Source organism: Somniosus microcephalus, chromosome 1, assembly GCF_052327205.1.
Source record: "Somniosus microcephalus isolate GS21.2 chromosome 1, FLI_Smic_1.0, whole genome shotgun sequence".
NCBI classification, from domain to species: domain Eukaryota; kingdom Metazoa; phylum Chordata; class Chondrichthyes; order Squaliformes; family Somniosidae; genus Somniosus; species Somniosus microcephalus.
The window spans coordinates 106,431,067-106,575,245 of NC_140987.1; the positions used below are offsets into that span (position 1 = coordinate 106,431,067).

Here is a 144,179-nt window from a genome sequence, read left to right on the forward strand (position 1 = left end):
AACATCGAGCACGAATGGACAGCGGCAGGTACTGGTGGCAGGGACAGCTTAGGAGAGACCACAACGGAGGGTAAAGTCCTTTCCCAGCTCTGCTGAGGAGGACAGAGATGAGGACGTCAGGAGCCAGCTATGAAAAGAAAACTACTAAACTCTCACTCAAGCAATTGTACCTGGGATATTCTGCATTATTACATAGGATTACGTATGGCACAGAAACAGGCCATTCGGCCCAACCCATCCATGCCGGCGTATATACTCCAGTCGAGCATCCTCCTGTCTTTCCTCATCTAACTCTGTCAGCATAACCCTCTATTCCCTTCCCTCTCATATGCTTATCTAATCTCCCCTTAAATACTATTTGCTTCAACTACTCCCTGTGGTAGCGAGTTCCACATTCTCACCATTCTCTGGATAAAGAAGTTTTTTCTGAATTCCCTATTTGATTTCTTGGTAACTATCTTATATTGATGGCCTCTAGTTATGCTCTTCCCCACAAGTGGAAACATTGGGGGTGACTTTCCCAACCCTGAGGAGGTGGGTTTGGAGGCGGGACAGGTGGGAAAATCGCAAAAACCGAGTGCCGGTTCAGAACCCGCCTCCAACCCACCTCCGCACAATTTTGCCAAAGGCGGTTTTGATGGGTGCGATTTGGTCCCGCCTCCAGCAGTTCAGAGAGGTAGTTAAGGCCCTTAAATAGTAGTTAAGGGCCTCTATAATCCTATTTTGACGGGCCTTTGTTACTTTGCCACATTTTGTGTGTGTTGCACGACCCTCCTAAACCACGCCAGCTAATCCTGGCGGGTTCGCAAGTGGGTGGCCTCCTCACAGCTGCAGCTCCACCATTAAAATGGAGCGTTCATCAGGGATTAGTTGCAGGTGGCAGAACTTTGCTTCAAAAGGTCTTTCAGCACTTTTAGCAGGCCTCCCGAAGTCGGAGGTGCTGCAGCCTCTATCTCTCAACTGTGGGACCTCCTTGGAAGACCCTCTCCCCGCTTGGACTGAGCGCTTCCCCAAGGGAGGCATCTGCCAGCAGCATGAGAACCATTCATTTCCTTTCACCATGGACCTCAGATTCGGATGAGGAGCATCCACGGCAGCAGCAGAACCAGGCAGCTCAGCAGCAACAGCAGCAGGAGCCCCAACTTCCTGCTCAGCCACCTGATGCTGCACAGGGCAGAAGGCGCCAGTGCATGGAAGTACGTTGCCGCAGGAGGTACCCCCCAACACAGGGTTTACAGACAGAGGATGAGCTTCCTCAACATGAGTGAGGAGTGCCATGAGCAGTGCCAAAGGAGGCTGAGACTTTCATGAGAGGTTGTCCGAGAGATCTGCGCAATGCTGCACCAACACCTGGTGCCCAGAGGAATGGGTGGACACCCCTTACCAGTGGTTGTCAAAGTCACCACCGCACTCAACTTTTTTGCCTCAGGCTCCTTCCAGGGATCATCAGCAGACATCAGCGGCATCTCCCAGTCGGCCGCCCACAGTTGCATCACACAGGTTACCGATGGCCTTTTCGCAAAGGCCCACAATTATATCCACTTCTCAAGGGATCAAGCAAGTGTCACCATGCGTTTGCTTGGCTTTGCAAATATGGCAGGCATGCCAATGGTGCTGGGCATCATAGATTGAACACATGTGGCCCTTAGTGCACCCCATCACAACCCAGCTATCTTTGTCAACCGCAAGGGCTTCCACTCCCTCAATGTACAGCTGGTGTGTAACCACAAGAAGATTTTGCATGTTTGCGCCAAGTTCTGTGGTAGTTGCCATGAATCTTTCATCCTGCAGAAGTCTAGTGTTCCTCCGCTTTTCAATCCGCCAAACCAACTTAACGGATGGCTCCTTGGTGACAAAGGCTACCCCCTGAAGAAGTGGCTAATGACATCGACCAGGAGGCCAGCTAATGAGGCTGAAGAGCGCTATAACGCCAGCCACACTTCGACCAGGTCCATCATCGAGCAAACCATTGGCTTGTTGAAGATGCGCTTCCGATGCCTTGACAGATCAGGTGGAGCCCTGCAGTATTCAGCAGACAGGTTCTCCAGAATGGTCGTGGTCTGCTGTGCACTACACAACATGGCACAGCGTTGTGGCTTGCAGCTTCCTGATGAGCAAGTGGCTCAGTTCATAGCCTCCTCAGATGAGGATGAGGGTGAGGTGGAGGAGGAGGAGGAGGATGACCAGGCTGAGGAGGAGGAGGAGGACCGAGCGCCGGTCTATCGACCAGCAGCAGCGGCAGCACGCGAGCATATGGCTGCCCATGATGCAAGGGATGCACTTATCCTGGCCAGGTTTGCATAGGTTGCCCATGTTGGCACATGTCCTTGGCTCCATCTTAAGACATGATAGACAATGGACATTGTAGTGTATGTACCTTTAAGGGGGAGAACTACTTTTTACAGCTCCTGTATCCTGTAGTACCGGCAGTGACCACACCTGTATATAAGCCCTGAGTGGTGCTCTGTACAGTCAGTTGCAGTTTGAACCCTCATTCAGTAAACACCTGTTGATCGCTCCCTGCAGTCTTTGTCTGATTATTGAAGGTCACCACATTAAGATACCCGGACCTAACAGACATGACTCTCTGGCCTCCTTTCACTCTGGCCACCAACCTGACCATTCAAGTGTTGCGGAGCCTGCAATGTGGAACTGCCTAAGGCGAAATAACAAATGCCATCACGCCAACATTTTGCCATCAAATCATTTTTATGCTTTCCAACAGGGATGGCATTTCATCAATACACATAAACATTCACCCAATCTGCACACAGATCTGGAGGTTATATCCCTTACCAGCTGGACCCACATAGCCTTGGTTTCTTTGGGAGGCCTCTTCCTCCCAGATGAGGGAAAGAGCACTTCCCTGCTAGCTCTCACCCCCTCAACCAACATTTGCAGCACCTCATCCGAGAACCTCAGGGAGGCCCTTGCCTTGGAATCGGACACAGTGGTTTCTCAAAAAATGTTGCAGGTGGTGCAGCATTGACAGAAATCCAGTGGAATGATCTAAGGCAGCAAGCAGCCCTTAAATGAGGCTGGAAAAGTGATGTCAGCAGAGGCGAGTTTCAGTCCCAAAACACTAATTGGCCAAGGGCAACCCACACCTCAAATCAACTGGCCAATTGGGGAAAAATCACAATATTTTCCCACCTCTCAGTGGAGGCGAGTTTGGAACCCACCCAAACCGAAACCCTCCTCCAACCCGCCTCCAGTGAGAAAATCGCCCCCATTCTCTCTGTATCCACTCTATCAAAACCCTTCATAATTTTAAAGACCTCAATTAGGTCACCCCTCAGCCTTCTTTTTTCAAACGAAAAGTGACCCAGCCTGTTCAGCCTTTCCTGATAGGTATAACGTCGCATTTCTGGTATCATCTTTGTATATCGTCTCTGCACCCTCTCCAGTGCCTCTGTAACCTTTTTATAATATGGCGACCAGAACTGTATGCTGTACTTTAAGTGTGGTCGAACCGAGGTTCGATACAGGTTTAGCATAACTTCCCTACTTTTCAATTCTATCCCTCTAGAATTAATCCCTCGTGCCTAGTTTGCTTTTTTATGGCCTTGTTAACCTGTGTCACTATTTTTAGTGATTTTTGTATTTGTACTCCGAGATCCCTTTACTCCTCTACCCCTTATGAATGTGTGGAGGAGATTGCTTCCAGCCTGTGTGGTGACATCACGCATGGCATCAGCACTACCCTGTAAAGTGTGGTCATCTCCAAAGATGCTGCAGCCGAACCTTTCCAAAGGGAGTCATCAATCTTTGTAGCTTTGGTGGAAGCTCAGCTGGCTGCCACGCATACTCTGGGCTCCACCTTGGAAAGATTGATGCGCCGAACAGGTAGGCGCTTTGAAGGAGTCATGCATCTTCTGCAGTCTGCTCTCCTGCAGATCAGTGGAAGTGATGAGCCCCAACCCCAAGGGAGTGGCAGTGGAGCGATGGGAGCAGTGTGTCTTTCCATCTCTCAGGATGTCAGCACATTTGTTCCTGCACCATCCCCTCAACCAATGCCCACCATAGTGCCAGCAGCAGTCATGGTGCAGCAGTCTACAGCCAGAGCCTCAGAGGCTCAAACACCCAAAACTCACCCGTCACGATCATCTCAAGGTTCCCAACATGAGGGTAACACTTCATAGGAGTTATGGTAAACCTTTATAAATCATTGGTTGCACCTCAACTGGAGTATTTCTGGGAACAACACTTTATGAATGATGTCAGGGCCTTGGAGAGGGTGCAGGAGAGATTTACCAGAGTGATACCAGGCATGAAGGACTTCAGTAAAGTGTAGAGACTAGAGTGGTTGGAATTCTTCTTAGAAATGAAGTTAAGGTGAGATCTAATAGAGATGTTCAAAATTATGAAGGGTTTTGATAGAGTAAATTAGGAGAAACTGGGGGTGAAATTGGGCTCCGCAGCGCCAGTTTTTTGGGCACTATAGGGCCTCTTATACTACCAAAATGGTGTCTGCGATGCGCACGCACACTTCCAACGGGAACTGCGCCAGACACCATATTTGTAAAAGGGTTTGTGCGCATGCACCTAATGACTGCCGGCAGCATGCAGACCAGGCAGACCATGACATCAGCATTTGACGTTTGTGCTGCCATTTTGGAGATCCAAGCTGCAGCCTATGCCCTCTGTTAACATCGCACAGCTGAACACGCGTTCAATGGCATGAAAGAAAGAAAGATTTACATTTATATAGCGCCTTTCATGACCACAGGCTTTCCCAAAGAGTCAATTCTAAAAGATGTAATAGCAGCGCACATGGAAAACAGTGCCAGGATTGGACAAAGTCAACAGGGTTTTACAAAAAGTAAATCGTGCTTGACTAATCTACTGGAATTTTTTGAGGATGTAACTGGTAGAATAGATAAGGGAGAACCAGTGGATGTGGTGTATTTGGACTTTCAGAAGGCTTTCGATAAGGTCCTGCATAAGAGATTAGCATGTAAAGTTAAAGCACATGGGATTGAGGGTAGGTACTGACTTGGATAGAGAACTGGTTGGCAGACAGGAAGCAAAGAGTTGGAATAAATGGGTCTTTTTCCAATTGGCAGGCAGTGACTAGTGGGGTACCGCAGGGATCGGTGCTAGGACCCCAGCTATTCACAATATATATTAATGATCTAGACGAGGGAACTAGATGTAATATCTTCAAGTTTGCAGATGACACAAAGCTGAGTGGGCGTGTGTGCTGTAAGGAAGATGCCGAGAAACTCCAGTATGATTTGGACAGGTTGGGTGATTGGGTAGATGCATGGCAGATGCAGTATAATGTGGATAAATGCGAGGCTATCCACTTTGATGGCAAAAACAGGAAGGCAGCTTATTATCTCAATGGCAATTGATTGGGAGAAGGGGAAGTGCAATGAGACCTGGGTGTCCTTGTGCACCAGTCGCTGAAGGTAAGCATGCAGGTGCAGCAGGCGGTTAAGAAGGCAAATGGTATGTTGGCCTTCATAGCGAGAGGATTCGAGTACAGGAGCAAGGATGTCTTGCTGCAGTTGTACAGGGCCTTGGTGAGACCACACCTTGAGTATTGTGTGCAGTTTTGGTCGCCTTATCTGAGGAAGGATGTACTTGCCATGGAGGGAGTGCAGCGAAGATTCACCAGACTGATACCTGGGATGGCAGGAATGTCGTATGAGGAGAGATTGGGTCGATTGGGCTTACATTTGCTGGAGTTTAGAAGAATGAGAGGGGATCTCATTGAAACTTATAAAATTCTAACAGGACTAGACAGACTAGATGCAGGAAGGATGTTCCCGATGGCGGGGGAGTCCAGAATCAGGGGTCACAGTCTAAAGATAAGGGGTAAACCATTTTGGACAGAGATGAGGAGGAATTTCTTTACCCAGAGAGTGGTGAACCTGTGGAATTCTCTACCACAAAAGGCAGTTGAGGCCAATTCATTAAGTATATTCAAGAAGGCGTTAGATATATTTCTTAAGGCTAAAGGGATCAAGGGATATGGGGAGAAAGCAGAGACAGGGTACTGAATTTGGATGATCAGCCATGATCTCATTAAATGGCGGAGCAGGCTCGAGGGGCCGAATGGCCTACTCCTGCTCCTATCTTCTATGTTTCTATGTTTCTATATTACAACCAATTAAGTACTTCTAAAATGTAGTTACTGTTGTAATGTAGGAAACCAATTTGTGCAGAGCAAGCTCCAACAAACAGTGATGTGATAACGACCAGATATTCTGTTTTAATGATGTTGATTAAGGGATAAATATTGGCCAGGACACCGGGGATAACTCCTTTTTCTCTTCTTCGAAATAGTGCCATGGAATCTTTTACATCTACCTGAGAGAACAGATTAGCATCTCATCCGAAAGATGGCAGCTCTGCGGTGTAGCATTCCCTCAGTACTCCGAGGGCAGGATTTTCATTGGGCCATGGAGGCGGGATTGGAGGTGTGGGGGGGGTTAAAATCCCAAAATCGGGGGGGGCACGAACCAATCCCGCCCCCAACCCACCTCCATGCCAGCTTCAAAGGAGGCGGGTACCTGACCCGCACTGGGACCCGCCTCCCCGAGGCGGGAAGGGGATTAGTACCAATTAACTGCCTGTCAACAGGTAGTTAACAGGCAGTTTTTAGCCTAATCCCTATTTTCTTTGTTGAAATGTGGGATTCCCGACGGCTCCAAACCACGCCAAGTTAGCGAGGCGGACTGTCGGGATGAAGGGCTTGGAGGGGTCGAGATGTTTGGTGTTCAGGTGAGTGACGGGTGCATGAGTGCAGAGGTAAGTGTGTTTGGTGCGTTTAAAGTGTTTAAAAAAGTTTTACTTACATTTACTTACCTTTACAGCCTTCCTTCCCTCAGTTCTCAGGAGTCCCTCATCTCATCGGCACAAAAAGCAGAATGGCCGCGATCTGTCAAAAGTTCCAGCATTCAGCTTTCTGTTCCGGGGAGATCTCTAAATCATCCTGACAGGAAGGAATTAACTTGGAGTACAGATTTTCAGTGTTTGACAGCTTCAAACATCTATGAAACACTTATAATTCATCTGTCAAAAGGTCTTGATAGATGAAATATCAATCTGTGACATCACCTGATGCCGGGTGGCACTTAATTGGCCTGCTGAGCCCGCTGGGCAGGCTCAACAAGGTCAATCAAGTCAAAATCGTGTGGGTTGGCTAGAACTCGATGGAGGCGGGACTACAACCCCGAAAGTTGTTGTCCCGCCTCCTACCCGACTCCTCAATGAAAATCCAGCCCCGAGTCTCTGCTGTGACTCGAACCTACAACCTTCTGACTCAGAGGTGAGAGTGCTACCAACTGAGCCACGGTTAACCACCCCCTCCCACCTCAAGCGCTATTTAAAAGCATCATCAACTACTTGCAGGTTAGTTGCTGGATTATATCTTCTGGCTGTTTCTGCAATTCTACGTGTTTTGGGTGCTTTTCCATATTGTTTGAAGCCTGGCTGGTACTGAAGTACTTTTTTGGTGACTTAAAAGCTTGTGCACAAACCAGTTGCTTCCAGACAGTGGTGGCCTAGTTGGCATTGGCATTGAGCATGACTGGGAGAATGAACAGAGGCCACGCAGAGCAGGGCAATCTGCTAGAAGAAGGAGGAGGAGGAGGGGGAGAAGGGCTCTCAGCAATGCTCCTTTCTATAATGGCCAGCACCGTCTCCTCCATGGGGGTTAAAACATGCAGGCCTGCCTCTCGCTCTCCCATTAATTCCTGCTGCCTCCTGTTGTGTGCCACCTTTTTGTGCAAGAAAGAGAACTGTGTCAGTGAGTGTGGTATTGGGTGATGTGGCTGTCATAGTTGAATAGCTAGCAGTATATGCAAGCTGTGAGATGTGGGTGCGAGGCTTGCAGCTTTGCTAAGTTTGTGAGGGTGAGGTAAAGCATATGAATATTAGGTACGTGTTTTGATTGATAGGGATTGCTGGTAGGTGAACAATGGGGATGTTGTGAATTGAGCAGTGGATGAGGCTCCATGAAGATGCACTCCTGACCTTGATAACTCATGTGAGATCATTAAACATCTTTCTGCACTGCATCCAGGTCCTTGGGGCTACACTCCTGGCATTGAACTCTGCCGCTTTCTCTTGCCGCTGCCTTCTGAGCATGTGTCTAGATACAGGTCATCTCTCCTTCTTTACACCTCTTCCACCAAGACCTCCAGTGCAACATCTGAAACCTTGGTGCATGCTCTCTCCCATGGTCAGCCATTGTTGAATCTTCCACAGCACAATATTCAGAATGATCTCAGCAGCCACAATGCACGTCCCTTTTAAGTGGTGCAGTCTAGCTTTAAGTAGTGTAGTCTAGCTTTAAGTAGTGCAGGCTAGCTTTAAGTAGTGCAGGCTAGCTTTAAGTAGTGATAGGCACTCACAATATCAGGCCCCTGCTGATGCGTGCAGCCAATGAACAGTGCGGGGAGCGCTGACGGCACGCAGAAATCATAGAAATGAGCAAGCAGCACAAAGTTGGCGTCCTGCCTACAGTTCAATGAACAGGCGTGGGTTAATCACGCATCGCGATCGCTGCACCCGTTTTTGGGGGGTTTTCCAATTTAACCCCCCATCATTTCCACCGACAGGAGGCTTCTGACAAATATATGCCAAGAAAGCAGACAAATCCTTAACGCTCTCGCTTTCCTCCTTACTAATGAACCCTCTGGGGTTTTACCACCAAGTTTAGGTCTAGAAGTGAGTGATACTGAGTCAGCTCAATGAACTGTCCTTACATTAACCAGTTCAGAATGAAATTAGCTTATTTTACCAACCCTTGATTAAGATATTCCTACCCCAGAGGGCTGTGGATGCTGAGTTGATGAGTATGTTCAAGACTGAGATCAATAGGTTTTTGGGCACTAAGGGAATCAAGGAATATGGGGAAAGTGGAGTTGATGTAGAAGTTCAGCCATGATCTTATTGAATGGCGGAGCGGGCTCGAGAGGTCGTATGGCCTACTCCTGCTCCTATTTCTTATGTTTTTAAGATACCCACAAGCTACTGAGTTTCTTACCTAATCATCAAAAAGAGTCAGACAACCAATCCTGCAAAAACAACTATTTATTGGTTACATCACAGCTTAAAGTTGGGTACACAGTCACTTGAATAGATACAGTCAGAGTTACCTCGTAGTTTGAATAGCAAATCAAAGCAAGAGTAACAGACAACTTAGTGTATCGAGTGACACACTTAACTCTGTCTCTAATAGCTGGAATAGCCATACAATTTCTCTATTACTCTCTGTTCTTAATATACTCATATGAAAAAAGTACCTTCAGCATCTGCTAGGTAAAAGTTTTAAAGAAGAAGGCAAGACAATCTTCTAATTACAAATAAAAGTTAAGAGAGCCTAGCAAAGAGAAGCTACCTTGGCTATTTTACTCATTACAGACTACAGGCTGCTGCTGTTACTGTTATAACCTCTGCTGACTAATAACTGATGGAGGGGTGTAAAGTACTCTATTTTTATATCATAATTTCAAAGAGAGACTTCTTACATTTAGTTAACCAAACAGAATGACACATGTGCAAGAAACGTTCACTCCCTCCAATCATCCCTGATAAATGTGCAGTTCCTGTGATTGTCACTGACCCATTGGAGCATGGCCTTACTCAAGCAGGACAGACTTCATGTTTGCACTTTATGAGCTCGCTATCAATTCATCTCGCCTTACTCTAGGGTTGTTCCACACAAATGGGGAGAAGCGACATCGTTATATCTCATTAGGTATTATTCTAAATGGTTTGAATTTTCCAAATGGTTTTATGACACCATTAAGGAATGCCTTTTATATACATATAAAAACTTCCTGGTGTCATTAACACAGATTTTATGGTTTGATTATCTGGGAACATCCATGGTTTAAACTAGCGGAGAAAGCTTGTTAGCTTAGCCAATTTCCAGCATTAAGTACAATAGCTGAATCTCCGCATTAGGCACATTTTCAGCAGTTTATATGGCACTTCCTTTACTAGGCCTCAAAGACACCCTTTGGGCAATTTACGGATCACTATTTCTACAACATCGTCTTCATGCAGTTCTTCTTATTCTCATAATTTCAAAATCCATGACTTTGCAACCAGAATTCCCTGACCCCTTAAAATACATTCCACAACATTGTATTAATTGTATCCTACAGCTATAACTAAAGTGAAATAAGACCCTTTTCTAATGGACTACACTTATCAAGACACAAGTTTTCTTTTTTTAATATAGGAATATTGCTGCCATGCTGAATTTAGGTGATTGCATTCACTCTGTAGTGTGGAAACACCAGAAGAAACAGAATGGCTTTATTAAAAAATCTATATTGCATTCTTACTCCTGGCCTACATTGCTGCTGTTTGCTACAAGGTTTCACGGACAGCTCTGGCGATCTGCCATTAACGTGCATCGGAGTCCCAATTGGGTCATACGATCCCGACTTTTACATATTAATGAGGCAGAGGCCTGCATACCGCAAGCTCCTCCAACGCTTCCAAAAACCCAGGAGTTAAAATGGCAATGGGCAGGGGTGCGGTGAGAGTGGGGCAGTAAGTATTTTATCGCTACTTTAATGCCCCTGCCCTGTTCTCGTGGCGGAAGGTTAAAATCAGGGACATAGGCCGCGATTTTCTTGACCAATGCAGCTTGGGAGTGGGTCAGGTGGTTTCCAGGTTCCAGTCCCGGCCCCAGCTAGATCCGGCCCACAGACATGATTTTACGTCAATTGGCCTTGTTAAGCCTGCAGGCTTGCTGGCCAATTAAGAGGAAGCCAGTGTCAGATGACGTCATTTGATGACACGTCATCTGCCGGTTTTCTTAAAGGGACCACGCACATTTTTTTTGATAGCTCATTTCTCAGTGTTTGACAGCATTGAGGTGCTGCAAACACTGACAATCATAGGAGCATAGAAACATAGAAGATAGGAGCAGGAGTCGGCCATTCGGCCCCTCGAGCCTGCCCCACCATTCAATGATGTAATGTATGTACCTTTAAGGGGAAGAACTACTTTTTACAGCTCCTGTATCCTGTAGTACCGGCAGTGACCACACCTGTATATAAACCCTGAGTAGTGATCTGTACAGTCAGTTGCAGTTTGAACCCTCATTCAGTAAACACCTGTTGATCGTTCCCCGCAGTCTGTTGTCTGATTATTGAAGGACACAACATTAAGATACACGGATATAACATTGGCGACGATGCAGATTCGAACCTACCTGCAACTCTGCATCACCTCCCAGAGATTCGCTCCTGGAGAACAGTGGAAGGAGGTCGAGTCCAGAAGCACGGGCATCGACCACGGGCAACGGCCCAGTCATCCAGCGGAGATTTGAGCATCGCAGGGGAGGCTGTCGAGGGCCAGGCTTGGCTTTCCAGTCATGGTGGTCCAGCGAAACGGGCTGGCAACAGGTACTGCGCAGGCCCTTCCCAGACAGCGGCGGCTAGAGCCGACCGAGCGGCATGGAAAAAGGCCGAGCAGCGTCGACGGGGGAGAGAGAGAGGGCAGAGCACACAGGGCGCAGCCGGTGTTCAGGACCGAGCGGCGTCAACGGGGAGAGAGATGAGAGAGAGCAGAGCGCAGCCGGTGTTCAAGGGCCGAGCAGCGTCAACGGGGGAGAGAGGCGCGCAGGAAAACACGAGGCGCTGCCATTGCCACGAGGACCGCAGAGAGCGGCATTGGCAGCAGCGCAGGAGCAGCGCACGAAACCCACAGGGCATCGCCATTTGCCACGAGGACCGCCGAGAGCGGCGTTGGCAGCAGCGCAGGAGACGCCATTTTAAGCCGCAGCGGGGAAGAAAGGAAAGCGCGGGAGACGCCATTTTAAGCCGCAGCGGGGAAGAAAGGAAAGCGCGGGAGACGCCATTTTAAGCCAGTCTAACCACACCCAAAAATGTCGAAGAGTGGCAGTATCACAGCGTTCGACAAAGAAGTCGAAGATTAGACGACATATGTCGAACGCATACAAGTATACTGCAAGGAGAATGAAGTGCCAGATGACAAGAAAGCGCTAGTATTGTTGAATTCAACGGGTGCAAAAACGTATGGCTTACTACGAAACCTAGTAACCCCAGAGAAGCCAGTAGAAAAGGATTTTGAAAACATAGTGTCAATCCTACAGGACCACTTAAACCCCACACCGCTGCTGATAGCAGAAAGATTTAAGTTTCACAAAAGGAACCAGCATAAAGATGAAAGTAATGCTGAGTATTTAACGGAACTGCGCAAGCTATTGAAACATTGCTAGTTTGGAACGGGACTAGCAGATACTTTAAGGGACAAGTTTGTGTGTGGGCTTCAAAGTGAAGGAACCCAGGAACGGCTTCTATCAGAAAAGGATCTTACGCTGGACAAGACTTTCAGCATTGCAGTATCACATAAAGCAGCAGCACGGGGCACTGCAGAGATACAACGGAGACCGCAAGAATATGGCACAAATGAAATGTCATACGGAACAGTGAAGTGCTATCGCTGCGGTAGAACAACACACGACCATAATGATTGCTGGTTCAAGGACAAAGTGTGCAGACAGTGTGGAAAAGTAGGACACATAGCAAGAGTCTGCAGGTTGGGAAAGAAAACCAGCAGCAAGAAATCTCCACAGGAGAAGTACAAGAAGGTACATAAGGTGATGGAGAGTAGTTCAGACGAACAGAAGAGTGATTCTGACTCCGGAAGCAAGGAGCTGGGTTGTCTGAAACTACATAATGTGATCAAAATGGAGGATCACCAAACTATCTGGGTCCCGCTCAAGATAGCAGGAGTCCAACTGAAAATGGAATTGGACACAGGATCAGCCCTAACAGTCATAAACCGAAGGGACTACAAGCGGCTATTCTCACATATACCCTTGACAGATACAAAGATTGTCTTGAAGACATACACGGGGCAAAAAGTCTACCCCAAAGGAAAAATAAGGGTGAACGTTATATATAACGGCAAGGAAACACCAAAAATTGACCTATATGTATTGCCAGATGGAGGACCACCACTACTAGGACGTGAATGGATCCGGAAGATACAGCTAGATTGGCATTCCATACAAGCACTGACTGTAGATGCCAAAATGGATGACGACGTCACACCTGGACGACTGTCAAAAATGCTAACTGATGCACAAGAAGTGTTCCAGCAGGGACTTGGAACACTAAAAGGCATAACAGCGACGATGAAAATAGAGGAAAATGCAAGCCCAAAGTTTTTTAAGGCCAGACCGGTACCTTATGCGATCCGCGCAGCCGTCGAAGCAGAGCTGGAAGGTTTGGAACATTCAGGAGCACTGTCCAAAGTGGACTGGAGCGAGTGGGCTACACCCATCGTTCCTGTAATGAAGAGGTCGTTGAGTAATACGCCTGGGGAACCAAAGAAGGTTCGCATCTGTGGGGACTTTAAGGTAACAGTGAATCCAGTCCTTCACACTGTACAATGTCCGCTTCCGCGGATTGAAGATATTTTCGCCTCGCTATCTGGAGGAAAACGCTTCACCAAAATTGATGTGGCCCAGGCGTACTTGCAAATGGAGGTAGAAGAAGCCTCGAAACAATACCTCACGATCAACACTCATAAAGGTCTCTACCAATACAACCGGCTGGTGTTCGGGGTAGCATTGGCTCCGGCTATTTGGCAAAGGGCAATGGATCAAGTCCTGCAAGGGATTCCAGGGACCCAGTGTTATTTGGACGACATCCTGGTCACGGGCGAAAATGACAGTGATCACCTCGCCAACCTGGAGAAGGCGCTCACTAGATTAAAGGAATATGGGCTACGAGCTAATCGCCACAAGTGCGAGTTTTTCCAGAAGCAGATCTCGTATTGTGGCCACGTTATTGATGAAGAGGGATTACATAAGTCCCCTGAAAAGATTGAGGCAGTAGTCAAGGCTCCAGCACCGGAAAATGTGTCACAACTGAGGTCATTCTTCGGGCTGGTAAACTACTGCCACAAGTTCTTACCAAATTTGTCTACAGTATTACACCCACTGAACACCCTACTGCAAACGGGGGTACCATGGAAGTGGAGTGACGAATGTAAATGAGCTTTCCAGAAGAGCAAAGCATTGATCACATCAAAAGAGGTGTTGGCTCATTTCAACCCAGCACTATCAATTCGGTTGGCGTGTGATGCATCACCCTATGGCATTGGAGCGGTGCTGTCGCACAAATTCCCGGATGGCTCAGAGAGGCCAGTAGCCTTTGCGTCTCGGTCACTAACCTCAGCCGAGCGTAACTACGCCCAGATTGACAGGGAGGCCCTCAGCCTAGTGTGGGGAGTGAAAAAGTTCAACCACTATCTGCACGGGCAGATGTTCAGTTTGCTGACTGACCACCAACCACTTGTCTCCATCTTTAATCCAAAGAAGGGCGTTCCGGTGATGACTGCGCAACGGCTACAAAGATGGTCCCTTTTTCTAGGGGCGCACCAATATGAAATCGAGTATAAGGGCACGAAACAGCATGGAAACGTTGATGGGCTATCACGCCTGCCACTGCCTACTGCGGAGGAAGCACCAGCAGTGGATCCTGTCGAAATATTTCATTCGACTATAATTGAATGCTTGCCAGTAACTAACGCTGGTATAGAGAAGGAGACCCGAAATGACCCGACACTGTCTTGGGTATATGATTTGACGGTGAAGGGATGGCCAGCACATGGCGACTCACTGTTGCCAGCATTCTCATCCAGAAGAGAACAGCTGTCAGTATGCCAGGGGACCTTGATGTGTGGATCCCGAGTGGTAATTCCACCCAAGTTAAGGGAGAGAGTGCTCAATGAGCTTCACGAAGGTCATCTGGGAGGGGTGAAAATGAAAAGCCTTGCTAGGGCTTATGCGTGGTGGCCGGGGATCGATCAGCAAATCGAGGACCTGACAAAGAGCTGCTCAGGATGCCAGAAGGTCCAAAATGCACCACCACATGCCCCTCTACACCCATGGGAGTGGCCCTCATCGCCATGGTAACGGGTGCATATTGATTTTGCTGGTCCATTCATGGACTCAATGTTTTTAATAGCTGTGGATGCGCACTTGAAATGGCCTGAGGTGATCAAAATGTCCTCCACCACCATGGAGAAAACGATTGCAGTCCTACGGACCATATTTGCCAGGAACGGCTTGCCAGAGCAGATTTGCTCTGATAACGGACTACAGTTTGTGTCCGAAGAGTTTCGAAGATTTATGAAAAGGAATGGGGTAAGGCATTACACATCCGCCCCGTATCATCCAGCCACAAATGGATTGGCTGAGAGGTTCGTACAAACCTTTAAAAAAGCAGTAAAGGCCATGTGCGATGACGACATTCCACTGCAGCATAAGGTGGACAATTTCCTGTTAGCCTACAGAAATGCGACACATGCAGTCACCAACCAGGCCCCGGCCATGATGTTCTTTAACCGAAGGTTGAGATCTCGTCTGGATTTGCTCAGACCATATGTACGAAGAAATGTTGAGAGTAAGCAATTCCAGCACATCAATGAGAAGCCGACAAGGAGCTTCAATGTAGGGCAACCAGTCTTGGCCCGCGACTACCGAACAGAGAAATGGCAACCAGGAACGATATGCACACGGCAGGGGCCATTAATGTACACAGTGGATGTTGGGGAGAACATTGTGAGACGCCATGCTGACCAGATCCTAGAATCACAGGAACGAGTCAACCCCATGTCTCGGCCATACGTACCTGGTGAGGAACCCGACGTACAAGTCACATCTACCTCAGAAACAATAGCATTGGAAGCTGATGAATCAACTGACGACAGGGTGTTAGAATCGCCTCTGCAGCAAGAGCGAGACACTCGGGAAAGGCGTTATCCAGAAAGAATCAGGAAGCCTCCCCAAAGACTGAATTTATAAATAGACTATTTTCAGTTAATGTTGCATGTTAAAAGTGTTGATTGTAATTAGTTTGATATTTAATTGTTAAATGAGTGTTATGGTACTGTTAATCTAAAAGGGGAGGAATTGTAATGTATGTACCTTTAAGGGGAAGAACTACTTTTTACAGCTCCTGTATCCTGTAGTACCGGCAGTGACCACACCTGTATATAAACCCTGAGTAGTGATCTGTACAGTCAGTTGCAGTTTGAACCCTCATTCAGTAAGCACCTGTTGATCGTTCCCTGCAGTCTGTTGTCTGATTATTGATGGACATAACATTAAGATACACGGATATAACAAATGAGATCATGGCTGATCATCCAAATTCAGTACCCTGCCCCTGCTTTCTCCCCATATCCCTTGATCCCTTTAGCCTTAAGAAATATATCCAACTCCTTCTTGAATATATTTAATGAATTGGCCTCTACTGAATCACTGTACAAAGGTGAGCTCCTGCACCCAGGCTCTCCAGTGACTCCCTCCTTAGGCTAGAACAGATGGCAGCTGCAGGTGAGGTTACAGAAGTGAACTGTCACCGACGAGAGAGGTTCTCCCAATGAGGTGGGACTAGACATGCAATTCAAAACTTGGTACCTACAGGAAAGTCTAAATGCTTTAAAAATGAATTTCCCTACATTTTCTTCCCTCTGAAACTCACCAGTGCACCATGGATCCTTCACAGCACTTCTGCAGCTGTCATCAATGCAGAAACATTACAGCAGACTCACAACATGCCACACTTACCTGGCGTGGTGTCCGGATGTCGGGACGCCCGAAGTAGATGTGTCAAAATTGAAAAAGAGCCTGTTAACTGCCTGTTAACAACCTGTTAACAGGCAGGTAAGTGGCTATAATCCTCTTCCCGCTGCTAGATGTCGGGTCCATGTGCAAATCGGGGATCAGACACTTGGGAAGCTTGATTGGAAGCGGGTTGAGAGCAGGTTTCCTGCCCGCTGTCAATCTTTGTGATTTTGCCAGCGGTTCCGCCTCCAAACCTGCCCCCTGAACGCTGGCAAAATTTCGGCCTGGGTTTCTGCTTATTATAGCTTACATTGTTTTGGTATCCATCTTTTAATTATGGAGATTTTTATTCTCTGCTGTCGTCAGATATGCATGTGTGAGCATCAGATTTTCTGATGGTCTTTCATGGTTGTGTCAGCGAGGACCATGAAAACATGAGCTGGGAGACCAGGCAAGTAGGCCTTAGGGTCTGTCTCTCACCTGATGCAAAGTGTATATACGAATATACGAAGTTGACAGACAGGAAAAGAGCAGCTGGTCCATCAAGCCTGCCCCACACCCTGATGGCCGGACCAAAAAGCACTATTCGGACATGAGAGGGTTATCTCACAAAATATGCAAGAGGGCCAAAAATTATGCATATCTGCTTAAATGGAGAGAATGCATGATTTTCCGAAGTGCTCACTGGGAATAAGCTGTCTACTTTTTAACTTTGTATAAAATCAACAATGCTGAAAGATGCATTCTGAAATTCGAGAGATTGTTCTTTTAAAGCTATGTGCTGGTTTTGGAAGCTGAAATTTTGATTCTTAGACCTGTGCTTTCTGTATTACTTTTGTAGGGATTTTGGTGTCTGCAGTCAGCTTGCCCCTGACTGTTTTGAGCGGTTCGAATCGCTCCCACACCCCTGGGTTCCAAACACCGGACTTAGGTACAGGCGGCGATACAGAATTGGAGTAGACAACTGGTTTGGTGCAAGAAAACTGTATTTCATTAAAGGCACAATAAAATTACAACACTGAAAATTACTGGAATAGTTACAGGCATATAAAAGTACACTTAATCAAGAATGGGGAACACATGGCACAACGAGGGAAAAATCACATTAATAATCCCCCTACCCTTCTCCCACCCCCAATATCTAACTAAATTGTGCTATAAGAGGGGCCGGGGATTCTGCTCACCAATAAGGGTTTCTTGACAGTTCGAATCCTGTCAATTAAGCCGGTTGCGTTTTGGGGTTTGCTCTTTGTGTCCTTTGGGGCCTGCCGTCGCCACGTGGTCGCAGCCTTAGAATCTGCGAAGATTCTTCAGTTGGGTGGAGTCCGCAGATGCGGTAAGGGCGCGGTTGTGGATTTGTCTGGGTGAGTACCTTCTTTTCTCTGTTAGAGATAGGGGGTAAAGTCTTTGTTGGGTACTTTATCTTGTAGAGTGGAAAACTTCGGGTTTCGTTCTTCTGGTGGTGGTCTGGTCATCGAGTTTCGTTGCGGTTGGGGTTCGGCTGGCGGTCTTCGGTGTCAGCTCGGTCGCGGTGGCCTAGATCATTACCTGTGTAGTGGTAATGATCTGAAGGTATGGTTTACCCGGTCCTTTGTTACCGCGGTGCTCATGGTCAGTCTCTGTGTAAGGCTACGGTTGCAGCCTAGTCGTCTTCAGTCGAGCCTGCCCCACCGTGCCTGTCTGCTTCTTTGAGTTTCGAATAACCTGGACCTGAGCGTGCACCTGCTTGACCCCCAACACTTTCTTGCTGCCCTTCTCTGCTTGCTCGTCCGCTTTATTCTGCTCCCTTCTTCTTGCCCTTGGTGGGCCTACAGTTATACTATTTCGAAGTTCTTTATCTGCACACCAAATCAGGGTTAGTTCTTTGTCTGATTTTTGGCGGGCTCCTTAAAGTGATTATAGTCGTTCACCTTAACTGCTTTTTGGGTGGTTGCCCTATTGCTAAATGGTCTTAATATCTTGGGTGTTTGTTATTCATAATGTTAATCGGTGTCTTCCTGGCTTGGTAGCTACTTCGAACTGTAACCGATTATTTATGCAAAGGTTTGATGGGTTCAAGATTAAGGCCTAGAAATTGGGTATAGCCCCGCTTGAGGCGCTAGAACTGGCGGTGCGCAAAGTTTATAGCCAGACGAAACTTATCGTTGCCTGGCGAGATATTGGGTTGCATCGCCCCCAGAGGGGATTGAGGCGCTAATTCAGCCATTGCACGGTGCTCCTAAGGCACAAAAGTTCAGGCGCTACTCAATATCGACGCGGACGGGCGCAGCGCAGGTGATCTCAATTACGGGAAACCACGAGACTTCCAGGCGCAGGCCGGCTCTTAAAGGGGTGGGTCAGTCAGCCTGAGCTGCCACACCCAATGCCCTGTAGGCCTCAGAATCGGCACTCGCCCTTCTCTGGCGTTAGAAACGTGTTGAGCATGGAGAAGGTTAGACAGAGAGCAGAGCGCTTCAGCACTGAGGCTCTGGACCAGTTGGTGGCTGCTGTTGAGCGCCGTCGAGATGTCCTGTATCCAGACAATGGCAAGAGGCCGAATCAGAAGGCTTACCGACGATCTTGGAGGGAGGTTGCTGTGAGGGTCAACTCCAGCAGCATGGCGACCAGGACCCCTGTTCAGTGCAGGAAGAAATTCAACGACATCACACGGATCGTTAGGGTGAGTGATGGTTTAGCAAACTTCTGATTCCCTCCATCTGCAGCTGACTTCGGGCAGCCTGTTGCCATGATGCCCCAATGGCCATCTGTCAGCAAGCACCCATGGCCCTTTCTGGCCACACACATGGACAGATGTCTCAAGGCCTCATGTAAGGGCTCTTTCACCATGGGGGGCATGCGATGATGTCTCAAGGCCTCATGTAAGGGCTCTTTCACCATGGGGGGCATGCGATGATGTCTCAAGGCCTCATGTAAGGGCTCTTTCACCATGGGGGGCATGCGATGATGTCTCAAGGCCTCATGTAACACAGCTTCCCCTTCTTTCCTCTCCAGGCCAAGCTGGCGGCCAGGCGAAGGGACCACTTTCAAACCGGTGGCGGGCCTCCACAAGTGGTCCCTCTCACGGATCTGGAGGAGAGAGTGCACCAGATTCTTGGAGGACGTCTGTCTGGTCCTGTGACCACTGCATCTGCCGACCCCATTTCCGACAGCGAGGGTAAAACTCTCACCTTTTTCACCTGCTGCCTTCCACTTGGTCCCCCCGCCAGCATGCTTCCTCAGTGTGCAGCCATGTCAGAGCCTTGCCGCAATCTGGCATGCCTTTCCGCAAACCTGTACTTTTGCTAAAGCCACTCTTCCACCTCCCTGCTTTCAGATGAATCAGCACCAACTCGGGCTCAACGCACTGAAGCTGCCAGTGCTAGTGCCACCGGAGGCGAGGGGCAGGAGGAATCCGGACCAGCCGTTGCAGAATCCAGGGAGCGGACACATCTACAGACTGGGGATAGTAGTCCCCTGGAGGGGATGGGGGGGAGCTCTGAGGATGAACCAGTTGCCGGAACAAGCGGCATGCAGCAACGCAAGGGGGATAGGCAAGTTCGGCCACCGTTTCTCCGGAGGGCAAGGCAGGTAGTTATGACTGCTGCTCAGAGTGCAGAGGAGGTGCGTCGCCTGGGTGAAATGAGCAAACAGGCCCGGCTCAGACACACGGAGCTGATGGCTGCAGTGGAGAAGATGCCTCAGTCAATAGATACATTGGCTAAGAGTATGTTGGACTTCGGGGCAACAATAGAGAGGACTCACCAGGGCTTTGGGGCAACAATGGACAGGACACTCCAGGGCTTCGGCGCAACAATGGACAAGTCTATCCAGGGCTTCGGGGCAACAATGGACAGGTCTATCCAGGGCTTCGGGCCAACAATGGAGAGGACTATCCAGGGCTTTGGCCCAACAATGGAGAGGACTGTCCAGGGCTTTGAGGCCGCTGTGGAAAGGACTGTTCAGGGCTTCGGACAATCCCTGGAAAGGTCTGTCCAGGGCTTGTCCGAGGCAGTGGAGCGGTCGGCACCTGCCTTGTCCGAAGCAATGGAAAGAACTGTCCAGGGCTTCTCCGAAGCACTGGCACCTGGCACACAGGTCCTCACTGTTGCCACGCAGTCACTTGCTGGGCTCGTCCACACCCAGATTGAGGCAACGCGATCTCTCACTGCAGCCACCCTCTCTGCATCAGTGAGGATTATTATGTCCGTGAATGATTGAGACACGGACAGCAGGAGTTGAACAAAACAAGTCTTTACTGATGGAAGTCAATAGTGAAACTGAAAACAACAGAGGCTCACTAGCACCTTTTATACAGGGGTGGTCACTGCCGGTACTGCAGTCTGAGACCAGTTATTCTCTTAAAGGTACATACACAACAAGGATCACCCCGGGCCCTTCCAGTCCCATACAAGGCCAGGAATCAGTGGAGCATGCGATTGTGGCGGATGAGCCGAGCCGGTCCCCTCAGATAGCCAGTGTGTCGTCCGACCATGGTGCAGGTGTCCTCTCTCGGCAGGAGACCATTGCACATGCCAGCGCTGGGACGTCTGCAGTGCAGCTGCCACCACCTGCAGGGCACACTGCTTCCAGCCATGGTCACATCAAGCATCCTGTGTCCGCACCCTCCAAGCCCAGAGGTCGGCCAGGCCATCCCTCAGGGGCTTCTGCGCTTCCACACAGTCAGCAGGCGTCCCCCAGCCTTGAGCCTGCCACTGGGGTCCAATTACGTAGGAGCAGCAGGGACGGAAGGGGCCGGCCACGAAAGAGAAGTCGTTCTCCCTCAAGGGGCCAGTTGTAGAGAGAGGTGCTGAAACGTTTCTTTGTCCAAATTCAAGGACACCCTCACCTGTTGTTATATTTGCAGAGGGTTTGTTGAGTTTTGCGGCTTTGCCGAAGAGTTCACAGTTATTTTGTTAGTTATGGTTTCTGTTGACATGACGTTGTTTTGCTGTAATGAAAGACTTTTGTGATAATAAACAGAAGTTTCAATGTGGCATGGTGCACGTGACTACTTTCAGTGATGCTGGCATTCAGAGGCCGTCAAACATCCAAAGTGCGCAGGAGTTAAGACTCTCATCATTCCACCAGACGGGTCTCGAAACGAGTCCTGATGAGCCTCTGACGTATGGCCCTTCCACTTTCAGGAGCCCTTCCATCTTCCTCCACCTCATCCTCCTCCTCCGCCTGCTCTTCCTCCTCCTCCTCCTCCTCCGCCTGCTCTTCCTCCTCCTCCTCCTCCTCATCCTCCTCCTCCGCCTGCTCTTCGTCCTCCTCCCCCTCCTCCTCCTCCTCCTCCTCCGCCTGCTCTTCCTCCTCCTCCTCCTCCTCATCCTCCTCCTCCTCCGCCTGCTCTGCTGGTCATTGAGGGACAGGTGGAATTGGCTGGGTGCGTCGAATCGCCAAGTTGTGGAGCATGCAGCAGACGATGACGATGTGACCCACTTGCTCCGGCGAGTACTGCAGGGATCCCCCCGAATGTTCCAGACATCGGAAACGCTTTTTGAGAGCACCAATAGTGTGCTGTTCACTGTGCCTGGTCGCCTGATGGCCGTTGTTGATCAGCTCTTCTGCTGGGGTGTCGGCCACACGGAGTGTTGTCATCAGCCATGGGCAGAGAGGATAGCCCTTGTCCCCAGTAAGCCAGCCTCGTGTTCGAGCCAGCCCCTCAAAAAGGTCACAAACTGAGCTCAACCGCAGGATAAACGCATCGTGGCTGCACCCTGGGAAATGCGCGTTGACTGCCATGATGATTTGGCGGTGGGCACAGACCAGCTGCACGTTGAGGGAGTGAAACCCCTTGCGGTTGCGGAAGCCCTAAGGATGCTGGCATGGTGCCCTCAAAGCTACGTGTGTGCTGTCAGTCGCCCCCTGCACCATGGGGAAGTCCGCAATAGAAGCGATACCCTGCGCGCGCTCCGCCTGCTTGTACAGGGTCAGAGGGAAGGTCATGAATTGACGCCTTCGCCTATAAAGGGCATCTGTAACTTGCCGGATGCAACAGTGGACTGCAACCTGAGCGATAGTCGCAATGTCCCCAATGGCTGACTGAAAGGATCCGTTGGCATAAAAATTGAGGCCATCAGTCAGTTTAGCGAACACGGACAGAGAGGTCCTGCACCGTTCACGCGGCTGCAGATCCTCAGCAAGCAGGTGGCGCAGATCAGTAACAATGTCCCTCCAGAATCGGAGCCTTCGCAAACACTGCTCCTCCGACATGTCAAGGCTTGACACCTGCTGCCTAAAGACCCTCGCAGCATACCGTCGGATTGGCCGACCTCCATTGCCCCTCCTCCTTCTGCCCAATCCAGGCCCTCTCTCCCGCCGTCTCTCTGCCCCTTCACAGTGTTCGGACATGAGGCCGTCGCCCTCCAAAGCAGCTCCCATTCCGATGCCAGTTGGTCAAAAGGCTGTTAGGTGTAGTGCTCCAACTGCTCCGGACAGGTTTGAAGGTCCCAAGAACTGTAATGCTAAATTCCCAAAACTCTGCTCCACAGTAGCTCGCCAACTCTCTCCAGCAACGATCACAATGAGCAGGCCAAGTGGCTGAAGCTTCTGCACTAGAGCTGTCCCCTTTAAATAGCGCCCCCCTACTCTGAGAAGGGCCTGCTAGCGCTCCCTCGAACTGTCACTAATAGCGCTAGGCGTTAAGGCTCCGGGCGCCACCCAATATGCGCTCAGGCGCTCCTAAAAGGCGTTGCACACTGAAATGACGTCATGATCTGCTTGCGCTCGCGGGCGCACGCAAACACTTAGCGCAGGCGTTAAATGTATAGTCAATATGCGAGTTGTCGCTATCTTCATAGCGACCGCCCCAACATAGGGTATCGCCCCAATTCTAGGTCTCTTTAGGCGCTCAACGCCAGCGCTACCAACCGAATTTCTAGGCACAAGTCTTTCCTGAGTTGATTTGTTTCAAAATGACAAATGCGTATTCTGTATTATCTAGTTGTCTGGCTTCAGAAATAACAAGTCTCCCACAGGCCCAGGCATGTCAGGTTATTCAAAGCCTTTTTTTAAAATTTGACCTGCCATTTTGCAGGGTCCTGCTTTCAATCTTGCAGGTTTCTGCCACAAGGTCCAGAAGCCATTTTCTTTAGGGTACCCTTATTAATAACTTGTCCTTCAGGGTCCCTTTATTAATAACTTTGGGGAATGTGGGAATTTTGAGAACCCTACACTTTTTCGGAATCATTTGCTGTTAAATTGCTTTTCATTTTGTTTATCTTTTAGCTTTAGTTTGCCTCTGCATTTTCCACCTCTGGCTTTTTAGAGTCTTAAGAACCATAAATCATAATGGCCCGTAATTTCCAATAGGAGGCTTCCTGCGTGCGAATGCCTCCTATCGGGAAAAAATCTACGCCCTTACCTGAGGGCTCCTGAGGTGCGGCCATTTCCGATCCTGGGCCTCTTCACAGTTTGCAAGTGTCCCTGGGATCACGTGGGCCAAGCGAGCCAACAGGAGTAGGGAATCCCCCTGTCAAAAGAATGAATGGGGATCACTGAAAAAAGACATCAAAACATTAAATAAATTTTTAAAAACCATCACGTTTTTAAAATGAGTTAAAATTACATTAAATTAAATATTTTAAAGAAAAATTTAATTTTTTGCAAAATTTAAGTTTTTTACAGGGCTTACCTTTTAAAAGTATTTTTAAATAATAAATGAGTGGGGAAAAAAAATTATTTTTACTTTTTTTAAACTCTTACGCTGGTAAAAGCAGGCCTTTTACCAGGCGTAACATTTCTAAGTGATTTCAGCAGGCGGAGGTTCTGCAGATAGCGGAACTCTCCACCCGCAGAGGCCCTTCTCCAGGGCAGGCGTCCGATCTGTCAAGAGGATTCTTGACAGATCAGAAATGCTGGTTTTCAGCGCATGCGCTTCGCATGCCTGAAACTGGCATTTCTGATGTCCCTACGGGTGTGTATACAGTGCGTACACACCTGTAGGCATCGGAAAATACGGGCCAATATGGTAACTCCTCCGGGAATTCTTTCAAAGGGGTCACTTCTACTTTTTGTGGAGGAGAAAGAGAAGAATGTGAGGAGAAAGAAACAATCTGAAGGTTTACACCTGAGGTGACTGACTGCCTAAGGATATCTGAGGAGATCTGCTTTCACCAGCTATACTTCACCAAGGAGGCAGTCACAGAGTTACCGCTTCTCCTCCAGGCTGACATTCTGACAGAATGAATGACAGCTCAGTCAGTGGCTGTGAAGGTGACCACAACGATGAACTTTTATACAACTGGCTCATTAGTCAAACAGCAGTGTGCCAAGGCATGCAGCAGATGATATTTGGCTTTTTACAGATTGAAATCTTGCATAAATTTCTCCATTCAAAGTCACCAGCATCATGAGAGGTAACTGCACTTTCTCTTCAGCTGACAAGTTTCATTAAAGTGCAGGACATTATAAGAGGTACACATTTGGCCATCTGACCTCCTACAATGAATCCCAAGGCTCTCATAAACAGAAAAGGATTCCTTTAGATTAATGTGCAGATGCTGTTTGATCATATGCACAAAATTCAGCAAGTGACTGCCTACCAAGCTAGTAGCCGTCATGACACCTCCCATTTACCTTCCATGCCACAATGTTTGTAGAAGGAAACCATCCTTAGCCATGGCTCCTGATCCCTTTGAAAGAGCCATTAACAGTGTTACAATGAGGAACATGTAACAACCAGAATCATAGTGGAAGTTATTGTATGTTAAAAGGGAAGTTCAAATATCTTGACAGCGATTGTGTGTGGTGGGGGTGGGGTTGGTGGGGGGAGGGGTGAGTTGGTCTCAGAAATCATAGTAATGTACCTTCACCATAGAGGAAGACATTACCTTGGAGCAGCTGGACAAGGAAATCCAGCCTCATCCTTTGGCAGAGGAGGACATTGAGGAAAAGCTATCCAAAAAAGAGCCACCAAATTTTGGAATCACCTACAAATGAGCAATCCCCAATGCTATCACTACGACGCCCTGAAATGCCAAGAGCTGACCATAAAGAAGAATACCCTCAGTCAACTAGTCCTGGGACTCAGTGAAGTAACTACTAACAATACTAACAATAACCAGCCCCAGGACAGTGACAGGGTAACACAAAGAATTCGACCCAACACAATCGTCGCTAAGCAAAAGGAAAAATATCTGACATATTGGGCAGAAACAACAAAAACCCAAAGCAAACTCAATTGCTACTTGGCCCTAAACAGACAATACAACATAGCTGATTACCTGACCATGGTAAAGGATAACAAACTGAGAAGAACCTTGACAAGGTACAGACTTAGCGAACATAGCCTAGCGATCGAAAAAGGCAGACACAGGCAGACCAGGCTGCCAAGAGAGGACAGGATATGCTCTCACTGCAGTCAGGGAGTGGTGGAGACAGAGATGCACTTCCTCACAGCTTGTGGAAAATATCAGGGCATCAGGGAGAATTTCTACCAAAAATTCTCACAAATATGCCCTGATTTCAGAAATCTGAATGACAACCAAAAACTCCCATTCCTACTGGGAGAGGAGAGAAGCTGTGTAACGCTGGCGGCGCACTATGTTGCAGCTTGCCATGAACAGAGGGACAACCAGTAAGCTAAGAAAAAAATATATATAAACAATGCGAATGTATATTTATACACTCAGGGATATACCTGTTTATACACTGTATGAATAGAACTGCGTTTATGTGCTGAACCATAAATGTATTTTGATGCTTTGGCAACATAAGATGTAACTTATCATGCCAATAAAGCGATTTAAATTGTAAAAAAATTGTAAAATTGTAGAACTGCCTGCTGAGCCCCAGTTGCAATCAACTAAGTGCATGACCTTTCCAATACACAAACAGTCCTGTCCACAATGCAGTGTTTCAATACCCAAACACAACCATTGTCCTCTTGCATACCTGAACTACCATGGATATCAATCCATTAGTCCACCGATACATTTTATGCCCCAGCAGAAGTGAACTCTCTGGACAGAGTTGAAATAAAATACAACCGATTTATTACCCTACAAGTGAGCAGTGTATGTAACATTCATGCTTTTTATTCTGGTGCCTTCTCTTGGAGACTATATTTGTTGTGGTTCTTCTAGAACCTGATCCAGTGCTCCTCCTCAGTGCTTCCCCAGTGGGAGGAATAAGTGAGGCTACCATGTGTCAGTCATTAACAGTTGGGATGAAGGTGGTCTAGTACCTCTTTGTGCTGGTTCAGTAAATGCCCCTGAAGCTTCTCGTGCCACATCTGGTGCTGCAGTGGGGGCCTGGCCTTGCTCATTGCTGGCACACCTTGGGGCAAAGCTAATAGTATTTATCTGTCATTTCTAATGTGTATGATTTGTATTTTTCCAGTTGCCATGACAACTTTGTTTCCTTTTTCCTCATACTGCAATTTCATGACTACAAAATACTAATTGTGCTCACTCTGATGTTAGTAATTTTTAAATTATTTCTTTATGGGATGTGGGCGTCACTTTAAAGGCCAACATTTATTGCCCATCCCTAATTGCCCTTGAGGAGGTGGTGGTGAGCCACCTTCTTAAACCGCTGCAGTCCGTGTGGTGAAGGTACTCCCATGGTGCTGTTAAGGAGGGAATTCCAGGATTTTGACCCAGTGACGATGAAGGATCGGTGATATACTTCTAAGTCAGGATGATGTGTGACTTGGAGGGGAACTTGCGTCTGCTGCCCTTGTCTTTCTAGGTGGAAGATGTTGCGTGTTTGGGATGTGGTGCCGAAGAAGCCTTGGCGAGTTGCTGCAGCGCATCTTGTAGATGGTACACACTGCAGTCACGGTACGCCAGTGGTGGAGGGAGTGAATGTTTAAGGTGGTGGATGGGCTGCCAGTCAAGCGGGCTGCTTTGTCCTGGATGGTGTCGAGCTTCTTGAGTGTTGTTGGAGCTACACTCATCCAGGCAAGTGGAGAGTATTCCATCACGCTCCTTACTTGTGCCTTGTACATGGTGGAAAAGCTTTGGGGAGTTAGGAGGTGAGACACTCACCGCACAATACACAGCCTCTGACCTGCTCTTGTTGCCACAGTATTTATGTAGCTGGTCCAGTTAAGTTTCAGGTCAAAGGTGACCCCCAGGATGTTGATGGTGGTGGATTCGGCAATGGTAATGCCGTTGAATATCAAGGAGTGGTGGTTGGACTCTCGCTTGTTGGAGATAGTCATTGCCTGGCACTTCTGTCGCGCAAATGTTACATGCCACTTATCAGACCAAGCCTGAATGTCATCCAGGTCTTTCTGCATGCTGCCATGGATTGCTTCATTATCTGAGGAGTTGTGAATGGCACTGAACACCGTGCAGTCATCAGCGAACAACCCCATTTCTGACCTTATGTTGGAGGGAAGCTCATTGATAAAGCAGCTGAAGATGGTTGGGCCTAAGACGCTGCCCTGAGGAACTCCTGCCGCGATGTCCTGGGGCTGTGATGATTGACTTTCAACCACCACAACCATCTTCCTTTGTGCTAGGTGGGACTCCAGCCAGTGGAGAGTTTTCCCCTGATTCCCATTGACTTCAGTTTTATTAGGGCTCCTTGATGCCACACTCGCTCAAATGCTGCCTTGATGTCTAGGGCAGTCACTCTCACCTCACCTCTGGAATTCAGCTCCTTTATCCATGTTTGGGAGCTGAGTGGTCTTGGCGGAACCAAAACTGGGCATCAGTGAGCAGGTTATTGGTGAGTAAGTGCCGCTTGATAGCACTGTCGATGACACCTTCCATCACTTTGCTGATGGGAGGAGGGGAGCCAGGCATGGTGGCCAGAGCGGGAGAAGCAGGCCACCACACGTGGAGCCGGCAACAGTGAGGAGGAGGCCGCGGTGAAGTGGAGGACGGAGCGGCTGAGGGACATCGTGCTCCCACTGCCACGGGAAGCCATTGTATTGACTCTGAACGTGGCGCTGTATGTATAGCTGATGCGTCCCTACGGGGAACAAGCATTCCATTGTACTTGTTACATATGGCAAATAAATCTAATCTGAATCTGAATCTGAATCTGACTGAGAGTAGACTGATGGGGCAGTAATTGGCCGGATTGGATTTGTCCTGCTTTTTTGTGGACAGGACATACCTGGGCAGTTTTCCACATTGTCGGATAGATGCCAGTGTTGCAGCTGTACTGGAACAGCTTGGCTAGAGGTGCGGCTAGTTCTGGAGCACAAATCTTCAGCACGATAGCCAGGATGTTGTCGGGGCCCATAGCCTTTGCTATATCCAGTGCCCTCAGCCATTTCTTGATATCACGTGGAGTGAATCGAATTGGCCTCTGTGATGGTGGGGACCTCAGGAGGAAACCGATATGGATCATCCACTCGGCACTTCTGGCTGAAGATAAGAACATAAGAACATAAAAAATAGGAGCAGGAGTAGGCCAATCGGCCCCTCAAGCCTGCTCCACCATTCAATAAGATCATGGCTGATCTGATCCTAACCTCAAATCTACTATCACTCTACATCCCTCCCGAACCCATGTGATCTCCTGGGAGAGGCGAAAAACCAGATAAAATACCCAATGGCCAATTTGGGAGAAAAAAATCTGGGAAATTCCTCTCTGACCCATCTAGGCGATCGAAACTCGTCCAGGAGATCACTGTCCCTATATTTTCTACAGTACTTACCTTCTGTAAAAGGTGATCTCCACCCCAGCCAGGAACAGGAATAGAACCATCTCCTGAAATCTAACACATAATTAGAACACAAGAAGTAGGAGCAGAACCAGGCTACACGGCCCCTCGGCCCGCTCCGTTACCCACAGGGCCATGACCGTTCCGAACATAGACTCATGTCCAATTTCCTGCCCGCTCCCCGTAACCCCTAATTCCCTTTACTTCTAAGAAACTGTCTATTTCTGTTTTAAATTTATTTAATGATGTAGCTTCCACAGCTTTCTGGGGCAGCAAATTCCACAGACCTACTACCCTCTGAGTGAAGAAGTTTCTCCTCATCTCAGTTTTGAAAGAGCAGCCCCTTATTCTAAGATTATGGCCACTAGTTCTAGTTTCGCCCATCATTGGGAACATCCTCACTGCATCCACCCGATCAAGCCCCTTCACAATCTTATATGTTTCAATAAGATCGCCTCTCATTCTTCTGAACTCCAATGAGTAGAGTCCCAATCTACTCAACCTCTCCTCATATGTCCACCCCCTCATCCCCGGGATTAACTGAGTGAACCTTCTTTGTACTGACTCGAGAGCAAGTATGTCTTTTCTTAAGTATGGACACCAAAACTGTATGCAGTATTCCAGGTGCGGTCTCACCAATGCCTTGTACAACTGCAACAATACCTCCCTGTTTTTATATTCTATCCCCCTAGCAATAAAAGCCAACATTTCATTGGCCTTCTTGATCACTTGCTGCACCTGCATACTAACTTTGAGTTTTGTGCACCAGGACCCCCAGATCCCTTTGTACTACAGTACTTTCCAGTTTCTTGCCATTAAGATAATAACTTGCTCTATGATTTTTCCTGCCAAAGTGCATAACCTCACACTTTCCAGTATTGTATTCCATCTGCCAAATCTCTGCCCACTTACTTAGCCTGTCTATGTCCCTTTGCAGGTTTTTTATGTCCTCCTCACTCACTACTTTCCTTCCCATCTGTGTATCATCTGCAAACTTTGATATGTTACACTTGGTCCCCTCCTCCAAATCATTAATATAGATTGTAAAGAGTTGGGGACCCAGCACTGACCCCTGTGGAACACCACTAGTTACTGATTGCCAGTCTGAGAACGAACAATTTATCCCAACTCTCTGCTTTCTGTTAGATAGCCAATCCTCCACCCATGCCAGAATATTACCCCCAATCCCATGATTTTTTATCTTGAGCAATAATCTTTTGTGTGGCACCTTGTCAAATGCCTTTTGGAAGTCTAAATACACTATGTCCACTGGTTCCCCTTTATCCACCCTGTATGTTACTTTCTCAAAGAGCTCAAGCAAATTTGTCAAACGTGACTTCCCCTTCATAAAACCATGCTGACTTTGTCCTATTAAATTATGTTTATCCAAATGTCCCGTTACTGTCTCCTTAATAATGGACTCTAAAATTTTACCTACCACAGATGTTAGGCTAACCGGTCTATAGTTTCCAGCCTTCTGTCTACTGCCCTTTTTAAATAAGGGTGTTACATTAGCAGTTTTCCAGTCTGCCGGGACCTTTGCCGAGTCCAGGGAGTCCAGAGTTTTGGAAAATTATTACCAATGCATCCACAATCCCTACCGCCACTTCCCTCAAGACCCTAGGATGTAAGCCATCAGGTCCAGGGGATTTATCCGCCTTGAGTCCCATTATTTTACCAAGTACCACTTCCTTAGTGATTTTAATCGTATTTAGCTCCTCCCCCCCAGAGCCCCCTGTTTGTCCAGTGTTGGGATATTCTTAGTGTCCTCTACCGTAAAGACTGATACAAAATAATTGTTCAGCGTTTTTGCCATCTCCATGTTTCCCACCATTAATTTCCCGGTCTCATCCTCTAAGGGACCAACATTTACTTTAGCCACTCTTTTTCTTTTTATATAACTATAGAAACTCTTGCTAACTGTTTTTATATTTTTTGCTAATTTACTTTCATAATCTATCTTCCCTTTCTTAATCAATCTTTTTGTTATTTTTTGCTGTCTTTTAAAGACTTCCCAAATTTCTATCCTCCCACTAGATTTGGCTACCTTATATGCCCTTGTTTTTAGTTGGATACTATCCTTAATTACTTTACTTAGCCACGGATGGCTATCTTTTCTTTTACACCCTTTTTTCCTCAGTGGAATATATATTTTTTGGAAGTTGTAAAATAACTCCTTAAATGTACACCACTGATCATATACCGTCTTACCCTTTAATCTATTTTCCCAGTCCACTCTAATCAATTCCGCTCTCATACCTTCATAGTCTCCTTTATTCAAGCTCAGCACGCTTGTTTGAGATCCAACCTTCTCACCTTCTAATTGAATATGGAATTCAACCATGTTATGGTCACTTATTCCAAGGGGATCCTTTACTAGGACATTTTTAATTAATCCTGTCTCATTACACAGGACCAAATCTAACGTTGCTTGCCCCCTGGTCGGTTCAGTTACACACTGCTCAAGAAACCCATCCCTAATACACTCAATGAACTCATCCTCAAGGCTGCCCTGCCCAATTTGATTTGTCCAGTTAATATGATAATTAAAATCCCCCATAATTATAGCTGTTCCCTTATTACAAGCCACAACTATTTCCTGATTAATACTCCGTCCAACAGAGTTGCAACTGTTTGGAGGCCTATAGACTACTCCCACTAGTGTTTTTTTCCTCTTATTATTCTGTATCTCCACCCAAACTGTTTCACTATCCTGATCCTTTGACCCAATATCATTTCTCTGTATTACAGCGATTCCTTCCTTTATTAACATAGCTACCCCACTTCCCCTTCCTTCCTGCCTGTCCTTCCTGATTGTTAAATAACATGGTATATTTAATTCCCAGTCATGGTCACCCTGCAGCCATGTTTCTGTAATGGCCACAAGATCATACCCATATGTAGTTATTTGTGCCGTTAACTCGTCCATTTTGTTACGAATGCTACGTGCATTCAGATAAAGAACTTTCAAATATGTTTTGTGACACTTAGTTCCTGCTTTTTCCCCTTTTACTATTTTACCTTTTACTCCATACCTTCTGTCCCTTCCTGACACGCTCTGTTTTTTAATTCCCCCACTGCTACCTAAGTCTATGACCTTCTCTGTTGTCATTTTTATTATTTGCTCTCTAGAAACCTCCCCCCCACTAATTAGTTTAAAGCCCTTTCTACAGCCCTAGTTATATGATTCACCAGGATTCTAGTCCCAGGACTGGCCAAGTGAAGTCCGTCCCAACGGAACAGCTCCCTCTTGTCCCAGTACTGGTGCCAGTGTCCCAAGAAGCAAAACCCGTTTTTCCCACACCAGTCTTGGAGCCACGCATTTAACTCTCTAATTTTATTTATCCTAGCCAAATTCGCTCGTGGCTCAGGTAATAATCCAGAGATTATTACCCCTGAGGTTTTGTTTTTTAATTTGACCCCTAGCTGCTCATACTCCTTTAACAGAACCTTCTTCCTTGTCCTATCTACGTCGTTTTTACCAACATGGGCCATGACAACTGGATCCTCCCCCTCCCGCTCCAAGTTTCTTTCCAGCCCAGAAGAGATGTCCTTAACCCTGGCACCGGGCAGACAACACAGCCTTCGGGACTCCCGCTCTTGACTGCAGAGAACTCTATCTATCCCCCTAATGATACTATCCCCTACCACTACAACATTTCTTTTTACTCCCCCCACTTGAATGGCTCCCTGTTCCACGGTGCTGAGGCCAGGTTGCTCATCCTCCCTGCAGTCCCCGCTCCCGCCCTCACAGGGAGAGAGAATCTCGAAACTGTTTGACAAGAGCAAGGGCTGCAGCTCCTTCAACACTACCTCCTGGATCCCTGTACCTACCTCACTCATAGTCACACCATCCTGTCCCTGACCACGGACTACATCTGAATTAATTAATTTCATAGGTGTGACTACCTCCTGAAATATAGAGTCCAGGAACTTCTCCCCCTCCCTGATGTGTCGCAGTGTCTGAAGCTCGGTCTCAAGCACCTCAATACAGAGCCGGAGTTCCTCTAGCAGCAAACACTTGTTGCAGATGTAATCACCGTGAGCCTCAATGGAGTCCACCGGCTCCCACATCTCGCAGCAGTAACATATCACCTGCTCCATTCTATATAATTAATTACATTTCTTATTATTAGTTATGAAGACCCTGCCCGGATATAGATGATAATATCACACCACTATTCAATAGGACTTACCAACTTAAAGGTATAAAAGAGAAGGAAGAAAACCTACCAACCAGCTGATCACCAACCTCCTCTTTGAATACCGTCTGTGGGGCCTGTTTGGTTGACTCGTCTCGCTGCTCCGCTTCTGCAGTGCTGTCTAAGCCTGGGAGTGGAGAACAAAACAGAGCAAAAACACCCCCTCACCTCCCACTTGCCCGAACTCTCCCACTTACCAAACTCTGCTTACACTCAATGCCACAGCACTCTGTGCAGTAGCACTAGTCCCGCCCCTTTTATACCCGGATTCTACTTCCGGTTTAAACTCCCCAGCAGTTTAATTTACACTTAAAAAATTAAACTCACTTCAAATCATTAACTTTTTAACACACTAAAATTCACAAAATACACTTAAATGACTTTTCTCCCACTTACCAAACTCTGCTTACACTCAATGCCACAGCACTCTGGTTGCAAACACTTCAGCCTTGTCATTTGCACTCACATGCTGGGCTCCACAATCATTGAGGATGCGGATATTCATGGAGTCTCCTCCTCCTGTTAGTTGTTTAATTGTCCACCACCATTCACGACTGGATGTGGCAGGACTGCAGAACTTTGATCTGATCCATTGATTGTGGGATCGCTTAGCCCTGTCTATAGCATGCTGCTTTTGCTTTTTAGCATGCATGTAGTCCTGTGTTGCAGCTTCCCCAGGTTGGCACCTCATTTTGAGGTATGCCTGGTGCTGCTCCTGGCATGCTCATCTACACTCCTTATTGAACCAGAGGTGTTCCCCTGGCTTGATGGTAATGGTAGAGTGAGGGATATACCGGGCCATGAGGTTACAGATTGTGGTGGAATACAATTCTGCTGCTGCTGATGGCCCATAGCGCCTCATGGATGTCCAGTTTTGAGCTGCTAGATCTGTTCCGAATCTATCCCATTTAGCACAGTGGTAGTGCCACACAACACGATGGAGGCTGTCCTCAGTGTGAAGATGGGACTTCATCTCCACAATGACTGTGCGGTGATCACTGCTACCAATACTGTCATGGACAGATGCATCTGTGACAGGTAGCTTGGTGAGGACGAGGTCAAGTAGGTTTTTCCCTCGTGTTGGTTCTCTCACTACCTGTTGCAGGCTCAGACTGGCAGTTATGTCCTTCAGGATTCGGCCAGCTCAGTCATTAGTGGTGCTACCAAGCCACTCTTGGTGATGGACATTGAATTCCCCCACCCAGAATACATTTGTGGACTTATACCGCGTACATTTTAATCTTTTTTCTGTAGGGTGCCCTAAAAGCTCTAGTCTGCAACAATGTGAAATGGTATGTGAAAATCCTGACATTTCACTAGAACCGTTTAGACTTGACTGTTCTATCAAGTATCTAGGCTAAAAATTCAACTGTAATAAAAACAGAAGATGCTGGAAACACTCAGCAGGTCAGGCAGAAGTTGTGGAGAAAGGAAGGTGGGATTAACGTTTTAGTGAAGGGATAATTACTAGTCCTAGCCCCCTTTAGGCCTATCCCGGATCAGGCGTATCCCTCAGACATTCACTTTCAACTAACGTTTGAGGTAGCTGAATCCTAATTGGGTCTAAAGGTCCGGACTATCTTTCCCTAAAGGAAAGGAACAACCTGAAAATGTTATCGTCCTCCAGATAGCACTTTTAATAAGTTTAGCTAGACTGTAACGTTCCGGATATTATGAGGGTCCGGACAGCTCCCCCAACACAGCAAGAGAGGGCCTCTACCCACAGGAGTCAGGAGGCCCTCCAGAAAGAACGATGTGGGAATACATCTCCGAGGCCGTCACTGCCAGCAGTGTCGCCCCCACCACCTGGCTGCAGTGCCCAAAGAAGCCTCATGACCTCAGATCAGTGATCAAGGTCAGTGAATGCATCTTCAAAAGCCATCTCCTACCAACTGCACCACTAGTCTGATACACTGCTCATTGCACGACCCCACCCCACCCCACCGCCCAATCACTCACCTAACAACAATCTCTACCAATCACGAGCACACCTCCCATTCTAATCTAAAATGTCCTGATAAGGCATGCAACTACCTCTCTAAACTACAAAATGTATATATAAAGCCAATGGGCAAAGCTATACTCAGTAACTCAGCAGGTCAGGCAGCATCTGTGGAAAGAGAGTTAATGTTTCAGGTCGATGACCTTCATCAGAACTGGAAAAAGTTAGATATGTAACAGATTTTAAGCAAGTACAGAGGCAGGGAAACAACAACAACTTGCATTTATGTAGTTCCTTTAATGTAGCAAAACATTCCTGGGCCCTTAACAAGAGCGTTATTAATAAAAATGTTGACACTGAGCCATAGAAGGAGATATCAGGACAGATGACCAAAAGCTTGGTCAAAGAGGGAGGGAACTCCAGAGCTTAGGGCCAAGGTCGCTGAAAGCACGGCCGCCAATGGTGGAACGATTAAAATCGGGGATGCGCAAGTTGCCGGAATTGGAGGAGCGCAGAGATCGTGAAGGCTTTTAGTATTGGAGGAAGTTACAGAGATTGGGAGGGGGGGGAAGCGAGGCCATGGAGGGATTTCAAAGCAAGGATGAGGATTTCAAAATTGAGGTGTTGTTGAACCAGGAGCCAGTATAGGTCAGCAAGCACAGGGGTGATAGGTGAACGGGACTTAGTGCAAGTTAAGCTACAAGCAGCAGAGTTTTGGATGAGCACAAGTTTATGTAGGGTGGAAGATGGGAGGCCGACCAGAACAGCATTGAAATAGTCAAGTCTAGAGGTAATGAAGGTATGCTTGAGTGATTCAGCAGCAGATGAGCTGAGGCAGGGTCGAAGTTGGGCAATGTTATGGAGGTGGAAGTAGGCAGTCTTGGTGATGGCGCAAATATGTGGTTGTAAGCTCATCTCAGGGTCAAACACAACACCAAGGTTGTGAACAGTGTTGCTCAGCTTCAGACAGTTGCCAGGGATGGAAACAGTAGTCATGGAACTGAGTTTGTGGCTGGGACCAAAGGCAATGGCTTCAGTCTTCCCACTATTAAGTTGAAGGAAATTTCTGGACTATGTAGTAGCCAGAGACTACCATATTAGGAAATGCCAGTTCAGTTTGATGAGAAAACAGTGTATAAATAAAAGCTTTTTCCTTTGTTTAAGCAGCATGAGGAGGAACTCATGCCTAAGTTCGCGTGCTCTATCTGTGACTATACTCTGCTTGTAAATTACTTTTTATGCTGAAGTTAAAGAATAAATGATTATAACCAGAAGACTGAATTCGTTATTACTGAAGTGAACAACAGAGATTGTTTTAAAACAACACTGGCGAGCCAAGTGAAGGACCCGATCTTGTTATTGTTTGAAAACTGGGGGCGTCGAGACGAGACTGAAGTTGAACCTCAACCATCAAGAACTCAATTGCAAATGAGTTCTGGGGTAGGAGGTAGACTACTTCCACTGTTGACAAACCAAGGCAACGCAGCAGGACTCAGGATAAAAGAACGCATACACGTGTGAGTAGTATCCAATTTGATAAGGGGGTATAGCAGATAGCAAGTTATCTGCTGTTTTTACATGACAGTGGCTGAAGGATCACCGAACTAATCATATAGTCCTCAATCTCTTATAGGCATCATAGAAAGCTGGAGGGATAGCAAAATACTGCAGATGCTGGAAATCCGAAATAACAACAGAAAATGCTGGAAAAACTCAGCAGGTCAGGTGTTAAATCTCAAGAGTTTATTAACCTTGCTTGTATAACAATTAAAAGAGTACGCAGGAGACAGAGCTCAGTTAACAGCCATTACTTCCAGAAGAATCTCTTCCACTTAATGCACTCTATTTCCCATAGTGCATTGCACATCACAACTACAGTAAGCTATGTGGGACAATTCAAATACAACATTCAAAATACACAACATCTCCTCCCCTCTTACATTAGATGTCCCAGTAGAACCACAACATTTTTAAAACACAATAACCTGGGAGTGAGGGTAGACTTCATCCAACCATAGCTATACCCATGGGAATTATTCTGCCCCAGATAAAGGGTAAGCCTCTGAACTATAAGTTCAAACGTACAGGAGCCCGCCGTTCTCTGGTAGGATACCGGCGGTCAACCTGGCTCTCCAGTTCATTGTCTCTCACAGGTGACATCACCACAGGTGTAGGTGGCTGGGGTGCCTGTATACAGGTCTCCCTTGCTGATGAGATAGGGGCTGAGGCGGCTGCTTCCTCAGAAGGTGAGCCTCTCGGTGTAGAAGGCGGATGACCCACAGCATCACCCAATGGCAGATAAACTGCTGTTGGTGGTTCAGTGGGTGTTGCTGCACTTCGTAGAAGCTGATCGGTGTGTCTCTTCCAGACAATGTCCTCGAGTGTCTGTACAGTGTAGGATACTGGACCAGTCTGTGCAATGACAGCAGCAGGAACCCACTTAGGTCCACCACTGTAGTTCCGTGCCAACACATGTTCACCTGGACTGAAGACTCTGTCTTTGGAGCGTTGTTCACGTCGCTTGATCTGCTTGTCCTGCTAATACTGTACCACATCTTTCACCTTTGGCGGTTTCAGCAGGTCGAAGTTGGTTCATTGCTCTCTTTTGAGCAGTAGAGTGGCAGGTGATGCTTTTGTGGTCGCATGTGGTGTGTTCCTGTAACTCAACAGGAAACTATTCAAGCACTGATGAAGCGTTCCCTGGCCCTGTGATGCCTTTAGAGAGTGTTTCATGGTCTGAACAAACCTCTCAGCTGTAAGGGGTTTTAGATCGCAGAGGTTTCTCTCTCTAGAGGCCTCTCTCTCTTGCACAGTAAAACCGTGAGTGGTTCGACCCACTCGCCCCTTAGATTCTGTACTCTGGACTTTGGGACAGGAACTACAATGTAGAGAAAACTCTTATAGGCCAAGTTTGATGAAACAAAATGAAATTTTATTGCATAATGTAAAACAAATCAAATGCAAGCAAATAAGAGGGTACACGGGAGGGGAAAACACAAACGAATCATAACGACACAATACTAACTAAGGCAAATACAGGCATATTATACTCTACAAAGGTCATCATGAAATGGGGAAAACACACGGAACATCGAGAGACAACAACTCATGTTAATTATACCCTTAAATGTCCACCCCCTTAAACCTATCTAGATCTGATTATGAAGGGCCAGAAACATGCTCACCAATCCAACTAGGAAGTGTAAGGTTTTGAAACAGGTCTGCGTTTGATCCTTTCAGGCGTCTTGTCTCCACATGGTTGGTGGAGCCCCAGCGAGCTGCGCCACACCTCTCTCCTGAGGTGGGGGTCGGGGACGGCTGGACACCGGCTGGTCTGGATGTCGGCGGGGTCGGGGATCGTCTGCTCGACCCTGGTCAGAGGAGCCTCGGGCTGGCCCCCATCGTTTCTTCTGTAGTTTTTTATTGTCTCTTCTCCCGAGCCGGAGTGGGTCGAATGCCTCCCGTTTCGTCAACGGCCCAGGGTTGGTCGATGATCTCCCGATGTTTTACCCCGGGGCGGGACGCCGGCTCGAACTGTCTTCTTCTCCTTCTTCTAACGATGACACCACCGATACGATGGTCACGGGGTCTGGTGGCCATTTTGAATGCCCCTTTTTCCTAGGCTTCTTTTAAAACAGTCTTTAAAATCATGGCCTCTTCTGCCATTCGACCCTTTATAATATAAAGTTCAATTTTTTGAATCCTACACAGCTAGACCATTGGTCGCAGGGTGGTATGGTGCAGCCCTGATATGTTGTACGCCATTCACCTGCAGGAATGTAGCCATTTCTTGTAACACCCACTGTGGACCGTTGTCTGAGACAAGTTGCATCGGAGATCCAAATTTGCTCAACACCTCACCTAACTTCTCGATGGTCTTCTCAGCAGTGGTGGACCTCATTATTACAACCTCTGGCCACTTACTGTGCGCATCAACAGCCACCAGGAACATTCTCTCCTCGAATGGACCTGCAAAGTCTGCATGAATGCGGTGCCATGCTTCCTCCGGAAAGTCCCAGGGGTGAAGAGGTGCAAGCTGTGGCATATTATGAACTCTCTGACATGAGGAACAGGTTTTAGCTTTGTCCTCAATCTGTCCATCCATACCCGGCCACCAGAAGTAGCTCCTCGCTATTTCTTTCATGCAAACCATTCTGCAGTGTAGTTGCTGTAACACTGGTTTCCGTAGTGATGGTGGAATAACCACTCTCCTCCCCCACACCAAACATCCAGACTGCACCGACAGTTCATTTCTCTTAAGTGATATGGTTTCAGGTTTGGGTCATCGCTGTCAAGCTTGCCCCTGATGATAATGTCCAGCACTGCAGACAACACTGGGTCATTTCTGGTGTTTCGTCGGACCTGTGTCGAAGTAACAGGTGCATTCTCCACCTGCCTAAAATAGCAGATGTCCATGCTACTCGCCATAGGCTTGGTGACAGGCAGCGGCAACCTAGAAAGACCGTCGGCATTGCCGTGCAGGTCAGACTTGCGATATCTAATGTCAAAGGTGTGTGCAGACAACAGCAGCGCCCACCTTTACATTCTGCTCGCAGCAGGTGATGGAATCCCTGTATGTGGCCCGAAGATGGTCGTGAGAGGGTGGTGATCTGTTAGTAGGGTGAACTGTCTCCCGTACAAATATTGGTGAAACTTGCGAACGCCAAAAACGATGCTCAGTGCTTCTCGTTCTATTTGGGTGTAGTTAGTTTCAGCTCTGTTCAAAGTCCTAGATGTGAATGCTATCGGCTTCTCTTCTCCATTTGGCATGATATGAGAAACGACCGCTCCCACACCATATGACGATGCATCACAAGCTAACTGTATTGGTAATGAAGGGTTAAAATGTGTCAAAGCCTCTGACTTCAGGAGCATGTCCTTTGCTGTCATGAACGCCTCCTGGCACTTGTTAGTCCATTCCCACTTCTTGTCTTTACATAGCAACCAATGCAGCGGCCTCAGCATCGAGGCTAGGTTCGGTATGAACCGTCCATAGTAGTTCAGTAACCCTAGAAATGAACGCAGCTGGCTGATATTTTCAGGTGCTGGGGCATCCACGATTGCCTTGGTCTTGGACGGTGCCTTGTGAAGGCCTGTGGCATCGATCACATGACCAAGGTAGTCAACTGATGCCTGAAAAAAATCGCATTTATCCCTGCGAACTCTGAGTCCATAATCCCTCAGTCTCTGTAGCGTTGCATCCAAGTTACGCAGATGGTCTTGGTCATCACACCCAGTAACTAAGATATCATCTAAGTAGCACTGGACTCCAGGCAATCCACTAAGGATCTGGTCCATAGCACGTTGGAAAAGCGCTGGAGCTGATGTAATTCCGAAAGGAAGTCGACGACGCACGGTGGCATAGTGGTTAGCACTGTTGCCTCACAGCGCCAGGGACCCGGGTTCGAATCCGGCCTCGGGCGACTGTCTGTGTGGAGTTTGCACATTCTCCCAGTGTTTGCGTGGGTTTCCTCCGGGTGCTCCGGTTTCCTCCCACAGTCCAAAGATGTGCGGGTTAGGTTGATTGGCTATGATAAATTGACCCTTAGTGTTAGGGGGATTAAATACGTGGGGTTACAGGGATAGGGTGGGATATGTGTCGGTGCAGGCTCGATGGGCCGAAATGGCCTCTATCTGCACTGTGGGGTTCCTGTGATTTCCTGTGATACCTAAATAGGCCCTTGTGCGTCACAATAGTCAGCATTTCTCGCGACTGTTCATCCACGTGCATTTGCAGGTAGGCTTGACAGAGGTCGATTGTGCTAAACTTCTGGCCCCCAGCAAGTCCCGCAAACAAATCATCAATATGGGGAAGCGGATATTGCTCCACTGACAATACAGGGTTAACAGTTACTTTAAAATCTCCACATATCCTAACTCCACCCCCTTTCTTGAGCACTGGTACGATGGGTGTTGCCCATTCACTCACGCTGACTGGTTCTAGTACTCCGCTTTCAACTAGGGCTTCTAAGTCAGCCTCGACTTTTGGTCTGATGACATAAGGTACGGGTCGTGCCTTCATGAACTTGGGTTTGCTATCCTGCTAAATACGAAGCTTCACAGTAATATCTTTCATGCTACCCAGTTCTCCATTAAAGACTTCTGCATGTTTCTTTAAGATGGCGGTTAAGCCTGGATCATTGTGTGACATCATGTAGACTGATGACCAGTCTAATTTTATTCTCTTCATCCACGAACGTCCCAGTAGGGAGGGGTAGTCTCCTTTAACTACGTAGAGTGGTAACTTCCTAGTTTGTCCATTCAACTGAACTGTGACCTCAGTGATACCTCTCATGGTTACTCTTTCACCGGTATATGTCTTTAACGCTAGGTTAGCTGGCTGAAGTGGAAGGTGCTTTAATGTCTTTTTGTAGACTGTCTCTGACATAAGAGATACTGCTGCCCCGGTATTGATCTGCATTCGCACAGGCTGCCCCTCTAGCAAGGGTGAGACCCAGTAGCCATGCGAATCCCCAGCTACAGTCAGCACGTTCAGTGATAGTTCCTCCTCTGAAGTGTCACTTGCCTCTGTTTTGTCCTGTTCTACAGAGCGGACATGCTTCTTTGTCTTTTGTCTGAATGTTTTTTTTCTTCCATCCGTCTTTGACGTTTTCTCTGTGTCCTTTTTATTTCTGCATGCACGCTGAATATGTCCCTTTTTACCACAGCTGTGGCAATCCATGTCCACACACCAGCATGCAGACGCAAGATGCCCCATTTTGCCACAACGGAAACATGGCCTTTGACTCTCTGTTCTTACTTTGTGCAGTTTTTCTGTTGCACCCAACTGTTGAGCTTCCTTAGCTGCCAATTCCATGGAAATACTGATTTCAATGGCCTTTTGTAGTGTCAGATTACTCTCCGTTAATAGTCTCTTCTGTATGGCTTCAGTTCTCATACCACACACTAGCCTGTCTCTTATAGTATCATTTAGCACGTCATTAAACTCACAGTGCTCTGATAGTCTTTTTAGTGCAGCTACAAACATGGTCACTGTTTCTCCTTCTTCCTGGTTACACCTGTGGAACCTAAACCTCTCAGCTATGACTAGGGGTTTGGGTGAAAAATGCCCTTTTAGTATCTCCACAATTTCGCTATATTGTTTAGTCCCTGGTTTATCTGGATGCACTAAAGTACGCAAAAGATTGAAAGTCTTTGGTCCCATCACACTTAACAATGTAGGTACTACTTTGTTCCCTCCAATGTCATTTGCTTGTGTGAAGTATTCAAATCGTTCTGTGTATGAGCTCCATTGTTCGACATTCTCATCGAATGGTCCAATGTTACCGATAATTCCAGCCATTTTCCTTCTCTCAGGCTCCTAATTATCATACACTAAGGATCCTTCCAATGTTGAACTCAACTAAAATCACTATCAGTTATTTAGTGCTTCAATTCACAGATTGTTTTACAGTTGAATAAATGTCCTTCCCGATTTACTCACTGCTTTTCCTCCCTTTCCTCAAGTCGTTAGTACCTTATACGCCGTCTCATCTTCCTGCCATTGCAAGCTCCTTTATCCTCGAGCCAGCCTCACTTTAATTAACTGTCCATGGCAAAAATAACAGTTTTAAACACGTAAAACCCGACTATCTTCCGCACTGCAGAGCCACGTAAGTTCAGACGTCCTCGTCGCCATTTTTGTTAAATCTCAAGAGTTTATTAACCTTGCTTGTATAATAATTAAAAGAGTACGCAGGAGACAGAGTTCAGTTAACAGCCATTACTTCCAGAAGAATCTCTTCCACTTAATGCACTCTATTTCCCATAGTGCATTGCACATCACAACTACGGTAAGCTATGTGGGACAATTCAAATACAACATTCAAAATACACAACACCAGGCAACATCAGTGGAGAGAAAATAGAGTCAACGTTTCAGGTGAACCCTTTGTCAAGACCCCTTGACAAAGGGTTCACCTGAAACGTTGACTCTATTTTCTCCCCACGGATGTTGCCTGGCCTGCTGAGTTTTTCCAGCATTTTCTGTTGTTATATAGAAAGCTGGAGGTTGTTGTAAGTGAGGATACTGGAAACTGATCACCTCCAATAAAGACCAAGTCCAAGAAAGAGAGGGCCAAACAAGGAACAGCTGTAAAAATAAATGATAATAAAGGAAAATTATTATGGATGTTGTGGGCAGAAGGTTATGTCCAAAAGCACACTTGGGAAGGACCTTTTGAGGAGGGCTACAGTGACCCTTACAAGGACCTTATGATGAAGTGTGATAAAGGCAGAGTCCAAACAGAGAACAACTGTAAAAATAAAATGTTAAACGATAATAACGTAGTACCCTCATGGAGGATGCGGGCAGAAGATTATAAAGGTAGGCAGTTGTTACACTATGCAGCTCACGTTTGCACACAACATGGTGACATAAGGGTTAACAACTATCAGAGAGATGAAAGAGAGAGGGAAAAAGGATGCCAGCAGCTAGAAACCAGGAATGGTAAGCTGTAAGCTCACCAAACTCCAGGCAGGGGCTGTGGGAGCAACAGCACAAGTTCTAGGAACTCAGCAAATGAATAAAAAGAACACTAAGTTAAAGCATCAAAATGAGCTGTTGAGTTGACAGTTCAAAAGGCAAAAGAAAGAAGAATCTTAATGTTGTAGCCGACACTGAAGCTGCCAGCTTCTGTGTCGAGAAAAGTAAAATACGAGAATTTCTGAGTGAAAATTAGAACTAAAGGAAAAGCTGAAATTTATTTATGAATGTAATTGCATCAGGAAATTTTGTGCAAGTTTTAAAAAGTATAAAGACTGAGGAAAAAAATTAAAAAGATGGCATTTGGTTGTTTGGGAAAGTTTTTTTTAAATTTACATGAAGTGACGCAATGTGTCTGACAATGTTTTGCTCCGCCTTCTTATAAACCTACAAAGAAGTTTAATTTAAGTGAAATATTTCCCCACAGTGACAGAAGGAAATTCTGAATTGTCAAATTAACCTCTTGGGCTCTTAAGCAGAGTCACAATGGATTCTCTGTTTCTTTCTTCCTATAAACAGGGGACCACAGTTTCCCGGACCATATGGAGGTTGATGGCATAGCAAGAGATCCAGCAGTTTTCCTAATTTATCTACAGACATCTGCAGCCATTGAATGTCGCAACGTGATGACAAAATTGGACTTAAGGTTTTAACTTATTGGGATCATTTGTTATTTTCCAAGACACATTGTTCGAAGGGGAAGATAAATTACTTGCATCCAAACGCAATTGTTACTTTTGTCTTTTTTGTAAAATCACGAAGCCTGGGCATAATTTGTTTGTGAAATTAAAATTTATTAGATATATTGATAAGAGTTGCTGTTCAAGCACTTGGGAAGGGAAATTGATCTGAAATTTAAGGGGATAATCAAATTTTATTTTTGAAAAGGTCCAGGCTACGTGGTTCCATCCAAACTATGTATTCAGAAAGAAGTTTTTTGGGGAGACTGTTGTGCTAAAGGTAACTAACATCCCTCATCTTGCAGACTGAATTGCTCTCTGGCATATTTTGGGGAATAAAAAGTCCAATAAGAGTTTAAGCAGAATGAACAAAAATGTGTTGATAACTTGGACCAAGTGGGAATGTTTGATCTATGTTTTAAAGATATTATGATAATATTGTATTAGACAGTAAAGTTCCTCCAGGGCTCATGAATGAAATGGTGAATACTGTATAAAATTGAATGAGAGAAAGTGAGTGAGGATATAGGATGAAAACAGGAAAATCACACCACCAAATGGGAATTTTTCTAAAATCATTGTTTAGGTGAATTGGCATAAATCACCTGCGATCTGGTATTAATGTACATTCTTGTGAAAGTCAGGGAAGTGTAGTAAATTGATAAACTTTCCCTTGGAGATGCTTGTGACATTGCCTTTACTGAACAATAAGAAAACTGCATTTGATAGCCTGGCCACTACCCAAGACATCGGGACCATGCAGAGGGAGATGAGCAAAGATCTCCAGACACCGCACGATCTTTTGATAAGATCACCTGAAAGCCCAAAATTGGCTTGGATCAGATGTCACGTGTGGCATGATATTGGGATACTGGTGCGTGTGTGCAAATGTAAATGTGTTATGTGTGAAGTAACTAGCATGCTGGACTGCATGATGAATTTTCACTGAAGAATGAGTCTCAGGCATCCTCAGTTATCGACAACAGCACATCATGAAATGGGTAATGTCGTTCAGGAGCGTTAGACAATTTTTTAATTCATGAAAGCACTGACACATACTCCATAGAGAAACTGACTTTGAAATAATCAGGATAGAGTTAAACACACTGCTATCTGCCAGGTGGGATTGGTGATAGCATAGAAAATAACTGTAGGGATTCTGGTCATTGCATTATGCAGTGTAAGGAAGTCAATAAGGGACATAGTAAATATAAGGAAAGGTAAGGAGATAGCAAGGGCACTAAGAGGAAGCCAGGATTATTAAAGACAAAGAAGGATATAAAACACTTTGCTAAGAGGGAACATAACCCATAAAAGAAAATAATAAAAGTAGGACATGTTGGCATATGGAACTCAGTTAATTCAGCTTCTGAAAGGTGTTCATGTTTAGTTCATTCAATATAGAGAAAAAGGTAGTTGGCATCATTAGAGAGAGAGAGAGAAGGATAGAGATATCACTTAGCAACAGCCGTTGTTTGCAATCAATCGGCCTTGGATATGTTCATAATAGAAAGTTTAGATTAGAAATGTTACGTTTATGCTAAGAATATCCAGAGACTAGAAGGGTTATGCTTACCACAGCAAGGCCATAGCATTTTTCATGTGTTAGATGCTGTTGATGTATGTTGAAGAAAATGTAGACTTGTGACTCTGGACTATGCAGTAGCCAGAGACTACCATATTAGGCAATATCAGATCCAGTTTGATAAGAAAACAGTGTATAAGCTTTCTCCTTTGTTTAAGCAGCATGAGAAGGGACTCATGTCTAAGTTTGTGTGCTCTATCTGTGACTATACTCTGCTTGTAAATTGCTTTTTATGCTGAAGTTAAAGAATAAAATGATTATAACCAGAAGACCGAATTCATTACTATTCAAATGAGCAACAGAGATTGTTTTAAAACAACACCCATTACCACTGCCTTTTGCCTTGCACCATCATCTCTTTTGTCATTTAATCATTAACGAGAACAAGTGAGGGTGATGTCATTACAAGTGACATCACTAGCAGAACCATAGATTTTTAGCATGCAATGAGAATGACATCATCAAGTGGCCCGGCTCTTGCACAGGATGACATCACGGGTCAACCGAAAACCAGAAGTACCCACACTGTCGCTAATCACTCCATCAAACTAAACACTCTGGGTGAGAGCTGTGGTGGCTGATGGGGCACTGTGTGTGGGTCACAGATTGTTAACAGGTTTATTGGGTACGAAGTGAAAAGTGACAGTGTCATGACTTCTGGATTTCGTCCAGTCCAATGATGTCACTTACCGCACACACGTCGGGCTTTCCGAGAAATCAATTCACTGTTGTTCATGGTCAAGAGCATGATCGAGGCCTTCGGGGAGGCGTGGAGAGAGGGAGAGCGCGGTGCAGGTGTAAAGGGGGTGGAGGGTCAACATGATCTGTCTTCCCATCTGGATCATGTTCTTGCTCTCATTTCCCCGCCCCCCCCTTTAGACCTGGATCAGTTTTTAACCCCCCCTCCCCACTGTTCTCTCCATGCTGCTTCCCCCACTAGTTCCTAACCTCCCCATCTCCACCCCGGGAGTTCCTGACCTTTCCCCCGCCACAAGTTCCTGACCGCCCCACCCCCGGAGTTCCTGATCTTCTCCCACCCCTGGAGTTCCTGACCTCCCCCATGGAATTCCTGACCTAGGTGCCCACACCCCCAAGCTCCTGACCTTCTCCCCACCACCCCCCACCGAGTTACTGACCTTCTCCCCCCAAGGAGCTCCTGAACTTCTCTCCCCCCCAACTTCCTGACCTCCCTCAACAAGCTTTTGACCTTCTCCCCAACGAGCTCCTGACCTTCTCCCCTCAACGAGCTCCTGACCTTCTCCCCCCAATCTCCTAACCTTCTCCCCCCGAGCTCCAGACCTTCTCCCTCCGAGATCCTAACCTTCTTGTCCCCGAACTCCTGACCTTCTATCCTCCCGAGTTCCTGACCTTCCCTCCGCCCGAACTCCTGTCCTCTTCCGCCTCCGATCCTCTCTCCTCTCCCCCTCCGATCCCCTGTCCTCTCCCCATCTTCAATCTCCTTTCCTCGCCCCGCTCTGTTCTCCTGACCTTACCCATGCAAAAAACGACTGACAACAGGGAGGAAATGTGGTTCAGGCTGCAGGCCGCAGGCCACAGCCCTGTGGCTAGGTGCATGTGCGGTTAGAACATCGGGTGCGCATGTGCAGCTCTGGTGGGGGCAGGGGGCGCGGGACAGTGATTAAGCCCCACCCCCATATAGTGCGCATGCTCAGAATGACTCAAACTTCATGTCAGCAGTCGCTCCCAAAACAGTTACATCTTTAACATTTTCCAGTTCTGATGAAAGGTCACCCACCTGAAATATTGGGCTGGATTTTCCCATCGGAGGCGGGATCGTGGCGGGAGAGGTAATTGGCGGGTTCCAGTACCGCTCCCGGCTGCAGCCACTCTGTCAAAAGGATTTTCCATTAATAGGGCTTGTTAAGCCCGACCTGCAGGGTTCCTGGCCAATTAAAAGCAAGCAGGTCTGATGATGTCATTTAATGACACGTTATCAGCCGGTTTCCTTAAAGGGACCATGTCCAAATTGATTTTGACAGTTGTGCTGTCAGTGTTCTGTAGCACTGAGGTGCTGCAAACACTGACGAGCACTGCACAAAGGTGCACGGCTGCACCCAGGCTCTCGCAGCACGCAGGGAGGTTCTCTTCCCATCCCATGGGCAGAAGAGATCTCCCCAGAACACCAACACAGCCTAGTTGCACATTGCACAGGAGGGCAAAAGCAGGGGTGTCATCAGGAGTACCTGGCTGCACTGGGGCAAACCTTTCAATGATCTCAGTAAATCACAAAACGTTATTGCAAAGCCACTCTCAACCTCATTGGATATTGGAATACAGAGTAGAATTTTTTAATTTGCCAACGACACCAAGCTTGGGAGTATGGCAAACAGTGAGGATGATACCAAAATAACAACAGAAAATGCTGGAAAAACTCAGCAGGCCAGACAACATCCGTGGAGAGAGAAATAGAGTCAATGTTTCAGGTCGAAACCCTTCGTCAGGACTGAAAAACACAGGAAATGAAACAGATTAAAAGGCCAGTTTGGGGGCTGGGAAATGGGGATGAAAAAACAAAAGAGAAGTGAAGAGACATTAAGAGGTATTCAAAACGAGACAAGATGGTGATAGGACTAGTAAAGAGACAAAAGGCGGCTCTAGATTAGGTGTGAAATGCATTGGTAGAATCAGAGACAGCTGCCGTGTGGGAGAGAAAAAAAGGGGGAAGGATTTTTTATTCACACGGAGACGGAGAAGTCGAGGAAGGGAAGGGAAGAGTCGTAGAGTTTTTATATAAATTTTTTATTCACACCTTTGTTTTGTGCCCTTCCCCCTTTTTTTTCTTTCCCACATGGCAGCTGTCTCTCATTCTGCCAGCGCATTTCACACCTAATCTGAGCTGTCTTTTGTCTCTTTACTAGTCCTATCACCATCTCATCTCGTTTTGAATACCTCTTAATGTCTCTTCACTTCTCTTTTGTTTTTTCATCCCCATTTCCCAGCCCCCAAACTGGCCTTTTAATCTGTTTCATTTCCTGTGTTTTTTCAGTCCTGACGAAGGGTTTCGACCTGAAACTTTGACTCTATTTCTCTCTCCACGGATGTTGCCTGGCCTGCTGAGTTTTTCCAGCATTTTCTGTTGTTATTTTGGATTTCCAGCATCCACAGTATTTTGCTATCGTACTAGTGAGGATGATACCAATTGACTGAAACAGGACATAGAAAGGCTAGCAGAATGGGCAGACAAGTGGCAGATGGAATTTAATACAGAGAAGTGTGAGGTGATGCATTTTGGCAGAAGACACAGTTTTAAAGAGCGTGCAGGGACAGAGGGACCTGGGAGTTAACGTGCATAGGTCCCTGAAGGTGGCAGGACATCTCTTCTTAGGCAGTCCCTTGGAACTGAGGATGGCTTGCTCCCACATTAAAAATGAGCTCGCAGGTGGCTGATTAGTCCAATACGGGACCTACAGTCTCTGTCACAGGTGGGGCAGATGGTGGTTGAAGGGGTGGGTGGGTGGGGTGCTTGGGTTGACGTGCACTCCTTGCGCTGTTTGCGCTTGGCTTCCGCTTGCTCCCGGCGAAGACTCGAGGTGTTCGGCGCCTTCCCGGATGCTTCTCCCCCACTTTGTGCGGTCTTGGGCCAGGGATTCCCAGGTGTCAGTGGGGATGTTGCACTTTTTCAAGGAGGCTTTGAGGGTGTCCTTGAAGCATTTCCTCTGCCCACCTGGGGCTCTCTTGCCATGCCGGAGCTTCGAGTAGTGCGCTTGTTTTGGGAGTCTCGTATTGGGCATGCGGCCAATGTGACCCATCCATCGGAGCTGATTGAGCATGGTCAGAGCTTCGATGCTGGGGATGTTGGCCTGAGCAAGAACTGTGGTTTGGAGTTCGACCTCTGAGTGAGCGCAGACGCAAGCATCGTCTGCATACTGTAATTCGACGACAGAGGATGGGACGACCTTGGATCGGAACTGGAGGCGACGGAGGTTGAACAGTTTCCCGTTTGTTCTGTAAATTAGCTCCACTCCAGTGGGAAGCTTACTGAGGGTGAGATGGAGCATTGCAGCAAGGAAGATTGAGAAGAGCATTGGTGCGATGACACAGCCTTGCTTGACTCTGGTTCGTACGTGAATTGGGTCTGTGGTGAAACCGTTAGTCAGGATCACGACTTGCATGTCGTCGAGTTAATGTGCATAGGTCCCTGAAGGTGGCAGGACACATTAAGAGAGCGGTTAGCAAAGCATATGGGATCTTGGGCTTCATAAATAGAGGTATTGAGTACAAAAGTAGAGAAGTAATGCTGAACCTTTATAAAACGCTGGTTAGACCACAACTGGAGTATTGTGTCCAGTTCTGGTCACCACACTTTAGGGAGGATGTGAAGGCACTTGAAAGGGTGCAGAGGAGATTTACCAGAATGGTTCCAGGGATGGGGGATCTCAGCTGCAAGAACAGGTTGGAGAAGCTGGATTTGTTTCCATTAGAGCAAAGGAGGTTGAGGGGTGACTTGATAGAGGTGTACAACAATATGATGGGTTTGGATAGGCTAGATGGGGGAAGACTGTTCCCACTAGTTGATGGTACAAGGGCTAGGGGACGCAGATTTAAGGTTTTGGGCAAGAGATACAGGGGGGACGTGAGGAAAAACTTTTTTATGCAGCGAGTGGTGAGGACCTGGAACTCGCTGCCGACGGAAGTGGTGGAAGCGGAGACACGCAATGTTTTCAAGGGGAGACTGGATAGTCACTTGAGGGAAATAAACTTGCAGGGATACGGGGATAGAGTGAGGGAATGGGGCTGACTGGATTGCTCTACAGAGAGCCGGCACAGACTCGATGGGCCAAATGGCCTCCTTCTGTGCCATTATGACTCTATGACTCTGTGGCCTAGAAATTGGGTTGGGGCGCCAAAGTGGCGCAAAAGTCGCCTGAGTGCAGGATTTAGCGCAGCATTCGAGGCTTTAGCAATCATCAGATATTCAGTTTCATTGCCCCTAGAGGGAGACGGGGCAAGGCTCCAGGCGCTCCACGTCCCTCTTAGGGCGCTGAAACTGAATATCGCAGTGCAACGTGCCGCAGCGCCACACGCTGCGGCACGGCACGCTGCGGTACTGCAGGCCTTCCTCCCATTGTTAAGGGGGAGGGGCCTGCAACAGCACGATCCCCGCTTGCGAGTGCCGGCAAACGAGCCCGGCACCAAGGATAAGTGCCGGGCTCTTGGGAAACAGCTGGCAATGCCGCGGGGGGGGGAGGTCAGGAGGCCAGGGACGGAGGTGCTGGCAGGCGGCCGCCGAAAAAGGCAGCCGCCCCGCACCTCCACCTTAACTTGCGCCACTGCCAGCACAGAAAGGCCCCGTGAACCAGGCGCGGGTAGCGAACGGCACAACTGCGGCGTTTGCTACCAAATATCGCGAATGGGACGCTAATGGGGCGCTGCGCACACCGATGACGTCATCGGTGGCGGCGCAGCACAACAGGCTAACGCCACCATTATCGCCCCAACTCAATATCGTGGGTGGCGCAGCCAGTGGCGCTAAAGCCACTGATTGCCTCTTTAGGCGCTAACAGGTGACGCTACTCACCCAATTTCTCCCCCTATGACTATGACTGATCCTGCTGTGCCACTCATCACATCCACATCACTCTGCATTCCCTGTCCTACTCCTGCACATGCTTACTCACACCAACTTACCTTGCACCTCCACCCATCCCTCTCTATCTACATTCTCACTTCCTCATCTCACTAGTCACCCCTCACACTCACCCTCATCCTACTGCAATCATACCAACTAACAACACACAAGGGTAGGCACTTGGGTGTCTTATGCAATGCTCATGTAAATGTTCTGTTAATGTGTTGTCAAACATTGAAATCTTTATCTTCAACACTTTGCCTTATTGTACAGATCTGTGCTCACCTTTGGAAGTGTCTTAGTGAGTTGCAGTGAATGGTGAGACATAATGGTATCCCCGCAATGGTGATGAATATGATAGAATGGCTTGGTCATTGTAGCAATGCTTTATGGTGCTGGTGTGGGGTGGTGTTAACCTGGCGCATCATATGGCAGCCAGGGTGTACAGCGTTAAGTGAAGTAAATCTGGCCATGGTGATGCTATTGCTGGCTTCCTGGGCAGCAATGTGGTCGGGTGCTGATGCCTTGCGTCCTGTGCAGCATCAGGTGATTGCGGAGAAGGTTGGTGTTGCTGTAGGTGTACCTGGTGAGCTTGGTGTTGGGGCTGATCGTGGAGGGATTCCGAGGACCAAGGTGAGATTTTTTCAAGGGCATCGATGTTGCTGGAATAGATGGCAGCTGAAGTTGAGATGAAAGAAGCAATCTGTCAATGGCGAGAGAGCTTGTGACGTAAGAAAACTACTAGGCACTTGGTCTAAGCATTAAACAAAGCTTTAATCAACTGTTTTACAACATGGAGGTCTAGTTGTGTCCTTCACTAGTTCCTGTTAAGAATGACCTGCGCAAGCTGGGCCCGTGCCCGAGTATTTATACTCTCCCTGGACAGCGCCACCCACAGGCCGCTCAGTATTATTTCATAAGTCTTTCTTTCATGAATGACTGATTCATGTCAGCTTGCTCCAAGGAGGTGACAGTGGATAGAAAGTTTACTCCAAACACTTCCAAACTGCAATAACAACAGAAAATGCTGGAAAAACTCAGCAGGCCAGGCAACATCCGTGGAGAGAAATTAGAGTTGACGTTTTGGGTCGAAACCCTTTTTCAAAACTGGAAAGGAAATAAAATAGATCGAAGGCAGGGCTGCGATAGAACAAAAGAAGTAAAAGAGACATTAAGAGGTATTCAAAACCAGACGAAACGGTAATAGGACAAGTGGAGACAAAAGACGGCTCAGATTAGGTGTGAAGTGTACTGGCAGGATGAGACAGAGCTGCCATGTGGGAGAGAGAAAAAAAAAGGAAAAGCTGGGGGGAAAGGAAGACCCAAAACAAAGGGGTGGAAAAAAATATAAGTAAAAATGTAATAGGGGCCGAGGTTATGATCTGAAATTGTTGAACTCGATATTGAGTCCGGAAGGCTGCAGAGTGCCTAATCGGAAGATGAGGTGCTGTTCCTCGAGTTTACGTTGAGCTTCCATGGAACAATACAAGAGGCCAAGGACGGTGAGGTCCGAGTGGGAATGGAGCGGTGAATTAAAATGACAGGCGACTGGAAGCTCGGGGTCACCCTTACGGACTGAATGGAGGTGTTCCGCAAAGCGGTCACCCAATCTGCGTTTGGTCTCCCCAAACTGCATACAGCTCATAAGCGTCTTCCAAGTCCTGAAGGCTCAAGCTTCTGACATTGGAAAGTGACCAGCTGTGAAATGGTAGCTTTCATGCCACTTTTGCAGCTGTCACCTATTCACAGCAATGGGGAGACAGAGAGAACCCAACCGACTTACCTGATGTGATCTCTGAATGACGTGAACCCCGTTAAAAATGTGGGAAAATAGGAAAAGGCTAGCAGAATAGTAGTTAACAAGCACTTAACAAGTAGTTAATTAGCTTAAATGCCTTCCCCGCCGTTTGGTGTCAGGTCTGTTCTGAATTCGCAGACCCGACACTTTGGAAACTTACATGGAGGCAGGTTCGCAGCGGGTTCCCAACCCGCTGTCAATCATTTCAATTTTGACAGTGGACCTGCCTCCAAATCCACACTCTGACGCCGGCAAAATTGTGGTCATTAACTCTGTTTCTCTCTCCACAGATGCTGCCTGACCTGCTGAGTATCTCCAGCATTTTCTATTTATCTTTCAGATTTCCAGCATCCGTAATGTTTTGCCTTTGGGTAAAGTTATACTATTGATTGACATGGGTGAGATGTCTTCATCTTATAATGATTCGCTTCACTTTCCCATCACATCTTATCTTCCTCCTTCAAGGTCACTGTGCTCAGTTCATTAGGTTTTGACACAGTATGATGTTGTACCATGTATGGACCCTTTCATACTAGACAAGATAAGCATGCAGGTGCTTATCTCTTTCTTGAGGTCCATTCCAGAAGGAAGAGTAAAGCATGAAATTCTGTGTTCACTTCTTTTGTACTTCTGAAAAATACAGTTAACCCTTTTCCTGCCCATGTCTGCTGACAGAAGCATCAACATCAGGAAATTGGTTGAGTTAGGAGAGCTGACAGCAGGAGTCAGGTCAATTGAACGGGGCTGGTGTTGGGGATTCAGTATAATTTCAATGGATGGAAATTTGTGGGAGGTGTACCCATGATTTTCTGAAATGCACGCGAGGTAGGACAGGCACCTTGCTGTGAACGATGATGCAAAATTTCTACCCTCAGCAATCAGTTTGAGTCAGGACAGATGATACCAGGAGTAAGTCAAACCTGCTATCATAAATCAGATCGATTGTCTTCAGGATTCAGAATAAGTTACAATGTTACAAAATCTTTGCTTGGCCATTTTCAAGTGTTTTGCTCACTCCACGGCTTATAATTTTATCATTTATTACAATTTTATCAGTTTTTCCAGTTCAGTGCCAATTTAAGTGCTTAAGAAATAAGGCCACGATCTTTATGGAGGAGACGGGTTGAGGGCGGGCCCGCTACTTGGCAGCTTTCGGACCCACTCCCGGATGCCGACTCCCAGCAGTTAGGGGGAAAAATTGAGTCGCGCCCCCTTTGGGGCGCTAACTTCACCGGGGCGCTAAAATTAGTGCCCCGAAAATATTACTGCCCCGCGGCCGCAAGTCGGTAGGACCCCAAGAGGGAAGCGGGGTGTTACTGGATGGGGAGGGGGCTTGCGCAGCGCGACCCGGGGCCCAGTTGGGCCCCCAGGATCGGAGTGCCGGCAAAAGAGCCCGGCACTCAAGAGAAGTGCCGGGTTCATGGAGCGCAGCCGGCACTCCACGGGGAGGGTGCGGGGGAGTGCTCAGGAGGCTGGGGACGGCAACAGAGGCAGGTGTTGGCAGGCGGCCAGCAACAAAAATGGCTGCCCAGCACCTCGCCTTTAATTAGCGCCGCCCTGGCCGCAGGTAGGCCCCCCTGACCCCGTCGGACATAGCGTCCGGCGGTAAGTCAGGGGGCACTACCGAAGATCGTGGCCAGGGTGCGAGCGGGGCGCTGCACACGGCAATAACGTCATTCCCGGTGGCACAGCGCCGTGGGGCGCTAACAGTTACCGCTGCCACTAACCTCCCGCTGAATTTCGCGGGAGGTGTTGGCGGCGCCGCGCCCGGGCACTAGTTGCTTTGCGCCCCATTAGCGCCCTCTTAGGGCGCAAAGCAACTGAATTTCTCCCCCTATTTTCGCTTGATTGGCCTCGTTACAGCCGACATGCGGTTCCCTTCAGGCAATTGGTTGCAGAGCGTCAGATTCTCGCCTCTGATGACGCATTGTTTCAGGTAAAAATTTAAAGGGCCATGTCCCCTTTGCAAAAGCATTAGGGGGGGAAAATTCAGTTGCTTTGCGCCTCCCGTTAGTGCAAAGCAACTAGTGCCCGGGCACGGCGCCGCCAACGCCTCCCACTGTTAGATCCGTGTGTTAATGGAGACACGGAATGCAGGAGTTGATTTAACAAGTGTTTACTGAACAAAGTCTGGAGGTGAACTAACTACACAAGATGCTACACAGGCTTATATACCCGAGTGGTCACTACTGGTACTACAGTATACAGGGGCTTCAAAAACATAGTTCCTCTTAAAGGTACATACACTACAATTCCTCCCCTTTTAGATAAATAGTACATAACTGTTGTGTATGTAATATGTATGTTACTTTAAACCTATGGCCAGGGCAGCACTACTTTGTAGGGCGTAGTGATACCGTAGTACCACTCCTGGCCATAGGGGTATAAATAGTACTGTGGGTACTGATCTCCCCTCAGTTCCCGCCTGTTGGTATGAAGTAAAGACCTAAGTTGAACCTTCCAAGCTGTCTCCTCATTATTGTATTAAGTATAGTCACATACTTTACACTGGCGACGAGTTACGTTCGAACTCACCAGTACACGGTGCAACAAGGATCGGTAGCAGTACGGAGAGAGAAGGAGAGAAGCTTCTTACCAGCCAGCCTGCGGAGTCCAGCGTCGACCGAAGGAGGCCGCCCAGTTCGGGAGGAGCGGCAGCAACGGAGCGAGAGAGAGAGGTTTCCAGCGGAGGCTGCGGCAGCTGTAGAAGTGCCTTACTTCTTAGCTCTGGGTAATGACTCAATACACACTTGGATTCGTCAGACGGACAGGCCTTTTATTTCACTTCTTGCAAGGGGAATCAGCACCTCCACTCAAGGGGTGAGGCTACTATTCCAATGATACAGCGTAAGCGTTCCATATTTATACAGTGTAACAAACAAGTTTGATTGACATTCCTTTGTTCCTCTATCAGGATACATTTTAGATTAATCATCAGGTAGAAATAACATATTGACAGAAGGATCCTGGACACATAAGTCAACCGTTAATCTATAACAGGGCATGAATCGTGTAACCGGAGGTCCTCTTTAATCATATATTGGGAGGCTAGCTTTGCTTACGGTCACAAGTTATCAGGTCATTGGTACATCAAAGGAACTCATTATTTCACTTCTACATTCTCATTAGGTGGGCAGACATCTGTTCTTGGCTGTAGTCCGAGTACGTACAATAGCTCTAGTTACACATCGACACTTGCCCAGTGTCAAGTCTGAAAACTTTTACCCAGCAAGCACTTGAAATTAACCCCTTATATCATGTAGATTTCCTCATTCCCCCCTTTTGTCCTTTCTAAGGACAATCTATTTCGCTAAGTTTAAAAAACTCTACATCAAAGGTCTCACCCTTAATATCCTCATATTCAGACATCATTGATACTGGAGGAGTTGACGTTAATAAGGAAAGGACTTTTGTACACAATAATTTTAAACAACCAATCAATAAACTAATTAAAATTATTATCATCACAATTGCGATAAAAGCTTCCAAAATTTGCTTTCCTAGTGTTCCTCCCCATCCTGAAATCCAATCCCACATGGACCATGGTTCAAGTTGACGTAGTTTCTCTACAGCCTCCTTTATGTGGTTTACCAGATTGGTGATATTTTCTGAGCTATCTGGGATATAGGTGCAACATTCGGTTTTTATGATTGCACATGTGCCCCCTTTTGCCAACAATTAGTCCAGAGCCATGCGGTTTTGTAAAGCAACAGTGCGCATAGCCACCATTTCTGCGTTTATCATTGGCTATTTGTTCCAGCACTGCTGCCATGTTTATAGATTCTCTTGCTAGCTTCCCTGTTCCATACCAGGGAAATGCTATAGCAAAGAACCTTTCAGTTTCTGTAATGGCTCGTTTTACTCGTGTCCCAGGGTGGCTATCCAAAGATGAAATATGATGTATATAGGGCACTACATATCCCAAATAACATGACCCAGTCCAATTTTGTGGTAACCAAGGGTATGCACTAATAGACTCTCTGGATTCCTTCGATTATCATATTGGGGATGAAACCACCCTTCAAATTTTATAAGGTTGTATCCTGCATCTTTCCATTCATTTTCCAACTGATCTGGGTTTAAACTATTTTGGGTCTGAAATGTACTGGCTGCCTCCTTATTCCAGGTGGTATTAGACTGTAATAACCTCCCTACCATCTCTTCTATTTCGAAGGGAATGGGCCTTAGAGGTATTCCACCCTCTGCATGCACAGGGATGTGGCTGCATATCCAGCATTTGGCAAGGTTCTGTCTTTTAGCGTACAGATAACTTGATGATAGTTATGAAAAGGATTATCACAAAACATTGACTTAGCTGTCAGGGCCAGTCCTCCCCTTGAATTACCATTGCAGATAACCCCTCCGTTCGCAGTTTTATCACTTGGTAATACAGTATCACGGCATGTGACCCATAGCTTATCAAGCTTCTGTCCACTATCTTCTTCTACTATCTTATTCTGCCTAATCCTAAGACTCAGGGGTTGATACGGGGGTACCTGCATAGTGTGATCCTGAAGCTGAACCTTCATAGTCTCGTTATAGCATATAATATAAAAGAAATCACTGTTTAAAAGTACACATTCTTCTATGCATGGTTTGCCCTTCAGGGGATCTGGGTAAATCAATATGGCAGTTTCAATTATCGTTGACAAAGAGAACAGTCTTGTTAAAGTCCAAATCCAGTTCATCTTGGCAGTGTATTATCTTCGACTGATGCCTTCTTACAATGGGACGCGTGTATCCATGTTGGTCGCTCCTTTACTTTTACAGCGGTGTTTGCGGTCAGGAGTACTTGGAAGGGTCCCTCAAATCTGGGTTGAAGGCTATTCTTTCACTTGAAGATTTTTATATAGACGTTATCTCCTGGCTCGAAAGTATGGCACTTTCCTTCAGCGGGATCGACCTGGGCTTCCTTCACCTGTTGATGGAAACTAGAAATGCATTTGGTTAGTGCAATGCAATAACTCAACATATCTTCCTCCATTTTATGAATGTCCATTTGTTTAGCTGTTAAAGGTGCCGAAAAAGGCAATCTTTGTGGTCTTCCCATGACGATCTCGTGAGGCGACAATCCTGTAGTTCTGTTGGTAGCAGACCGCATTGTCATTAAAGCTATGGGTAACAAATCAACCCATTTAAGTCCAGTTTCTTTACACAGTTTTGCAAGCTTGTTTTTCAGCATCCCGTTATATCTTTCCACTAGTTCAGCCGACTGTGGATGATAACTGCAATGGAGGTGCTGGTTAATCTGTAAGGCTTTGCATAGTTCCTTAATTACTGTTCCCATAAAATGGGACCCATTGTCACTTGACAGTTTTGCTGGTATCCCAAAGCGAGGTACAATGTCCTTCAATAAACATTTAGCAACAGTGGTAGCGTCATTCTTTCTGCAAGGAAAAGCTTCAATCCATCTTGAAAACATATCAATAATAACTAATACATATTTAAAGCTCATACATACAGGTAGTTCAATAAAATCCATTTGCAAGTGTACAAAAGGGCCCATGGGGTTTGGGTGGGATGCGGGCTGTACCTTCTTTATTTTCCCTGCATTCATGGTCTGGCAGATAGTACAATTTTCACATATTTGTTTTGCCAACTTTGAGATTCCTGGTGCATACCAGGTCTTGAGGATATAGTCCGCCATCCCCCCTTTGCCCGCATGGGTGAATTTATGAACACATCGGGCAATTGGTGATAGTAATGATTTGGGTGCCACCATGCGGCCGTCATGATGAACCCATAAGCCGTCAGTGTTTTTTTAAAACAATGATTAACAACCCATTCCTTTACTTCATCAGAACTGGCCCTATCTTGATGGGTCAGCACATCATCTAAGGACGGGGGCTGCGGTATCTCTGGCTTTTCCCTAACAGGGAAGGCTGAAACTTGTCGTTCAGTACTCGATATAGCTACTGACTTAGCAGCGCTATCTGCAGCAGCGTTTCCAAGCGCAACCTTGTCCAAATGCCCCGTGTACGCTTGGCACTTAATAATTGCAATCTGTTTACGTCTCTGAATAGCTAGTAAAAGATTTTGCACTTCTTGTGCATTTTTAATCTGGGTTCCCGAGGAAGTCAGGTAACCGCGAATTTTCCAAATTTGTCATGCTCATGTCTGGTTATTTCTGAATAGTTCAATATCCATTGTCTACAATAGCCAGTCATTCCTAGAAAATGCTTCATTTCTCTTTTAGTTTTTGGCAACGATATGTTGCAAACGACCTTTATTCTATCCGGCGTTAACTCCCTGTTTTAACAATGATTCCATCACTGGCTCAATTCCTTTTTCTGCTTTCTCTGACAATGGATACTGTGATCTTTTGGGTAATGGTGCAGCTGGATTAATTGTAACTTTATAGGGCTGTGCAGTCTAATAGTTAGGAGGTATTTTAAATTAAAAAACGGCTGATAATCTTGTCCTGTTTTGTCATAGCAGGCCGTGCAGTGCAATTTTGAATGCCATTTCCCTAGTTTCAGGGATTCCTGGTATTGTTTTATGGAGCTTGTAACGAATCCCCACGCTCCTAACAGACTGACAAGTTTGGGACTCAAACTTGGGTTGGCAATTTCCCATGCGTAAAGAACAGGGTGTTTTATTTCTGTTACTGGGTACGCATATGCCTTATCTACTTGGATTTCTACCGTTACTCCTGATGGGGAGCAAATGATTGTAGCATTTATTTTGCACAGCAAGTCTCTTCCACATAAATTCATAGAGACATCTCCTGATAACAGAAAGGAGTGTTCTTCCTCAAATTCTTCTACTTTTACTGTGAGGGGAGTCGATTGATTCAAGCATTGTAATATTCCAGCCAATCCAGCTATCGGGGTCTTTTTCCCATTAATAGGCATTCCTTCAGAATATCCTTTCCCTAACACCGAAAAGGTTGCTCCTGTATCTACTAAAATGACATAGGTCTCCCAGCTATTTGCATTTTAACTTCAGGTTGACTGCGTGAATTTAAAGAAACAACCGGCATTTGGTGGTCTGTGGCGCCTGGGGCTGCTGGTGTCAGTACTTCTGATCTCTATTTCTCCTAAATCCCTGTCCGTTTGTAGGGTAACCTCCTGACTGGTCCGAAAAAGAGTTATGGACAGTGAAATTAGGACCTTTATTCTCTAACGGAGGTCCATTATTGGAGGTTTGGTTCTGACAATTTTTCGCAGGGCATTGGTTTGCCCAATGTCCGGGTTGTCCGCAATTGTAACAATTACCAGATCATCCATACCCTCTTATTCTACCACGTCTTCCTCTATATTCCCCTCTATTCATCCTTCTATAGTTACCTTGTTACCCTACCATAATAGAGGAGAAAGGTGTTTCTTCGGGGTAATTTTTTTTTTTCTTCTGACTCAACAAACATAGAGGCAATCTTTTTATCTGGCTGTTCTCTATTTCTCTCTTGTCCGTTAAACATTCCTCGAGGCAAGTAATTCTTTCTATGTTAAATGACTATCTGAGGGAAAGGGTCTAGTCTTATTTACAGTCCATTTGGACCAATTTGGTAGGTGATCAATGGATGATTGACCAGTTCTTTAACATAAAGGCTGCTGGCGTGCCTTTCTCGGGTGGCTTACTGGTGCTAGCACCCATTTTAGCAGCTTAAATGGTTCACTTAAAACAATCTAAACTCCCGTGACAATCCATGATCTGCGTTGTACGCCCCTACAGATCAGATTAATAAACTATACATACGTATAAAACTCGAGGGTTCTCAACCCTCGTGGAAGGTATTTCTAACTGGGGAAAATACTGAATCCACAATAGCTTAGTGGATCATGTAAAAGACATCACTATTTTCTCAACCATACATTCCGCCGCGGGACTCACTTCCCCGGCTTGGGTCTTTTCCAACCCCTTCTGCAGTTTTTTTTTTCAGCTTAAATATTTTAGTTAAAACATACAACAATTCCGTAACACTCTATGATCTGCGTGGGACGCCTCTACAGATCAGACATGACTAAACATTAATACATATAACAATAAACAATAAACAATACACTTGTTAAACAACAACCAAAGTGTTACTAAATCCCCAACCTATGCAGCCTTACTGGACAAAGCTGCAAAGTTGATTGATAATAACAAGTAGTTAAATACTCACTCTCATAAACATTAAACATTGACACTGTGTTTCAGACAACCGCCCACTCTTCTCTCTTTTTTTTTACCCTATTCCCTTTAGCCAAATCTTTAGCAAAAAGGGCCTTCAATTTGTCCCAGCTAACTTCAAGCTCTTCTCTCCTTCTACCCTACTCCCTTTAGCCAAATCTTTAGCAAAAAGGGCCTTCAATTTGTCCCAGCTAACTTCAAGCTCTTCTCTCCTTCTACCCTACTCCCTTTAGCCAAATCTTTAGCAAAAAGGGCCTTCAATTTGTCCCAGCTAACTTCAAGCTGGAACCTTGCTAGTTCAATTTCCAGTAAATCGCTAGCTCCTTAGTTAATCAAATTCCTGACTTAACCTTCTCTCTCAGCAAGCTGGAACCTTGCTAGTTCAATTTCCAATAAATCGCTAGCTCCTTAGTTAATCAAATTCCTGACTTAACCTTCTCTCTCTGGTACCTTTATACAGTCCTTTTCTGCACGATCCTGTTCGCGGGGCGTCAGCGCCTCATGGCTGGTCCTCTGTTCCGTTTCTGAAAGGGAAGCAGTCACAACGGCAGTTTAACCTCCGAACCTTGTGAGCCAATTACCCGATGGCAGTACTGTCCAATGGAATAAACAGACTATGCGCAGCTATGCTTCTGGCAGGGAAAGTCCCAAAAATGTGGCAAAACACCACCTTCGGCCGATGGGATTTTCCCAACCGAGCAACGTACTCGGAGCCTGTTAACTCACCAATTGGTACAGCAAGCCATCTCGGTGGAACCTCCAAATTGTAGAAGTGCCTTACTTCTTAGCTCTGGGTAATGACTCAATACACACTTGGATTCGTCAGACGGACAGGCCTTTTATTTCACTTCTTGCAAGGGGAATCAGCACCTCCACTCAAGGGGTGAGGCTACTATTCCAATGATACAGCGTAAGCGTTCCATATTTATACAGTGTAACAAACAAGTTTGATTGACATTCCTTTGTTCCTCTATCAGGATACATTTTAGATTAATCATCAGGTAGAAATAACATATTGACAGAAGGATCCTGGACACATAAGTCAACCGTTAATCTATAACAGGGCATGAATCGTGTAACCGGAGGTCCTCTTTAATCATATATTGGGAGGCTAGCTTTGCTTACGGTCACAAGTTATCAGGTCATTGGTACATCAAAGGAACTCATTATTTCACTTCTACATTCTCATTAGGTGGGCAGACATCTGTTCTTGGCTGTAGTCCGAGTACGTACAATAGCTCTAGTTACACATCGACACTTGCCCAGTGTCAAGTCTGAAAACTTTTACCCAGCAAGCACTTGAAATTAACCCCTTATATCATGTAGATTTCCTCACAGCTGAGAGAAGAGGCTGAACGGGCGCTCCAGACACGGGGCAAAAGTCCACCCAGGGCCAGGTAAACTGCAATCCTTCCCGGGGAACGCGAGCTGCAAGGGCCAGAATGGGCAGGCGATCTGGGGAACAAACGGAGCCACGAGGACTAGCGGGCCACGAGAGGGGAAGGTCGTTGTAATAGCGGTGGTGGCAATAACGGGAGCTGCAAGAAAAAAAAATAACGACGCTGGAGAGAGGTCGTTGACAGCAGAGGGAGAAAAGGTGGGAAAAGCGCCATCTAGTGGACAAAGGGGAAAAGTTTTTCTCTTCAGCAGTTTAACATTTAAAAAAAACAGCGCCATCTAGTGGACAAAAGGGGAAAAGTTTTTCTCTTCAGCAGTTTAAAATAAAAACAAACACCATCTAGTGGAAAAAGGCGGGAAAACCTCTTCAGTTTTAAAATGTCCAGAGAAGCTTGGTTGTCAGAATTTGTTGCGGACACAGAAGAATGGGACGCATATGTCGAAAGGCATGAACTTTATTGCATAGTAAACAAGGTGAAAGATGACGAAAAGGCAGCAACCTTATTAAATTCTATGGGGGCAAAAACATACGGTCTGCTGAGGAATCTTCTTACTCCAGAAAAGCCAGCAGACAAAACGTATGCCCAAATTGTTGATACGTTAAAGGAACATTTAAACCCTAAGCCACCATTTATAGTGGAAAGGTACCGCTTCTACAGACGCGACCAAAGGAATGATGAGTCGCAGGCAGCCTATTTGGCTGAGCTCAGACGGTTGTCCAAACATTGCCAGTTTGGAGCCTTTTTGGCGGAAGCAATCAGAGACAGATTTGTCTGTGGCATGTTAAATGAGAGTACACGAAAACGGTTGCTGGCCAAGAAACAGCTCAGCCTAGATCAGGCGATGGAAATAGCATCGTCACATGAAGCAGCAGCACAGGGTGCTGCTCAAATACGACAAAACACAACCGGCTATGACACACATGAGGTGACATTTCACAAAGGTAAATGCTACCGTTGTGGCAAAACCACCCACGACCAAAGTAATTGTTGGTTTCGTGATAAAATATGTCGGCAGTGTGGGAAAAAGGGGCATATAGCGAAAGTTTGTCGGTCTGGTACGAAACCCAATAGTGGGAGCAATCCGAGCAGTACCAAGGCAAGGACAAAAATACATAAGATATCTGACAGTAGCTCAGACGAGTCACAGGAAGGCACAAAAGCAGAGCCTAAAGGCCTGGGATGTCTCAAGTTATATGGTGTAGACAAAACGGAGGACCACAGCACAATGTGGGTTAAAATGAAGGTAGCAGGCGTCGAAGTTAATATGGAGCTGGACACAGGTTCAGCCCTATCAGTAATTAATGAACAAGATTATAACAGGCTGTTCAAACGCATTCCCTTAAAGGATACCGAAATCAAATTAAAAACATATACGGGACAAAAAGTTTACCCGAAGGGAAAAATGCAAGTAACAGTTAAATACAACGGCAGAAAAGTGCCTGGACTTTATTTATACGTCCTACCAAATGGTGGACCACCACTTTTGAGTAGGGAATGGATAAGAAAAATCCATTTCGACTGGAAGTCGATACACGAGATATAAGTAGAAACCACCAAGGATGATACAACCATTACAAGCAGGCTGTCGAAAATATTGGCAAAAACGCCAGAGGTGTTCCAACAAGGGCTGGGGACCTTAAAGGACATTAGAGCAAAAATAACTATTGCTCAAGATGCAAACCCCAAGTTTTGTAAGGCCTTACGCCATTCGGCCAGCTGTGGAAGCAGAACTGGATGCCTTAGAGAGTGCAGGTGTCCTTACAAAGATTGAGTGGAGTGAGTGGGCCACGCCCATCGTCCCAGTTATAAAGAAAGCTGCAAATAACACGCCGGGGGAACCAAAGAAGGTTCGCATTTGCGGGGATTTTAAGATAACTATTAACCCAGTCCTGCACACGGTACAGTATCCGCTGCCGCGGATAGAGGACATATTCGCATCGTTAGCTGGGGGTAGACACTTTACGAAGATTGACCTTTGTCAAGCTTATTTACAGATGGAGGTGGAGCAGGACTCGAAAAAGCTCCTAACGATTAACACACACAAGGGATTGTACCAGTACAATCGCCTGGTATTTGGTGTGGTGTCCGCCCCAGCAATATGGCAGAGGACCATGGAACAGGTCCTACAGGGCATTCCAGGAACGCAGTGCTACCTGGATGACATCCTGGTGACAGGACAAACGGATAACGACCACCTCGCTAACCTGGAGCGAGTACTTCTACGGTTGCAACAATACGGACTCAGGGCGAACAAGCAGAAATGTGAGTTTTTCCAGGAACGTATCTCATACTGTGGTCACATTATAGATAAGGAAGGCCTGCATAAGTCCCCGGAAAAGATCGAGGCAGTAGTGAAGGCCCCGCCCCCTGAGAATGTATCTCAGTTACGATCATTCTTAGGCCTTATAAACTATTACCATAAGTTCCTCCCGAACTTATCGTCCATTTTACATCCATTAAATTCATTGCTGCAAAAGGGAGTCTCCTGGAATTGGGACGAAGCGTGTGAGGCTGCTTTTAAAAAGGGTAAACAACTCATTACATCAAAGGAAGTGCTCGCACACTTTGACCCAAAAATGCCAATGAGATTGGCATGTGACGCCTCCCCGTATGGTATAGGGGCAGTGTTGTCACACAAATTTCCCAATGGGACGGAGAGGCCAATAGCATTTGCCTCAAGGTCGTTAACTACAGCCTAAAGAAACTACGCGCAAATCGACAGGGAGGCCCTCAGTCTGGTGTGGGGTGTAAAAAAATTCCACCACTATCTACATGGGCAACGTTTCACACTACTGACGGATATCAACCGTTGGTGTCCATATTTAATCCAACAAAAGGGGTGCCCCTGATGACGGCCCAAAGGCTACAGAGATGGTCACTGTTCTTAGGAGCACACCAGCACCTTATCGAATATAAGGGTACCAAACAGCATGGCAATGCGGATGGCCTGTCGCGGCTACCATTGCCTGCCGAGATCGAAGAGATAGTACAGGACCCCGTGGAAATATATCATACGGCTGTTATGGAACACTTGCCCATCACCAGCCAATGTATCGAGCAGGAAACACAGAATGACCCGACACTGGCAAGGGTTTACGAATTGACCGTGAAAGGCTGGCCGGCGCAGGGTGACGCATCATTGCCGGCGTTTTCGGCAAGGAAAGACCAGTTGTCTGTCTGCCGGGGCACATTGATGTGCGGAGCCAGGGTGGTGGTCCCTCAAAAATTACAACATAAAGTGTTGCAGGACTTACACGAAGGTCATCTGGGAGGTGTCAAAATGAAAAGCCTCGCCAGAGCCTACGTCTGGTGGCCCGGCATTGACAGGGACATCGAGGAAGTAGCAAAAGCATGCCAAGGGTGCCAGATGGTACAGAACGTACCACCCCAAGCCCCACTACATCCGTGGGAGTGGCCCTCAACGCCGTGGCAAAGGATCCACGTGGACTTCGCTGGGCCCTTCCTGGATGCGATGTTCCTTATTGTAGTGGACGCCCACTCAAAATGGCCGGAGGTCATAAAGATGTCATCAACGACAGCCGAAAAGACGGTCGCAGCCTTAAGGACCATTTTTGCCTGAAACGGGGTGCCCGAGCAAGTCTGTTCGGACAATGGGCCACAATTTGTGGCAGAAGAATTTCAAGCATTCCTAAAAAGGAATGGAGTGCGACATTATACGTCCGCACCATATCATCCGGCTACAAATGGGCTGGCAGAACGATTTGTACAGACTTTTAAAAAGGCCATCAAGGCGATGGGGGAGGAAAGGTTGCCACTACAACACAAGGTGGACAATTTCCTATTCGCGTACCGTAATGCTGCACATACGGTGACCAACCAGGCCCCCGCCGTCATGTTCTTTAATAGAAGGTTAAGGTCGCGCCTCGAATTGCTCAGACCAAACATCCGGAGAGATGTGGAAAACCGAGTATTTCGTAGGGCTCCTGACAGACAGACACGGAGCTTCGAGGTGGGGCAGCAAGTGTTGGCCCGTGATTATAGAAATGAAAAGTGGCGGTCTGGTACGATAAAGGCCCGCCAGGGACCCTTGATGTACACAGTGGATACAGGGGACGGCATAATCAGACGACATGCTGATCAACTTGTGGAGTCCAGAAACCCAACTGATTCACTACCTCAAACGTCTCAGCACATTGTTCCAGCGGAATCACGGCCCAGCTCGTCGCTACAGAAGTCTCAGGATTGCGAGGAGTTCATCACTCCAGTGAGCTCCACGGCACAGGATGTGCCATCAGACACTGACGACTCCAGTGATGAAGTGGTGACGGAAGTACCGCCGCCTACACCGAGACCGACTAGAGAAAGACGTTATCCTAGTCGAGACAGGAGGCCTCCTCAGAGACTGAATCTATAACATGTTTCTTTTTATATATATATATAGGTAGACAACTCTGATGTAAATATGTTATGTATGTTGTGTTACCAAATGTTATTAGCCCTAGTTATGGTGCATCTGTTGATTTAATTGCACGGGTACGTTTTAATTAAAAGGGGAGGAATGTCGTGTATGTAATATGTATGTTACTTTAAACCTATGGCCAGGGCAGCACTACTTTGTAGGGTGTAGTGATACCGTAGTACCACTCCTGGCCATAGGGGTATAAATAGTACTGTGGGTACTGATCTCCCCTCAGTTCCCGCCTGTTGGTATGAAGTAAAGACCTAAGTTGAACCTTCCAAGCTGTCTCCTCATTATTGTATTAAGTATAGTCACATACTTTACAATAACATTTTAAGTAATCATTAAATAACATTTTTACAAGAACAATAATATACACATTTGCTGAAGTTAATCAATTACAAATTCAGTCTCTCTGGAGGCTTCCTGACTCAGTCCGGATAACGCCTCGGTGGTGCAGTAGGTTTCGGTGGTGTAGTAGGTTCTTTTTGCAAGGTCGATTCGGCTTGAATGCCAGTGTCGGGTTCATCTGGTTCCAGTATCACCGGATCGGAGGTAGATACTATGGGTATCTCTGCTTCATCACTAGGCGTATAGCGTTGTGGTGTAGGTTGTCCTTTTTCGGATGACTCTATGATCTGGTCAGCATGGCGCCTTCTTATGCTTTCTCCAATGTCCACGGTATACATCAGCGGTCCTAGTCATGTGCAAATAGTTCCAGGCTGCCATTTCTCGGTACGGTAGTCCCGGGCCAAAACTTGTTGACCTATCTGGAAGGTTCTAGTTGGCCTTTCATTCATGCTTTGAAATTGTCGGTTCTCTACGTCCCTTCTGACGTTTGGCTTGACCAAATCCAGCCGGCATCTTGGTCTTCTATTGAAAAACATCATGGCGGGGGTTTGGTTTGTAACCGCGTGTTGCATTCCTGTACGCAAACAAGAAGTTATCTATCTTATGTTGTAGATTTATGTCTTCATTACCCATGGCCTTTATGACCTTCTTGAAGGTCTGGACAAACCTTTCAGCCAATCCATTGGTGGCGGGATGGTATGGGGCGGACGTGTAGTGCTTAACCCCATTGTTTTTTAAGAACTTCCTGAATTCTTCGGAAACAAATTGCGGTCCATTATCAGAACAGATCTGTTCAGGCAGCCCATTCCTGGCGAATATGGTCCTTAATACTGTGATGGTTTTTTCCGTGGTGGTGGACATTTTTATTACCTCCGGCCACTTGGAGTGTGCATCCACCGCGATTAAGAACATTGAGTCCATAAATGGACCAGCAAAGTCGATATGTACCCTTTGCCATGGAGATGAGGGCCAACTCCCATGGATGTAGAGGGGCTTGTGGTGGGGCGTTTTGGACCTTCTGGCATCCTAGACAGCTCTTGGTCATTTCTTCGATGACTCTATCGATACCTGGCCACCACACAAACGCTCTGGCTAAGTTCTTCATTTTCACTCCACCCAGATGCCCCTCGTGAAGCTCCTTTAGCACTCTGTCCTTGAGTTTGGGTGGAATCACCACTCTGGATCCACACATCAAGGTTCCTCGGCACACTGACAGCTGTTCTCTTCTTTGCGAGAATGCTGGCAACAGTGGTTCGCCATGTGCTGGCCATCCCTTCACCGTTAAATCGTAGACTCGTGAGAGAGTCGGGTCATTTCACGTTTCCTTTTCAATGGTAGAATTTGTCACTGGTAGACATTCCACTATGGTCGAGTGGAACATCTCCACTGGGTGCACTGTAGGCGCCTCTTCCACCGTTGGCAACGGTAGGCGCGATAACCCGTCAGCATTCCCATGCTGTTTTGTTCCTTTGTATTCTATGTCATATTGGTGTGCCCCTAGGAAAAGGGACCACCTCTGTAGCCTTTGCGCTGTCATAATGGGAACGCCCTTTTTAGGGTTGAATATGGAGACGAGGGGTTGATGGTCAGTCAACAAGGTAAATTTTTGTCCGTGTAGGTAATGGTTGAAGTTCTTCACCCCCCACACCAGGCTGAGTGCCTCCCTGTCGATCTGGGCACCATTACGCTCAGCTGAGTTCAATGAGCGTGACGCAAAAGCTATCGGCCGCTCCGAGCCATCAGGGAATCTATGCGATAATACCGCTCCCACGCCATAAAGGGATGCATCGCACGCCAGTCTGATTGGCAGTGATGGGTTGTAATGAGCCAGCACTTCCCTGGACGTGATCAAGCCTTTGCATTTATGGAAGGCACGTTTACAGTCTTCGCTCCATTTCCAAACTACTCCCGTTTGTAGCAGTGCGTTAAGCGGGTGCAGAACCGTCGACAAGTTTGGTAAAAATTTATGATAGTAATTTATCAATCCCAGGAACGACCTTAATTATGAGACATTTTCAGGCGCTGGGGCCTTTACGACCGCTTCAATTTTTTCAGGTGACTTATGCAACCCTTCTTCGTTAATGACATGGCCACAATATGATATTTGTTTCTGGAAAATTTCGCACTTGGGGCGATTTGCTCATAGGCCCCGTTCTCTCAGCCTCGTGAGCACCTGCTCCAAGTTGGCAAGGTACTCGTTGTCGTTTTCTCCTGTTACAAGGATGTCGTCTAGGTAGCATTGAGTCCCCGGAATCCCTTGCAGGACTTGCTCCATAGCTCTTTGCCAGATAGCCGGAGCTGATGCCACTCCGAAAACCAGTCGATTGTACTGGTACAGGCCTTTGTGTGTGTTTATCGTGAGATACTTTTTAGAGGCCTCCTCAACCTCCATCTGTAGATATGCCTGTGCTAAGTCAATTTTGGTGAAACGTTTCCCTCCGGATAGTGAGGCGAAAATATCTTCTATCCTCGGAAGAGGATACTGTACCATGTGAAGAACCGGGTTTACAGTCACCTTGATGTCCCCACAGATGCAAACTTTTCTCTGTTCTTCAGATTTATCATTATTCAACGTTTTCTTCATGACCGGGACGATGGGTGTTGCCCACTCGCTCCAATCTACCTTGGACAACACGCCTGCTTTTTCCAAATTCTCCAGCTCTGCCGCGACGGCTGGATGAATTGCGTATGGCACCGGCCTTGCCTTAAAAAACTTGGGAATTGCCGCATCTTCCACTTTTATTGAGGCGGTGGCGCCTTTCAGGGTTCCTAGTTCCTGTTGAAACACTTCTTTGGCGTTAGCCAAGATTTCTTTTAATCGTCCAGGTATGACGTCATCATCGTTTTTTTTCTTACTGGTCACCGTCAGTGCCTGAATGGAGTGCCAGTCTAAACGTATCTTTCTGATCCATTCACGTCCCAACAACGGTGGACCACCATCTTGCAGAACGTATAAATACAACTTCTGTATTTCCTTGCCGTTGTATACAACAGGCACCCTTATTTTCCCTCTGGGGTATACTTTCTGCCCCGTATATGTCTTCAAGATAATGGATGTGTCTTTCAAAGGTATATGCGGAAATAGCCGCTCGTAATCCCGTCGATTTATGACGGTCAGAGCTGATCCTGTATCTAGCTCCATTTTGACTGGGGACCCCGCTATCGTGAGGGTAACCCAAATGGTCTGGTAATCTTCTTTGGCAATTACATTATGTAATTTAAGACAGCTTAGTCTCTTGTTTCCGGAGTCGCTATCGCTCTTCTGGTCTTCGGAGCTACTGTCCGTCATCATTTGTACCTTTCTGTACTTTTCCTTATTGACCTTTTTACTGTCAGCGGATTTCTTTCCAGATCTGCATGCACGTGCAATGTGTCCCATCTTTCCGCATTGCCTGCATGCTTTGTCCTTGAACCAGCAGTCCTTCTGGTCATGGGTGGATCTGCCGCAGCGATAACATCTCTCGAAACCCCGTGTCATTTCATGAGTGCCAAAGTCCTGTGGCTTTTGCTGTATCTCTGCAGCTCCTCTTGCTGCTGCTTCGTATGATACAGCCACAGTGAAAGCCTTGTCCAGTGTCAAATCTTTCTCAGAAAGTAGTCTTTTCTGTGTTCCTTCACTTAGGAAACCGCAGATGAATTTGTCTCGTAGAGAATCTGCCAGTCCTGCCCCGAATTGGCAGTGCTTTGACAGCTTTCGTAATTCGGTGAGGTAATCAGCGTTACTTTCATTCTTGTGCTGATTCCTCCTGAAGAATTTGAATCGTTCCGCTATCAGCAGCGGTGTTGGGTTTAAGTGCTCCTGTAAGGTATCAACAATCTCCTTAAAATTCTTGTCCATCGGTTTGGCTGGAGTGATCAAGTTTTGTAACAGCCCGTATGTCCTTGCGCCCATCAGATTTAGAAATACTGATGCCTTTTTATCATCCGCTACTTCATTCGCCTTGCAATATGCCTCCACTCTTTCCACATATGTGGTCCAATCTTCTACATCACTATCGAAAGCAGTAATATTGCCAGTCTTCGGCATCTTGAAAATCTAAAATGGCGCTTCCCGCGCTTTTCCTCCGTCCCCGATGGATCAAAATGGCGCCTCCCGCGCTTTTCTTTCTTCCCCGCCGAGTTAAGATGGTGCCTCCCGCGCTTTCCCGCCGCTGCCGCTGCTGCCAACGCTGTTCTCCGCGGTTCCCGTTGCGACCTGCAGCTTTTCGCGGTATTTCTATTTTTTTTTAATATATCGCTTCAATAGTTTCTCCGTTACTTGGAGAACCGTTCCCGCGTTCCCGTCGTGGAGCGGACCCTCTGGGACTTTCCCCTCCCTCTGCTCGGTCCGAACACCGACCTGCTTTGCAGCACCGGCCGCGCCCTGAGTGCTCCACCCTCTGTCTCTCTTTGCTTCTGCTTCCCGACTCGCTGCCCGGCCCCGTTGCAGAGCCACCCGATCGAGCTCTAGCCCGCCGCAGCCCAGGAAGGATCAGTGCACTACTTGCCACCAGCCCGTTTAGCTGGGGAAACCACAGACTGGAGACCAAGCCTGGCCCTCGTTTTCGAGTTTCTTCGAGTTATTTATTTATTTTAATTTTTTTTCTTGCTTCTGGCTTCGACCTTCGTCTGAGGAACCGATCCCCTTGAGGTGCTGCCGAATTGCAGGTAAGTTCGTTTCTAACTCGTCGCCACTGTTAGATCCGTGTGTTAATGGAGACACGGAATGCAGGAGTTGATTTAACAAGTGTTTACTGAACAAAGTCTGGAGGTGAACTAACTACACAAGACGCTACACAGACTTATATACCCGAGCGGTCACTACTGGTACTACAGTATACAGGGGCTTCAAAAACATAGTTCCTCTTAAAGGTACATACACTACACCCACGAAATTCAGCGCGGGGTTAGCAGCGGCGGTAACCGGTAGCGCCCCGTGATCTTCGGGAGCACCGCCTGACTTACCGCCGGACGCTATGTCCGACGGGGTCAGGGGGTCTATCTGTGGCCGGGGAGGCGGCATTTAAAGGCGAGATGCGGGACGGCCATTTTTGCTGCCTGCCAGCACCTGCCTCTGCTCCCGTCCCCGGCCTCCTTACCCACCCCCCTCCCCCCGCGGAGCGCTGGCTGCGCTCCATGAGCCCAGCACTCCAGAGAAGTGCCGGGCTCTTTTTCCGGCACTCATGATCCCCGGGGGCCCAGCTGGGCCCCGGGTCGTGCTGCGCAAGGCCCCTCCCCTTTAAGAAGGGGAGGAAGGCCTGCAATACCGTGGCACGTAGCACTGCAATATTCCCTCGCAGCGCCCCAAGAGGGAGGCGGAGAGCTTCCCGTAGTGGCCCGCTTCCCTCTTGGGGTGCTACCACTCAATTTCCGTCGCGGGGGCGCTAATTTAGCACCCCAGCAAAATTAGCGCCCCAAAGGGGGCGCAACTCAATTTTTAGCCCTAGGTTTTTCCTCTTAAAGGTGCTGGCTGCTGCAGGAATGGCAACACCAAAAACCAAGGCTGCACCCAGGTTCAATGAGGGCTCCCTTCATGCTCTTGTGGAGGGAGCTAGAGGTTGTCAGGAGGTCCTCTTCCCTGGAAAGGCAAGGAGGAGGCCTCCTCAGCAAACCAAGGCAGCTTGGCTGCAAAATATTGAGGAGGTGAGTTCGAGGTCTGTGTGCAGACGCACATGGGTTCAGAAAAGAGTTTAATGATCTGCTGAGATCACCTAAAGATCACCTCTGTGTTCTGGGAAATGGAAGTTCAAGAGTGAGGGCTCAGGGAGAATTCCATGTAGAATGTTGGTGGTGACACTGAGTGCAAACCATCATTTGCTTGCACAGATGATGCCTGGGGTTTTGGGAATGTCGGACTTATATTCATCTCCATCTGCCAGCCACCTGTGGTTGAAGCGTAGGCTTATGCGAATTTGGCATGGATGAGTGCATCCCTTACCTGACGGCCAGCAATGTGGTCGCCTGCTGCTGGATTGGCCAGATGTGGTCCTGGAAGGTGTCACTCCCTGTCCTCCTCCTCATCCTCCCCCTCATCCTCTTCCTCATCCTCTTCCTCTTCCTCTGAGGAGGCTGTGTGCTGTGCCACTCCTTCATCCGGCAGCACTGAGCCGCGCTGCTGTGCGATGTTGTGCAGGGCACAGCAGACCACGATGATCCTGGATACCCTGGCTGGTGCATATTGCAAAGCTCCACCAGATCTGTCTAGGCATCAGAAGCACATTTTGAACAAGCCGATGGTTTGTTCGATGATGCTTCTGGTGGATATGTGACTCACATTGTACCGCTCCGCAGCATCGTTTGATGGCCTCCTCATCAGTGTCATAACCACTTTTTCAGGAGATAGCCCTTGTCACCAAGAAGCCATCCAGAAAGTTGGGTTGGCGGATGGAAGAGCAGAGGCACAGTAGACTGGCGCAGGATGAAGGAGTCATGGCAACTGGCAGGGTACTTTGCGCAAACATGCATGATGATCTTCCTGTGGTTACACACCAGCTGAACGTTCAGGGAGTGGAATCCCTTGTGGTTGACAAACACAGCTGGGTTGTGATAGGGGGCCCTAATGGCTACATGTGTGCATTCTATGACACCCTGCACCATTGGCAAGCCTGCCATATTGGCAAAGCCAACCGCGCAAGCTGTCGCAGTTGGGCCATCCGTGGAGAAGGGGATGTAATTGTGCGCCTTTGCAAAGAAGGCATCGGTGACCTGCGTGATGCAGGTGTGTACGGCTGACTGGGAGATGCCGCTGATGTCTGCAGCTGATCACTGGAAGGAGCCCGAAGCAAAGAATTTGAGTGCGGTGGTGGCTTTGACAGCAACTGGTAAGGAGTGTCCACACGCTCCTCTGGGCTCCAGGTGTTGGTGCAGCATTGCGCAGAGGTCAGCGACTACGTCTCTTGAAAGTCTCGGCCTCCTTTGGCACTGCTGCTCAGTCATGCTGAAGATGCTGATCCTCTGCCTGTAAACCCTGTGTTGGGGGTATCTCCTGTGGCGAGATGCAGCCCTGCATTGAGGCCCTCCACCCAATGCATCATCAGATGGGTGAGGAGGAGGTTGGCGCTCCTGGTGCTGGTGCTGCTGTTGCAGCTGGTTGTGGTGCTGCCATGACTGCTCTTCCTCCGAATCTGAAGATCAGGATGAGAGGATGTAAATGGTTCCCATCCCGTTGCTATAGATTTCAGTTGAGGCAAGAAGCTTGCAGGCGCACAGTCAAAGCGGCCTGAAATAATTCCAGTCAGGTCACAGTGCAGATGGGTGTCAGCTTGACCAGTCACAAGGTCAGTAGATTTGCAAAATCTTATCCCAAATCTCCAGCAACAAAGTTGTTGCATTTGAATGTCAGCCATGTTGCAGGAGCGCTTTTAAAGTGCTGCAACAATGACTACAATTCATGTCCTCCAGCAACTCGTCTCCTTGTAGCTGGCCTGTTTCTGACAAGACGTGAAACAGGAGCCAGAGGCACGAAAATGGGAAACCACGATAAAAATAGGATTAGCAAGGCAGTTAACAGGTTGTTAACCTGTCGGGTCAGTTTGGGAGCGGATGAACCGACACTCACAAAAATCGGGTGGGGGCGGGATGGAGGCGGATTGGCAGTCTGAAGCCATTTTTTCTGATTTTCGCTGCTCACCTGCCTCCAAACCCGCCTCCTCAGGGCTATTAAAATCGAGCCCTTAGAAGCAGCATTACTTATGGAGTATAATGATTGGCTTATTTTCTGCTGTCACTGATATCAAATTTGCATTGCACAAATTCATTTTGATTGCCAGGTGTTAAAATATCAAAATAATCATATTTGGAAGCTTTTCTTTCTAAAATATACCCTTTAAATATTTACCATAAAAATGTGGTTCATCAAGGGACAATGGAGGTAAATGATCTGCTTTCTGCTTTTACTAACATTAGGGAATTCAGGATGTATTTGTTATTCAGTTTCCTCTCAGGGCAGAGTTAGTCATTCAATAGCTGGCCTTTTCATATTTAAAATTTTACAACTTGCAGTGATAATGCTGCAGAACAAGCTGCAGTTCAGTGTAGAAATACCTTTCCAACATGTAGTCATTTGTTTTATTTATGTATTACCCCTGGCGGCAGAAATGCTGTCTATTTATTAAACTAGACTGGTTTGGGAGATCTGGAGCACCATTGATGACATTCTTTTACATATTTTTCCACAAAAGTCAGTTTTTATTGAGTGTGTTCTGCAGAACCATTGCTAATGTCACTGTCCTACAGGCCTATAGGCTAACATGTAGTGTTGAAAGAGCAGAGCCAAAGCTATTCATTCCATCTGCATTGCCTCCAAAGCTGTCATATGATCAAATCAACATTAAAGGTTTGTATGAAAATGTATTCAATGTTTTATTATATGTAAGTAAGTAGGTATAAATGAAGATCAATTGATACTCTTCAAGCATATTAAAATAATATTGTCACTGATGGATTGACTAATATAATGATGCAAATGCAAATTTTGTTTACAGAGGAACAGGAGGAGGCCATTCAGCCCCTCGAGCCTGTTCCGTCATTCAGTTAGATCACGGCTGATGTGTATCTTATATCCAGTTATTTGCCTTGTTCCAAGTTCCTTCCCTGCCATTGCCTTCATTCCCCACCACAAACTCTGTTCCCTAGCCAATGACTCCATCCCTCTCCCTGGTCACTGACTGAGACTGAACCAGACATTTCACAGTTATTCGAACTTGAGATGAGCTTCCGACCACATATCCGCTCCATCATCAAAACCGCCTACTTCCATCTTCGTAACATCGCCAGTCTTTGCCTCAGCTCACCTGCCACTGAAACCTTCACCCAGGCCTTTGTTACCTCTAGACTTGACTGCTCTAATGCTCATCTGGCTGCCCTCCCATCTTCCACCCTCCATAAACTTGAAATCATCCAAAACTCCACTGCCCATATCCTAACTGGCGCCAAGTCCCATTCACCCATCACCCCTGTGCTCGCTGACCTACCTTGGCTCCCGGTCCAGCAGTGCCTCACTTTTAAAATTCTCATCCTTGTTTTCAAATCCCTCCATGGCTTCGCCCCTCCCTATCTCTGTAATCTCCTCCAGCCCTATAACCCTCTGAGATCTCCGCACTCCTCCAATTCTGGTCTCTTGCACATTCCCGATTTTAATCACTCCACCATTGGCGGCCGTGTCTTCAGTTGCCTGGGCCCTAGGATCTGGAATTCCCTCCATAAACCTCTCCGCCTCTCTACCTCTCTTTCCTCCTTTAAAACACTCCTTAAAACCTACCTCCACCTGTCCTAATATCTCCTTATGTGGCTCAGTGTCAAATTTTGTTCGATAATGCTCTTGTGAAGCACCTTGGGACGTTTTACTACGTTTAAGGTGCTATATAAATGCAATTTGTTATTGTTGTTGTTGTTACTGCCCATTCAAATAACAGGGTCTTTACATTGCCAGAGGGCAGGAATTTCAAAGGCTAAATCATTAATTTTAAAAACAGTTTTCCTGATCCTGCTGGCTCTCAAGGCCTCTGCCCTTAAAAAATAATTAGCAATGCCACTCCACTCTTCAGTTTCTGGCCTTGAATACAAAATTATTTATGCAGCCCTGGTTCCTGACCTTCTCCCAGCTCTTCAAGACACTTGCCTGGAAAAACAAATAAAACTGTGGCCCAATTCCTTGCTTTTTGGCCTCAGGTATACAGCCAGCTGCAAAATTAATTCTAAAACCTCCCCTTCCTCGCTATTAGGCCTCAGGCCCTTCTAGCTGTGGCAAATATAACTTTTAAAGAATCTTCCAAGCCTGGCTCTTGAGCCTGAGGTCCAGCTGAAATGTTTATAAAAATTACTGGCGCTGTTTACAGCCCCCACTCCCGATCGTCATTTTTTTTTTGAAGTTCCAGTCCTACTCCCGACCATGATTACACTCTTCATCCAGCAGCTCCACTATCAACTCCGCCTCTGGTCCCGCTTTTCCCCTGAACACAGCCTCCTACCCTGTTCTACATTGTCCCAGCAATCGGCTGCCATTAAATTAAAAACAATATAGGGGGTTATTTTTGCCTAAGGGTGAAAACAGGCGCTAAGTGGGTGCTAATAAGACACGTTTGTTTCAAAGTCTGGATTTAGCACACAATTTTGCTCCTAATTGCTGATTGCCATAATTTGAACTTGTCTGGAGGCGCTAAAACAGACATCTGTAGGTTTAGCTCTCAAGTGCTGATTAGACGCAATTTTCGTGGAGCAGTATATGTGGGCTCGATGCACGCATTTCCACTGAAGGTGTGGAGTACACTGGCTGACACACAGCGGCACATTACAGGATGGCTCAGGGACCGAGGGAGAGGGCACACAAGATCACGGACATGGCACTGGGGGTCACGGTGGAGGAGGTCCAGAGGAGGAGAGCTGTTTTGTACCCACAGGGGGAAGGATGCCACCTCACCCTCCTCACTCTCCTGTCCCCCTCTCCTGCAGCAGCTGGTGCTGCTCTGCCAAGCCTCATGCCTGCCTCCCATTCCTCATCCAGACCAAGGGGGACTGCTAGCAAGATGTCCATGTCCAAGCACTTCCTTTCTCCTGGTGAGTAGAGTAGCACATCACTTAATAACAACAGAAAATGCTGGAAAAACTCAGCACATCAGGCAACATCCGTGGAGAGAAATTTGAGTTGACGTTTCGGGTCGAACCCTTCTTCAAAACTGGAAAGAAAAGAAATTAGATCGAAGGCAGGGCTGCAATCGGACAAAAGAAGTGAAAGAAACAAAAGAGCTAGACGAGATGGTAATAGGCTGAGATTAGGTGTAAAGTGTACTGGCAGGGCAAGAGATAGCTGCCAGGTGTGAGAGAGAAATAAAAGGAAGGGGGGGGGGGGAAAGGAGTGGAAAAATTACAAGAAAAAATGTGTAATAGGGGCCGAGGTTATGATCTGAAATTGTTGAACTCGATATTGAGTCCGGAAGGCTGCAGAGTGCCTAATCGGAAGATGAGGTGCTGTTCCTCGAGTTTACGTTGAGCTTCCATGGAACAATACAAGAGGCCAAGGACGGTGAGGTCCGAGTGGGAATGGAGCGGTGAATTAAAATGACAGGCGACCGGAAGCTCGGGGTCACCCTTATGGACTGAACGGAGGTGTTCCGCAAAGCGGTCACCCAATCTGCGTTTGGTCTCCCCAATGTAGAGGAGACCGCATCGTGAGCAGCGAATACAATATACTAGATTGCGAGAAGTACAAGTAAATCGCTGTTTCACCTGGAAGGGGTGTTTGGGGCCCTGGACAGTGGGAAGGGGGGAGGTATAGGGGCAGGTGTTACACCTCCTCCGCTTGCACGGGAAGGTGCCGGGCAAAGGGGAAGGGCTGTTTGGGGTGATAGAGGAGTGGACTAGGGTGTCTCGGAGGGAGCGGTCCCTACGGAATGCTGAAAGGGGAGGGGAGGGGAAGATACGTCTGGTGGTAGGATCACTTTGGAGGTAGCGGAAATGCCGGAGGATGATCCGTTGAATGTGGAGGCTGGTGGGGTGAAAGGTGAGGACAAGGGGAATCCTATCGTGGTTCCGGGAGGGAGGGGCAGGGGTGAGGGCAGAAGTGCGGGAGATGGAACTGACACGGTCGAGGGCAGTGTCAACTACGGTAGAGGGGAATCCTCGGTTGCGGAAAAAGGAAGACATGTCTGAAGCACTGGTGTGGAAGGTGGCATCGTCGGAGCAGATACGGCGGAGACGGAGAAACTGGGAGAATGGAATAGAATCCTTACAGGAAGTGGGGTGGGAGGAAGTGTAGTCCAGGTAGCTGTGGGAGTCAGTGGGCTTGTAGTGAATATTGGTGGATAACCTATCCCCAGAGATGGAGACGGAGAAGTCGAGGAAGGGAAGGGAAGAGTCAGAGATGGACTATGTGAAGGTAAGGGAAGGGTGGAAATTGGAGGCAAAGTGAATGAAATTGTGAAGTTCGGGGCGAGAGCAGGAAACGGCACCGATACAGTCATCAATGTATCGGAAAAAGAGGTGAGGGAGGGGACCCGAGTAGGACTGGAACAAAGATTATTCCACATAGCCCACGAAAAGGCAGGCATAGCTAGGACCCATGTGGGTACCCATGGCAACACCTTTGATTTGGAGGAAATGAGTGGAGTTAAAGGAGAAGTTGTTCAATGTGAGAACAAGTTCAGCCAGGCGGAGGAGGGTGGTGGTGGATGGGGACTGGTCGGGCCTCTGTTCAAGGAAGAAGCGGAGCGCCCTCAGGCCATCCAGGTGGGGGATGGAGGTATAGAGTGATTGTACGTCCATGGTGAAAAGGAAGCGGTTGGGGCCAGGAAACTGGAAACTGTTAAAGTGGCAGAGGGCGTCCGAAGAGTCGCGGATGTAGGTGGGAAGAGACTGGACAAGGGGAGAAAAGATTGAATCAAGATAGGAAGAGATGAGTTCCGTGGGGCAAGAACAGGCTGAAATGATGGGTCTACCAGGGCAGTCCTGTTTGTGGACCTTGGGAAGGAGGTAGAAGCGGGCTGGGCGGGGTTGGGGAACTATGATGTTGGTGGCAGCGGGGGGAAGATCACCAGAGGAGATGAGGTCAGTAACAGTCTTGGAAACGGTGGTTTGATGTTCTGTAGTGGGGTCATGGTCCAGGTGGAGGTAGGAGGAGGTGTCGGAGAGTTGGCGTTCAGCTTCCGCTAGGTAGAGGTCAGTACGCCAAACAACAACAGCACCACCCTTGTCAGCGGGTTTAATGACAATGTCAGGATTGGATCTAAGAGAATGGAGTGCTGCAAGTTCAGAGGGAGGTAGGTTGGAGTGAGTGAGGGGAGCAGAGAAATGGAGACGGCCGATGTCACGGCGGCAGTTAGCGATGAAAAGATCTAGAGAGGGTAAGAGGCCAGGGGGAGGGGTCCAGGTAGAACGGGAATTCTGCAAGCGGGAGAAAGGGTCAGTTGTGCGGGGGGAAGACTCCTGGCCAGAGAAGTGGGCACGGAGACGAAGGCGGCGGAAAAAGAGCTCAACATCGTGCCGAGCTCGAAATTCATTGAGGTGGGGGGCGTAAGGGTATGAGGCTCAGGCCTTTGCTGAGGAGTGATTGTTCAGGGTCAGAGAGTGGAAGGTCAGAGGGGATAGTGAAAATGCGACAGGGGGTGAGATTGGGAGAAGTGGGGTCAGAGGAATGTGAAGGGGAAGAAGGTTCCGGAGGGGCGTTGGTGTCCAAGAGTTGATGAAGCTTGCGATCCTTGACATCGGAAAGGAAGAAAAAAAGTTTTTTGTTGAAGCGTCGGATGAGTCGAAGGATGAAATGGAACTGTCGACCCGGACAGCTTTGAGATAGAGTGCGCCGGTGTTGCTGAAGAGAGAAGTCGAGAGTGTTCATGTGGCGCCGCATGGCGTTGAGCGTGGATCTCAGGATGTGGCGAGAGCAGTAGTTCGAGGAACGATGAATATCCTGGAGATATTTGTAATCCTGGGTGGATCTGAAGCACGAAGGGTGGAAGTTTAGTTGGAACCCACGTGGAATAAGTCGGAACCGGAGACAGATTTCCAACATCTGCAGTATTTTGCTATAGCACATCACTTACACTTTTTATGTGAGGTCCTCAGAGAATTTGCGGAATAAATGTTGCTCGAGTGTTGGTGAAGTCTTGACAAAGTGTCCCAGAAAGTTTCCCGATGTGTTTCAGGGGTCTTCTTCACAGCTCCAGCAGCAAGTGAACATGAAATGGTGAGTATCCCTTTAAGTAGCGCTTGAAATCCATATCAATGCCTTGTTTACCCCCAAACAGCTGGTCATTGTTAGGAGAAGGATTTAGAACAAGCGTTAGCCACCAAAATGTCGTGCAGCCTCTTTAACGCGCTAGCAAGCATTTTGAGTGGCAATCGGCCCCTTAACGAGCCTCCGGGCAGCCTTTTATAGCGCAAGCTTAAATCCTTTACAAAGATGACGTCTTGTGCTAAACACGGGCTAATGCAACATTTCAGCTCAAGACCCCATCTTAGCCACCTCAGAGGATCTTTAGTGCCTGAAGGCACAGCTGAAAATCAGCCCCATATATTTTTCCCAGTTCTACCCCAACAAATTTGAAATGGCCGTCTCCCTTGCCCCAAACTTAAAATGCATGCCATCCTGCACCTGGACTTCCCATGGGGGTACTTAAAAAAGAAATTAGGAGAGCGAAGAGGGGGCATAAAAAACACTTGTGGGAAAATAAAGGAAAATCCCAAGGTGTTTTATAAGTATGTTAAGGGCAAAAGGATAACTAGGGAAAGAGTAGGGCCCATTAGGGACCAAAGTGGCAATCTGTGTGTAGAGCCGGAAGATGTGGGTGAGGTTTTAAATGAATATTTTGCATCTGTGTTCGCTATGGAGAAAGACGATATAGGCATAGAAATCAGGCAGGGGGATTGTGATATACTTGAACAAATGAGTATTGAGAGGGAGGAGGTAGTAACGCTTTTAGCAGGCTTAACAGTGGATAAATCCCCAGGCCCAGACGAGATGAATCCCAGGCTGTTGTGTGAGGCAAGGGAGGAGATTGCAGGGGCTCTGACACAAATTTTCAGAACCTCTCTGGCCACAGGGGAGGTGCCAGAGGACTGGAGGACAGCTAACGTAGTACCATTATTCAAGAAGGGTAGTAGGGATAAACCAGGGAATTACAGGCCAGTGAGCCTAACATCAGTTGTAGGGAAATTATTGGAAAAAATTCTGAGGGACAGAATTAGTCTCCACTTGGAGAGGCAAGGATTAATCAAGGATAGTCAGCATGGCTTTGTCAGGGGGAGATCATGTCTAACCAATTTGATTGAATTTTTCGAGGGGGTGGCTAGGTACGTGGATGAGGGTAGTACAGTTGATGTAGTCTACATGGACTTCAGTAAGGCTTTTGACAAAGTCCCGCATGGGAGATTGGTCAAGAAGGTAAGAGCCCATGGGATCCAGGGCAATTTTGCACATTGGATCCAAAATTGGCTTAGTGGCAGGAGGCAGAGGCTAATGGTCGAAGGTTGTTTTTGTGACTGGAAGCCTGTGTCCAGTGGTGTACCACAGGGATCGGTGTTGGGTCCTTTGCTGTTTGTAGTGTACATTAATGATTTAGATATGAATGTAGGAGGTATGATCAGTAATTTCGCAGATGACATGAAAATTGGTGCAGTGGTAAATAGCGAGGAGGGAAGCCTTAGGCTACAGGACAATATAGATGGGCTGGTCAGATGGGCAGAACAGTGGCAAATGGAATTTAACCCTGAAAAGTGTGAGGTGATGCATTTTGGGAGGACTAACAAGGCAAGGGAATACACAATGAATGGTAGGATCCTAGGAAGTGCAGAGGATCAGAGGGACCTTGGTGTGCATGTACATAGATCCCTGAAGGCAGCAGGACAGGTAGATAAGGTGGTTAAAAAGGCATAAGGGATACTTGCCTTCATTAGCTGAGGCATAGAATATAAGAGCAGGGAGGTTATGATGGAGCTGTACAAAACGTTAGTTAGGCCACAGCTGGAATACTGTGTGCAGTTCTGGTCACCACACTATAGGAAGGATGTGATTGCATTGGAGAGGGTGCAGAGGAAATTCACCAGGATGTTACCTGGGCTGGAGCGCTTCAGCTATGAAGAGAGACTGGACAGGTTGGGGTTGTTTTCCTTAGAGCAGAGAAGGCTGAGGGGGGACCTGATTGAGGTGTAGAAAATAATGAGGGGCATAGATAGGGTAGATAGAAAGGAACTTTTCCCCTTAATAGAGGGGTCAATAACCAGGGGGCACAGTTTCAAGGTAAGGGGATTTGAGGAAGAACTTTTTCACCCAGAGGGTGGTTGGAATCTGGAACTCACTGCCTGAAAGGGTGGTAGAGGCAGGAACCCTCACAACATTCATGAAGCATTTAGATGAGCACTTGAAACGCCATAGCATAAAAGGCTACAGACCAAGTGCTGGAAAATGGGATTAGAATAGATAGGGCTTGAAGGCCAGCACGGACACAATGGGCCGAAGGGCCTCTTTCTGTGCTGTATAACTCTATGACTTCCCTCGAGACTCTACCTTTGACTCCAGCCCCATTCCTCTCCCACATCTATCTGTGACTGGACTGTCATTAGGTCCAATCATGCCTCCTGTTCGACTAGACAGGTCTTGACTCCCGCGTGCAATGCCATGGGATATATTAAAAATCTTACTTAATTTCTGGAACTAGAGCTCACAGTCTCAGATTAAGGGGTCAGCCATTTAGGACAGAGATGAGGAGAAATTTCTTCACTCAGAGGGTGGTGAATCTTTGGAATTCTCTACGCCAGAGGGCTGTGGATGCTCAGACGTTGAGTATATTCAAGACAGAGATTGATAGATTTTTGGATACTAAGGGAACTAAGGAATATGGGAATAGTGCGGGAAGGTGGAATTGAGGTAGAAGATCAGCTATGATCTTATTGAATGGCGGAGCAGGCTCGAAGGGCCAAATGGCCTATTCCTGCTCCTATTTCTAATGTGCTTATGTTCTTATTTGTCACCTATTTCAAGAAGTGCTTTTTATGTCAATGCTTGCAATGGAAAAATCCTACTTCAAAATTTTCTAAAGGATAGACACTGGGGTAGATTTTAACTTGGCCCGCCCAGCATAAATGTAAAATTACCCTGGCGCTCTGGCTGCTGCCACCCTCAAGGGGCCTTAAGCTGGGCAGCCGCAGCACAAATCTGTTTCAGGTGGGAGGCCCTTTTAATATGCAAATCAGGGTCCTATGATGAACATACGAATCCGATTGCAATTTTTAATCGCTGTGGTTGATATGCTTCCCTTTCAATTGGAACCAAAAATGGTCAAAACCTTTTGCAGTGTCATCCTACAGCTAATGCTAGAAATTAAGTAACAGGCTTCCTCTTTTGTTAGAGCTGTGTTATAACGTTTGATGTTGGGTGGTATTCCCATTGCCATTGGTTTTAACCCTTTCCACTTCTTGTGCGCCTCCTCACCTTCATCTTGCTGCTCAGACGTGATGATGTCCGCCTCTTCAGAGAGAACAGCTTTGTTGTGAGATGTGGACAAAACACCTGTGTAGAAATAAAAGGAGGAGTTCTAAATACGTAATTTTGGACTCTGGGAGGCATTTATAACGACTGCTCCATAAGACCTTGAGCTATGTGCTTTTAAGAATTATAAGAGGACAAAAAATCTTATCTACTTGTTTTTATAAATCTACTTTTGTGATGTTTGGTAGCCCAAGCTACATGTGATTTATATTTTAAACACTGACTACCACAATACAGGAAACTTTGTGTTATCTGGAGGCGAACCGTCCGGCAAGCTCGAGCCACTGGCAAAAATCAGGAGCCATTTTTTATTCTTTTTGTTTCTTTTCTTTGCTTTTTTTTGAACAGTCAAGCTCTGCAACGTCTGTAGCTAAGCAACAGCTTCAGCTAGAGATGCTACAGAGACGCTTGCCGACTGTTTAGAGGCTGTTGCTAAGCAACAGGGTTTGTTGATTCATACGGAGATGAAAATCTCCGTATGTTTCAACATTAGCTCTGGAGTGTACGGCAGTTTTGAAGGAACGGCAGCAGCTCGGTCCCGTCGGTGCCGGATAGCACAAAGTTTCCTGTATTAGGACTCAATGGATGCTGCTCTCCTTGTTTATCAGGTGGAAAAGTATGGCCATTTTTCTTGCTATCAAGAAAGTAATTAATTCCCTTGGTACGGTTTCACATTTGCCCTTGTATTGTACATATTATGTGCAATATGTGGGAGCTTGTGGACATTTTTGTCCAGGGCAACTACATCTGCGGTAAGTGTCTGCGGCTCGAGGAACTTCTGCTCCGAGTTGAGGAGCTGGAATCCGAGCTGCAGACATCGCGAGACATCAGGGAGGGGGAAAGTTACCTGGACCTTTTGCTCCAGGAGGCAGCCACACCCCTTACATTAAATACTTTAGAATTGACATGTGGTCAGGGACAGGAGGGTGTGACTGCGAGTGAGGCAGGTACGGGGATCCAGGAGGTAGCATTGCAGGAGCCTCAGTCCCTGCACTTGTCCAATAAATTCGACGTTCTTGCAACCCTTGTGGACAAGTCATAGAGTCATAGGGTCATAGAGTCATAGGCCTAGAAATTGGGTTTTGGCTTAGCCAGGGCTTTAGCGCCGGAAGTTAGTGTCGGCGCTAAGTCCCCTGCGCGCGCCAAAAATTCAGTGGCGCCGCGCCCAAACGGCTGCCGGCGCTACTGAAGGGTCTTTGCGGCGGTACATCGGCGCTAACTGCCGTTTCGCGCCGCAATTCCGGCGCTGTGGCACCCGATGCGGTGCGGCAGGCTGGGGACGTGCAGGCCTCCTCCTCCCGTTAAGGAGGAGCTGCCTGCACCCGGCCGCGGCCCGCGCAAATCAGCTTAAAAATGAGCCCGGCACCTCGGACAAGTGCCGGGCTTGCATCTGTTCCGGCAGGGGGGGGGGGGGAGAAGTCCGGGGAGGGAGCTGCGGGCAGGCGGCCGGCGGGAAAGTGGCCGGCCGCCGCGGGGCCTTTAATGCGCCGGCGCAAACTGGAGTAAGGCACCTCTGCCAGAACGTTGCTTGCGGCTGCCACGGGCGAGGCGGCCGCAACTCAATTTCGGAGTTCGGGCGGGTTACCACGGCAACCGGGACGCTGCGCACACCGATGACGTCATCGGTGCCGGCGCAGCGCTACCGGTGCAACGCCGATTTAGGGCCCCAGGGAATTTTTAAACTGGCCATAACTCTGGCGCTAGTTCCTCTAGCGCCTCAAAAGCGGCGCTAAGGCAACTGAATTTCTAGGCCATAGAGTTTTACAGCACAGAAAGAGGCCCTTCGGCCCATCGTGTCTGCGCCGCCCATCCATCCCTGTCCAGTCTAATCCCATTTTCCAGCATTTGGTCCATAGCCTTGTATGCAATGGCATTTCAAGTGCTCATCCAAATGCTTCTTGATTGTTGTGAGGGTTCCTGCCTCTACCACCCTTTCAGGCATTGAATTCCACATTCCAACCACCCTCTGGGTGAAAAAGTTCCTCCTCAAATCCCCTCTAAATCTCCTGCCCCTTACCCTGAATCTATGCCCCCTTGTTATTGACCCCCCCACTAAGAGGAAAAGTTCCTCTTTATCTACCCTATCTATGCCCCTCATCATTTTGTACACCTCAATCAGGTCCCCCCTCAGCCTTCTCTGCTCCAAGGAAAACAACCCCAGCCTGTCCAGCCTCTCTTCATAGCTGAGGCGCTCCATCCCAGGTAACATCCTGGTGAATCTTCTCTGCACCCTCTCCAAAGCAATCACATCCTTCCTATAGTGAGGCGACCAGAACTGCACACAGTACTCCAGCTGTGGCCTCACCAGCGTTTTGTACAGCTCCATCATAACCTCCCTGCTCTTATATTCTATGCCTCGGCTAATGAAGGCAAGTATCCCATATGCCTTTTTAACCACCTTATCTACCTGCTCCGCTGCCTTCAGGGATCTATGTACATGTACACCAAGGTCCCTCTGACCCTCTGTACTTCCTAGGGTCCTACCACTCATTGTGTATTCCCTTGCCTTATTTGTCCGTCCAAAATGCATCACCTCGCACTTTTCAGGGTTAAATTCCATTTGCCACTTTTCCGCCCATCTGACCAACCCGTTTATACCGTCCTGTAGCCTGAGGCTTTCCTCCTCGCAATTTACCACCCCGCCAATTTTCGTGTCATCTGCGAACTTACTGATCATACCTTTTACATTCTCATCCAAATCATTTATGTAGATCACAAACAACAAGGGACCCAGCACCGATCCCTGAGGTACCCCACTGGACACAGGCTTCCAGTCACAAAAGCAACCTTCGACCATCACCCTCTGCCTCCTGCCACTCAGCCAGTTTAGGGTCCAACGCGCCAAGGCACCCTGGATCCCATGGGCTCTTACCTTCTTGACCAGTCTCCTATGCGGGACTTTGTCAAAAGCTTTACTGAAGTCCATGTAAACCACATCCACAGCATTTCTCTCATCCACCCCCATAGTCACCCCCTCGAAAAATTCAATCAGATTTGTCAGACATGATTTACCCTTGACAAAGCCATGCTGACTATCCCCGATTAATCCTTGCCTCTCCAAGTGGAGATTAATTTTGTCCCTCAGAATTTTTTCCAATAATTTCCCCACCACAGATGTTAGACTCACTGGCCTGTAATTCCCTGGTTTATCCCTGCTACCCTTCTTGAATAATGGTACTACGTTAGCTGTTCTCCAGTCCTCTGGTACATCCCCTGTGGCCAGAGAGGTTCTGAAAATTTGTGTCAGAGCCCCTGCAATCTCCTCCTTTGCCTCCCACAGCAGCCTGGGATGCATCTCGTCCGGGCCTGGGGATTTATCCACTTTTTGGCCTGCTAAAACCGCTAGCACCTCCTCCCTCTCGATGCTAATATGTTCAAGTATGTCACAGTCCCCTTGCCCGATTTCTATGTCTGCATCGTCTTTCTCCATAGTGAACACAGATGCAAAAAATTCATTTAAAACCCCGCCTACATCCTCTGGCTCTACACACAGATTGCCACTTTGGTCCCTAATGGGCCCTACCCTTTCCCTGGTTATCCTCTTGCCCTTAATATACTTATAAAACATCTTAGGATTTTCCTTTATTTTGCTCGCCAGTGTTATTTCATGGCGGGGAGAGACCTTTACAGGAACATGTTGGCGTTGTACTCTCTCTATTTCCCTTCTGAAAGTCTCCCACTGTTTTGATGTGGATTTTCCTATAAGTAGCTGCTCCCAGTCCACTTTGGCCAGATCCTGCCTTATCATATTAAAATCGGCCTTCCCCCAATTTAGAACCCTTATTTCCGGGCCGTCTTTGTCTTTTTCCATGACCACCTTAAATCTCACCAAATTATGGTCACTGTCGCCAAAATGCTCTCCTACTGACACTTCCACCACTTGCCCGGCTACATTCCCCAGAATTAGGTCCAGTACCGCCCCCTCTCTTGTAGGACTTTCTACATGTTGGCTCAAAAAGCTCTCCTGGATGCACTTTAAGAATTCTGCACCCTCTAAGCCTTTCACACTCTGACTGTCCCAATTTATATTGGGGAAGTTGAAATCCCCCACTATTATTACCCTATTATTTTCGCACTTTTCTGAGATTTGCCTACATATCTGTTCCTCTATCTCCCCCTGACTGTTTGGGGGCCTATAGTACACTCCCAGCAAAGTGCTTGCCCCCTTTTTGTTTTTAAGTTCTACCCATATGGCCTCATTAGAGGAACCCGCTAATATATCATCCCTCCTTACAGCAGTAATTGACTCCTTAATTAATATTGCAACACCCCCTCCCCTTTTACACCCCCCTCTGTCTCGCCGGAAGATTCTATACCCCGGAATATTGAGCTGCCAGTCCTGACCCTCCCTCAACCATGTCTCCGTGATAGCAACAATATCGTACTCCCATGTGTTCAACAACAACTTCAGTTCATCCACCTTATTTGCAAGACTCCTTGCATTAAAATAAATGCCTTCCAGCCCTGCCATATTCTCTTTTGCCTTCACATATTTGCTCTGCCTTCCCAGCTGACTTGTTTTTCCCTCTGTATTTGGCTGTAAATCACCCCCTACTATAGCTCCACTCTGTACCCCAACCCCCTGCCAAGTTAGTTTAAACCCTCCCCAGCAGTGCTAGCAAACCTCCCCGCAAGGATATTGGTTCCCCTCTGGTTCAGGTGTAAACCGTCCGACTTGTACAAGTCCCACCTTTCCCAGAAGCAGACCCAGTGATCCAGGAAACTAAAGCCCTCCCCCCTGCACCATCCCTTTAGCCACGCATTCATCTGTTCTATCTTCCTATTCCTATACTTACTAGCACGTGGCACCGGGAGTAATCCAGAGATTACAACCTTTGAGGTCCTGCTCTTTAATCCTTCACCTAGCTCCCTAAATTCTTGCTGCAGGACCTCATCCCTCTTTTTACCTATGTCGTTGGTACCAATGTGGACCACGACCACTGGCTGTTCACCCTCCCCCTCCAGAATGCCCTGCAGCCGCTCAGTGACATCCTTGACCCTGGCACCAGGGAGGCAACAAACCATCCTGGATTCACGTCTACGGCCACAGAAACACCTATCTGTTCCCCTTACTATAGAATCCCCTACCACTATTGCTCTCCCACTCTTTTTCCCCCCTTCCTGGGCAGCAGGAGCACCCCCAGTGCCAGGAAGTTGGCTGCTGCTGCCTTCCCCTGGTGAGTCATCCCCCTCAACAGTATCCAAAGCGGTATACTTGTTTGAAAGGGGGATGTCCACAGGGGGTCCCTGCACTACCTGCCTGCCTTTGTTGCTCCGCCTGATGGTCACCCCCTGTGCTGCCCTACCCTGAGGCGTGAACAACTCGCTAAACGTGCTATCCACGAGCCTCTCAGCATCGCGCATGCTCCAAAATTCATCCACCCGCAGCTCGAGCGCCACAATGCAGTCTACAAGTAGCTGCAGCTGGATGCATTTCCCGCATACATGGTCGTCAGGGACACTGGCAGCATCCCTGACTTCCCACATAGAGCAGGAGGAGCAGAACACGGGTCTGAACTCTCCTGCCATGACTTACTCCTTTAATTAATTTTTAAAATTTATTCAATACCCCAGTTACAGGTATGCTCTAGGGCGCTTTATTTACCAACTATCCCCACTACACCACAGAATTTTAACACCACAGAATTCAAGCTTGTATTGAAAAAAGAGAAATACTCACCAACCAATCACCTACCTGCTCTCTGGTGACGTCACACACTGATTACTTTTTACCTCTCTCCCCGCTGCTGAGAAGTGCGGGGACTGCGGGGAGGACGAGCAAACTGACCACGGCACCATGGTACAGGAAGCCGTTCAAGTGGGGGGAGTAAAAAGGAAGGTGGTTGTAGTAGGCGACAGTATAGTTAGGGGGATAGTCACTGTTCTCTGCAGCCAAGAGCGTGAGTCCCGAAGGCTATGTTGCCTACCCAGTGCCAGGGTAAAGGACATCTCTTCTAGGCTGGAGAAGAACTTGGAGTGGGAGGGGAGGATCCAGTTGTTGTGGTCCACGTAGGTACCAAAGACATAGGTAGGACAAAGGAAGAGGTTCTGCTGAGAAAGTTTGAGCAGCTGGGGACTAAATTAAAAAGCAGAACCATAAAGGTCATAATCTCTGGATTATTACTGGAGCCATGAGCAAATTGGCATAGGGTCAATAGGATCAGGAAGATGAATGCATGGCTCAAAGATAGGTGTGGGAGAAGTGGGTTTCAATTTGTGGGGCACTGGCACCAGTACTGGGGAAAGAGAGAGCTGTTCCATTGGGACGGACTACACCTGAACCATGCTGGGACCAGAGTTCTAGCGAATCGAATAACTAGGGAGGTAGATAGGGCTTTAAACTAAATAAGGGGGGGTGGGGGGCAGGTTCCCAGTGGAGAGAAATCCAGAATGCTAAAGTGAAAAGACAAGGAAGCACTTCAGGAAAGTGATTGGGGTAAGGATAACCAGATTGTGTCAGGAAGGGACAGAGCGTACAAAGGAGTGCACTAACAAATAAGGTCCGGGTAAGAGAAAATGGTAATAAGATAAATAGGGCCATAGTACAAAAAAATGTTAAGATGTCTAAAAATGTTAAAAAGACAAATCTAAAGGCACTGTATCTGAATGCACGAAGCAGTCGTAATAAGGTAGACGAAGTAACAGCACAAATAGATGCAAACGGACACGATATAATTGCGATTACGGAGACATGGCTGCAGGGTGACCAAGGCTGGGAGCTGAATATCCAAGGATATTCAATATTTAGGAAGGACAGGCAAAAAGGAAAAGGAGGTGGGGTGGCATTGTTAGTAAAGGATGAAATCAGAACAATAGTGAGAAAGGATATTGGCTCAGGAAATCAAGATGTAGAATCAGTCTGGGTGGAGCTAAGAAGCACCAAGGGGCAGAAAACATTGGTGGGAGTTGTCTATAGGCCTCCAAACAGTAGTGGTAATGTAGGGGATGGCATCAAACAGGAAATTAGAGATGCATGTAACAAGGGTACTACAGTAATCATGGGTGACTTCAATCTACATATAGACTAGCCAACCCAAATTAGCAATAATACTGTGGAGGATGAATTCCTGAAGTGTGTACGAGATGGTTTTTTAGACCAGTACATTGAGGAACCAACTAGGGAACAGGCTATCCTAGATTGGGTATTGCGCAATGAGAAGGGGTTAATTAATGATCTTGTTGTGCGGGGTCCTTTAGGGAAGAGTGACCATAACATGATAGAATTCTTCATTAAGATGGAAAGTGAAGAAGTCCAATCTGAAACTAGGGTCCTAAATCTAAACAAAGGAAACTATGAAGGTATGAGGAGTGAGTTGGCTATGATAGATTGGGGAGCTTTATTAAAAGGCATGACGGTGGATAGGCAATGGCTAACATTTAAGGAATGAATGCATGAATGCAACAGTTATACATTCCTTTCTGGCACAAAAACACAAAAGGAAAAGTGGCCCAACCGTGGCTAACAAAAGAAATTAAGGATAGTATTAGATCCAAAGAGGAGTCATATAAAGTTGCCAGAAAAAGTAGCAAGCCTGAGGATTGGGAGCAGTTCAGAGTTCAGCAAAAAAGGACCAAGAGATTGATTAAGAGGGGAAAAATAGAGTATGAGAGTAAACTTGCAAGGAACGTAAAAGCGGATTGTAAAAGCTTCTACAAGTATGCAAAAAGAAAAAGATTAGTGAAGACAAATGTAGTCCCTTACATCAGAAACGGGAGAATTTATAATGGGGAACAAGGAAATGGCAGAGCAATTAAACAAATACTTTGGTTCTGTCTTCACAGAAGAGGACACAAATAACTTCCCAGAAATGCAAGGGAACCAAGGGTCTAGTGAGAAGGAGGAATTAAAAGAAATTAATATTATTAAAAAAATAATGCTGGAGAAATTAATGGGACTGAAAGCAGATAAATCCCCAGGGCCTGATAATCTGCATCCCAGAGTACTAAAAGAGGTAGCCATGGAAATAGTGGATGCATTGGTTGTCATCTTCCAAAATTCTATAGATTATGGAACAGTTCCTGCAGATTGGAGGGTGGCAAATGTAACCCCACCATTTAAAAAAGGAGAGAGAAAACAGGGAACTACAGACTGGTTAGCCTAGCATCAGTAGTAGGGAAAATGCTAGAGTCTATTATAAAAGATGTGATAACAGGACACTTAGAAAATATCAATGGGATTAGACAAAGTCAACATGGATTTATGAAAGGGAAATCATTTTTGACAAGCCTACTGGAGCTTTTTGAGGATATAACTGGTAGAATAGATAAGGGAGAACCAGTGGATGTGGTGTATTTGGATTTTCAGAAGGCCTTTGATAAAGTCCCACATAAGAGGTTAGTGTGCAAAATGAAAGCACATGGGATTGGGGGTAATATACTGGCATGGATTGAAAATTGGTTAGCAAACAGGAAATAGAGAGTAGGAATAAATGGGTCTTTTTCGGGGTGGCAGGCGGTGACTAGTGGGGTACCGCAGGGATCAGTGCTTGGGCCCCAGCTATTCACAATATATATCAATGATTTGGATGAGGGAACCAAATGTAATATTTCCAAGTTTGGTGACGACACGAAACTAGGTGGGATTGTGAGTTGTGAGGAGGATGCAAAGAGGCTATAAGGCAATTTAGGCAAGTTGGGTGAGTGGGCAAATACATGGCAGATGCAGTATAACGTGGATAAATGTGAAGTTATCCACTTCGGTAGGAAAAACAGAAAGACAGCGTATTATTTAAATGTTGATAGATTGGGAAATGTTGATGTACAAAGGGACCTGGGTGTCCTTGTACACCAGTCACTGAAAGCAAACATGCAGGTGCAGCACGCAGTTAGGAAGGCAAATGGTATTTTGGCCTTCATTGTAAGAGGATTTGAGGACAGGCGCAAGGACGTCTTACTACAGTTATACAGGGCCTTGGTGAGATTATGTGCAGGTTTGGTCTCCTTACATAAGAAAGGATATACTTGCCATAGAGGGAGTGCAGCGAAGGTTCACCAGACTGATTCCTGGGATGGCAGGACTGTCATATGAGGAGAGATTGGGTCGACTAGGCCTGTATTCACTAGAATTTAGAAGAATGAGAGGGGATCTCATTCTATAAAATTCTGACAGGGCTAGACAGACTGGATGCAGGGAAGATGTTCCCCCTGGTTGGGGGGTCTAGAACGAGGGGTCACAGTCTCAGGATACGGCGTAGGATATTTAGGACTGAGATGAGGTGACATTTCTTCACTCAGAGGGTGGTGAACATGTGGAATTCTCTACCACAGAAGGCTGTGGGGGCCAAGTCACTGAATATATTTAAGAAGGAGATAGATAGATTTCTCAACACAAAGGCGTCAAAGGGTATGGGGAGAGCGGGAATATGGTATTGAGATAGAGGATCAGCCATGATCATATTGAATGGTGGAGCAGGCTCGAAGGGCTGAATGGCCTACTCCTGCTCCTATTTTTCTATGTTTCTATGACTCACTTTACCTTGTCACCTGTTGGAGATCATTAAGCCACTTCCAACACTCTTCTGCTGGAAGTTGCTTTGGAACAATTGAGTCGTGCCCCCTTTGGGGCGCTAACTTCGCTACTTTTAGCGCCCCGAAAAAATTAGCAGCCCTGTGGCCAAAATTCATCGGTAGCGCCCCAAGAAGGAAGCGGGGTGCTACGTGCCACGGTACTGCAGGCCTTCCTCCCCTTCTTTAAGTCAATATCTGTTTTTTTTTAATAATATCCTTAACTAAAACAAAACTGACTCTCTGATTGTGGTGTTTTGCAGCCACCAGTGGAAATTAGGCTTCCCTTGCTAACTGGAGTCGAGGAGTTCAAGTCAAGTTTTTAAACAGTTTAATTCAAATTATTACATCCACCATTCAACTGGATGGCTGAAGTCACAGTCTGTGTGTAAAACAGTGGTAAATCGCATTTTAGCACAGGGGCAGTAATTGCAGCTAATCATTTGCACTTAATGCACAAATTGCCTTAATGATTCCAGACTGTATCACAGCTGTTTTTGGGCAGTCACTATGTATGAATCTAGGTCACCACCTGATTACTGGAGTCCAGGCAAACAATCCTTATCCCAGGTGAATTCTAATCATTAACTTTACTCAAAATTGGGTGTTCTTGGAGATGGTAAAAACAGTTTAAAAATGAGAAAAGACCGTGTCTAAGTGCATCATTACATAAGACAATGGCCCAGAAATTCGGGTCGAGGGCTTCCCGCGGGTGCAAGCCCCCGACCTGCACTTACCTTGCGCGCAGGCTGTTGAGCTGTGGGCCCCCGTGGAATTCCGATCCGGGGCCTGGTTCAGCTGCCGGCGCGCAGTACTTGCATATCCCAGGGGCGCAGTTAATTCGATGCGTCCCCTGGGATCACATGGGCCATGGGGAGCCAATCGGAGCAGGGAATGCTCCATTCATAAGTCTGATAGGAAGTGCTGTCAAGACTTATAAATATTACTTCTTACAAAACATCATTAAATCTTCAAATAATTTTTTTTTTAAATCACATTTTTTACATAAACTATAAATTAAATGAAATAACTATTTTAAACAATAATTTAAATTTTTGAAAAAAATAATTTTATTTTCTAACGGGGCTAAAAATAAACTTACCTTGCTTTAAAGTATTTAAAAATAATAAACCTGTGGAAAAAATGTTTTATTTTAATTAATTCACCACTTACCTTGTAAAAAGCAGGCCTTACGCCTGCTTTTTACATTTCTAAATTCTGCAGGCTTACGTTCCCGGGAAAACCTGTAAAAAAAATGAAGTTCGACGTGCACGCGCAGCCTCCCCCGTGCACGCGTTCGACCTCTGAACCTCTTCGTTCAGGGGAGCGGAAGTGCCAGTTTGCCGCGCATGCGCAATGCATGCAGGAAACCGACACTTCCATTGGGCCTACGGGTGAGTACCCCGTGCGTACTCACCCGTGGAGACCTGAATTTCTGGGCCATTAGTACTGACGGAAGTCACAGATTAGTCTATTGAATGTACAAACCTTTGGTATCACTCTGCAGCACAATTACTTACAAAAATAGAAAATGTAGAATAAATCAGGTGAAATTGGGCTCTTCGTGGGCTTGTCAAAAACATTAAGTATTCCTGTTCACCTAGTCAAGTTTGATTGTGTTCTTGGCAGTTTGCCATGGTCATTGCTGAGTCTGCTGACTCCAGTGAGAATGATCAGAGGACCTCATTAAATCATTTAGTCAGTAGTATTGATAGGCCGTGTGTGTGAACTGCAGAGACTTAATCAACTTGAGCTTCTGACCCAATTCACTGGGAATACCTCATTCATAGGAAATAGTTTCAATCAGTAATCCTTCTCACAAATGGAGTTAAATTGTTCATCCATTTTAATCAAAACCTTTTCAGTGGGTGCCTTCTTTGAACAACGGGACAGTAGGTCATTGCTCACCATCTTCGGGGCGCTGCTGAGTGGGAGGCCTGAGAACACAGCCCATTCTTCTCAATCCACCAGGGAAGAAAAAATACATCAGGGGAATCCAAGTTTCTTGTCATCATGGCCACGTAGGTGCATATTACGGAGCCCTGTGGGCCATATGTGTAATGTATTATCACATGGTCTGTCACATGGTTTAGTACGAGCATGCTCAGTTCATTCTGGCCAATTAAAGCAAGCACATGGATAAGAAATTCATTATAGCCCAGGAATTATTTTTATTCGTTCATGAGATGTGGGCGTTGCTGGCAAGGCCAGACTTTATTGCCCATCCCTAATTGCCCTTGAGAAGGTGGTGGTGAGCCGCCTTCTTGAACCACTGCAGACAGTGTGGTGAAGGTACTCCCACAGTGCTGTTAGGGAGGGAGGTCCAGGATTTTCACCCAGCGATGATGAAGGAACAGCGATGTACTTCCAAGTCAGGATGGTAGGTGACTTGGAGTGGAACTTGGAGGTGGTGCTGTTCCCATGCGCCTGCTGCCCTTGTCCTTCTAGGTGATAGAGGTTGTGCGTTTGGGAGCTGCTGCCAAACAAGCTTTGGTGAGTTGCTGTAGTGCATCTTGTAGATGGTGGAAAGGCTTTGGGGAGTCAGGAGGTGAGACACTTGCCGCAGAATACGCAGACTCTGACCTGTTCTTGAAGCAGCTGAGGATGGTTGGGCCTAGGACACTGCCCTGAGGAACTCCTGCAGCGATGTCCTGGGGCTGTGGTGATTGACCTCCAACCACCACAACCATCTTCCTTTGTGCTAGGTATGACTCCAGCCAGTGGAGAGTTTTTCCCCCGATTCCCATTGACTTAAGTTTTACTAAGGCTCCTTGATGCCACACTTGGTTAAATGCTGCCGTGATGCCCAGGGCAGTCACTCTCACCTCACCTCTGGAATTCAGCTCTTTTGTCCATGTTTGGACCAAGGCTGTAATGAGGTCTGGAGCCGAGTGTTCCTGGCGGAACCCAAACTGGGCATCAGTGAGCAGGTTATTGGTGAGTAAGTCCTGCTTGATAGCACTGTCGACAACAACTTCCATCACTTTGCTGATGATTGAGAGTAAACTGTAGGGGCGGTAATTGGCCGGATTGGATTTGTCCTGCTTTTTGTGGACAGAACATACCTGGGCAGTTTTTCACATTGTTGGATAGATGCCAGTGTTGTAGCTGTACTGGAACAGCTTGGCTAGAGGCGCGGCTAGTTCTGGAGGACAAGTCTTCAGCACGGCAGCCGAGATGTTGTCGGGGCCCATAGCCTTTGCTGTATCCAGTGCACTCAGCCATTTCTTGATATCACTAGGAGTGAATCGAATTGGCTGAAGATTGGCTTCTGTGATGGTGGGGACTTCAAGAGGAGGCTGATATGGATCATCCACTCGGCACTTCTGGTTGAAGATGGTTGCAAACACTTCAGCTTTGGCTTTTGCACTCACGTGCTGGGCTCCACCATTATTGAGGATGGGGATATTCATGAAGCCTCCTCCTCCCCTTAGTTGTTTAATGGTCCACCACCATTCACAGCTGGATGTGGCAGGACTGCAGAGCTTTGAGCTGATCCGTTGATTGTGGGATCGCTTAGCTCTGTCTATAGCATGGTGCTTCCGCTTTTTAGCATGCGTGTGTTGCACCTTCCCCAGGTTGGCACCGCATTTTTAGGTATGCCTGGTGCTGCTCCTGGCATGCTCTTCTACACTCCTTATTGAACCAGGATTGGTCCCCTGGCTTGATGGAAATTGTAGAGTGAGGGATATGCCGGGCCATGAGGGTACAGATTGTGGTGGAGTACAATTCTGCTGCGGCTGCTGATAGCCCACAGCACCTCATGGATGCCCAGTTTTGAGCTGCTAGATCTGTTCTGAATCTATCCCATTTAGCACAGTGGTAGTGCCACACAACACGATGGAGGGTGCCCTTAGTTTAAAGATGGGACTTTGTACCCACAATGACTGTGGTCACTGCTACCAATACTGTCATGGACAGATGCATCTGTGACAGGTAGATTGATGAGGACGAGGTCAAGTAGCTTTTTCCCTCATGTTGGCTCTCTCACCACCTGTCGCAGGCCCAGACTGGCAGCCTTCAGGACTCTGCCAGCAGTGGTGCTACCGAGCCACTCTTGGTGATGGACATTGAAGTCCCCCACTCAGAGTACATTCTGCGCCCTTGCTACTCTCAGTGCTTCTTCCAAGTGGTGTTCAACATGGAGGAGTACTGATTCATCAGCTGAGGGAGGGCGGTAGGTGGTAATCAGCAGGAGGTTTCCTTGCCCATGCTTGGCCTGAAGCCATGAGACTTCATGGGGTCCGGAGTCAATGTTGAGGACACCCAGGGCCACTCCCTCCCAACTGTATACCACTGTGCTGCCACCCCTCGTGGGTCAGTCCTGCCAATGGGACAGGACATACCCACGGATGGTGATGGAGGAGTTTGGGACATTAGCCGAAATGTATGATTCTGTGACTAAGACTATGTCAGGCTGTTGCTTGACTAGTCTGTGGGACACCTCTCCCAATTTGGGCACAAGTCCCCAGATGTTGGTGAGGAGGACTTTGCTGGGTGTGCCGTTGTCATGTCGGTAGCTAGTGCTGAGGTCGAGGTTGATGGTCCAGCCGGTCTTATTCTTATTATTGTTTTTCGTAGCAGTTTTTTATAACTGAGTGGCTTGCTAGGCCATTTCAGAGGGCAGTTAAGAGTCAACCACATTGCTGTGTTTCTGGAGCCACATATAGGCCAGACCAGGTAAGGACAGCAGATTTCCTTCCCTAAAGGACATTAGTGAACCAGATGGGCTTTTACGACAATGATAGTTTCATGGTCACCATTACTGATACAAGCTTTTTATTCCAGATTTATTTAATTAACTGAATTTAAATTCCCCAGCTCAGATCTCCAGATCATCCGTCCAGGCCTCTGGATTTCTAGTCCAGTAACATAACCACTATGCTACCGTTCCCCTTGAGTACCAGGTTCAAACAAGTCTGAGATAGAAACAGAATCATCTTTGAGTTCAGAACCAAAACAAAACAGCCTGAAAATTGGTTCAACACCAAAACCTTCTGTAAGGCGATCAGGAGGGGTCCGGAAATCTGTTATTAAACTAGATTTGTAGTTCATTTAAAAGAAAAAATAGCCAGGAGTTTTTGTTATGTTGTACATGTAATGCTAGGAAAGGTGGGATCAGAGTTTTGTTGTATTTGAGAGGAGAATACTGTAAGATTCGCAAAATTTCTACATTTTCCCGAAGGTTATTAATAAGAAAAGGGACCCTGCATGGACATTTTAATGAAAAAAGGGTACCCAAAATGGCGTCCGCGCCTCGTGGCAGAAAGCCTGTGAGATTTTAAAACTTAGACTCTGCAACGAAGGCAGCTTGTGGAGAAATCGAAACCAAAGCTGCAGTTTCTGTGAAGAGAGACTTTGTATTTTGAAACCAGACAGGACTTTGAATTATGTATTAGATCAAATTGGAGACAAATCTAAATTCAGTTAGGCCTATAGTTAAGGCCATCAAGCAGTTTACATATATAATCGACAACAGATTAAGGAAGCCATCGAGGCTGGACAGGCCCATCAAGGAACATTCATGACAAAACAAGTCAATTATCGGGCCAGTAGATGCGATTACCGGCCATCTAAAAACAGTTAGTATAGATGGCTACCATTATTTAAAATAGCCCGCCAAAATTAAGACAAAGAACTAACCTGATTAGGCGCGCAGATAAGGGTCTTCGAAAGAAGTATAATTGAAGGCCCCGGGTAGCAATCTTGCGCTCTGCTCTGGTGTGCTCTGCTCTCTGGATTTTCAGGATGGAATGGATCGTGATCCTATTCGCCCTGATCGGGATGAGTGTAGAGAGGAGGGACGACGTCCAAGACTCCCACATCTATGGGTGCTTGGGAGACAAGGCGCCCACAGCGATCGATAGGAGCGGTGAATGGGATGCAGAGGAAACCGCCGTCTACTTCCATGAGGGAAGGTGGCCAGGATGGCTGGGGTCCAATTCGTCTCAGTACTCCAGTCAAACTGGATTCACATATGGGGAGACCTCCTGTGGTAAACCACTGTTATAGTTATCACTGTATATTGTTCTCACTGTTCTCACTGTCACATCACTACACGAGGTCGCCTCTTGTCGCACTGTTATACCTGGGCTGACCACCTCCGACTCCGCCCATTACCTGCCCAGGTATAAAGGTAGCTGACTGGCTAGTATTCCTCCCTGTTGGATCGGATCACCCACGAGGGTGGGCTCTGTTATTTAGCCAATAAAAACCTTCAGTTACGTTCTTAACTCGTCGCCTTTTATTGGACTAATTGATAGGCATATCAATTTTATTGGCTAAATTTTAAAGATGTCTGATAATGAACAGCAACAGCAAGGAGCTCACCCAGCAGCACAGCAACAGCAGCCTCCAGACAACGGGCCACACCAGCCGGCTTGGCTGCAAGCCTTGAAACCACCATACCTGGATCTAAACCCACAGGCACCAAACTCAGCCAACGACTTCAAACACTGGCTGGACTGTTTCGAATCGTACCTGGAGGAAGCCGTCGTCCCTCAGAGATCCAAACTAAGAGTCCTGAAAGCACAAGCGAGCCCGAGAGTATATACACTCATCCAGGACATGACTACGTACGACGACGCCATCAACCTACTGAAACAGCAGTACCGGAGCCCGGTAAACTACATGTACACTAGGCATCTCTTAAGATCTCGCCAGCAACAGCCAAGAGAATCGATAGCTGAATTTTCACGAGCGCTGAGACAACTCGGCAGGAACTGTGACTTTAAAGCGGTGACGGCTACTGCGAACATGGAAGACAATGTCCGCGACGCCTTGGTGAGAGGCCTACGTTCCGACTACACACGGCAAAGACTGCTTGAAGCTAAGGACATAGACCTGGACAAGGCCGAAGCCCTCGCCCTCACCCTAGAGGCCACCCAGCAAGACCAGGAAGCGTTTGCCAGGTACTATTCGCGACCCTGGGACTCGGGCCCGACCCCCACCCCACCACCCTTCACAGCGCTGCCCCCGGGACCTACCTCAGCGTCTGCATCACGGATCCGACCGGGCCCGCTAGCCCCGGTACCGGCCCCGACATCAGGCAACCCCGATCGGGCCGCTGGCTGCTTCTTTTGCGGCCAGGAGAAGCATCCGAGGTCGCGCTGCCCAGCCAAAAACTCGACCTGCAAAACCTGCCTCAAGAAAGGCCACTTCTCCAAGGCCTGCAGAAGCAAATCCTCAGAAGCCAGCAGTGCCTCATGCGAACCCTGGGGGCGGCCATCTTTGTGCGGGGCAGCCGAAGCCTGCAGAGCCTCATGGGAAAACCAGGGGCGGCCATCTTTGTGCGGGGCAGCCGAAGCCTGCAGAGCCTCATGGGAAAACCAGGGGCGGCCATCTTTGTGCGGGGCAGCCGAAGCCTGCAGAGCCTCATGGGAACAGCAGGGGCGGCCATCTTTGTGCGGGGCAAACGATTTAAACAGAGCCTCATGTGAACTACGGGGGCCGCCATCTTCGCCGCCATCTTGTCATGACAACGACGCGCTCATCTACACCCTAGCTTCCGTGACCCTGGATCAAGCCCGCCCGCACCACCTGGCCAGCTCAATGATGGACATCAAAGTCAACGGCCACGCCACGACCTGCCTGTTCGACAGCGGAAGCACGGAGAGCTTCATCCACCCAGACACGGTGAGCCACTACTCCCTCCCCGTCCTGCCAACGCGCAGCCGCATCTCGATGGCATCGAGGTCGCACGCCACAGACATCAGCGGCTACTGTGTCGTGACATTGTCGGTTAAAGGGACAGAGTATAAAAATTTTAAACTTCTCGTACTCCCCCAGCTGTGCGCTGCCGTCATACTAGGGCTGGACTTCCAATCCCACCTCCAAAGTGTAACCCTAGCATATGGTGGACCCCTCCCCCCACTCACAGTCGACAACCAGCGAAAGTTAAACCGCCCACCGCGTAACACCTGCAGCCTATCCACCCTCAAGGTACCGCCACCTTCCCTGTTCGCTAACCTCACCCCCGACTGCAAACCTGTCGCTACTAAGAGCAGGCGGTACAGCGCTGGGGACAGAGCCTTCATTAGCTCTGAGGTGCAGCGACTCCTGAAAGAGGGCATTATTGAGGGGAGCAGCAGCCCCTGGCGTGCCCAGGTGGTGGTAGTCAAGACCGGCGACAAAAATCGCCTGGTTATCGACTACAGCCAGACCATAAACAGATACACCCAGCTGGACGCATACCCCCTCCCCCGCATATCGGACATGGTCAATGAGATTGCACAATACCGCGTATTCTCGACCATCGACCTCAAGTCGGCCTACCACCAACTCCCCATCAGCCCGGAGGACAGCCAGTACACCGCCTTCGAGGCGAATGGCCGCCTCTACCAATTCCTTAGGGTCCCCTTTGGTGTCACCAACGGGGTCTCGGTTTTCCAACGGGAGATGGACCGGATGGTTGACCAGAACGGACTACAGGCCACTTTCCCCTATCTCGATAACGTCACCATCTGCGGCCGCAACCGGCAGGACCATGACGTGAATCTGGAGAAATTCCTCCGTACGGCCCAACGGCTGAACCTCACCTACAATAAGGAGAAATGCGTGTTTAACACAGCGCGCCTTGCCATCCTTGGCTGTGTAGTAGAGAACGGAGTCATCGGCCCCGACCCCGAAAGAATGCGCCCCCTCATGGAGCTACCCCTCCCCCACTGTCCAAAAGCACTTAGGAGAACCCTGGGGCTTTTCGCCTACTATGCCCAATGGGTACCCAATTATGCGGACAAAGCCAGACCCCTCCTGAAAACCACATCCTTCCCCCTCACGGAAGAGGCGTGCGCGGCCTTCTCCCTCATTAAGGGAGACATAGCCAAGGCCACAATGCACGCAGTGGATGAGTCAATCCCCTTCCAAGTGGAGAGCGATGCATCCGACTTCGCCCTAGCCGCTACCCTTAACCAGGAGGGTAGGCCGGTAGCCTTCTTCTCAAGGACCCTACAGGGCCCCGAGACCCGACACTCGTCGGTCGAGAAGGAAGCCCAGGCAATTGTGGAGGCAGTACGGCGCTGGAGGCACTACTTGGCAGGCAAACGATTTACCCTCCTCACCGACCAACGCTCGGTTGCCTTCATGTTTAATAACAAGCTGAGGGGCAAGATCAAGAACGACAAAATCTTGAGGTGGAGAATCGAGCTTTCCACCTATGATTATGAGATCTTGTACCGGCCCGGTAAACTGAACGACCCCCCTGATGCTCTTTCACGCATTACATGCGCCAGCGCACAAAGTGATAGACTTCAGACCCTCCACAATGACCTCTGCCACCCCGGAGTCACCAGACTCTACCATTTCATTAAGGCCCGCAACCTGCCATACTCCATCGAGGAGGTCAGGACCATGACCAGGAACTGCCAGATCTGTGCTGAGTGCAAACCGCACTTCTATAAGCCGGACAGAGCAAGCCTGATCAAGGCCACCCGCCCCTTCGAGCGTCTGAGCATCGACTTCAAGGGGCCCCTACCGTCATCCGACCGTAATGTGTACTTCCTCAACATCGTTGATGAGTACTCCCGTTTCCCCTTTGCCTTCCCCTGCCCAGACATGACCAGTAACACGGTCATTAAATGCCTGAACAAACTCTTCGCCTTGTTCGGGTTCCCGAACTATATACATAGTGACCGGGGCGCCTCCTTCATGAGCGAGGAACTCCGTCAGTTCCTATTGGAGAGGGGTATTGCAGCAAGCAGGACCACCAACTACAACCCCCGAGGGAACGGCCAGGTGGAAAGAGAGAACGCGACGGTATGGAAGGCCACCCTCTTAGCCTTAAAGTCTAAGGGCCTCCCAACCTCCCGCTGGCAAGAGGTCCTCCCGATTGCGCTGCACTCCATCCGGTCACTACTTTGCACTGCCATTAACACCACCCCCCATGCTCGAATGTTTGTCTTCCCCAGGAAGTCGACTACGGGAACCACCCTACCAACCTGGCTGACCTCTCCGGGACCCGTCTTGCTGCGAAAGCACGTGAGGGCCCATAAAACGGACCCCCTGGTCGAGAAGGTGAACCTCCTGCACGCCAACCCCCAGTACGCCTATGTGGCTTACCCAGACGGACGGGAGGACACTGTCTCCTTACGAGACCTCACACCCTCACCCCCCCCTCCCAACCCCCCGAGTCCAGCCGAGGTAGACGGCATGCCGGAACCCCACGAGCCTTTGCCGACTACGCAGACACCAGCTTTAACACCGGATAATGTAACACCGCCGCTGCGACGATCGGAGAGGCTAACGAAGCCTCCGGACAGACTGACATACCAGAGCTGGTAATACACTTCACCCCGCCGGACTCTAATCTAAACAAGGGGTGAATGTGGTAAACCACTGTTATAGTTATCACTGTATATTGTTCTCACTGTTCTCACTGTCACATCACTACACGAGGTCGCCTCTTGTCGCACTGTTATACCTGGGCTGACCACCTCCGACTCCGCCCATTACCTGCCCAGGTATAAAGGTAGCTGACTGGCTAGTATTCCTCCCTGTTGGATCGGATCACCCACGAGGGTGGGCTCTGTTATTTAGCCAATAAAAACCTTCAGTTACGTTCTTAACTCGTCGCCTTTTATTGGACTAATTGATAGGCATATCACCTCCCTCCTGTGCCCCAGGGTACGAGTCGTTACCACAAGGGTCAGCGTCACTGTTGGAATGCGAATATGTTTGACGTGTAAAGGACACATTCCACTGGATAGGTGGTGGTGACTCAGGAAGCTGAACAAGGACATGAGGAACTCTGAAGTCGACTGGGAACGGTTGGGGAACAACACCCATCGGACGATCACAGGGACTCATGGAGGATTGAGCGTGTGTTGGGACAAGTGGTGGGAACCGGATCAAGGGATTTCGATCTGTATGTGGGGGTCAGAGGAGGTCTGCCCCACAGGCATATCCATCGTTTTCCACCGACAGTGGCAGGATGCTGGGGAGGGGATGAAGTGGGACACCAGCCTGAAGGCATGCGCAATCCCATACTCTCCGATCCCAGTCAATGCCACTGAACTGGTAACCCGCCCCTGTAAGCCCCCGCCCACGGCGCAGACGGCGAGGTTACCCACCACCACCAAGGGACCAGGGAATGGGTTGGTACTAGTCCCCACTGATCAGATGCTGTACCGGGGGTACACTACGCGCTAGCCTCCATGATTTTAAATCTCACCAAGGTACATTTGCCGGAGAGGTGCCCCAAGGAAACAGAGCAGCTGTACCAGGCCCTGTTAAAGGACATGTTCAAGAAGTTTTACAAGTTCGATTTTGCCCACATGGACAAAACTGAACTCTACACCACACACCGAGAATTTTGGGGTAATGCAGGGAGGCAAAGAAGGGGAGTATGGAATTATGTTTTTGCTGCATTTAATACTGGGTCCTCTGTCATCCACAGCTTGGATGACATAGAGCTGCAGACCCAGATAAACGGTTTAAAAACACAGTTGAAGAAAATATTACTGGATGAGAATTAAGTAGTGGGCTCGGAGTTGCATGAGGACCAGGCCATGACGGTCCATTTAAAGGAGATCATAGCGGAGTTGGAAAAGCACGCAAAGACGGTAAAAGCTCTCATAAGGGAGGACAGAAATGCTTCTGACCAGGCTGCACAGAATGAGGTGTGCATGTTATACGGGGCGTGGTTGCTGGGCGAGGGCCGCAGTAATGTGGAGGATTTAAAACAGGGTTTGGTCCCCTCCTGGATTAGCAACAAACACCTCGCTGCCCTCCACCCTTTTGAGAATGCATTGAGCCCGTGCCAACTCCGGCTAGCCTCTGAAGCCTATCCAGTCCCCGTGGATTGTGGGCGGTCCAACCACACAATCATGGGAGTAGTAGTTAGGATGCCGGTCATGGGTAGGACAGTCCGACCCACACCGGTATACAGGGTTGAGAACATTGGAGTCATTCAAGGGGGTGCACACATTCGTTTCACAGCGGTCCCGCCTTACATCATTAAGTTGGAGCATGCTATGACAGGTACTGACCTCTCAGGGTGCCGGAGCCGGGGAGCACACATAATCCTGTGTCCCCAGCACTTGAATACCTTTTCGAAACTACAGTGTGGGTTCAGAGCTGCTGGCGTGAAACCTATAAATTGTACCATGGAGGCAATGGCACAAGGCCATGTTCCCCCGCAGGTAGCATATATAGGAGGAGGGACATATTGTGTCACCACTGGCGCGTCCCACTACCAGCATGGACAGCACAGCTGGTGTCCGGTTAGTGACAGCAGTTTCTGTTTTAAACCCGAGGCAGAAGTTCAAGTGGCCCAGGAGTGAATTGTCCCCATTCCTGAATCCTCCACTGTTCACCTCACTGTGAAGGAGAATTTTACGGATTTGCAAAAGTACGTAGCCCACTTTGGCTACGAAATTTCCCCTCTCCCTGAACACCTTACCAAAATACTCAAAGTCGTTATAGTTTCGCAGAAACATTTTTACACTCTCGAGCAGAAAACAGTAGAGATAGGGACTAAGATATTGGATATTGTGATTCCACCCTGGTGGGACATTTTCAATCATATACAGGTGCCTTTGTGGATCAGACTGGCTTCCCACATTCTCGTGGTTTGCCAGTTAGGGATAGTGTTGTATTTAGTTTGTATTCAGTGTAAGGGAAAAGGTCAGTGGTCGGAATTCTGAAACCAGAGGATCTGGAAGGATCCTTATGTAAAGGTGGAGGGAGATATGCCCATTTGAGTCCTTTTCCTTGTATTTTGTTTAAGGATTGTTCTTTGTGTTTGTTATTTATAATAAAAGGTTTTTCTGTTGTTTTTCGCGACGCGGTTAATAAAGATATATGTGTACCAAGTGGTGCAGGGGTGTTGGACCCCCTCCATGCTTGGATGTGTGTAAAATCTGTAATTTTACTCTCTGTATGCTGATGTACACTACATTTTCGTAGAATGGGAAGTGCATGTGTCGTGGGTATATTAGATAGGTAATTACAGGGGAAGGTAGACTATGGAGGGTCAGAAATGTTTTGCTCGCCTTGAAAGAATGATACTTCAAGCAAGTTTTAGTATCACAGGGGGAATGTAAGATTCCCAAAATTTCTACATTTTCCCGAAGGTTATTAATAAGAAAAGGGACACTGCATGGACATTTTAATGAAAAAGGGTACCCAAAATGACGTCCGCGCCTCGTGGCAGAAAGCCTGTGAGATTTTAAAACTTAGACTCTGCAACGAAGGTAGCTTGTGGAGAAATCAAAACCAAAGCTGCAGTTTCTGTGAAGAGAGACTTTGTATTTTGAAACCAGACAGGACTTTGAATTATGTATTAGATCGAATTGGAGACAAATCTAAATTCAGTTAGGCCTATAGTTAAGGCCATCAAGCAGTTTACATATATAATCGACAACAGATTAAGGAAGCCATCGAGGCTGGACAGGCCCATCAAGGAACATTCATGAAAAAACAAGTCAATTATCGGGCCGGTAGATGCGATTACCGGCCATCTAAAAACAGTTAGTATAGATTGCTACCATTATTTAAAATAGCCCGCCAAAATTAAGACAAAGAACTAACCTGATTAGGCGCGCAGATAAGGGTCTTCGAAAGAAGTATAATTGAAGGCCCCGGGTAGCAATCTCGCGCTCTGCTCTGGTGTGCTCTGTTCTCTGCTCAGCTCTTCTGCCCCTCACCCTCGTGGCTGTCGCTCTTTCCCCGTCCTGCGCTTACACCCTGGCCTTTGCCCATGCCTTTCCCCACTCCATCTGGAAATCGCCCAGGCACTGCATCGGGCGGACACAGACAATTCAGGCCAGGTGATGTGGGACGCGACGAGGGGAGGAGGGAAGACCAAGGAAGACCAACTGAGGAAGACCAACTGAAGAGACGAACTGAGGGTAGGCTTCGAATCATCGGGCCTTCAGTCTCAGCCGACCTGCGACTATCTTCATACAAACTCAAACTGTCGGCCGAAGAAGAAGAATCATCCCTGCAAGGTAAAGTACCCAAGCAGAGACTTTAACTTTGGGGTACGTGTACCTGGACAATGCCCTTGCAGCACTCAGAGACCACATGACGACGGCAGGCTCCAGAGAGCACCAAGAGCGAACCCCGAACGCCACCGCTGTTTTGAGTTCAGCAGACTCCTTTTATTGGTGAGGATGAAGTTCTGGCCCCTCGTAGCTTAATCTAGTTAGGTATAGGGGGTGGGATAAGGATAAGGGGATTGTTAAGATAGTTGTTTTCCCTCGATGTGCTGTGTGTTCCCCATTCCCGGTATAAGTTTAGTTATCCTTTTGTATTTTGCCTGTAGAAGTGTACACTAGTAATTTTCCATAAGATTGTATTAATTTTCTTCCTCAATAAAATCTTGGCTTTTGTTTACATCCAACCACCTGTCTACTCGAGTCTTCTCTGTACCACCGCCTTGTACCTAAGTCCGGTGTCTAGAACCCAGGGGCGTGGGAGCGATTCAAACCGCTCATAAACAGTCAGAGGCATAACTGACTGGGCGCACGCGCCACCCCACAGACCACCCCCTACAATACATTTTTTTTTTAAGGGGAAAGCAGTGTAATAAATTATCACATGGTTTGTCACACGGTTTATTATGGGCATGCTCAGTTCACTCTGGCCTAGTAAAGCAAGCACATGGACTAGTAACTCTTGGGGCTAGAAATTCATTATAGCCCAGGAATGGGTGGTATCTTCAGAAAATTGTAGACTGCTCGCAAAATTAATTCTCACTGCTCAAAGAAATTATTTCAGCGCTAAATCAAGTCTTAAAGGCCTAGCTAAGTGGCGTTACACTCAAAGGGTGGACCAATATTGGGTGCAGTCTAATCTCTTTCCAATACTTAAAGGGGAGGTTCATTGATACTGCAGCACCTCATTCTCAGCATTGCTGGCTGTGCAGCTACCTCAGCAAGGAGAAGCACAACAAGGAGAAGGAGCCGAAGAACTAAAGCATGTGTGCTCATGGCAGAGCCACCTCAGTCAGGTGGTCAGGGTGATTGAATGCTTCAACAAATGCTACATACCACCATCTGTACCACAAGCTTCACACAATGCCCAAAGCACCACACCCCCAGTGCTCACCCACCAACAATCTCTGCCTACCAGCACTCACACCCACATCTCACACCTTGCACACGATGACAGCTATTCAACTATGGCAGGCACAAGAGTTATTAGTTATTAGAATGAATGTGATATGTGTGATAAGTTTATGCATAAATTTATTAATGGAGTTTGCAATATTTTGTGGTCTCTCTCATTTCACCTTTGCACCCAGGAGGACACTGTGATATGGCATGACACAGGGATGGTATGATGGACGTGTGGTGAGCAAAAGGGATCTGAGGTTTAAGTCATCCGGGTATGATGCTGGAGGTCTATTTGGAGGAGGTGGCAGAGTTCTGTGACCACCACCTTGGTGATGCGGAGCCATCTAATACACTGCTCCTTGCTTAATTGAAGGTAGGAGAAGTGCTCTTGGAATACCCTCGGAGGGTAAGGCCTCCTGGTGCGAGCTCGGATGTCCCTCCTCATCCCTCTGCGCACATGTTCCCGTATTTCTTGCTGTCTACGCTCCCTCTGCCGTAGATCTTGGAGAGTGAGGTGGCATGCCAGTACAACCCCCATTAATGTTACCAAATGTAACAGTTTGAATCTTTGAACAATAAGTGTAGCCACTTTGCACTTGCCAGAAGACTGCTGATAAAAAAGAAGCTTGAAATTACTCATACAAACTGCTCCACTGGCTGAAACTGACAAGAAGCCACTGAAATTGACCTACACTGACAGCTGCGAGTGATTAACACTGATGCCTTTAAATAACGTCGCTGGAGCCGGCTTCCATTAGCTATTCACCTGCTCTCCCTGTCACTTGTCTGGTCAAAGCGCAAAGGTAAGTGGAGACAATTAATTTTGCAGATCGGGCACCTGGTGAGCGTTGCACGCTCACTGACGTCATGATCTGCCTGGCGTTGAAGTCCCCAGCGGCACATCATACCGGTGGCACAACGGGGGAGCCGGTTTTGCTGTGTGGTGCTGGATTCGTCTTGCCCCGTTACCGCCCTCTGCAGGTGCTAACGGGAGGCACTAACCTACCAAATTTTTCCCCCATTGTGGCTCTGTCCTTCATTTGTTCTACCCACATATATTACAATATGTAAGGGCCAATTTTTCCAAAGTGCACTGCCAGTGGGTGGCTGAACCTGCTGCATAATGGGAATCACGGGGCGTTCACCCGCAATTTCTGAATATGCACTTCCAGTAGGCATGGCTCCCAGCTGGCAGGGAGATATAAAAGCAGTCCTATAAAGTTTAAACCAGTCTCCCATTCATTTACATAGAATCATAGAAGAATCATGGAATGATACAGCACAGAAGGAAGCTGCAGGTACTAACAGATTTCGGTGTTCTGACTCGGACGGGGAAATTCAGCGCTCCTGTCTTCCCAGTGGTGAGAGCCCGGATGACCCTCCTCATCCCTCTGCACACATGTTCCCGTATTTCTCGCTGCCTACGCTCCCTCTGCCATAGATCTTGGAGAGTGAGGTGGCATGCCAGTACAACCTCCATTAATGTTACTAAGTGTAGCAGTTTGAATCTTTGAACAATAAATGTAGCCACTTTGCACTTGTCAGAAGGCTGCTGATAAAAAAGAAGCTTGAAATTACTCGTACAAACTGCTCCACTGGCTGAAACTGACAAGAAGCCACTGAAACTAACCTACCCTAACAGCTGCGAGCCGCAGGTCAGAGATTTAGGCCTAAGCTGTTGCAGCCCCATCTCTAACTCACATTCCCTTCAAGTGCCACTCCCTACTGGGAGTACAGAAACACTGGATTAACCCTACAATCCTACCACCAATAAGGCAACGGCATTAAGGTACATCAGCCCCAATATTGACAGGGGCGGGTTTTCCGAGTTGGGAGCGGTGTTTCGGACTGGAATCCCAGAAGTCCGGGTTTCCCGCATGGAGTTTTAACTCCACAGCGTGTGTATTTTTTTTTGGACAAGATCCCCACCCAGAAGTCAGCCAGTCAGTTGGGGAGCACTCCGGAATAGGCCGCAACCGCAGGTAAGGAGCCTGCAGCTGCCATTGGGGGGAGGGGGGTCCGATGCTCGACCCTGGGGTGGGGGTCCAATTTTTGACTCCAGGGGTCCGGTCCCAGGAGGTCCGATTCCCGACCCCGGGATGGTACGATCCCTGACCCTGGCTAGAGTCTGACCCCAGGAGGGTCCAATTTATGACCCCGGGGGGAGAGTCCGATCCCTGATCAGGGATGGGTCTTTGGATGGGGTGTCTGATGGGGGGGGGGTGGTGGTTCAGTACCAGGGAAGCTGGTATGCTTGGAGGAGCAAGTGGGAAACACTCCTGCTCCTCCTGGTCCACAAGCAGTGCAGTAAAGGCACTTACCTTTTTCCTGAAGCTGTCCTCGCCTCCTTTGAGTTGCCGAGTTTCCCAAGCCCTGTGAAACCCAGCCAACCAGGGTTAAACCTGTAAGAGAAGTTAAATATGAAGCTCACAGCCTCATTATAATATTTAAATGGCTAACCCGCCTCCTGGGAGCGGGCTGGCTGCCCACCCACTGTCCCGCTTCCGTTAAACCTGGAAGTGGACGAGTTGGGTTCGGGTTTGAGATTTAAACAATTTCTACAACTCACCTGACCCCAACCCACCCGTTTTTGGGGGTTAAAATTCACCCCAATCCTTTCCATTGAGGGCCACAAAATTCAAAGAGCAAATAAGAAACATAAACATAAGCAGAAAATAATTTACTAGGCTAAGTGGGTTTGGTTGCCAAGGCTTGTGAGCTGCATATGGCTCTCAGGCCATGGCTTGGAACCCCAATATTGCCCATACAAATTAAAGCTAGATTTTCTCAAGTGTTTCTCCTTGCTTATATTTGAAATGTGCTCCAAAACATCTCTGCTAAAAACAGTTACCATGCTACATTTTCCCATAAAATATGAAAATGTAAATCCTTCCCCGTCTTATATATACAGCCTTGATTGTCCTGTGGTTTGCCCAGCCAATGTTAGTCAGACTGAAGTCAAGTAATAATAATTCAACTTTATTGTCATTGCACAAGTACATGAACAACGAAATGTGATCTTGCAAGCTCCCATGACTGGGAGAAGCAAAGCCACTGCGTTGGTGCGCGCCGCCATTCCATTTCCACCATTCCTCCTGTCCGACAATCTTCAGCCCACCGCCCGGGCCTGCTCACCAGCCGCTCCTCCCGTGGCTCCTTCTATGACCTTCTCACCAACCGCCCCTCCTCGGGGCTCCTTCTGTGACCTTCTGCACCTGGTCTATCCCTGATGGTCACCCCTCCAGGTACTAACCAGGCCTGGCTCTGGCTTAGCTTCCAAGCCTTAGCCAGTGACCCTGTCCCTAGTCCCAGGAATTAGGATAATGTTGAATTGTATTAACTTGATGTGCATTTCATAGGCAAATCTTGAACTCCAATGAAGAGACCATTCCATTGTTCAGGAAAAATCTGAATTCTTAGTTCTCTTCCTCGTCCTTTTAAGCCTATGAGCATATTTATATCGTAGTGTTAAATGCTCCTCGTTAGTGTATTGCTAAGACTTTACAGAGTATTTTACAGAGCCTGTTTTTGTACTTAGGAGCCCCTAAGTGTATTAAGGGTATGATTTGCTGTTTGAAAATAATTTAAAATATGATAATGCTGGCATCCAAAGCATGTTAATGATCACATTATCAGCTTCAGCATCTTAATTTGAAATTGCCAGTAGGCTAGGACACTAGTCAGATGATAGTTGAAATTATTCAAGCTTGCAACCTCAATTAACTTGAATGAATGTTTGACCTATGTCAATGAACATGATGTGTTGTGGTAAGCGCCTGAAAATGGACACTCAAGCCAAAGTCCAAAGATATGAATGGTATTCATTAGCTGAACTTTCTGTACAGGTCAAACAAATTATCAAATATAAAGATTGGTTTTGAATTAAAAACTGCATTGCAATTCACAAAACACAAGGTGCAGTTGGCTACAATTATGAACAGTTAACAAAACTAAAAACATTTCATGTGCTCAGAATTGCAGAAAAATACACCAATGTTTGCAACTCAAAAAAGTGTCAAAATGACAGTGAATGCAATAATCCATATCAGACAAAATAATCCACGTCAGGAAAATTACTTAATTGGCCAAAGCAAATAATCAGAAAACACTTCCATACATTTAACAAGAAAGACAGTGCTTCCTCAGATTCAGAACAATCTGCTAAATGTGAAATACATATTTAACTATTGTTTCAGTAGCAGCAGAGTTTAATATCTTTTATAATCAGCTGGTTAATAGCATTTTGTAAAGTACTGAAACTACATGTAGGTTGTATTTACATTTCTCTGTGTCACTTGAATTAAGTAAATTATTTTCTGCCTCTCTGGTGTCTGCAGTATTCCTTCAGCATTTCCAAAGCACGTTCAGTCCAAAGTACTTAAAAGGGAAGGAAAATCTAGGAGTACTTTTGCTCAAAGTACTCTTCCTTGTTGTAGAAGAAAATGACTCTTACGTCATTTTAAAAAAATATATTAATTTTGTTGCTAACATGGAGACAGTCAGTTAGAATCTCCCTCCATTCTAGTGACCTCAATTATAGGGAGTGCCTGTATGTCCTGGAGCGGCTCCATTGCAAAGAACGAAGACGTTTTCTTATTGACTGCAAGTTGTTCCAGACTGCTCCATGAGCTAAGTCTAATGCAGCTATACTGATTTTTTAACGTCAGGCCACTAATGGGTGTATTATTTGGGACAAGTAACAAGAAGAAATCAAACCAAAATCTCCAGATGATGGATTTCAGTGTTACATTCCAAGCAAAATTGTTTCTTGGCAAAGTCCTAGGAAGGTTTTTACACTTATATTTATGGTGAGAATGCCATCAGGAAAATAGCTGATTAGTAGGTTGCAGTCAATTACATTATTTAAAACTTTAATTACACAATGATTAATTATTCATTAAAAAAGAGATTTGTGCAATGTGTGTTCTGATTCTTTGGGGGTGAAAGTGGATAAAGATGAAAAACGGACATGGGCACCGCGAGGCGCGATCAGCCCACGCCCGTTGAAAAGAGCTCAGGCAGCACGTGAAATTTGTGCTGCCTGCTACTTTACATGACCGCAGTGCACAGCCCAGCGCTGAACACGCTGCTGACGGACTGTGCGCTCAGCAGGGGGCCGAAGTTCTCGATCTTACCACGAGGCTAGCTTTACTTAAAGCTGTACTTAAAGCTAGTCTGAGCCTCTTAAAGGCAGTCTGCACCACTTAAAGGCAGTCTGCACCTCTTAAAGGTGAGCTGCCTTGCGGTGATGAAAAATGTTGAAAGTGCTTCAGCACTAACACAAATAGCTCAGCAGGCCAGGGAAAGGTGCCAGGGTCTCGGATGCAGCACTCAAGACCTCTGTGCAGGGGGTGAACACTGGAAGAGAGGTTCTCTACCCACAGAGGATCAGGAGTCCCTCCAGAAAGAAGGATATGGGACCAGATCGCCAAGGCCATCACTGCCAGCAGTGTCGCCCCCAGGACATGGCTCCAATGCCCAGAGAAGTTTCATGACCTCAGACCAGTGGTCAAGGTCAGTGAATGCATCTTCAAAAGCTGTCTCCTACTAACTGCACCACTAGCCTCACACACTGCTCAATGCACAATCTCCCCCACCCCCCATCACTCACCTACCTAAATCTCTACCAAATATGAGGCACACCTCACATCCCTAGCTTCACCTCACCCCCTTGGAGGAGACGGTGCTGGCTATTCTTGGCAGTGACATGGCTGAGCCCTTGGCCAGTGGTGGGGCTGAAAGAATACAAGATGCTGGTATCCTCATATGTTATCCTCCTTCTCCCATCCCACTTCCCTCTCATCCCACAATATCTTCTGATTTACAAGCTGCACATGGTGTAAGCATGCAGCTCTTGCTTTACCCACCTCCATTCACCAGAACCCTGCACCTGTGCCTTCCTCATTTCAGACACCCAATAAATCCAGCCTGCCCAGCCAGTGGTTGAATAAGAGGGAAAGGAGAGTGAAGAAGAGGGAGAAGTAGAAACGATGTCACTCAATTTCACACTCCCAGCCACCAGCTCCTCAAGGCCATCCAGCAAGGCTATTTGCAGTGTCCCCCACTGAAAGTCAGCAGCCTTCCACCAGCCATGCTGCAGCCACTGGAGTAGCACTTCATAGGAGCACTAGGATAGGCAAAGGTACACACAAGATAGGCATTAAGGGAATGCACAAGGGTGATTAGTTGCTTTTTTGATGTAATATTGGATGCATATATGAATAAAGTGGGATTGGAAAGTTGCTTTGTGGTGGCTTTTATTTCAGCATTGTGGCCAAGAGGACGCTGTGATGGTCAGTAACAGAGGGAAGGTAAGGTGTGGGACTAATGGTGAAAGAGGAATTGGGGTTATGGTCACTGGCAACACAGGCCGATGATGCGATCCCAGATATCCCGGCCATAAAGGGGCTGTCTGTGTTGCCTCCTTCCTTCCGCTTCCTCCTCTTCTGCTTCCTCCTCCTCCACCCTCTGTGAACAGCTTGTTCCCTTTGCTACTTCTGTCCATCTCCATGTCATGCTGCAGCCCAAGGAGGACTGCAACCTGAGCAGTTGTATTTACATTTCTCTGTGTCACTTGAATTAAGTAAATTATTTTCTGCCTCTCTGGTGTCTGCAGTATTCCTTCAGCATTTCCAAAGCACGTTCAGTCCAAAGTACTTAAAAGGGAAGGAAAATCTAGGAGTACTTTTGCTCAAAGTACTCTTCCTTGTTGTAGAAGAAAATGACTCTTACGTCATTTTAAAAAAATATATTAATTTTGTTGCTAACATGGAGACAGTCAGTTAGAATCTCCCTCCATTCTAGTGACCTCAATTATAGGGAGTGCCTGTATGTCCTGGAGCGGCTCCATTGCAAAGAGCGAAGACGTTTTCTTATTGACTGCAAGTTGTTCCAGACTGCTCCATGAGCTAAGTCTAATGCAGCTATACTGATTTTTTAACGTCAGGCCACTAATGGGTGTATTATTTGGGACAAGTAACAAGAAGAAATCAAACCAAAATCTCCAGATGATGGATTTCAGTGTTACATTCCAAGCAAAATTGTTTCTTGGCAAAGTCCTAGGAAGGTTTTTACACTTATATTTATGGTGAGAATGCCATCAGGAAAATAGCTGATTAGTAGGTTGCAGTCAATTACATTATTTAAAACTTTAATTACACAATGATTAATTATTCATTAAAAAAGAGATTTGTGCAATGTGTGTTCTGATTCTTTGGGGGTGAAAGTGGATAAAGATGAAAAACGGACATGGGCACCGCGAGGCGCGATCAGCCCACGCCCGTTGAAAAGAGCTCAGGCAGCACGTGAAATTTGTGCTGCCTGCTACTTTACATGACCGCAGTGCACAGCCCAGCGCTGAACACGCTGCTGACGGACTGTGCGCTCAGCAGGGGGCCGAAGTTCTCGATCTTACCACGAGGCTAGCTTTACTTAAAGCTGTACTTAAAGCTAGTCTGAGCCTCTTAAAGGCAGTCTGCACCACTTAAAGGCAGTCTGCACCTCTTAAAGGTGAGCTGCCTTGCGGTGATGAAAAATGTTGAAAGTGCTTCAGCACTAACACAAATAGCTCAGCAGGCCAGGGAAAGGTGCCAGGGTCTCGGATGCAGCACTCAAGACCTCTGTGCAGGGGGTGAACACTGGAAGAGAGGTTCTCTACCCACAGAGGATCAGGAGTCCCTCCAGAAAGAAGGATATGGGACCAGATCGCCAAGGCCATCACTGCCAGCAGTGTCGCCCCCAGGACATGGCTCCAATGCCCAGAGAAGTTTCATGACCTCAGACCAGTGGTCAAGGTCAGTGAATGCATCTTCAAAAGCTGTCTCCTACTAACTGCACCACTAGCCTCACACACTGCTCAATGCACAATCTCCCCCACCCCCCATCACTCACCTACCTAAATCTCTACCAAATATGAGGCACACCTCACATCCCTAGCTTCACCTCACCCCCTTGGAGGAGACGGTGCTGGCTATTCTTGGCAGTGACATGGCTGAGCCCTTGGCCAGTGGTGGGGCTGAAAGAATACAAGATGCTGGTATCCTCATATGTTATCCTCCTTCTCCCATCCCACTTCCCTCTCATCCCACAATATCTTCTGATTTACAAGCTGCACATGGTGTAAGCATGCAGCTCTTGCTTTACCCACCTCCATTCACCAGAACCCTGCACCTGTGCCTTCCTCATTTCAGACACCCAATAAATCCAGCCTGCCCAGCCAGTGGTTGAATAAGAGGGAAAGGAGAGTGAAGAAGAGGGAGAAGTAGAAACGCTGTCACTCAATTTCACACTCCCAGCCACCAGCTCCTCAAGGCCATCCAGCAAGGCTATTTGCAGTGTCCCCCACTGAAAGTCAGCAGCCTTCCACCAGCCATGCTGCAGCCACTGGAGTAGCACTTCATAGGAGCACTAGGATAGGCAAAGGTACACACAAGATAGGCATTAAGGGAATGCACAAGGGTGATTAGTTGCTTTTTTGATGTAATATTGGATGCATATATGAATAAAGTGGGATTGGAAAGTTGCTTTGTGGTGGCTTTTATTTCAGCATTGTGGCCAAGAGGACGCTGTGATGGTCAGTAACAGAGGGAAGGTAAGGTGTGGGACTAATGGTGAAAGAGGAATTGGGGTTATGGTCACTGGCAACACAGGCCGATGATGCGATCCCAGATATCCCGGCCATAAAGGGGCTGTCTGTGTTGCCTCCTTCCTTCCGCTTCCTCCTCTTCTGCTTCCTCCTCCTCCACCCTCTGTGAACAGCTTGTTCCCTTTGCTACTTCTGTCCATCTCCATGTCATGCTGCAGCCCAAGGAGGACTGCAACCTGAGCACCCAGGACTGAGAGCAAGTGATGTTCTCTCCTTTAAGAGCCAAAGCTCTTAAAAGTCCAGCAGCACTTTAACAACTTCTTAAATGTCATACACCAAGCCACTACTCCAATAAAATGTAAAGAATCCAGCACAAAAGCAAAAATCTAAACTTACCTCAAAGTTGCGTGCATCCCTTTAAGAAGTGTTGGTGGGGGGTCCATCGTGCAGCTCAACATGTGTGCTTTGGAGAGGGTGTTGAATGGACCAGTGATGTCCAAAATAGCAGGTCATGCGTCAATTCAGCGTTGAACGCTAATTGATGTCACAATCTAACTAATTACCATTTTTGCAGCGAGCGCAGGCAGCCGCCGAAATGGCAGCTGCCGTGTTCCGCGTCGGAAGTGGGCGGAAGCGAGGCAGCCGCCATTTTTTCTCCGAAACCGGCGTTATCAATTGGCGCTAAGGTGCCAAATTTCACGGCCTTTCTCACTTTCCTGCAATACAATATGCTGGTTTTCAGGCAATTTCTATACATAGAAATAATACACAGAAATAGATAACTGTTACTTTTTTTTATTAACTTGCAAATCTTACAATGATGTTATTGTTCAATATTCCTATTAGCTGTGTTGATGGCTTGATTTTTAATAAATAGAAATATTGCATTGCTGTATTTTTTACATAATCTATTTGTACAAATGTCATTAATGCCTCTCTGTCAATTCCAACAAATTCTGTTTAGCAAACCACCTGTTCCCAGGCAACAGCATATCAGTCAATTGAAGCTCTGAGGTAACTAGCTGACATTCTAGGATATAGCTTTAACCCACAGGTAATTTCCTGTTCCATCGACTGCCCCACCACCAGTCATCAAGCTGCACTGGGCACTTGTCAAGTCGTATTATAATTAATGACAATTGACAAAATGGATGTTTGACACATAATAGTTAATGTCATGGAAAGACAGCAGAATGCAGCCTGATACTGCAGATTATGTCAGTACTTCCATCTTTATTCAGTTGAATATTAGACTGCCAGTCTGGGAACATTAACTGTTAATACAAATGGGCCCTCTATTTGGACTGGCAAGCATAAAGGTACTTTGGACAGATTTGTGGCATTAAGGCAAACATTCTCTGATGAGTCATTAACGCTGTAGAGCCCAGTGCACTAAGCATATTAACTTGCCACTGGAAATAAATTAAAACATAAATCAGTAGTATTTCTTTAAAAAATTCAAGTTTAATATTCTAGTAAATGGAAATAAGAACAAAAGGAAAATAAAGAATAAGAAAAAGACATTTGATAGGGTCCGTTCAGATCTGGTGATGGATGGCTCAACTAGTTGTACGTGATGTACATTCAAGATTCTGACCCTTGGGGCTCGATTTTGCCATTGGGGCGGACTGGGGGCGTGTCAGCCGCTTTTCATGTTAGCCACCCGACTCCAACTTGATGTGGGAAAAATATGCGATTTTCACCTAATTGGGCAATTGATTTCCAGCGTGTGGGAACCCCTGGCCCACTTAGTCTTTCCATCTTGAAAGTCGCCTCCAATGACGTAATTGTGGTGTATGTGCCTTTAAGAGCCCCCTGTGTACTGTAATGCCGGTAATGGCCACTCGGGCTATATAAGCCTGTATAGTGTCTTGTATCTGTTAGTTCACCTCCAGACTTTGTTCAGTAAACACCTGTGAAACCAACTCCTGCATTCCGTGTCTCCATTAACACACGGACACAACAGTGGCGACGAATTGGAAACGGACTTACCTGCAATCCGGCAGCACCTCAAGGAGATCGATTCCTCAGACGAAAGTCGAAGAAAAACAAGAAAGAAAAAAAACAAACTGTGGTTTCACCAGCTAGCCGAGCTGGTGGCAGGTACTGCAATAATCCTTCCTGGGTGGCGGGCTGGGGCTCGATCGGCTGGCTCTGCAGCGGGGCCGAGCAGCGAAGGTGGAGGCAAACAGAGACGGAGGGTGGAGCACTCGGGAGACGGCCGGCGCTGCAAAGCAGGTCGGCGTTCGGACCAAGCAGAGGGAGGGAAAAGTCCCAGAGAGTCCGGCGGGAACAAGTCTCCACCTATTAAAAATACCTGTGTAAATAAAAACCGCGGAGAACAGCGTTGTCAGCAGCAGCAGCGGCGGGAAAGCGCGGGAGGCGCCATTTTTTTCTGCGGGGAAGAAAGGAAAGCGCGGGAGGCGCCATTTTTTTTCAGGATGCCTAAGACTGGCAATATTACTGCTTTCGATAGCGATATAGAGGATTGGACCACATATGTAGAAAGAGTGGAGGTATATTGCACAGCAAATGAAATAGAGGATGATAAAAAGGCATCAGTACTTCTAAATCTAATGGGCGCAAGGACATATGGGCTGTTACGAAACTTAATCACTCCAGCCAAACCGAGGGACAAGACTTTTAAGGAGATTGTTGATACCCTACAGGAGCACTTAAACCCAACACCGCTGTTGATAGCGGAACGATTCAAATTCTTCAGGAGGAGTCAGCACAAGAATGAAAGTAACGCTGATTACCTCACCGAATTAAGGAAGCTGTCAAAGCACTGCCAATTCGGGGCAGGACTGGCAGATTCTCTTCGAGACAAATTTGTCTGCGGTCTCCTAAGTGAAGGAACACAGAAAAGGCTACTTTCTGAGAAAGATTTGACACTGGACAAGGCTTTCAGTGTGGCTGTATCATACGAAGCAGCCGCAAGAGGAGCTGCAGAGATACAGCAAAAGCCACAGGACTTTGGCACCCATGAAATGACACAGGGTTTCGAGAGATGTTATCGCTGCGGCAGATCCACCCATGACCAGAGGGACTGCTGGTTCAAGGACAAAACATGCAGGCAATGCGGAAAGATTGGACACATTGCACGTGTATGCCGATCTGGAAAAAAAAAATCCACGGACAGGAAAAAAATCAATAAGGAAAAGTACAGAAAGATCCAAATGATGACGGACAGTAGCTCCGAAGACCAGAAGAGTGATATCGACTCCGGAAACAAGAGACTAAGCTGTCTCAAATTACATAATGTAATTGCCAAAGAAGATTACCAGACCATTTGGGTTACCCTCACAATAGCAGGGTCCCCAGTTAAAATGGAGCTAGATACAGGATCAGCTCTGACCGTCATAAGTCGACGGGATTACGAGCGGCTATATCCGCATATACCTTTGAAAGACACATCCATTATCTTTAAAACATATACGGGGCAGAAAGTATACCCCAAAGGGAAAATAAGGGTGCCTGTTGTATACAACGGCAAGGAAATACAGAAGTTGTATTTATACGTTCTGCAAGATGGTGGTCCACCGCTGTTGGGACGTGAATGGATCAGGAAGATACGTTTAGACTGGCACTCCATTCAGGCACTGACGGTGACCAGTAAGAAAAAAAATGATGATGACGTCATGCCTGAACGATTAAAAGACATCTTGGCCAACGCCAAGGAAGTGTTTCAACAGGAACTAGGAACCTTGAAAGGCGTCACTGTGGTAAACCACTGTTAACCCTGTACATGTCTGTGTGGTAAACCACTGTTAACTCTGTACAAGTCCGGGCATGTCTTCGCCCCTGGCTCCACCCCTAAGCCCGGGTATAAAGGTGACTCAGTACCCTTCCCCCGGGAGCTCTTAGGATGGATCTACTAGCAGAGGCATGCTCCAGTTCTTAGTCAATAAAAGCCTACTTCGTATAAGTTCAACTCGTAGTCTTTGGTGTTGTTGATAGTGCATCAATTTTATTGACTAATTTTCGACATGGAACAAATCTTGAAGCTGGAACGTTTAGACCTGGATCCTCAAGCAGCAGATGCAGCCAATAACTTTGAACACTGGCTGAGCTGTTTCGAAGCCTTCCTGGAGGCCTCCAGCACTACCATCACTGCAGATGACGTGAAATGGCTTGTCTTGAACTCACGGGTGAGCCACCGAGTCTACTCGATCATCCGAGACGCCACAACTTACGCGGCCACCATCGCGACGCTAAAGGAACAATACGTGAGGCCTGTTAACGAGGTCTACGCCAGACACCTCCTGGCTACCCGAAAACAGCGCCCCGGGGAATCGGGCACCGAATATTTACTGGCACTGAGAGTCCTCGGCCGGGACTGTAATTGCAAAGCGGTGACGGCCAAGGAATGCACGGAAGGCCTGATCCGAGACGCCTACGTAGCCGGCATCAGGTCCAACTATACTCGGCAGAGGCTGCTGGAACAGAGGGGGCTCGACCTGCAGAAGACGGTGGCCCTCGCTAACTCGTTAGACGTGGCCCTCCAGAACATGGACGCCTACCCCTCTGACCGGATGGCCACGTGGATGTCACGGGAGCAGCCATCTTGGGACCCAGTAAGGCTACAAGCCGCCAGCAGCCCAACTACAGCTGCAATGACCAGAGGCCAGAAATGCTACTTCTGCGGCCAGGCCAAGCACCCCAGACAGCAATGCCCAGCAAAGGACGCGACCTGCTCCAAATGTGGCAAGAAAGGCCACTACGTGAGAGTATGCAGGGCGAAATCGACCCCCAATTCCAGCAGCGCCGCATGTGAACCGTACAGGCCGCTATTTTGGACCCCACCCACCACGTGTGAGCCGTGCGGGCCGCCATTTTGGGCATCACCAGCCGAGGGGGAGCCGCCATCTTGGACACCATTTCGGGACCAGGCCCCCGGCGCGGGCGAATACTACAGCAACCCACCGACCTCGACGATGGCCTCCATCACCCTGGACCAATCTAGGCCCCATCAACTAGCCAGGTCCATGATGAACGTAAAGGTAAATGGCCAGGCCACAAATTGCCTTTTCGACTGCGGAAGCACGGAGAGCTTCATCCACCCCGACACGGTGCAACGCTACTCCCTATCGGTTATGCACACACGCCACCAGGTCTTTATGGCCTCAAAGTCCCATACGGCGGACGTCGGCGGCTACTGTGTAGCGACTCTGACAGTGAACGGCGTGGAGTACAGAGATTTTAAATTCCTCGTCCTGCCACAGCTCTGCGCTCCCGTACTGCTAGGATTAGACTTCCAGTGCCATCTGGAGAGCGTCACGATGCCATATGGCGGGCCCCTGCCCCCACTTACAGTCTGCAGCTGGCAGAATTTAAACACGGCGCCGCGCAAAGTATGCAGCCTGTCCACCCTGAAGGTCAAACCCCCCCGCCGTTGTTCGCTAACCTCGCCAAAGACTGCAAGCCAATTGCTACTAAAAGCAGGCGGTACAGTGCCGGGGATAGGAGCTTTATTAAATCAGAAGTAGAAAGACTCCTGAGGGAAGGGATTATCGAGGGCAGCACCAGCCCATGGCGAGCCCAAGTGGTGGTAGTAAAGACCGGCGAAAAACAGCGCCTGGTTATTGATTACAGCCAGACGATCAATCGATACACGCAATTAGACGCATACCCACTTCCCCGCATATCTGACATGGTCAACCAGATAGCACAATACCGGGTACTCTCAACGATTGATCTGAAGTCGGCATACCACCAGCTCCCCATCAGGCCTGAGGACCGCCAGTACACGGCCTTCGAGGCTGACGGTCGCCTCTACCACTTCCTCCGAGTCCCCTTCGGCGTCACCAACGGGGTCTCGGTCTTCCAAAGGGAGATGGTTGACCAGAACGCGCTGCAGGCCACCTTCCCCTATCCAGACAATGTCACCATCTGCGGCCATGACCGGCAGGACCACGACGCCAACCTAGAAAAATTCCTCCGTATGGCCCAACGGCTGAATCTGACATACAACAGAGAAAAATGTATGTTCCGCACCGCACGCCTCGCTATTCTTGGCTGCGTGGTGGAAAACGGAGTCATCGGCCCCGACCCCGACCGAATGCGCCCCCTCCTGGAACTACCCCTCCCCCACTGCCTAAAAGCCCTGAAGAGATGCCTAGGGTTCTTCTCTTACTACGCTCAGTGGGTGCCCAACTATGCGGACAAAGCCCGGCCCCTCATCAAGTCAACCTCCTTCCCCCTGACGGCAGAGGCCCGTGCGGCCTTCACCCTCATAAAAGAGGACATTGCGAAGGCCACAATGCATGCAGTGGATGAGTCCATCCCTTTCCAAGTGGAGAGCGATGCATCCGACTTCGCCCTAGCCGCAACCCTTAACCAGGCGGGGAGACCCGTGGCCTTCTTTTCACGGACCCTCCAGGGCCCCGAAATTCGACACTCCTCAGTCGAGAAGGAGGCCCAGGCAATAGTGGAGGCTGTACGGCACTGGAGGCATTACCTGGCCGGTAAATGTTTCACCCTGCTCACTGACCAACGGTCAGTAGCAATTATGTTTAACAACACACAAAGGGGGAAAATCAAAAATGATAAGATATTGCGGTGGAGGATCGAGTTATCCACCTACAACTACGATATCTTATACCGGCCCGGGAAACTTAATGAGCCCCCAGACGCCCTACCCCGTGGGACATGTGCCAACGCACAAGTCGATAGGCTACGGACCCTCCACAATGATCTCTGCCACCCGGGGGTCACCAGGTTCTTCCACCTTATTAAAGCTCGCAACCTGCCTTACTCCATCGAGGAGGTCAGGACCATGACCAGGAACTGCCAGGTCTGCGCCGAATGCAAACCGCATTTTTATAGGCCAGACAGGGCACACCTGATTAAAGCCACCCGCCCCTTCGAACGTCTCAGCGTCGATTTCAAGGGGCCCCTTCCCTCCTCTGACCGCAACACATACTTCCTCAATATTATTGACGAGTACTCCCATTTCCCCTTCGCCATCCCCTGCCCGGACATGACCAGCGCCACAGTCATCAGGTGCCTCAACGACCTTTTCGCCATATTTGGCTTCCCCAATTACATCCACAGCGACAGGGGCTCGTCGTTCATGAGCGACGAGCTGTGCCAGTACCTGCTCGAGAAGGGCATAGCCACGAGCAGGACTACCAGCTACAACCCCCGGGGTAACGGACAGGTAGAGAGGGAGAACGCAACGGTGTGGAAGACCGCCATGCTCGCCCTAAAATCCAAGAGCCTCCCAATCTCCCGCTGGCAAGATGTCCTCCCCGATGCGCTCCACTCCATACGATCACTGCTCTGTACTGCCACAAATGCCACCCCTCACGAGAAGATGTTCGTCTTCCCCAGGAAATCCACCTCGGGGACATCACTACCGCCGTGGCTGACGTCTCCGGGACCCGTCCTGCTCAGGAAACACGTGAGGAGCCATAAGACGGACCCCCTGGTCGAAAAGGTTCACCTCCTCCACGCCAACCCACAGTACGCCTACGTGGTGTATCCTGACAGGCGGGAGGACACAGTCTCAATTCGAGACCTCGCACCCTCAGGTAACACCCGAAACACCATCGATCACCATCCACTACCTCCACCCACCACCACTACCCACGACGCACCACCGGGATGTCTACCACGAACTGACGACATGCCGGTGCCATCCCTACCCCGAGAGGACGACACGCCAGTGCTCCGTCCCACGCGAGAAGCGGCCGCGGGCAAAGTACCGCCGCAACCGGCACCACGAAGATCATTACGGCAGACAAGACCCCCGGAGAGACTTTCGTATACGAACTTTTGAAACACTTCACCCCGCCGGACTCTTTTTTAAACGAGGGGTGAATGTGGTAAACCACTGTTAACCCTGCACATGTCTGTGTGGTAAACCACTGTTAACTCTGTACAAGTCCGGGCATGTCTTCGCCCCTGGCTCCACCCCTAAGCCCGGGTATAAAGGTGACTCACCACCCTTCCCCCGGGAGCTCTTAGGATGGATCCACTAGCAGGGGCATGCTCCAGTTCTTAGTCAATAAAAGCCTACTTCGTATAAGTTCAACTCGTAGTCTTCGGTGTTGTTGATAGTGCATCAGTCACCACCTCAATAAAAGTGGAAGATGTGGCAATTCCCAAGTTTTTTAAGGCAAGGCCGGTGCCATACGCAATTCATCCAGCAGTCGAGGCAGAGCTGGAGAATTTGGAAAAGGCAGGCGTATTATCCAAGATAGATTGGAGCGAGTGGGCAACACCCATCGTCCCGGTCATGAAGAAAATGTTGAATAATGATAAATCTGAAGAACAGAGAAAAATTTGCATCTGTGGGGACTTCAAGGTGACTGTAAACCCGGTCCTTCACACGGTACAGCATCCTCTTCCGAGGACAGAAGATATTTTCGCCTCACTATCCGGAGGGAAACGCTTCACCAAAATTGACTTGGCACAGGCATATCTACAGATGGAGGTTGAAGAGGCCTCTAAAAAGTATCTCACGATAAACACACACATAGGCCTGTACCAGTACAATCGACTGGTTTTCGGAGTAGCATCAGCTCCAGCTATCTGGCAAAGAGCTATGGAGCAAGTCCTCCAAGGGATTCCGGGGACTCAATGCTACCTAGACGACATCCTTGTAACAGGAGAAAACGACAACGAGCACCTTGCCAATTTGGAGCAGGTGCTCACTAGGCTGAGAGAACGGGGCCTACGAGCAAATCGCCCCAAGTGCGAATTTTTCCAGAAACAAATATCATATTGTGGCCACATAATTAACGAGGAAGGGTTGCATAAGTCACCTGAAAAAATTGAAGCGGTCATAAAAGCCCCAGCACCTGAAAATGTCTCACAATTAAGGTCGTTCCTGGGATTGATAAATTACTATCATAAATTTTTACCGAACTTGTCAACTGTTCTGCACCCTCTTAACGAACTGCTACAAACAGGAGTAATTTGGAAATGGAGCGAAGACTGTAAACGTGCCTTCCATAAATGCAAAGGCTTGATCACGTCCAAGGAAGTTTTGGCTCATTACAACCCATCACTGCCAATCAGACTGGCGTGCGATGCATCCCCTTACGGCGTAGGAGCGGTATTATCGCATAGATTCCCTGATGGCTCGGAGCGGCCGATAGCTTTTGCGTCACGCTCATTGAACTCAGCTGAGAGTAACTATGCCGAGATCGACAGGGAAGCACTCAGCCTGGTATGGGGAGTGAAGAAATTCAACCATTACCTACACGGACAAAAATTTACCTTGTTGACTGACCATCAACCCCTCGTCTCCATATTCAACCCTAAAAAGGGTGTTCCCATTATGACAGCACAAAGGCTACAGAGGTGGTCCCTTTTCCTAGGGGCACACCAATATGACATAGAATACAAAGGATCAAAACAGCATGGGAATGCTGACGGTTTATCGCGCCTACCGTTGCCAACGGTAGAAGAGGCACCTACAGTGGACCCAGTGGAGATGTTCCACTCAACCATAGTGGAATGTCTACCAGTAACAAATTCTGCCATTGAAAAGGAAACGAGAAATGACCCAACTCTCTCATGAGTCTACGATTTAATGGTGAAGGGATGGCCAGCACATGGCGAACCACTGTTGCCAGCATTCTCGCAAAGAAGAGAACAGCTGTCAGTATGCCGAGGAACCTTAATGTGTGGATCCAGAGTGGTAATTCCACCCAAACTCCAGGATAAAGTGCTAAAGGAGCATCACGAGGGGCATCTGGGTGGTGTGAAAATGAAGAACCTAGCCAGAGCGTTTGTGTGGTGGCCAGGTATCGATGGAGACATCGAAGAAATGACCAAGAGCTGTCTAGGATGCCAGAAGGTCCAAAACGCCCCACCACAAGTCCCTCTACATCCATGGGAGTGGCCCTCATCTCCATGGCAACGGGTACACATCGACTTTGCTGGTCCATTTATGGACTCAATGTTCTTAATCGCAGTTGATGCACACTCCAAGTGGCCGGAGGTAATAAAGATGTCCTCCACCACCACGGAAAAAACCATCACAGTATTAAGGACCATATTTGCCAGGAATGGGCTGCCTGAACAGATCTGTTCTGATAATGGACCACAATTTGTGTCCGAAGAATTCAGGAAGTTCTTAAAAAACAATGGGGTTAAGCACTACACGTCCGCCCCATACCATCCCGCCACCAATGGATTGGCTGAAAGGTTTGTCCAGACCTTCAAGAAGGCCATAAAGGCCATGGGTAATGAAGACATAAATCTACAGCATAAGGTAGATAACTTCTTGTTTGCATACAGGAATGCAACACATGTGGTTACAAACCAAACTCCCGCCATGATGTTCTTCAATAGAAGCCTAAGATGCCGGCTGGATTTGATCAAGCCAAACATCAGAAGGGACGTGGAGAACCGGCAATTTCAAGGCATGAATGAAAGGCCAACTAGAACCTTCCAGATAGGTCAACAAGTTTTGGCCCGGGACTACCGTACCGAGAAATGGCAGCCTGGAACTATTTGCACACGACTAGGACCACTGATGTACACCGTGGACATTGGAGAAAGCATAATAAGGCACCATGCTGACCAGATCAGAGAGTCATCCGAAAAGGGACAACCTACACCACAACTCTATACGCCTAATGATGAAGCAGAGATACCCATGGTATCTATCTCCAATCCGGTGATACTGGAACCAGATGAACCCGACACTGGCATTCAAGCCGAATCGACCTTGCCAAACGAACCTACTACACCACCAAAAACTACTACACCACCGAGGCGTTATCCGGACCGAGTCAGGAAGCCTCCAGAGAGACTGACTTATAATTGATTAACTGCAGCAAATGTGCAGATTATTGTTCTTGTAACATGTTAATTAATGATTACTTAAAATGTTACGTACTGGTTGTCTAAAAGGGGAGGAATTGTGGTGTATGTGCCTTTAAGAGCCCCCTGTGTACTGTAATGCCGGTAATGGCCACTCGGGCTACATAAGCCTGTATAGTGTCTTGTATCTGTTAGTTCACCTCCAGACTTTGTTCAGTAACCACCTGTGAAACCAACTCCTGCATTTCGTGTCTCCATTAACACACGGACACAACAGTCATCAGTGCTGGTGGATTTAAGGCCTGCAGACTGCAAACCTTATGCCCTTTGTTGTGATAGATTCCTCCAGCCAATATGTCCAGCAGTAGGCCAAAGTCTGCACCAAGGTTCGATGACGCCGCCCTGCAAGCTCTGGTGGAGGGAGCAAGAGGAAATAAGGAGGTGCTCTTCCCTTCCTCAGGGAGGAAGAAGCATAGAAACATAGAAACATAGAAGATAGGAGCAGGAGTAGGCCATTCAGCCCCTCGAGCCTGCTCCGCCATTCAATGCGATCATGGCTGATCATCCAAGTTCAGTACCTGGTACCTGCTTTCTCCCCATACCCCTTGATCCCTTTAGCCTTAAGAAATATATCCAACTCCTTCTTGAATCTATTTAATGTATTGGCCTCTACTGCCTTCTGTGGTAGAGAATTGCACAGGTTCACCACTCTCTGGGTGAAGAAATTCCTCCTCATTTCTGTCCTAAATGGCTTACCCCTTATCCTTAGACTGTGACCCCTGGTTCTGGATTCCCCGACCATCGGGAACATCCTCCCTGCATCTAGTCTGTCCAGTCCTGCCAGAATTTTATAAGTTTCAATGAGATCCCCCCTCATTCTTCTAAACTCCAGCGAGTACAAGCCCAATCGACCCAATCTTTCCTCATACTTCATTCCTGCCATCCCAGGTATCAGCCTGGTGAATCTTCGCTGAACTCCTTCCATGGCAAGAATATCCTTCCTCAGATAAGGCGACCAAAACTGCACACAATACTCAAGATGTGGTCTCACCAAGGCCCTGTACAACTGCAGCAAGACATCCTTGTTCCTGTACTCAAACCCTCTCGCTACGAAGGCCAACATACCATTTGCCTTCTTAACCGCCTGCTGCACCTGCATGCTTACCTTCAGCGACTGGTGCACAAGGACACCCAGGTCTCGTTGCACTTCCCCTTCTCCCAATCTGTTGCCATTCAGATAATAATCTGCCTTCCTGTTTTTAACACCAAAGTGGATAACCTCACATTTATCCATGTTATATTGCATCTGCCATGCTTCTGCCCAATTACCCAACCTGTACAAATCATCCTGTAGTTTTTTGGCATCCTCCTCACAGCACACACGCCCACCCAGCTTTGAGTCATCTGCAAATTTGGAGATATTACATCTAGTTCCCTTGTCTAGATCATTAATATATATTGTGAATAGCTGGGGTCCTCGGACCGATCCCTGCGGTACCCCACTAGTCACTGCCTGCCACTCGGAAAAAGACCCATTTATTCCAACTCTTTGCTTTCTATCTGCCAACCAGTTCTCTATCCAAGTCAATACCTTGCCCTCAATCCCATGTGCCTTAACTTTACACGCTAATCTCTTATTTGGGACCTTATCGAAGTCTTCTGAAAGTCCAAATACACCACATCCACTGGTTCTCCCTTATCTATTTTACTAGTTACATCCTCCAAAACTTCCAGTAGATTAGTCAAGCACGATTTACCTTTTGTAAATCCATGTTGACTTTGTCCGATCCTGTCACTGTTTTCCAAGTGATCTGCAGCAGACGAAAGCTGTGTGGATGCAAGTGGCCCAGAAGGTCAATTCATTGTCTATGTGCTGCAGAACCTGGCTGCAGCGCAGGAAGAGGTTTCATGACCTTCTGCGCACTGGAAAAGTGAGTATGACTTTCCCATCACCCTCAATCTGATCCCCATTGCCTCTCCTCACCAGCACTCAGCTTTGACAACTTCTTCCTCCACATCCCACTTGACACTGACATCCCTGCACCCTTACCCATTCCCTCGCACTCTATGGTCACATTCACCTAACTATTCGACTATGCAGCCCTCACACTCCCTATCGCTGTGGTGCTATGAAAACAACTTACAACACACAGGGAGGGCCCTTGGTCTTGCCACCTCACTCCATCTTTGTCTCCTTCTAACCATCAATGATATGGATTCTCTACACTCACTCTCTCATTCTCACTCAAACGCCACTTGTCTCCCTCATTGCAGGAAAAGAGAGCTCACAATAAGAGGGAAAGAGCGAAGACAGGAGGAGGGCCACCCTCAGTAGCCCAGCTCACCCCCTGGGAGGAGGCGGCCCTGGAGATCGTGGGAGTGGAGGAGGATGCGGAAGTGGGGGACGGACAGACGGGTGCATCAGAGAAAGCTGGTGACAGAATAGTTTACCATCTCTCTCACTGACATTGCATGAGTTACTGATAATGATTCTGATGCTCTAACAGATTGACTTTTGATCATCTGCAATATTCAATGTGCATGTAACCTTGGCCTCATATCTCTTACTCTTTCCTTTACTCCCCCACAGGACCATCGAAAGCCCCAGTCCCCACTATCCAGGAGGAACAGCCTGAGCCTCCAGACTATTCAGGGGAAGCTGCAACCTCTGAGGGCGCAACCTCAGTAGAATTCAGCGCATCTCTTGAGGAGTGATGGTCAGCTATTGAGCAAACAAACCAAACCTTCAAGTAAGTCCTCGGGAGTAGGACTTCCAGTACAGAAACGGGTCCTCATGGCCCCCCTGAATTGCAGCAAGGTGCTGTCAAGCCACTTGCGAGCTCTGAAGTGGGGCTGACCATTGAGAGGGATGTTGGTGGCATACAAAAAGAAGTGGGGGCTCCTCTCCAAGCGCTCACACGACCATGCGGTGGCAGCATGGTGGCATAGTGGTTAGCACTGTTGCCTCACAGCGCCAGGGACCCGGGTTCAAATCCGGCCTCGGGTGACTGTCTGTGTGGAGTTTGCACATTCTCCCCGTGTTTGCGTGGGTTTCCTCCGGGTGCTCCGGTTTCCTCCCACAGTCCAAAGATGTGTGGGTTAGGTTGATTGGCCATGATAAAAATTGACCCTTTGTGTTAGGGGGGATTAAATACGTGGGGTTACGGGGATAGGGCTTGGGTGGGATGGCTGTCGGTGTAGGGACCGGGTGCTAGGGTTTGGATGATCAGCCATGATCTCGTTGAATGGCGGAGCAGGCTCGAAGGGCCGAATGGCCTACTCCTGCTCCTATCTTCTATGTCTATGTTTCTATGCCACTGCAAAGCCCTCAGTCAGAGCTCCACCAGAGTCCCCACCCAACTGAGATCGACGTCTCAGCCCCTGCATAGCCGCAGGAGCAGCAGATTGTTGATGAGCTCTCACAGGTTTGCAACCCCAGAGGACGCGCGCCAAAGGCGTCGAGACAGGAGTAGCAAGAAAGTGAGCAAGGGGCCTCCACATCTGTTGAAGCCACAGGGGAAGCACCACGTAGCAGCACGCGTAAGAGGAAGATAATGCACAAGTAGTCACAAGGGTAGTCACTTGGGTGTAATGTGTTTATTTTTAAAATGCCATCACTTGCTTATTGTCATAAAAAATTCTGATGGCAAACTGTTGCAGTGTGTCATTTCGCAAATGGGACTTCCACATTGAGGGCTTAGGGCAACTTGCAATTGTCAATATGGTGGTCAGAGTGATAGGAATCCGTAGGTTCTTGGTCATTGTCGATGGTCTGATAAGAATGTGCGAGGCAAAAGTGTTTGATTGTGCAGGCTAAGCAAATCTGGCCAAGATGAGTGCATCCCTTGCATCCCGGGCAGCAATGTGGTCACGCGCTGGCACCTTCTGGCCTGTGCAGCTTCAGGTGGGTGAGCAGCAGCTTGGAGCTCCTACTGTTGCTCCTGCAGTTGGTGCTGCTGTTGTTCAGGGTTCTGCTGCTGCCGCAGCTGGTCTTCGTCTGAATCTGATGTCCAGGAGGAAACGAAATAAATGGTTCCCATTTGTAGTGTATGTAACCGTTCTACCTTTAAGAGAACTATTGTATGTAACCGTCCACCTTTAAGAGAACTATTTTAGGTGTTGCACTACTTTATCTTGGCTGCGGTATACTGTAATACCGGTGGTGACCACACCGGTATATAAGTGCTGTGTAATGAGTGATTGGGCAGATTCGCCCTGACCTTCGAATAGTAAAGTCCTGTTAAAGTTACTCTTGTAGTCTGTGTATTAATTTGCAATATAACACACAGATTTTACACCATTCTTCTGGTATATACCTCAGTTGAGGAAGCGCTCATTCAAGGTGGGGAGAGGGGTTTCCCAGGAGGTCACACTGGAGATCGGTGTCAGGCTCCAAACTTCCACAACAATGAGTAGGCCTGTTAAAAGTTCCCCCAGACCTGAGACAACAAAGGTCTGCCACCTGCAAATAAAGATTGCTGAAATCTCCTTTTTAATGGTGGAGCTGCAGCTGTTAGTAAGCAGTCCACTTGTGCTGCCGCCAGGTTTCACTGGCCTGTTTCAGAGGAGGCATGCAGCACATGGGAAAACTGTTAAAATCAGAAAGGCCTCTCAAAATGGGATTATAGAGGCACTTAACTGGTTGTTAAGGGCCTTAAGGAGGTGGGATGGAGACGGGGTCAGAAAACTTGCATGTGGGAAAATTGCTCAGAGGCGGGATCGGGTCCGCCTGCCAGTTTTTGCGATCTTAACACCTCACATGCTTCTAATCCCGCCTCCTCGGGCCTGGCAAAATCGAGCCCTTGGTCTTGAGGGAGTGAAGAGAGGGAACAGAACCGGGAAACGACCAAGGTGGGAGTGACTAAAGGTTTTGCTTGGGACAAAAGCATCAAAGGCAGATGTGAGGGAGTGACTGAGCAGATGGACAGCTACAGAAGTATTGTGGTGATTGAAGGGCTAAAAGCTAGACAGTTGGAAGTTTGAAAGTGTAATTGTGACTTGGGGGAGATTTTTTTCCAGGGGTGGTTGCAGAAGAAAGTGGAGTTAGAAGGGGTAAGAGGATGTGAGTGGTGAGGCAATACAAGGAAATGATCAGAGATGCCGGGCTAGATTTTCCTGGAGCCGTCAGGCGGGGTTTCAGGCGTGTGGGGGGGGGAAATCCCGAATTCGGGGGTCCCGACACCATCCCGCCCAAAACCCCGCCCCACGCAAGTTTTAGGGGCGGCGGGTACCCGTCCCGCACTGGGACACGCCGAAACCAGGCGGGAAGTGATTAGTGCCAATTAACAGCCTATTGTTAACAGGCAGTTTTTAGCCTAATCCCTATTTTGAGGGGTTTCGTGTGGGATTCCCGACGGCTCCAAACCACGCCAGGTTAGAGCAGGCGGGCCGTCGGGTTGAAGGACTTGGAGGGGTCACGATGTCGGTGTTCAGGTGAGTGATGGGTGCATGAGTGCAAAGGTAAGTGTGTTTGGTATGTCTAAAGTGTGTAAAGAACTTTTACTTACCTGTACTTACCTTAACAGCCTTTCTTCCTGTTGGCGTCGGGAGCGCATCACTCAGCCGGCAGTTAAAGCTGAACGGCTGCGATCTGTGAAAAGTGACAGCCTTCAGCTTTGAGTGCCGGTAAGAGTTCTAACTGAGTCTGTGCAGAAGGACTCATGTCAGAACTCAGACTGTCAGTGTTTCACAGCTTCAAACAGCTGTCAAACACTGATATTTCATCTGTCAAGAACTCTTGACAAATGAAATTGCAGTCTGTGACATCACCTGTTGCCGGGTGGCCCTTAATTGGCCTGCTGAGCCCACTGGGCAGGCTCAACAAGGTCAATCAAGGGAAAATCGCGCGGATTGGCCAGACGTCGATGTAGGCGGGTCAAAAACCTGAAAGGGGAAGTCCCGCCTTCTTCCCGACAGGTTCGGGAAAATCTACCCCGCCTTGTCTGTGATCGAGACAATGGGAGTAGAGAAGCCATATGAGGTAGCAAGGTCAAGGGGGCGGCTGTGAATATGGGTGGGAGAGTTTATATGGAGGGACAAATTAAGGAAGGACAGGAGAGCAGTGAAGTCACAGGAGAGAGGGCAAGATGAGTTGAAATGGAGATTGAAATCACTAAGGATGAAGAGTCATGGGTGCAGAGGTTAAGGGAGGAAAGGAGTGAGGATATTTAAATGAGAAGCTTGGGGTGGGGCTTGGTTGATGGTAGAAAATGAGGATGTTAATGGAGAGATGAGAGAGCTGGAACAAGGTGAAGTGTTGAAAGGAGGTGAAAGTGGCAGAGGAGTAGTGGGGGAGACCAAGGTGACATTTGGTGATAACAGCCACACTGCCACCACAATGGTTTGGGCGGGGCAGGTGATGGTAGGTATAGCCAGGCAGGGAGGTTTCAGTAAGGGGGTAAGTATTACCAGACCTGAGCCATGTTTCGGCCAAAGCCATAATGTCAATGTCAAATCAAAGTGAAAGTAAGAGATCCTGTGGTGGGATAAAGTTGACCTATAGACAGGGTGGAGTCAGTTTCCTGATCATCATCTTGTGTCAAACTCGTACCAGATTTAGAATGGTCTCTCACACATGGTATACACGTACCTGTGAGTCTTACTGTTATGTTAGTGTGGATAGTTTGGTTCATGTCAGCTGCAGCATATAAAGTACATCCTCCATATATATGTTGCACCTTTCCAAAGTGTCTATTCAGAATAATGCATCTATATAATGTAAATAGGTTAGGAGGAATATTTTGGAACAGGCAACAACGTTGGGGAAACTGCTTAGTATTGTTATATAATGACATAATGCATCAGTATGGTTTCAATACCTGTGTTATATTGCAAATTCTGTCAGGTGGCATAGACCTGCCAGATGACATTGCTAAAATCTGGTACAACACTGGTCTACAGTCTTTCAATGTTCAGAATGCGCAACATTATAGGTTAGTTGGATCTTTTCCCTAATAAATGATTCATTGTTGTTTTCAGGTCACCAATAATCATTTACCACCATGTCAAACCCATAGCAATCAAAGCACCCTTAATCCACTTGCCACTAATTAAATGACAAAGTTCTCAACATTCTCAATACCTGACCTACACAAGCCATTAGGAGGAACAAATGGTAAGAAGGGGGCAGGATCAGGATCTCTAAGATTTCACTACACTGTAGCCAATGCTTGTGGGCTTAAAGTAATATATTGTAGGAATTGCCAAATTCCTATATAAGAACTGAGGTCAACTCAGGCGATCAAACAAACAAGTTTTAATGCAGAACTAACGAGTTTAAACAGTTTGTCGAGATCGATACAGGAGAACCACGAAAACAGGTCTTTGCTGGTCGGAGGCTCCACGAGGACTGCCTGGGCAGTCCCATGGATGGCGTCATGATGTCATCACGTTTCTCCCGCGCTTGGGTGGTCACGTGATTAGCGGCATGATGTCATTGCGTTTACCGGCGCTTTGCCGCAGTCTTAAAGGGACCGCGCCCCGTGCATGCAAACAGTATGTACAAACACAGAAATCATTAACAGACTGGTACAGGCTTAGGTTGGAGTAAAACCTCATTAAAGGGAATTATGTACAGTTGCTCAAAGTCCCTCAGTGGCTCTGCCACATGTGCCAGCCCAGAATTCTCTTTAACGGAAAATGTCAAACGGTGAGGGGGTCTGACAAGCCTGTCAGAACGACTCCTGTACTCCCGAAGCGGAGGCTGCTGGACGGCTGGCAGTCGAGCGGGTGATTGCACTTGATCCGGTGTGATGACGATGGGTGGCCGACCTCGTCTTGGCGGCTGTGCTGTCTCGACGGGGCGGTCGAGGTCCAAGTGTGCCGGCTTTAAACGGTCGACTGAAATGTGGTCCAGTTTACCACCGACATCGACCTTGGAGGTTTTGTCTCCTGCCTCTAACACCCGGAAAGGACCAGTATACGGGGCCTTGAGTGGATCCCGATGCGCATCGTGGCGGATGAAAACGTTTTCAGCCTTTTTAAGCTCTGTGGGCACGTGTGATCGCTGAAGCCCGTGGCACGACGTGGGGACCGGCGCGAAACATCTGGCCGCCTCCTGGTGACTGTTAAGCTGGCCCAACGCGGACCATGACTCCATTGGCGTTGGCAGGAAATCCCCTGGGACTCACAGCGGCTGACCATAAACCAACTCTGCAGAGGAAGAGTGAAGGTCTTCTTTGGGAGCCGTGCGAAGGCCCAACAGAACCCACGGTAGCTTGTCCGCCCATGCAGCGTCCTGGAGGCTGGCCCTCAGTGCGGCTTTCAGCGACCTGTGAAAACTTTCACAGAGGCCATTCGCCTGAGGGTGGTAGGCTGCAGTGCGGTGCAATTTGACACTGAGTACCTGAGCCACTGCATTCAAGAGTTCGGAGGAAAACTGCGGTCCTCGATCCGAAGAAATGTCAGCGGGCACTCCAAAACGAGCGACCCAGGAAGAAATGAACGCCCTGGCCACGTCCGCCGAAGTAGTGGATGACAGGGACACCACTTCTGGCCATCTGGTGGTGCGGTCTACCATGGTAAGAATGTGAGAAAAACCATGGGAAGGTGGAAGTGGTCCTACCAGGTCCACATTGACGTGGTCAAAACACCGCTCCGGAACCGTGAAGGTGGCCAATGGGGCCTTGATGTGGTACTGTACCTTGGCCTTTTGGCAGACGACGCAGGTGTTGGCCCAGTCACGGACATCCTTATGCATGCCGTGCCAAACGAATTTAGCCGACATGAGCTTCTGCGAGGCCTTCATCCCTGGGTGCGACAACCCATGTATGGCGTCAAAAACCTTGCAGTGCCAGGCGACCGGCATGACAGGACAAGGGTCCCGTACGGAGACGTCGCACAGCAGCGTGGTACCTGCCAAATGGAATTCGACGTCGGCTAACTGAAGACTAGTGATGTTGGCTTGGTAAGCCTGAACCTCTGGGTCCGAGACTTGGTCCGCTGCCATGAGGGCGTAGTTGATGCCCAGATGGACTGCATTGACAGTCGCGCGGGAGAGGCAGTCTGCCACCAGGTTGTCCTTACCGGCCACGTGCTGGATATCCGTAGTAAATTCAGATATGTAAGTCAGCTGACGCTGCTGTCGGGATGACCACGGTTCGGCGGTCTTGGCCATGGCAAAGGTGAGTGGCTTGTGGTCCACAAAAGCGGTGAAAGGACGTCCTTCCAGCAAGAAGCGAAAATGTCGGATGGCCAGAAAAAGGGCTAGCAACTCCCGGTCGAAAGTGCTATAGGATCTTTCGTTCCGTCTAAGTTGTCGGCTGAAGAACGCCAACGGCTGCCACGTCCCGTTCACCCATTGCTCCTGTACGGCGCCGATTGCGTAGTCTGACGCGTCGGTGGTGAGGGCGATGGTGGCTCCTGGTAATGGGTGTGCCAGCATAGTCGCGCTGGCTAGGGCGCTTTTGGTGTTGGCGAACGCTCGGTCCATGTCAACCGACCAGTCGACCGGGTCCTTGCCAGTCCTGCCCTTGAGGGCCTCGTACAGGGGCTGCATGAGCAGTGCTGCCTTAGGCACGAAACGGTGATAAAAGTTTACCATGCCTAGGAATTCCTGCAGGGCCTTTATGTTCTGCGGGCGTGGAAAGGATGTCACCACCTCTACCTTCGCTTGCAAAGGAACCGCCCCCTCTGCGGTGATGCGATGCCCCAGGAAATCGATTTGTTGCAGGCCAAACTGGCACTTAGCCGGGTTGATAATCAGGCCGTGTTGGCTGAGGCATCGAAACAGGGAGCGTAGGTGACAGAGATGTTCCTCTTTGGTGGAGCTGGCGATCAGAATGTCATCCAGGTAGATGAAGATGAGTTGAGGTCCCGCAGCACGGAATCCATCAGGCGCTAGAAAGCCTGGGCGGCGTTCTTTAAGCCAAACGGCATGCACAGAAATTCAAAGAGGCCGAATGGGGTGATGACCGCGGTCTTCTGGACATCCTGTGGGTGCACTGGGACCTGGTGGTAGCCCCGGACGAGGTCGACTTTGGAGAAGAAGTTGCTTCCTGCCAAATGGGCAGAGAAATCTTGGATGTGGGGGATCGGGTACCGATCCGGAGTGGTGGCGTCGTTCAGGCGTCGATAGTCGCCGCAAGGTCGCCATCCGCCGCCAGGCTTCGGAACAATATGAAGGGGTGAAGACCAGGGACTATTCGACCGGCAAGTAATCCCTAAACGTTCCATGGTGGTGAACTCTGCCTTTGCAACCGCCAGCTTGCCAGGATCCAGGCGCCGAGCTCGCGCGTAGACCGGGGGACCGTTGGTGGTGATGTGGTGTTCCACACCATGTTTCGTGGCCGTGGAGGAGAACGTGGGTCTCATCAGGTCGGGAAATTCTGCGAGCAGATGGGCGAACTCGTCGGGAGTCGGGAAAGCACAGGCGACCGTGCGTGACGTAGTGTTACTGCGGTAACAGGGGATGGAATTGAAGGTTGCCGCGTTGATCAGCCGTCGGTTTTTCACGTCGACCAGGAGGCTGTTGGCGCACAGGAAATCCGTGCCGAGAATGGGTTGAGAAACCTTGGCCGTAACGAACTCCCAGTGAAAACGTTGCCCCCCAAAGCAAACCTCCACACGCCGTCTGCTGAACGTCCGAATCGCGCCGCCATTGACTGCTTGTAGGGCGAGGCCGTGCTTCCCTGCCTGAACATTGAGGGGGGAAGCCGGCAATATGCTGCACTGCGCTCTGGTGTCGCACAGAAAACAACGGCCGGAGAGCGTGTCGGTAATGAAAAGCAGCTTGCCCGCGTTGCCGATCGCCATGGCGGCTGCAGGGCGCCCATTAGACCCGTTCCTCATTATTCGCAGTTGTTTTTTTGGGGGGAAAGCTGCAGGGAGGATGGCAATGTCTTGCCTTCGCACCGAACTGCGCGTGGTAGAAACACAGCCCTGTTGACTGACGAGCTGTGGCGGTGTCTGTTGGGGAGGGGCACCTCGTTGCGGCTTCCGCGGGGGATGGGTGCCTCGTGACGGTGCAGTTCTGCTGCGTGACCGCGAATATTTTGTCCGCCTCTGCCACGAGTGCCACGCGGTCTTCTACCTCGGATCTGGCCAGGGCAGCTTGCACCTGCTCAGGCAGCTGGCTGAGGAAGAGTTCCCGGAAAAGGAGCCCAGGAGTGTGAGCATTTGGCTCATCAATTCCGAAGGCTTGGAATCCCCCAGCCCGGGCATGGTGAGCAATCGACATGCGCGCTCTGATTTAGTGAGCCCGAATACTTGCAGCAACCGCGCCTTGATGGTATCATACTTGCCCTCCGTTGGAGGGTTCCCGAGGAGGCTGATGATCAACGAGGCGGTGGAGCTTTCGAGTGCCAAGACCACGTAGAGGTATTTAGTTTGATCTGCAACTATGCCTCTCAGAGCAAACTGGGCTTCGACCTGGATGAACCACGAGGTCGCCTGCTGCTCCCAGAACTGCGGTAGCTTCAACAAAATGGCGTTGGCCTCCATGTAGTGTTCCTTTCGCGAAAAACATTCGCAAAAGACGGGGTCACCAATGTAGGAATTGCCAAATTCCTATCTAAGAACTGAGGTCGACTCAGGCGATCAAACAAACAAGTTTTAATGCAGAACTAACGAGTTTAAACAGTTTGTCGAGATCGATACAGGAGAACCACGAAAACAGGTCTTTGCTGGTCGGAGGCTCCACGAGGACTGCCAGGGCAGTCCCGTGGATGGCGTCATGACGTCATCACGTTTCTCCCGTGCTTGGGTGGTCATGTGATTAGCGGCATGACGTCATCGCGTTTACCAGCGCTTTGCCGCAGTCTTAAAGGGACCGCGCCCCGTGCATGCAAACAGTATGTACAAACACAGAAATCACTAACAGACTGGTACAGGCTTAGGTTGGAGTAAAACCTTGTTAACGGGAATTATGTATAGTTGCTCAAAGTCCCTCAGTGGCTCTGCCACAATATAATAATTAAAATCAGTAAAAGTTTAGCTATTAAGGAGCTGGAAATTTTACCATCCGATTACTGTCAGGTAGAATATTGCAAACTACACTATAAAAAGACTTTGGTGGTGCTTACTTTACACTGCAATTTCTGATTTAGGCTTAACACAGCAATAACTGGTTATTCTTAGTAAAGGAAAAACACCAAAACAGCCAATTATTAGGGGACAAATCCAATTAACTTAACTGCGTCTGTATATTCCAATATTTCAGACCTCATACACCACCAGCGCTATAAGTCACAACTGGAACAGATCTTATTCATGTGGAGACCTAGGGCAATGCATTTAAAGACTTTTTACAAACATGGCATAATTTTCATTACTAAAAAATCATTATATGAACCCTTTTGCAACGATATGATGCTTCATAAAGCAGTGCTAATGATTTTCCTAATAGTACTGTTTAGCTCAACATAAATCTGTTAGCATAATGTTATACTAAGTTCTGAAGGGACACTCGGGAAGATTTTCCAACTGCAACAATTTTGTGAAGCAAATAAAGTATATGTTTCAAATGCCAAGACCCAAATCGTATGTGACCCTGAAACTAGAATGATCTTTTAAGTCTAATTTTGGGCTAGGCTCAGGAGGTTTTCCCAAAGCTTCCTTTTATGTCTGAGGAGGCCTACATTCACTGGATGGGCACTCCCGTGGGAAAGTTAAAAGTGTTCTTTGTAAGGGATTATGAGTAGACTTTCATCTTTACCACCTGGACGTCACCTGGCCAAAGCACAGAGAGGAAAGTCAGGTGGAGAGGATAGGACGCCCATTTGGAAGTTCGCCTGACTTTCCTACCATTTAAATTTATGGAAAGAAAATTGACCAGGCTCCATTACAGGCGTGCAATCCTCCCTACCCAAATTTCCTCCAGGCAGTATTAAGCATCACTCGAATGGTAATCAGGAAGTATTCTAGTGGGACATTGACACTTAACAGCCTTGCAATCAACATAAGAACATAAGAACATAAGACGTAGGAGCAGGAGTAGGCCATTTGGCCCCTTGAGCCTGCTCCGCCATTTAATGAGATCATGGCTGATCTGATCTTGGGCTCAGCTCCATTTCCCTGCCCGCTCCCCATAACCCATCACTCCCTTATTGTTCAAAAATCTGTCTATCTCCACCTTAAATATATTCAATGACCCGGCTTCCACAGCTCTCTGGGGTAGAGAATTCCACAGATTTACGACCCTCTGAGAGAAGAAATTCCTCCTCATCTCAGTTTTAAATGGGCGACCCCTTATTCTGAAACTATGACCCCTAGTTCTAGATTCCCCCATGAGGGGAAACATCCTCTCTGCATCTACCTTGTCGAGCCACCTCAGTATCTTTTATGTTTCAATAAGATCACCTCTCATTCTTTTAAACTCCAATGAGTATAGATAGGCCCAACCTGCTCAACCTTTCTTCATAAGTCAACCCCTTCAACTCAGGAATCAACCGCGTGAATCTTCTCTGAACTGCCTCCAATGCAAATATTAGCATGTTAAGGATGCTGCGTTCCTTCAAAGGGTTACTGCAGATCTTGTATCTCTCTTGCCAGTAGGTTGCCTTGTGAACGAATGGGAATCCCTATTTTCAATATGACATTTTCAAAACCTATTTTAAACTAAGAAATACAGTGGTAGAAATTGGACCTCTTTGCACCCATTTTTCTGGTGCAAAATGGGGGCAAAAATGTCCAATTTCGTTCGGCTATGCCCTGCACCCCAAGGGTGCCTGAATTACATCTGACCCCATATTGGTTCGGGTGATATTCAGGCATCCCTAGTGGCCACCTAAAACAGGTATTTGGCCCGTTTGGGGTCCTAATGACGCCTAACCAGTGGTCCTTAAAGGGACCACTGGCGTCTGTCACCACTAAGATAAATATATTATTTTAAACTTACCTTTATGTGGAGCTGGAGTGCTCCTCCCAGCTCTACAGAACCAATGTGGGCTGCTGCCAGCCCATGCTCGTCTGTTCCCATTCTCCTCCTCCTTCCCATGATCCACATGAAGGATGCTGCCAACTAGGCAGCAGCCCTAAATTGGTCTTTTTCAAACCAGCGAGCTTACTCTGGGTGCCCGATTGGCCTCCGCAGCTCGCCAGAAATAAGCTGATGAGTTCTGAGGCCAAATTTGGGATCAGACTCGGACCTTCAGCTTCTGACATGCAGTCAGAGAACATGCCTCTTCCAGGCCCAAAAGCAGGCCTGACATAGGTATCCTGCTCGGAAGCTGGTATTATATCAAAATTTGTATATGTGGCATGAAAAGATTGTTGTAACATAAAAGCTTTGCAATGGCTGCTCATCTTTAGTTCACTCATTATTGTAGTCTAAAAACAGTGAGTAGCCTCAAGGTTCTAAAGATACTGCACCTGTATCACTGTGAACATAACATTATATGAGTCATTAATAAAATGGAACTCCCCTTAACATTATGTGAGAGGCTACTTTACTCTCCCTCTCCCTCTAAACATTCAGAAGTGCCATGTAGCCTCATTATTTTCACAAAGCTTTCCCCAAATGACCTCTGAAATGCATTTATCAGTTCAAATTATATCAAACTGGCAAAAAATGAAAGCCCCACATATTCCCAAAGACAATTATTTAGCTAAAGCTGCAACCATTAAGACTAAGAGCCATTAGTAGCAGACTTACTTTGAAATAGCCCCCACACGAACCTCATCGTACTGTAACCTGATCTTTGAAACTGGCCCTACTAAAATTAGATGGGACCTTCATAAAACATTCACTCTTCCATCACTCACATTTGCCAAAAAGACCCGCTCACCTGACAACCTTGTTGACAACGGAGACATCAAATGAACTTGGAAAGCGGCCAGATGCACATTGTACATTTAAATACCCCCCCAAACCCTCCAGATGTGAACAGAAGAATTAAGTAAACAGATTGTCCCATGGCAAGCAGTAAGCAGAATCTGTTCATCATCCTTACCCCCAGAAACTGTCATCTCTGAAACCCATGCTCCCCCCCCCCCCCACTGAGGAGACGTTTGGCCCCCTCCCCCACGGGAAGAAGCACAGGCATTGCCCCCACCGCCATAAGAAGAAACACAGTCCCCTCCTGGACCCTGGCAGAGAAAACTTGGACTGCCTCTCAGTATCCTCCCCAACTAAACAGAAACTTAAGAACCTCCGCCCTCCAGCAGACAAATAATTCAGCACCCTCACCACTGAGAAGAAATTCCCCTTTCCACCCACTGAGAGGCAACTGGGACCTCCTCCAGCTCCCCCATCCAGACGCAAATCTGGCCTTACCCCACACTGAGAGGAGAATCTCTACCCGGAATCAATCTACACAGAGAAGAAACTGGGGCATGTTCCCCTCCCCATACTGAGCTGGAAACCTTTGCCCTCAAACATTTCCCTCCCCCACTGAGAAGAGAATCACTCCTCCACCCAGATGGAAATAGGCCCTAGCCCAATGCAGCTCTCCTACTCCCACTGAGAAGAAAATTGGCCTTGGCCCATTACACCCACCCTTTCCTCACCTACTGCTTCCACCTTTCCTTCACCTGCTATCTCTCTCTTCTACCCCTCCTCTTTCCCATCCCCTGTCTCTCCCTTCACTGTGAAGAAAATGAACCCC

The 144,179-nt window shown here is 47.8% G+C and overlaps 1 long non-coding RNA gene across 1 annotated transcript; it reads right to left on the reverse strand.

Moving 5' to 3' along the window:
• Positions 1–56,226: 56,226 nt before the first annotated feature.
• LOC147124275 (uncharacterized) lies at positions 56,227–111,673 on the reverse strand. The gene is made up of 4 exons (XR_015077924.1): positions 111,593–111,673; positions 84,655–84,732; positions 62,037–62,110; positions 56,227–58,402 (listed from the first exon to the last, which is right to left on the reverse strand). It is a non-coding gene; the product is annotated as an uncharacterized LOC147124275 (long non-coding RNA).
• Positions 111,674–144,179: the final 32,506 nt, after the last annotated feature.